The sequence below is a fragment of the Poromitra crassiceps genome (genome assembly GCF_964638095.1).
Source record: "Poromitra crassiceps genome assembly, chromosome: 10".
Taxonomy (NCBI): Eukaryota; Metazoa; Chordata; class Actinopteri; order Beryciformes; family Melamphaidae; genus Poromitra; species Poromitra crassiceps.
The window spans coordinates 19,539,584-19,683,762 of NC_139631.1; the positions used below are offsets into that span (position 1 = coordinate 19,539,584).

The following is a 144,179-nucleotide window of genomic DNA, read 5'->3' on the forward strand; positions in this document are numbered from 1 at the left end:
TTCACACAGGAATTGCAACCTTGAGCCCCCACTGTCCAGGAGTTCTGGGGCAAGACTGCAACAATGTTTTCACACTGCGGCAGATGAAGGAGATGAAATACACAGAAACCTTTCCTCCACGATGAAGGTTGCAGTTCAGGCACCCTTTTATCACTTCACTCAGTCTAGTCCAGCCTAACACTTTGCACTTTGAAAGCTATGTTAAATGCTGACAGGGTGACGTGTTTATTGTTCATTGTTTATTGTTTATTGTTTATTTTGGATCCCCATTAGTCTGCACCAAGGTGAGACTACTCTTCCTGGGGTCCAAACACATAACATAAAAACATAATACAGTAACATTGTTGATAATTCTAACAAACAAAGACAAAAATAGAGTGAATCAGCTCACTCTATTACATATCATAGATTTCAGAAGTTTATGAATTAGTACAGTGTAGTGTTATATAATATAACATAGCACAATGCAGTACAATACAATACAATTCAACATATACAATAATTAATGACCTAAAGCTATCACATTATTCATCACTGCGCGCGCTGCCGGCCCGGGCTAGGCTTGGCATCACCATGGAAACAATGACGTCACTAGAACTATGCTCTCGCACAAATCCATGTGCTCTCGTCTACGAGACTTCATTGGGGGGAGGGGGGGTTCATGGGGGTAACATTAAAACACTTTCACCTATTTATTTGAAGCTTAGCCCATGTTTAATATGACCATCCAAGATTGTAACAACATATATATGATACAAAATTAAGAAATGCATAATATGGCCCCTTTAAGAAAAACATATTTTGATAATAAGAAATATCAGAAAAATAGATCTGATTGCAAGCATTATTTTACATCATCGCTGCACAACCAAATTTGGACCTGCACAAAAAATAGTGGGCCAGAGCAAAGTATCACAAAGCAAAACATGCCTTCTGTATTTGATGCATTTTATATCTAGTCTCTCTCTGTGAATGGTAAACGGAATGCATTTATATAGCACCTTTATCCAAAAAGCGCTTTACAATGTGCCTACATTCACCCATTTACACACCAAAGGCGGCCAGCTGCCACGCAGGGTGCTGGCACAGCCATCGGGAGCAACAATTTGGGGTTCAGTGTCTTGCTCAAGGACACTTCGACATGACTGGAGGAGCCGGGGATGTGTGTGAGAGAGAGAGAGAGAGAGAGAGAGAGAGAGTGTGTGTGTGTGTGTGTGTGTGTGTGTGTGTGTGTGCATATGAGAGTGTGTGTGCATATATATATATATATATATACACACGCACACGCACACGCACACGCGCACACGCACGCGCACACACACACACACACACACACACACACACACACACACACACACACACACACACACACACACAGTATGTATAAATGGTTCAATACAATGCATATTAATAATGTGCTACCTATAAAACATTGGAAGCTATTTGATTAGGCTAATCATTACAGTTCCAAAATCTCCATGACACTGACCGAGTCCTGTCTTTCTGTGGGTTGTGCTGCCATCTTGTGGTAATTTCTGGTATTTATAAAACAGCATGCATTGTAATAATCATAGATTATAAATGAGGAATGTATCTTTGTCTAGTATGCAGAGTAGAGCTTAGATCGGGCCCCCAAAAACAAGCCCGACCCGACCCGAGCCCGTTCTGTCTGAGCCCTGGGCTCGAGAATGTGACCTCTAATGCAGCACAACGATCACAGCAATAGCAGAAGATGGAGCAAACAGAAAAACAATCTTCAAATTATAAATTATAAAGTGCAAAGTAAAGTAACATATAGTGGGGTCTCTGTAGGACATGTAACAAGTCCAAGTAAAATGTCCAGTAAGTCCTTAAAGGAACACTCCGCCCATTTTCAACCAGCTTTGTATCATTAGAACATCAGTAGTATATCAGAAAACTGTAAACTGTTTTGAAGTCTGTCATTTAATTTGACAGTTATTGAGAGTTAAAGTGTGGACCAGTGACATCACTGGTCCACACTAACTCAAATTAATAACTCATTAACTCAAATCAACTCTCAATAACTGTCAAACTAGATGACGGTTTTGAAGTCATTCATCTAGTTTGACAGTTATTGAGAGTTGATTTGAGTTAATGAGTTATTAATTTGAGTTAGTGTGGACCAGTGATGTCACTGGTCCACACTTTAACACTCAATAACTGTCAAATTAAATGACAGACTTCAAAACAGTTGACAGTTTTCTGATATACTACTGATGTTCTAATGATACAAAGCTGGTTGAAAATGGGCGGACTGTTCCTTTAAGTGATATAATGGGTGGGTTGGGGAGGGGGGAAGGGGGTAGTGTCCATGGGATAATGTTAATTTAAAATGTTCATGTAATGACCTCACCTGCCTGTAATTTGTTTCTTTATGCTGATGACTCTGTTTTAATGGTGTCGCACCAGGATAAATCTGCTGTAGAGAAAACTTTAAGTGCAGAGCTAGAGAGTGTTTGTGACTGGCTGTCAGACAACAGATTGTCTCTTCACTTAGGTAAGACAGAAGCCATTGTATTCGGCTCTAAAATTAAATTGTCTAAATCGCCCGGTCTCGTCATCAAGATTGGTGACATTCAAATTAATGCCAAAGATAAGGTAAGCTACCTTGGCTGCATTTTAGACAAATGCTTATCAGGTGAGTATATGGCTCTGAAAGTCCTTGGCAAAATTAACATGCATGTCAGGTTTCTGGCCAGGAAAGCTGCCTTTCTCACCAGTCCAGTCCTTCACTCTTTGGCTTCTGCACTTGTTCAGAGTCATTTTGACTATGCTGCCATCTGCTGGTATACTGGTCTCTCTCAGAAACTCAAAAACAAATTACAAACGGCTCAAAACAAGTTGATTCGAGTCATTATTAAAGTCCATCCACGTACCCACCTGGACCAAGCTCATTTTGACAGTCTTAATTGGCTGACAGTTGAGAAGCGCACTTTATACATCAAGCTGCTGTTCACTTTTAAGATTGTTAAGAATTTTGTTCCTATGTATCTTAAAAGCTACTTTTCTTGTGTGAGTGAGCGTCACCAGTATTCTACGAGAGGCAGTTCTACTGATTTCATCCCTATCAGATTTAGGACCCTGATGGGGAGGAACTCGTTCAAATATAATGCAGCGACTCAATGGAACATGTTACCTTCGTGCTTGAAACTGAGTGAGTCTATCTGCACTTTTAAAAAAGGCTTAAAAAAATGGTTACAAACATCCGCACTTTAAACCGTTTTATCCTGTCTTTTTTAGTTCTTGAATTGGTTATTTATTTATGGTATAGCTGGTCTTTTATTTTATTGATTGATATGTTTAGTTCTAGTTTTTATTTTTTTATTTTGGTAAATTATAAACTGAGTTAGTAATTTATCTTTTAATGGAGTTGTATTAGTTTTAAATTATGCTCCCACTTGCACTTCTTTGTTACACGTATTTACGTTGTCTGTCTTGTCTCCATGGGGACCACAATGGAAATAAGCCTTCGGGCTTTATTGTGTTTTTATCCTCGGTGATATGTTGTCTTATGTCCTGTTTTTATCACCAAATAAAATCAATCAATCAATCAATCAATCAATCAATGTCCATGTAAGATGTCGAGTAAGTCATTTAAGTGTCTGTGACATGAGGGGCGGGGGGACGGGTGACAAAGTCCTAATTTGTGGGGGCTTTCGGGTCTCATTGAAGAGGCAGATGGCAGTTGGGAAGAAGCTGTACCTGTGATGGGAGGTTCTGGTACTGGAGATATCAGTCTCCTGCCATGGCCGTGAAGGGTTTATGTCCTGGATGGGTGGGGTCGGCCATAATTTTCTGAGACCGCTTTAGCATCCTGGCAGTGTGTAGGTCCTGAATGGATGGCAGGCTGCACCCGACCACCTTTTCAGCTTGTGCCTTTGGCACCTTGAACTTCCAGCCCTGTTTTTGTGCCTTCTTGGTGAGAGCTTTAACAAATGAAAATTCACAAGAAAAAATAAAACAAATCTGATGTTCTTGTTGTTGTTGTTCTGATCAATGAACTCAATCAAAAGGTTTTGTAAAATATATCTCAATTGAATTCGGGGGAAAAATGAACCCCTTCAAATGTACCTTTGTACCTACCTACCTAGATTTTGTACACAGTAGTAGACGAATCGAATAGATTCTGCAGACAGTAGATGGCAGTATGGAACGTTGCTTCTCCCATTAACCACAGAAGAAGAGCTTTGCTAGTGTAGCTTGCTAGCTAGCCAGGTTCATATTTTGACGTTTGGTTATCTGGATGTGAACAGCAAGATGCTTCTACAGTCTATCCGACCGTGGCTGCTTCGTTGCAGAAGTCTACCCTTGGCTAACACAAGGCCGTACTATGCCGACAAAGTAGCTAGACTCGGTTCTCAGCCCGACACGCAATCTCCTGAATATCAGGTAGGTTAGCTAGATTGTAGCTAAAGTTGGCTAGCCAAAATGCACATTCTGCTCACACAGCTACGTTAGCTTTGGTGTATGCAACTAACTAACGCTGGATCTGATCTGAACAACAGCTGTGCGTTACGTTGTTAGCTAACGTTGCTATATCATGACTTGTTTATGTTTCTGAACCACTCACAACAAGTTGGCTATAATAGTGTACACATGCCAGACGCAGAGGACTTTCAATGGGAGGTCAAAACCTTGAGCGTTTTGTACTCCTCACTTCAGCCAAGGTCTACTGTAGCATCTCCTTCGTACAGTACAACCTGATTTCTTCACCGAGTCCAATTGATTTGAGTGGGGTTTGGGGTTGACTAGTGATATAGTCTTTGCTTTTCACATTGTTATTGTAGGGGGGGGGGGGGGGGGGGGGTTACACGAAAATGCCCGAGGTCAGTGATTGTCCACCCTGGTCTCCCTGGTGTTGCTGCAGGTTGTTGACTTGATTGTATACACTTTGCATCGCCCCTGCCAGGCGTGCAACAGTCCCGGATTTATATGGCTAGGCTAGTGGTTCTCAAACTTTTTCCATATCAAGGACACCTTTAGGACACCTTAAACTGACACAAATTAGACCATGGACCTAGCTTGGTACCCAGCCCATATGAATCGCAATTTTCAGCACTCTTCATATGGATGGATGGATGATTCATTAGGGTCTGGATACCAGGCTACCACAGACCCCCTTTGATAAGATTTTGTCCCCCATCATATTTTTGCTTTTAGATATTTTATTACAGAAAGTGTATGAAACCCAGACCAAGATAGTAATAGGCTACATTCTGTCATTGTGTTGTTATAGTGAAGATTATTCCCTCTTTTGCTGGGGACTCCCCCGGAGTCACTGGACCCCACTTTCTTTGAGAACCACTGGACCAGAGCTAGTGGGCTAGAGGGAACGCAGCAGAGCAGTGGGACCCTATCATACGTAGTTAATTGCATTCACCTGACATCCCAGGTGTAAAATAGTATTTGATTAGATGGCTCAAATGAAAACAATCAGGGCTCTCTGCACCAAGGACCATGATTCAGAACTGCTGCCTTAGGTGAAACCATACAAATTACAAAGGTTTACATGCAAAAAAGGGAACAGCCACCATGAACAGCACCCGTTATTGTCATGTATCTGATTGCATCCATTAATTTAGTCATAATCTGTGAACAGTGACCAAATTGATATTTTAGGCTGCTATATTAATCACAGAGACAAATTAACTTGACGCAAACCTCAATTTCAGAAAAACAAAATGTCTTTCGTGCCATGTCAAGAGAAAATGGGAGAATGAGAATCACTTTTATTGCCACTGTAGGTAATCAGATTGCATACGAGGAGGAATTTGACTTAGTGCAAGTATGCAGCGTAGCGATCACATCAATAGTCAGAAGACAGATCAAGAGATAAAATGACTAATACATCAAAAAGTGCAGTCCAATATATACAATATACACACAAATTAAATAGGAATTTACAATCTAAAAGGTGCACGATGTAAGTTAAAGAGAATAATATAAATTAAAAGAATAGAGTAAATATTCTGGTAAGAGAAGCAGCTATATACATTAACGTATGCAATGACATTGAGTAAAACTCTGAAATAATTAAAATGCTTGGGATTTTAATTGTGGAGACTGAGCTCAGTAAAGTTAATAACAATGATATTTGAATAGTTAGAAATAAAGTGTACCCATATTATAGCCATATTTTGAAAAACACCCAGTGTCCACATGCATAACCTCTTCATTGAAAGTGGTGCAACACTAAAAAGTGCCAGTTGATGGCATCATAGAGTTGTTGATTAATTTTCCAGCTTGGGTAGTAGACCTCTTTAAAAAGCCACCTCCCCCCGTCAAATCGCAAGATCACAAATCAAATCATGAAACAAATCAGTTTAATTTCTAATATACATTTTTGCTTATATGATTGCAGCTATGTTGTGATTTTTTTTCTTTTTTCCCCCTCGTCCAAAATGAAGTTAGAGGAAGTTAGCACAACATCATAGAATATCTTATTTCCTGATGTTGAAAGAAAATTCATCTCAGTAGAATATCAGAAGGGCTCCTGGTCTACTTTATGTGATTACACAGTGACTAAATGATTGGGAAAGTAGCCTGCTCTTTGTAACCAGGAGCATCTCAATAAAAAGTGTTGCCCTCCTTGTGCATGCCATCAGCAGATGGTCAGGCATGCTCCTCCTAGTTCTGGCACCCCACTTTTGCATTAGTATGTATTAGCTAGTTTTGAAGGAGGAGAATCAAATTAATTCCCCCTGAAAAAGGTTTTGTCTGCAATCGAATAAACTAGCAGCACAAAGTTATACCTTATATCTGACACAGGAGCTAGCCTTAGAATTGGCTTAATAACTCTATGGCACGTGATCATACATTGGTGTGTGTATGGGGAAACACTACTTCCACTGCTATATCTTCAGTGCACAATGCACAGGATTCTTTGGGTGGGAGGCTTCAAGGCTTCGCTTTATGCATAGGCTTTTGCATATGGATCACCTTGAGGCTGGCCTGCCAACCTACTTGGGTGTGCATCAAGGAGCAGAAGCTTTTGGCAGCCAACCTTAAATCTGTCTTCAGTATCTTAATGTGGGGCTGTGTCTGCCAAAAATATAATCAATAGAAATGATAGCCGTTGAAGGTAATTGACGAACAAAACAAATGTGCATGAACTCTAGGGCTGCAGCTAACGATTATTTTCATTGTCGATTAATTGTTTGGTCTATAAAATGTCAGAAAATGGTAAAATGTCGATCAGTCTTTCCCAAAGCCCAAGATGATGTCCTCAAATGTCTTGTTTTGTCCACAACCCAAAGATATTCCGTTTACTGTCATAGAGGAGTAAAGAAACCAGAAAATATTCACATTTAAGAAGCTGCAATCAGAGAATTTTGACGTTTTTCTCCCTCTCTTAAAAAATTACTTAAACCGGATCGATTGTCAAAAATATTTGGCCATTAATTTAATAGTTGACAATTGATTAATCATTGCAGCTCTAATGTACTCAACTTTTTCCCCCCAGGAAAATTATGAGCGGATGCAAGTTCTTGTTGATGAATTGAAAAGCCGAACAGAGAAGATTAAATTGGGTAAGTGTTAGCACATGATGGATCACATACTGCACGTCGTGTTTACAAGCTCTTTGAAGTCAAATTCAACAGGGTTTGTATTGTGTTAAATAGTGACATGGTTTCCCATATGCTGACAGCCTAATGGTGAAGTGAGCTTGTGTCTGGAATGTCACCAGTTTTCGGACAATCTGGGTGAAGAAAGTGTTGTCAAAGTTCCCTTGAGCAACACACTTGATTGATGAAGGTAGAGCCCGCCCACCAGATCTCCATATCAATCTCTTTTTTTACTTCATTTAAGCAATATCACACGAGAGGGAGTGCTGTTGTTGGCTAATATCATCACGGCTGTGATTCGGTCGTAGACACAGCCGCGACGATATTAGACAACAACAGCACAACCTCGAGTGTGATATTGCTATTATAAAACAGTTATATTATAAACAAAGCCAATTAAAAAAAAAAAAAGACAAAAAGCTGAGAATTATGATTTCTCTATTTATTCCTTCACCAACAAAAATAGTCCCTTCAGCTTTCTGCTACCAGTTGCCAAAAATGTAGCCTAATTAACTGCAGGCTGCCTACTTTTTACCATACACATTGATTTGCACGTTTCCATTTATTGTACAGCCAGTGAAATAAGAGTCTGGTGATGGCATGTTAGTTATGTTAGGAAATAAATCCATATTTGCGCTGTCGGTAGCGTGAATGACGTTCAATGTAATGTGGCTGGTGTTTGTTTTGTTGATTAGAGCAGCTGTGAAGCGTTTTGTTGATTAGAGCAGCTGTGAAGCATTTTGTTAATTAGAGCAGCTGTGAAGCGTTTTGTTGATTAGACCAGCTGTGAAGCGGAGCGATATAGCCTACCCTACACACAGTGAAGCGCCAGTGCTGTTATCGTGAAATATCAGCACTGGTAGGATCCCTCTTGTCCAATCAAATTGCTCACCCGGAACTAACTGTTGTATAACAGGCTTTAGACAATGCTTGTGGTGGTGGACTTAGTTAGGTCAAAGGTTAAAATGAAAGAAGATTGATATGGAAATCTGGTGTGTGGTCACATGACCTTGCGTTAATCTTGTACCACACAGTCAACGTGCTAAGATTGTCTAGAAATTGCCTGTTAACATTTTATTTATTTGATTTGATACAGGTGGAGGAGAAAAGGCCAGGAAACTTCATACTTCTCGTGGGAAACTCCTGCCGAGAGAGCGCATAGATAGACTTCTGGATCCAGGGTAATGACATCCATCTCCACCCTTGGCTTTGGCCGATTCATAAATTACAAGTCAGTCAAATTCAGCAGACCAGATGCATACAGATGGTGGCCCCTTGGTTTGGTACTCAAACCATTGTGCAAATTGTCCTAATGTCATCATCGTTTAACACTGTTAGACATCCTGAAAGTTCAAAACTTTGAACATGTCAAGGCCAAAAGTGTGCGTTTCACAATTCTGTTGTTCTCTTCCCTCTCCTTTCTTACAAGTATCTATCATACATGTGTTGTTATTTATTTGATTTTCTTTCAGGACCCCTTTTTTGGAACTCTCCCAGTTTGCAGCATATCAGTTGTATGGAAAAGAGGAAGTCCCCGCAGGCGGTATAATTACTGGAATTGGGCGGGTTTCAGGGTAAGTTCTACGGACACTTTTGACATGAGTTTACTAGGTAGGGTGTTAGTGATACAACACGTCATTGAAAATGGTAATGTAATTTTCACAGGGTTACTGACTTTGATTGTAATGGTTAAAGCATCTTGGTATATTTTAAGCCATTACTGTATTTATTCGGCATGGTTTGCTTACATGCATAACTGTAATTTAACTTCCATATTTTGCCTGTGACTAAATGCTCTTCTCATTCCCTCACCATATACAGAGAGGTAAGGCAGAAGGCTTGTTTCTCAGTCACATCTGGCATATTAGCATTAGCCGAGCTGGTGGAGATACGCACAGATGTAATATCCAGGGGCTTGATATCTGCAGACACTGAAATAAATCTTGACTGACAATTACATTGCCGTTAATTTCATCTCCTTGTTGTTTTCTAGCCAGTTTTTTTTTGCTTAATTTCTAAGCACATTTTCACATGACTGCTTCAAATGCGCTCAGGCTCAGAAATGAATATGTTGTTGATTGTCTTTCATTCCTTGTAGGGTAGAGTGCGTCATCGTTGCGAATGATGCCACCGTCAAAGGGGGAACATACTATCCGGTTACAGTGAAGAAGCACCTTCGTGCACAAGAAATCGCCCAGCAAAACTACATGCCTTGCATATACTTAGGTATTTGGCTTACATGTGTGTGTATATATATATATATATATATATATATATATATATATATATATTGTATATATATATATATTAGGGATTGGATGAATAAGGAAAATGAACCTATAAAATATATTTTTTTCCTCCAAAAGGTAACATGGCTGAGCTTTTAAATTTAAATTTCATCAAATTAGTATTCCTTTTTGTCTAACCTCCCACTAGTACTGCCCCAGCTCCACTATACAGCCTCACTGAAGTGACATTGATAAAAAGGCTCAAAAACTGACCTTGTGAGGTAGCTGGACAATCACATGACATCCATCTTGCCACGCTCCAATCTATTGGTTTGAATCTGAACCACTAGTGGTTCGCACCAATCCGCATCCTATGAGGCAGCTACGGGCGGGCTTTGGTAGCAAGGAGTGAGCCCGTGATAGACGGTGATAGAGGTTCATCCAATCACCTGCCAGGTATTTTTTTGAAAGGGCCTGCCCCTTTTTTAAACGGTTTCCCGGGGGAGTTCCCAGATGCTTATGTGAAACAACAAACCAGGCTGGTTATGTGAAACAGATTCAGACAACCTTATTCATCCCAGAAGGGCAATTCAGTTTCACAGCCTACCCAACACCTTAAAAAGCTCACAGCGAGCTACAAACTTCAGACATGACAGGACGTAACGTAACAGCATGACATAACATAAACAAACAAATCATGTCAGAAATAACAGATCAGCCTCATATAAACATGAACAAGAAATAAAAAGTATACATATATTTCTATATGTAAAGACGAGAACATGTATAAGAAATAAAAGATATACATATATATCTATATATGTATGAGCGAGCCTAACCTGTTAGTCACAGACAGGATGCGTACAGCCTGTTGTGCGCTCATATAAGTGAAGTCAAGTCAAGTCAAGTTTATTTGTATAGCACATTTCATACACAGAGGCAATTCAAAGTGCTTCACATACAATGGTTGACAGGAAAATAAAAGAAAAGAAGAGAGTAAAATGGACATTTAAAAGCATCACAACAAAACTTTAAAAAAAATAGTATACAAAGTGCATTAAGCAACTTCATTAAGCACACAGGAAAATAAACTTAAAGAAGAAATAAAATGGACATTTAAAAGCATCACAACAAAACTTAAAAAAAAAGAGTATAAAAAGTGCAATAAGCAACAGGCGCGGCAGTTGCAGAAAGAGCTAAAACTTATAGAGGACTCATTGGGTTTGCATAGTAGCTGTCAGCAGTTAAAAGCGACGGTAAACATAAAAGTCTTTAGTCTATTTTTAAAAGTACGGTAAGTAAGGTTGGGGCAGATCTGAGGTCTTCAGGCAATTTGTTCCAGCTAGCAGAAGCATAGTGGGTAAATGCAGCCTTCCCGTGAAGGCATTCATTTAAAATGACTACTGTCTGTGTTTAACAGCCTGACAGCTGAAGGGAAGAAAGACTTGGAGTACCGGTTAGTTCTCCTAGGGGACGCATGGTAGTGCCGGCCTGAAGGCTTCAGAGCAAATTCACTGGACAAAATGTGGCTAGATTGTCTGATCTTCTTTGCCTTCTGTACCACACGTTTCTCCCAGATGGAGCACAGGTTACTCTGCTGGACTCCAATAATCCTGGAGCAGACCTTGACTATAGCATTTAGCTATTCCTGTCCTTCACAGACAACACGTTGAACCAGCAAATAAATGAAAAAGTTAAAAGACTTTCAATAAAAGTTTGGTAAAAAATTACAAAGAATGGTGTCACAGACATGAAAGGAACTGAGCTTGACAATAGACATTCTGTGTTTGCCTCGAACTTGAGTTGAGAGTCGAACACTGTTCCTAGATGATGTGGAAAATTCATATCTACAACACTAGATATATGTTTCCTAGAAACAAACCATCTGGCAGCGCCAGTTTACTAAAAAGCAGCAGCTCTGTAAAACAAGTTCACTAAAAGAAGTTGTGTTTTAATAGTGATTTATTAGAAGTCACTGCTTGGATAGCTAGATCTCTTCTGGGAAAAGGCCTGATTCTTGTCATTCATTCATTCTGCTGGTATATGCTTGGAACATACCAAAGGAATAAGGAAATATAAAATATCTGCAATATAGCCAGAGTTTAACAATAATCCATGAGATCTCAAAATGTCCTGATGTTCTTGACTCCTTCAGTGGACTCGGGAGGAGCTAATCTACCCAGACAAGCAGATGTTTTTCCAGACAGAGATCACTTTGGACGGATCTTCTTCAACCAGGCAAGACTGTCTTCAGAGGGAATATCACAGGTAATGCTTGGGTTTGGTCAATGCTATTGTTTTTCACACGTACAGTAGGATTGTATACCACTCTTGCCTTGATATGACTTAGTGCCTCAAAACCTTGGTTTCATAATTTGCTCTACTTTTGGTCAGCGTTTTTACCATAGGTTGTTGTGGGGTTCTATCTTTGTTGCATTTAAAATGATTAACATTGATCATTGGACCTATTCTTGAAAGCCGTAAGAATAGTCTTAAAATGATTTCAGCAGCAGACAGTGTAAAAATGTTTAAGTTAAAATAACTAACACCACCACTATTAGATTAGTCATCTTTTAATCTGTCTGCACCAGGTAACTGAAATTAATCTCAGACTAGTCTGTGAATAGTCTGACCCTTTCTCACAGAATAAGATGGTTGTCGTGAGATTTCTTTTCCCTTCTGTGGTAAAAAAAAAAAAAGACTGAGCAGCTGATCTGTGAGATGTTCTGTGAGTAGCCTTCTCTATTTTTACTCTTTCAGATTGCTGTTGTGATGGGCTCTTGTACTGCTGGAGGAGCATATGTACCAGCCATGGCTGATGAGAGCATCATTGTGCGGAAGCAAGGGACCATTTTCCTCGGAGGACCTCCTTTGGTAGTCAAATTGTCATTGTATTATATCAACATAATTGCACTAAGTGGTTTTCAGCAAGGCTTGGGTTGCATTCACACACACACACACACACACACACACACACACACACACACACACACACACACACACACAGACATTAAAAAAATATTACTTAAACTTTGGGACTGGATTCGGGAATTGACAAGTGGTTAATATTGCTAAACTTATTTTCATTCTATTGTAATTACGTACAGGCTGCAAATAGCAAACAGGCAGCAGATACTGCTCTCACAAGTAATAGATAAATACTGCAATGATATGTTGGTTGTTTGGTTGAGGATCTATGTGCCTCGTTCCTGCAGGTCAAAGCTGCCACTGGGGAAGAAGTATCTGCAGAGGACCTTGGTGGTGCTGACCTGCATTGCAGGTATGAAATTTGTGTCTTTTTCTTTTATTTTTTATGACTTTGCAGGTCTGGGTTTTTGATCCTGGGTTTCTGGTTTTGGGAAAAGGCAATACAAATACTTAGTGAGCTGTTGTGGTTCAGAGGAATATTCTGACTCCATCAGTCACCCTAAAATCCCACCGAGATGTATTGAGGTGTCAGCAAAATGGGCAGAATCTGAACGATTTTGAATGGAAAATATTGTTCAAAGCCGTTGACTACAGCCTACACATGAAGGCACATCTGATATAAAATATGGTCCAAATATTGTCCAGTGAGGTCATTTAAAGGAACACTCCGCCCATTTTCAACCAGCTTTGTATCATTAGAACATCAGTAGTATATCAGAAAACTGTAAACGGTTTTGAAGTCTGTCATTTAATTTGACAGTTATTGAGTGTTAAAGTGTGGACCAGTGACATCACTGGTCCACACTAACTCAAATTAATAACTCATTAACTCAAATCAACTCTCAATAACTGTCCAACTATTCATCATTCATCTACGGTAGTTTGACAGTTTTTGAGAGTTGATTTGAGTTAATGAGTTATTAATTTGAGTTAGTGTGGACCAGTGATGTCACTGGTCCACACTTTAACACTCAATAACTGTCAAATTAAATGACAGACTTCAAAACCGTTTACAGTTTTCTGATATACTACTGATGTTCTAATGATACAAAGCTGGTTGAAAATGGGCGGAGTGTTCCTTTAAGGAAATGCTTTTCACTTGGTGTCAATCTCAGAGAAATTCAAATGATTGCACTTGTAATTAGAGCACAGCCAAATGCACAACAAAAGGTCAGGGGTGCACAAATATAACTTTGAACATGAATTCATACTACATCTCTGTTAATAGTGCTTTGGAAAAGCATAATATACATAACTATGTTATTTCACTTAATTGATGGAACACATGCTCCCGTGTTATATACAGTTGTTCCATAGTTATTCCAGCTAAATTGATCTGTTGTTTATTTTACAGAAAATCTGGTGTGACCGACCACTATGCTTTAGACGATAACCATGCCCTCCATTTGGCAAGGAAGGCAGTGCGAAACCTGAACTACAAGAAAAACATGGAGGCAAGTCCAGTGATAATCACCATCAACATTCACATTTTATTGCACATCACATCATGCCGTACTAGCAGGAAGCCAAGTTTTTTTATTTCAGTAAACCAAAGTTGAAAATCTGTGATTGCATTCTCTTGATGTGGAATCTGTGCTATATTTTCCAGGTCACGACAGAACCCGTTGAACCCCCCCTCTACCCCGCAGATGAAGTGTATGGCATAGTTGGAGATAACCTGAAACGCAACTTTGATGTCAGAGAGGTATTTACCCAATTTTTGGTGTATTTCTTTAAAGGTCCCATTCCGTGCAAAAGCTGTTTTTACTTGTAAATGCATATATACTGCTGTCAGCCCTCCCTGTAATGAGTGGTCACACGCTCAGAACTGCCACAGTTGGATTTGTCCCTATCCAGCGTCCCCCTGCAGTCTCCTCCAAGCCACACCCCCAAACGCTTCGTTTGCCCAGAGGGGAATTGGGACGTCACTAGCTTCCTCCTGCATACTGCGCGGGTCTCTCTCACACAAGCTACCTGCACCATTTAGTCTATAGCCACAAAATTAACACTTCTAGCTGGAGCGACGCCAACTGTACGTGATCCAGCAACTGCAGAGGTGCATTCGGTAAGTCTAGGCATTTTGAGATGTCCTCTTTAGCGTAGTACCGTTAAGTTAACGATAACTCGTAACCTAGCGTGCTGGTCCACAGACGCTAATCTGATTGGCCGCTGGGAGCCTGGGGCGGGCTCTCCCTTAGCGGCCAATGGGAACTGTTAGTTCTGAATATATTATAGAAACAGGCCATTCTTGGGAAGCGACGAGATGAGGAAGTGAGAACTCCGTCACAACAAACGGGGTTGCTATATTTTCGACAGATTAATCCAGAATCATGTTTTATGGACCAGAGACACACGTTTTTAAGAGGTTACAGCTGCACGAATTGGGACCTTTAAAGGGAGAAATTGGGGAGAGATCAGCTATATAGGCCAAAACCGTGTTTTGGTCCATTCGGTAAACATGCTTAATCACTGTTGCAAAGTGGGGCATTTTAACATGGGAGTGAATGGGAACGACTCCCTTCCGGGTCCAACCTCAAGTGGTCATTCGAGGAACTACAGCTTTCAGGATCACTTCCGCAGCTTCCTCTGTAAAACCCCGAGCTAGCCCATTGCTTGATACTCAAGTTTTGTCCATGTTCTTTTACTGGTCCTTTCATCTGCTATTGCATCAATTGGCTTCCATCAAATATGGCTTTTGCATATGCATTTGATTGCAGGTCATTGCCAGAATTGTAGATGGCAGTAAGTTCGACGAGTTCAAGGCTTTCTACGGGGATACACTCGTGACAGGTATGTGAAATAAACAGGTTTTTGGTTTTGTCCCCCCGCCACACACACACACACACACACACACACACACACACACACATATACACACAGACATGGAGAAATCCCTCTTGACAGCACATACATTTGTGTTGGTGCAGATTCTACCAATCTCACTGTTTCAACTTGTGCATCTCTGCCTCTTCAGGATTTTCGAGAATATTTGGTTACCCTGTTGGAATCATTGGCAACAACGGGGTCTTGTTCTCAGAGTCTGCAAAAAAGGTAAGCAATCAAATCTCCTTGGTACCCGAGGGTAACTCAAAGTCTGAGGAAGGGCTTTGCCCGAAACGTCACTTTTTTGTGGTCAAATAAATATTTGGGAGCAGCTGCCAGTGTGCGGACTCTATTTTTATTACTTATTTGCACTTCGGTCCTGCACCTGGTTTTAACCCCTCACTGGATGTGCGTGCCTTTTTTGTACTTTTTAACTCAAAGAGTATCACATAGAACAGGGCTCTTCAACCTTTTTCAGCACAAGGACCCCTTGGTTGATAGAGAGACAGAGCACAGACCCCCTACGATTTAAAATAAAATAGTGTTCCATTTTAAGCGTGGCCTATAATAAGATTTATAAAACGGCTCTCTCAAATCAAGCAATCTGATTGGTTCACAGCCATTGTATAATTCCAGTAACCGAGTTCAATAACCCATGGCCATGGGTTATTGGTTGCCATGGCAACTCTCTTACTAAGAGAGTAATAATAAGGCTTACCTCAAATGACAACGTAGAAAAAAAAATGGCGGAGACAGCTGTCAGATCCTTGTGAATCGATCTTCGCTTATAACTTTACTAATACTTTGCAGAAAATGATGTTTTGTACAAGAATAGATGCGGGCTAATGTCTTCTTTGCAAAAGAAAGGCTGTTAACCCCGCATTTAACCCCGCATTTAACCCCGTAACGTTAGTTGGTGTCGGGCTTTGCAGAAAGCATTCAGCTTCTCAGCAAGCGCTGAGAATGCAACGCTGCGCTCGAGCTGCCTGTCGGGGTTTCCAGAAAGCTCTCAGCTACTCAGCAAGCGCCAGGATTGGCCAATGTCAACTTCAGTCTCCAGAACGATCCAATCAAATCACCCGCATGTTCTTGCGGTCCCGCCTTACAGTAGTGTTTCAACTGACTCTATCAGAATGACATGCCAGTCGGAGTCGGACTTATAGTATTATTATTATTATATTATCATACTTGGAAACCGTTTTATAAAAGCAATATAGCACTCGAGCTGCGTGTGTTGTGGAATATATCCCCCTGCTCAGCAGTTATCCCACTCGGCCTGCGGCCTCGTGGGATAACAGCTGATCAGGGGGATATATTTGGCACAACACACTGGCTCTCATGCTATATTGCTTAAGTATAATCCAGTGCAAACCAGGATATCAGGATTTGACACCCTTCTTCTATTACAGTAATGCTTGGAGTTTACTCATTATTATTATTATTTTGTCGAAAATACATTTTTACAATTTTCACAAACTAATTTAACAAAAATTGGCGGACCCCCTGCAGTACCTCTGCGGACCTCCTAGGGGTCACAGACCCCCGGTTGAAGATCACTGGCATAGAATAATATTGTGTGCCATAGCTTTGGCATGATCCGTGAAAACCATGGGGGTTTCTGATATCTGTTCACAGCAGCTCTGAAGAAAACTTCAGAAAGTCTGTATGCTCCTTTGACTTCCACACAAAGTTCAGATTGAGAATGGTACAGCTACCATCCCATGGGCTTACGAGCTGATTCTGAAGGCATACAGACAGACAGACAGACAGACAGACAGACAGACAATACCTGGGTAAATTGTATAAGCTAAGCCTCAACATAATTTTGAATTTGCGAAAGAACAGTCTGTTTTACTGGTAATGTGCTTCTCAAAATGTCAAGGACGTTAAGGGTTTAAAAACAAGGCAGAAGCACTTCAAAGATGATCTTCCACAGAGATCTGCTGCTTACATCAGTGAATACCAATAGTTCACTCTTGAGGAGACTCCAGTCTTGCACTGACCCATCAGGCATATTCACATTCAGGACATGAAGCTCCTCTCCCCAAACAATACGCTCTCAATTTACACTTGTCCAGGCCTTCTTGTGAAGGGCCTGTAATAGCCTGATGAATGGCATTGTAATAACTTAACATTTAGAAACCAGACAAGTGACAACCGTAATTCTCATTTATTTTCTAATTCATTCAATTTGCAAGCAATTTGTGATTATAGACTTAGTGTAAGATTTTTTTTTAACACATTTTGAATTAAATTAAACCTAAAAGGGTTTGTCTAACTCTTGCCACGTTGCCAGTAAGATCTCAATATGACACTATGATACAGCATTAGTTATCTCACTTGGGCAATTACTAGATGTGGACTGACACAGTGCTTGAGTCAGCCAGGCACAGAAGTGGGCCAGACAAATGCACAGATTGCATATCCAACAAAAATCAATATGCCACCTGCATTTCTAGACGCATTTTCGAGACACCCTGTCATCACATGCCTGGCTTTCTATCATGCTAACTGGTAAATCGTTAAATGCGTTTTTCTTGGCTTCCTCATTTGTGAAGGGCAGATAGAGAATAGATGCATTTTTGCAGTAAACCATAGACAATCTAAAATGGACAGAGTCACTGTGATGTCACCCATTGGTTTTTGGACTCCGGTTTTGAAGCCTATTGTGGCCGTGGCCATCTTGGGGTTCTTGCGCAGCTGGTGCGAGACGGGGGTTTTTACAGAGCCGCAGCGCCGCCTGCTATTGGTCCATGATCGGCAAACTGCGTGATCACTGGACAGGCAACCTGTCAATTACACACAAAACATAGTCTTTTCTATTTACTCTAAACGGACGAGTTATATAAATATTCACCCCCTGTACATTTGTTGTGAAAGGTGAAATTAGCTATATAGACCAAAACAGTGTTTTGAACCAGGCTGTAAACATGCTTAATCCTGTTGTAAAGACGGGCGTTTTAACATGAGGAACTACAGCTTTCAGTATCACTTCTGTGGCTTCCTCTGTCAAAGCACAAGCTTGCCGCCCGCCAGCTGTGCATAATCAGAGAACAAACTGGCAGATTATTTTTGACAGAAACTGTCAGAATGGCTTCTGGTGGTTTTGTGTTGTGGGCTGCATTTTTCTGGCATGGTTTAAAGCATGGCTGTATTAAAATAACTGGATAGTGAATAGGTTACGCCCACCCATTCATTTGGACGGAGGCTGCTCAGTGGTTTAAAGCCCCAGACACACAAAGACGACAGTCGGCCGTTGGCCATGTCTGGGCATCTGTCGCTCTAGTATTTGCAGTGCGTCCTGCACTGGACGCCCCAACACGGATATTTTCACGACGACGTGCCTTTGGGAAAGTCCCTTGAGCCTGTCGCTGCATGATATCACCCATTTAGTGTGGGTTCTCCTTATTTTTCACCTCCGCCTCTTCCTTTCAGCAAAACACCAGATGAGGGCTGACATACGCCAGTCTCATTTGCAACTTTCTATCAGCCAAATTCTCGATTTAGAAGTAGCTATATTATGAAACGTCTAAGTCATAAATGTCATCATAAATGGTAGGCGAATGCTACTTTTTATTTAATCTTTCATGAATCAGGTCTCACACAGGAGCAGAACGTACGTGCTAGTTGCCCGTCGGCTGTCGTGTTTGCGTTGTGTTCAGATGCAATTTTTGGCTCCGACACAGGAGATGTGAGGGGACATATCGGTCTGCATCTAGTGCCGCTAGTCCTTTCAAGTGTTTTCCGTGTGTCAGCCCCTTAAGGCCATTCAGCCCCTTTGAATGCAAAATACTGTAAATAGCAGTGAAATACAAAGGCCTTCCTCCTGTGCTGAAACATTTCTATCCTGACTCGTTTGATCTCCATGACAGGTCCCTCATTCACAGTCCACATGTGTTTACTAAATGGTTCAGCAAGCGTCAAGTGTTAGTTAGTATTTGCTTGAGGCAACATTTTGCACCACCATCAACCAGGGCAATATGGAGGAACTTAATAACACGATAATCATAATGGGCTTTTATTTAAATGCGTGTCACAATATGGCTTAAGGATGCAAAATTACATGTTAATAAATATTCAAGTAAATAATCAGTACATGGAAGAATTCTCTCTGAAAGAGATCCAGACCAGACCACCTTAGAATAACAGCAAAGGCACAAACTGTTCCAGTAGTGGTGAGAAACAACACACAAGCAGCTGGGCCATGTGCACCTGGGTGCTTTAAATATATTTTGAATTAGCCTACCTCTTTACTCAGGATTTAGTTTTGGCAGCTCACTTAGGCTTACACCCTTGGTATGATGATACACTTCTGTTTTGTTGTTGTTGTTGTTGTTTATTTAATAATTTGATTGTTCCTTGGAGGTCAACTGGGAATTTACAGATTAATTGAATTGAAAATTATTTTTCAGGCGACGCATTTCATTGAATTATGTTGTCAACGGAACATTCCACTTATCTTTCTCCAAAACATAACAGGTTAGTTGGGGTCATTGACATCATGAATTTTGTTTCCTTTATTAATATTATGTATGTATTATTCCAGGATTACATCAGTATCTTTATTTTCTTTTGCTCATTTCCTATGTTACACAGGCATGCCTGCCAGCAGTGCCTATCGTTTATCATCACCAAAGAGTGATAACAAAGTGATAATATGCCTCAATGTACATCATTTTCAGATCAAATGACATGATGAACTGTAGTATAAATCTCTTGGTCAGCAATTCCTAAATGGTAAATAGACTGAATATATAGTGCTTTGCTGGTCTACCGACCACTCAAAGCGCTTTACAACAATGCCTGCCTACATTCACCCATTTACACACATTCATACACCAATGGCGGCCAGCAACCACGCAGGGTGCTGGCACAGCCATCAGGCGCGATTTAGGGTTCAGTATCTTGCCCAAGGACACTTCGATATGCAGACACCAACCTTCTGATCAGTGGACGACCCGCTCTACAGCGTGAGCCACAGCCCTAGTCTTTTTTGATTGCTTCTTATTAATCCTGGCAGAGGTCTTCTTGTGAGACACACACAACCTAGTTCTTCACAGCCACATTACTCCTCCAGAAATACTCCTCCAGAAATACACTCTTCTCACCCACATTACTCCTCCAGAAATACACTGTTTTAATTTGCACGCTCTTCTTCTCCTCCTACATTTCCGTCGTAGGCTTCATGGTGGGACGGGAGTATGAAGCAGGAGGAATTGCCAAGGATGGAGCCAAGATGGTGACTGCAGTTGCCTGTGCCAATGTGCCCAAGATGACTGTTATCATCGGAGGTTCATATGGTGCAGGAAACTATGGCATGTGCGGTCGAGCCTACAGGTATGAAGACTACATTGTTAAAGTTTGAATCATTATTGAAGTTCCAAACCCAAAAGCAAACAAAATGGTTCCTCTGCTAAGACCCACCAGTTCACCATTGAGATAATAGTTTACGATTAGAATCGAGTTTCGCTGAGATAAAACTAATCTATAAATCAGGGGTGTCAGACTCATATTAGGTAGAGGGCCGGATTTGTTCAACTGAGACCTCATGGGGGCCGAATTTTTTTTTTTACTAAAAATCAATTCGACTCATTTACCCATTTACTTCACAAAATAAATACTGCTCTTTCCATTTCTCTTGAAACTGCCTGCATTCCGTGTCAACCTTTCTCTTTTTCGACAGCATCTTGTTCAGGGGCGGACTGGGATCATAATTCAGGCCGGGCATTAGATACCAAGCAGGCCAGGCCGATACGGGCCGACGCGCGTGCCGGCGTCGAAGAATTTGGGCCGTTTAAAGCTCAATTTGGGCCGTTTGAAGCCAGATTTGGGCCATTTGAAGCCCAATTTGGGTCGTTTAAAGCCAGATTTGGGCCGTTTGAAGCCCAATTTGGGCCGTTTGAAGCCCAATTTGGGCCAAGTCCAAGTTTACAATGAGATGCACCCACTTTAACCCTGAATAAAGTAATAAAACCACTAGTAAACCAGTAGGCGGCGCCTGGCCTGCTGTTCAGTGAGTGGCCTGACTGTGGCCAGGCCAGGCCACCGGGCATTTGCCCGACGTGCCGGATTATGCAGTCCGCGCCTGATCTTGTTGATTCTTTTGTTTTTTGGTAGGTAGCTGAATGCGCGATTCAATTCCAGCGTGGCATCATGGCGGCTTTGTTTACACCTGATGACCTACTGACATACTTCCTTGTAGTGCAGGTTAATTAACTTATGAATGAACTCTTAGCTTGCTTATTAGCCCCACGTAGTTCATGATAATGGGGTGCGAATATAATAATAATAATAAAAAATAAAAATAAAATTAATATTCCAAAACATCTCGCGGGCCGGATCCGGATTACCGTATCTCCGGATTACCGGAGATACGGATTACCGTATCTCCGGATTACCGTATCTCTGACATCCCTGCTATAAATGTACACATGAACAGGCACCGCGAGTTCTGGTAAGACCTCTGGGGGCTTGGAGCACAGCCACCAGAGGTGCTGTCGCAGGGAACTGCAAAGTACCGCTCCAGAAAACCTCTCTATGACAATAGCCCTCTCCATACAGGGGTCAAAATGTGGAACCTGCTGCCCACACACATTAAATAGGGTCTTAGTTGCAGTGAGCATTTTAAAACCAATCTAAAGGAGTTCCTGAAGAGTAACTACCAATGCTCCCATATTAGTGACTGTGTTTGTGGGTGTGTGGGTTATGATCTATACAATGTTTATATCCTTTGTGTATGATTGTTTGTGTTGCTCTATGATTGATTGATTGACTGACTGACCGATTTTATGATATCCTTGTCTATGTTTACTGTATATTTTACTGTCTTTTACTGTACTTTGCTTTTAACAGGTAACATCTAGGGACGGGCATTGCAAATTAGCCTAGGCTATAAATGCTGTAATACATGTCATCAGATGTTGGTAAATGTTATATGCATCTGTCCCTGTACAAATAAATGAAATTACCGTAGTCATTTTGAATCTAATAATTCTCTGAAAATCCATATTTGTGCATACCTCTCAGATTTTAAACATATTTATGACCCAAATAGTGCACTTTCTGCCTAAATGCTCATTTGTATTTGTCATCATGAACTTGATCTTGATTGCAGCTTTCTGTTTTTGTGTTATTATTATGTGATAATAGTTATAGTCGGGTTATTCTGACTCTCTTGTTTCTCCTTTCACAGCCCCAGATTCCTGTACATGTGGCCAAATTCGCGAATCTCTGTAATGGGTGGTGAGCAGGCTGCCACTGTCCTGGCCACCATCACTAAGGATCAGAGGGCGCGTGAGGGAAAGGAGGTAACAATTCAATTACTGTACAATACGTTCTCTCATTGGCACCTTACATGACCAACAAAGGCTTAAACTAGCTCCTGTGGATCTATTGCCAAAAGCATAGACATAATGGAAAGAGATCTTTCTCACAGTAATTGGTTGACATTCATGTATGTCACAGTTCAGCAGGAGTTTGGCATTATGTCTACAGGACATGCATATGCAGTGTAGTAGTTTAATCACCAAGTATTACAATGAAATGGACTAATTATAGTGCTTTTATCCAAAGTGCTTTACATTATGCCTTCATTCACCCATTCACACACATTCATGCGCCTCCAGTATGGCGGCAAGCTGCCACACAGGGTGTTGGCGCAACGATCGGGAACAATTTGGGGTTCAGTATCTTGCCCAAGGACACTTCAGCATGGGGACTGGAGGAGCCGGGGATCGAACCACCGACCTCTTTTATCGAAAGCGATTAGTCGACGACCCGCTCTACCTCCTGAGCCACAGTTTGGATGAGTCATCCAAACTGTTAATTCATCGCATGGCTATAATTATATTAACAGCATCTGGTTTGCTGTTATGAGTGTATTAATAGTGCAGTGTGACACCTGTTTCTGGTGTATCTGTACCCTGATGGCAGGGTCTTGAAGATGTGAGGTACTGTAGGAGATGGTCCAATATACCACAGCAAAATGACTGAGAAATAAACAAAATAACAATAATTGGATGATTTTGAAAACATTTGAAATTTATTCTTTTTAACAATTATTAAGTGTAAACCTGCCTTTGTTACACTTATTATATTTATGGATGAATCCATTGCCTTTTTATTGTGGTTAGTTAGGGGGAAGTTTTAAAATTCATGAGGCTGGCAAGTCTCAACATTCATTTGTTTTGCCAATAAATTAATTGGAGTAAGATGAGCAGCTATCAGCTAGCTATTTGCCAATATGCCTGCTACTGTAGTGGTGGTGGTGCTGGCTCTTAACACGGGCATCGGGTGTGTGTTTGTGGTAATTAAAAAAACAAGCTAGCTCAATGTACCTTACTCAGTAATTTTCACCTATAAACTGTACATCCACAACAGAAGAAGGGGCATTTTGCTTTGTAATTGCTCATTTACAAGTCTCTCTCACATCTCCCACAGCTGACTGCTGTGAAACTGCTTCAAGTATGCATTTCTAGTTGGCAAACCAACTTACCAATCCTTTTGTTTTGTAATGTATTTGCAGTTCACAGCAGAGCAAGAGGCTGCCATGAAGGAGCCAATAGTGCGGCGGTTTGAGGAGGAAGGCAGCCCGTACTACTCCAGTGCCAGGTGAGCTTTGTGTCAGGACACGTCATGTCTCAGGTCCAGTGCCAGGTGAGCTTTGTGTCAGGACATGTCATGTCTCAGATCCAGTGCCAGGTGAGCTTTGTGTCAGGACACGTCATGTCTCAGATCCAGTGCCAGGTGAGCTTTGTGTCAGGACACGTCATGTCTCAGGTCCAGTGCCAGGTGAGCTTTGTGTCAGGACATGTCATGTCTCAGATCCAGTGCCAGGTGAGCTTTGTGTCAGGACATGTCATGTCTCAGATCCAGTGCCAGGTGAGCTTTGTGTCAGGACACGTCATGTCTCAGGTCCAGTCCCAGGTGAGCTTTGTGTCAGGACATGTCATGTGTCCAGTGCCAGGGGAGCTTTGTGTGTCAGGACATGTCATGTCTCAGATCCAGTGCCAGGTGAGCTTTGTGTCAGGACACGTCATGTCTCAGATCCAGTGCCAGGTGAGCTTTGTGTCAGGACACTTCATGTCTCAGGTTCAGTCCCAGGTGAGCTTTGTGTCAGGACACGTCATGTCTCAGATCCAGTGCCAGGTGAGCTTTGTGTCAGGACATGTCATGTCTCAGATCCAGTGCCAGGTGAGCTTTGTGTCAGGACATGTCATGTCTCAGGTCCAGTGCCAGGTATGCTTTGTGTCAGGACATGTCATGTGTCCAGTGCCAGGTGAGCTTTGTGTCAGGACATGTCATGTGTCCAGTGTCAGGTGAGCTTTGTGTCAGGACATGTCATGTCTCAGGTCCAGTGCCAGGTGAGCTTTGTGTCGGGACACCTCATGTCTCAGATCCAGTGCCAGGTGAGCTTTGTGTCAGGACATGTCATGTCTCAGGTCCAGTGCCAGGTGAGCTTTGTGTCAGGACACTTCATGTCTCAGGTCCAGTGCCAGGTGAGCTTTGTGTCAGGACACTTCATGTCTCAGGTTCAGTCCCAGGTGAGCTTTGTGTCAGGACACGTCATGTCTCAGGTCCAGTGCCAGGTGAGCTTTGTGTCAGGACACTTCATGTCTCAGGTTCAGTCCCAGGTGAGCTTTGTGTCAGGACACTTCATGTCTCAGGTCCAGTCCCAGGTGAGCTTTGTGTCAGGACACGTCATGTCTCAGGTCCAGTGCCAGGTGAGCTTTATTTCAGGACACTTCATGTCTCAGGTCCAGTGCCAGGTGAGCTTTATTTCAGGACACTTCATGTCTCAGGTCCAGTGCCAGGTGAGCTTTATTTCAGGACACTTCATGTCTCAGGTCCAGTGCCAGGTGAGCTTTGTGTCAGGACACGTCATGTCTCAGGCTAACACGCTAACATGTGGCGCTCACGAGTCCCAAGGCTGTGACTAGGAAGTTTTTGACTGTCAGTAGTGATAGGAGTTCAATGCTGGTACCAAGGGAAATGTTCTTTCCTCTGTGGTAAAGCATTGGGGAGTGGTAATACGGGGCTGAGGTGCAGTACCCACAGGCAACCAACATTTTTCTCCAATTTATTTTAACATGATTTTATTGATGCGAGCTGCATGAGAGCTGTGGCTGTGCTGTGCCCCAAGTGTATTACTTGTTATTAGATGTGCTCTTCTTTTGCTAATATGAGCTCTCTTTGCCTTTTATTTAGTCCTGCAGGCTATTTTTCATGTCGTATGTGAGCAGAGCACACATCAGATGCTGGCGTGTTGTGTGTGTGTGTGTGTGTGTGTGTGTGTGTGTGTGTGTGTGTGTGTGTGTGTGTGTGTGTTTGTGTTGAGGAAGTTCTGTAGCATCTTCTTCTTGCCAATTTCACCTTGGCACAAGAATTGCGAAGACATGGCAAGCACAAGCTTTTGCAGTGCTGGGAGATCATTCAAATATTAAAATATGGCAGATGTTAAATTGACGAAACTCCCAAAACTTTGTATTGGACGCTAAAAGCAGCCACAATCTCCTTGTGGTTGTGATTTAAAGGATAGGAACACATTGCAGTAGGCATAGTATACTACTATAATAAAGCGAGGGGTTCTGCGCTAGGGTTGTCAATAGTATCGAAAAGTATCAATACTGAAAATTTGAATCGGATACAATACTCATTTGCAACAGGTATCGATAGTATCGATAAATATCAATACTAAAAATGTGAAACTGATACAATACATTTGCAACAGTTTTGATACCATCAGTGCTTTCTTTTAATGAAAAATCACTGATTTTCAACAACATCTAAGAAGACATTGAATATTGAAGAATGGTATCTTGTTCTTCAACAAGCTAAACGTGTTCTGATGGCTAGAGCAGGGATAATCTGCTGTCTAAATTCAAAGTTTTATCAGGCCTAGATTATGGAGAATTGTGCGTCTGTCCATCCATCTGTCTAACTTTATTTTTATGCCTCTTGATGTGTCGTCATCCCCCCCTTCCCGTGGTATTGAAAATGGCATAGAGTATCGATATTTTCCTGGATATCGGTTTGAAGTAGAAATGATAGTATATCGTGACATCCCTATTCTGCGCACGGTGCGGCACACAATCGCTCAACAGTTGCGAAGCGCGCAATATTTCTAGTCCAGATAATATGTTCCAAAAGGGAAGGTTAAAACTCTTTTGAAGCTGACTGACAGAACATGATTAAGGACACTAAACAACTATAAACACCAGGGGGTTTTCATTGTGAAATTGGCACCAGTATCCTGTCAGCATGTGCCAAATTTGTGTAAGTCAATGAAGTATGAAAGCATTATACTCTGAACTGCTTACAAGTAATTCATAGACTTGGATGGCTGTGGAGCAACGGTACGAAAAAGTGATAAAGGGCTTGAAAGGATTTTATGAGGTTTTGAGAATAATGGTTTCACAACCCATTGACTTGCATTAGCATTGCTTGATGGGAGACTGTTGGCTATTTCTTACAAAAACAAAAACAGTGCGGTCATTTAGCTGGCGCTCTCTTATCCCAAGCAATTTAGAATGAGTGCAACAGTAGAATAAGCAGACAATTCTCCATTATCAAGCAACCAATAGGAAGTCGTGCAAGAGTCAGTCATGTTGTGCTGGCAGGAAGGTCCAGGACTTCCAACTCGGCTGCTACTGCTAGTCTTACTGTTGACTGGCAACAAAGGGGTCGCCATTGCGTCATAACTCGGAAACTCTGGTAGCTTCTAACTAAAGGTTCTAACTTAACTTTCCAACATAATCATTCAGATTTGGATGGCATTCATGTGAAATTTCCAAGCAGGAAAGTTGATTTTCCGATATTTTCAACACACATGAATGCACAAATAGTACCTGACAATACAGTCAACAACGTATTACTGTGATCTAGGTGATGAAGATACAAGTGTGCTAGGAAAGAAATGAGAGGTAGAAAGGATTTTAAACTTTAGACACAAGCGTAATAAAGCAAGAAGAAGAGGAAAGGGAGTGTGTTGATTACAGAGGGGAATGGATCTTGCATCTTGCCACACTATTAAGTACTAAGTAATTGATAAGAGCCTTGCACAAGTGTGTTAGAGCAAGCACACAAATGAGTGAGGCATACTGTAATGTGGCATCTAATAATGTGATGCACTTTCTTTTATTTTTTATTTTTTACAGACTGTGGGATGATGGTATTATTGATCCTGCTGATACTCGTCTGGTTTTGGGAATGAGCATCAGCGCAGCGCTAAATGCACCAACGAAGAAGACGCGTTTCGGAGTGTTCAGGATGTGATGCTCCATCGGCTTTTACAGGTGCACCAGTCACATGTGGACATGTATAGTCTTTGTAGTTTTTTCGGGGGGAAGTATCACAAGACTAGAATAGCAAACCATTTGAAAATTAAGAAGGAAATCACAGAACGGAATCATCCAACATCGGATTCATGGTGATGAGATCTGAGGGCCTCTGTTGTCGTGGGGCATTTCAGCTGTTAACTTGTGCCTTAACTGTTACCCTTCCAGGCTTCCAGTGTAACTGTACCTATAAATCTGTTCCTTTAGCTATTTTTGTTTTTGTGTGCGATACTGTTAATTGTCACCTATTAAAATTTGAAACTTGTTAATACAGAAACTGTCTTTGGTATGGACCATTACTGTTGTCAAGGTGATGGCTGACAGGAATATATCCGAGTAAAAAAAAAAAAAAAAAGACATTCAAAAGTTGATGCTATTTAGCTATAAATATCAATCAATTTTCAATCAATTTTATATTTATATAGCACCAAATCATAACAAGAGTTATCTCAAGGTGCTTAATAAATGGGTTAGGGTTAGGCTTCTTGTGGGTGGGGTGGAGACACACTTAAGATATTTTTCCATTTAATAGATTTTAAGAAGGCACATATTGGTAATGCTGAATATTTTGTGTAACAGAATAACAGCTGAGCTGAAAAATGTTTTGAGAAGGAATGAGAAGAAAAGACAGTCTTGAAAGTTGTCTGTGTTCTGTCTAAATATCCACACTTCACATGTCTATTGTCCAGAGACACTGGTGGGTTTATTACGCCTTCTGAGCCAGCCTTCTGTTTCCCTTTCACGTCTATACTTGTATAAACTTTAATTTAGCAGGAGGGAATATGATGTCGTCCTTACAGATCCCACACTGGAGACACACACACAACAGAGTGTGCTGTGTACTGAAGCTGAGCCAAGGGGAGGGAGATTGCTTCACGTTACCAGCTGTCTATCTCATCCTCTGTCTTCCATTTCATCATATCTTCCATTCTATAGAACAAGTTGCACCCAGTTAGTATTCTCACACATTGGCACAGCCCATCAGAGTGCACTCTGACACCATGCAAGTTCCTCTCTTCTCACAATCCTAGCACTATCCGTGAGGCCAAGGAGTAGATACAGCAGTGCATTTGAGAGTTTACATTAGTGGAGAATGGTATCAAGCTACTGCTAGCCGGCTAAAATGCATGGGCCATGGTTTATGCTGGTGCATCGAGATAGGCTGTGGAGAACCTCACCTTGGGAAGAGCAGAAATAGCTCCGGCCATGGTGTGTGTGCCACCCACACACAAATCCTTCACCTTCCTCTACCACCAACTTGCGGTTCACTGGTTATGCCTTCATCATCTTCCACCAGATGTCACTGTGGGAGGCATTTGAGCAATGCGAAATACTATTTAAAGTTGAGATTGTATTCAAAGAAGTACTGCTTGTTAGATGGATGGATGCTGAAAGGAGGAGTGGACCTTAGTGGTTCAGAAAAAGTCTTAAGGTACTGTATGTATTTTTTTTGCCAGTGAGCAAGGAAAAACATTTCAGCATGCACATCGATATGCGATTGAATCAGGGAAAACCAAGATGATAGAAGATATGCATTTGCGTCACTGTGTCAAAACTTATGTACAATCTCAGCAGTGTCCCTAAACTGCTAAAACACAACTGATCACAATTGTTCTTTATTGCATGTAGGCTAATTATTACACAGCTCTATGGTAGCTTCCCCTTTCACAAAAGAGCAAAGTTAATCTCAGATTTGTCCTAACACACGGACACATTCATACCTACAGTATGGGCTATTTGAGTCTTCAAACCAGCCATCTTGCAGGTCTTTTGACTGAGGGAGGAAGCCAGAGCACCTAGAGGAAAGTCACGTGAACAAGAAGAGAGTATGCAAACTCAGAAGGGGCAGTGCTAACACAGCCTACTGGTAATTTCAAGTATCAGTGTAGTAAATGTATATGGGTAAAATATGTTGATAAAGAAGGCTGCAACAGGCATAGAAAAATGGCATTCCAGCTGTGCTAATTATTCTCTAATGGCATGGATACCTCTAGGCTACTGGAGAGATTGCTATGCTAATTCTGGTGGTAACCAGGGAACTACAGTATGTGTTAATTACCTTGAAGAAAACCTCAGAGCATGAGCTCAACACCCAACAGTAAGGTGCAAAGCACGACTAGCACCCAGACCCACAGCAAAGGATGTCTTTTCAGGTATTACTCATCCTCATCAAAGGGATGAAGATAACAGGCTTGTAGTACCTGAGACTGCTGCTCTTCGTCCCCACACCGGTCTTGAATTGAGCCTGTCCCAGCCTTAGTCTGGACTCGCTCACACGTGATAAACTCTGGTCTCTGTCTTGACTTGACTTTGGTGGACTTGAGACTGCACTACAACACAAATTAATAAGTGGAGGGCCTACTGTATATCCCTTTGTATGGCTGGACCTAAAGGTGGGACGTGACAAACATAAATAAAAGCCAAACAGACTGCAATATGATAACAGTTACAGTTAAACATCCCTATCTTTCTTTAAAGTAGCTAAAAAAAAAGTAGCTCAAGTTCAAAGCAATAATGATGAAGTTGGTAATCTGTACCTTGCAAAATGATATAATTTGGGTCTCTATATCCCCAACTCCACCTGGCAGGAAGCAGATCATTGCACAGAAGAGAGTGAGGTGGAGAACCATGGTGGATGCCCTATGCTCCAAAGGGGGCCAAGAGGATTAAGTCAAGTAAGTCATATCCCAAACTGGAAATAAAATACTCAACAGAGAACTCTTTGAAAACTAAACATGAAGTCAGGAAACTGCATCACACTCATGTTGACCAACCCAGCTGGTCTGTGATGCCAAAGGAAAGCAGGGTGGCATAGTGACTGGGAAGCCCGGGTTCATGGTCCCATAATGGCAAGCATCTGCCCTGCTGAAGTGTCCTTGAGCAGAACACTGAAACCCAACCACCTCCAGAGCCTCTGCTCCTGACCTCTGACCTTCCTGTGGAGCGAGGGAACTGAAAAACTGAATTTCACCATTGGGGGTCAATAAAATATCACATCATTATGGGCTGTATTTTAAAGCAATATTAATTCCCTCCTACTTACAGGGTAACTACAGGCTCTATTCTAAAGCAATGTTTCAACGTCTGTTTCATTGACCATTTACTCTTTTTGAGCATACGTTTTGCCGGCGTATCCCCAGACTTTGCCTGGAGGCTTTCTGTTTTTTTTTTTTTAACTCTGTTAAAACACCCCAAACCCCGGGGCGTCCCGGTGGCTCACCTGGCAGAGCGCTAAGGCTTACTCTCTCGCATGGCCGGCCCAGGTTTGAATCCGACCCGTGGTCCTTTGCCACATGTCATAATTCTCCTCAATTCCTCACCTCAATTCCACACGCCCCTGTAGTTACCCTGTAATTACATGTAAGTAGGAGGGAATTAACATGGCTTTAGAATACAGCCCGTGCCCCTGCAGTTAACCTGTAATTACATGTAACTAGGAGTTAATGAGGTTGAGTTACTGTAGAGCCGCTAGCAACAGTCTTTGCGAAGGCAGGTAAACCACAAATTGTCCAGAATATGAAATTCAGCCTATTCATTATTCTCAACCTCTAAGCTATTCGTTCAGTGCAAACAATCCAATGGGTATAAAATCAGATTAAATGATCTCCAGCATGTGAGTCAGCAGCTCATTCACTCCCTCACAGGTTTGTTTGAACAGTTATGACTCATAAGGTAAGGAAGTCACCCAGCAGCCTGAAAACACTCATGACTCAGAGATTATGAGTGCCGTTGCATCCATTTCCTGGAGAGGAATTATTGTCTGATGCTGATGTTAATTGAAATTTCGATTTCACATTTGTGAAGTAGGCTATCCAATATCACTTAAAATACCCCCCCCCCCCCCCCCATTTGAATGATCTATTCATGAGTCACATATAGGCTAATGACTCATGAACTAGGCTTACTTCACTACTTCACAAGATCAGCTAATAGCGTTTATTGGAGAAGAGTATTGTTTTAATCAATGTACGAGGAAAAAGGATGGCACACATATTTGCTCTGTTTTTAACTTTTTCCACATAGGCTACATAATAGGCCTACTCCCCCCCCCTACCCCAAAGTGTTCATCATGGGTTGTGGTCGAAAAACAAAAACAAAAATAATGTTGCCAGTTTTCGACCTGGCCTACCTATGTATATTCCCTGTCTGCTCATCTTGGTCTAACCACAAAGTGGCTGTTTAGTAAATCAAATGCACTGCAATGCAGACAGTGCTGTAAATCAATCAAGTCCTAATTCTCCAGGGACAGCTGAGTGTGGGTCCAGGCTCGCATCAGAGTGTCCCGTCCCGGGCCCGGGGACACAGACAGGCTGCAGCCCTGGGGGGCAGCTGCCTGCGTCCTCTGTACTTCTCACTTTGCCCTGTATTGTAGCTTGAACGCCGAAAATGACGAGCCTTGTGGTGCAATCTACGTCTGCACTGTCCCTGGACTGACAGGCGGCACGGCCAATGAGATAAGCAGACATCTTGAGATTGTCAAATCAAAGCAAAGGAGGAGGTGCTGTCCCGTCGTCGTCTGTATTACGTCATGGACAAACAGCTGGTCGCTGGCAAAAGCTGAAAAAATGTAGACCAGCACAGCGACTGGAAGCTGCACCCGGGCTGGAGCCCAGCACTAATATTTGGCTTTTAACGATGTGGCAACTGGAGCGTCTTGGTTTAGGATTGAGCCCGCCGCAGCGCCTCTTGCTTGTTTACACCTATCTCTGCGCTCTTGGAGGTGAGTGATTTCCTGGCTTCATTCAGTGTGTAGTATTGCTTTGATTCACGGGAGCTGTTCTTTTGTCGGGTGCTGAAATCATCCCAGAAGCATCATTGTATCCCATTCTGGTCGCCTTCAGCCTCCTCCACAGAGCTATAACTGTTTCTTCTCATCCAAATCATTGTGATTATTAACCAGACCATTCAATTACGTGGCGCATGGAAAGGTTGCGACTAATTAAGCTACAGTATGGCACGCAACACACAACTGATGCTCCTACTATACAGTAGGTTGTGGGCTACATAGCTGAATACTGGATGTGGTCAGAAGAAAACATACCATGCTGTACGCTTTGGTTGTTGCCACCTTTTGTTATTCAGATTTTGTAGTTATTTTTGCTTTAAAGAACAAAATAAGACAGACAGTTGTCATGCGTTTGTATCGTGCAAGATATGTTCGTATAGTTTGTACAATGTGGGAATGTGAAAGTGAAACCTTCTGGGTCCCTTTTCTATAGCCTAAATACTTACACTGGGTTTATTGTCTGAAGACATGCCAAAAGAGCCATGAGAATTTCGTGAACCAAAAACATGTTCCTCCGTTTTGCATGTCAGGCATGCGGACATGCAGCGTAGCATATAGCCATATGTCTTGTGTTTGCGTCCATCCTCCAAGACGTCTTTGCAACCGTGAAACACAAACCTCACTGCTCAAGTGGGACAAAGATGAATTCCTGCTTGCTGAGGTCTCAGGATGCTGCAGCCTCCTGACAGACTTGTTGCAACTGCGCTCCATAAATGTGTACCCTTTTCAATCTTGGACTTGGTTGTAGATAGCTAGAGGATAAACCCACATTCACTTGATCTACCATCCCTATTTAAGGCTGACATCAGTCTTGACTCAGGTTCGTTTTTACTACTGTATACATCATAAGAAGTGATGTTGGGTATGAGAATAGGGTCTTATGGGGGATTTCTCTTTTTAATGAAAGTGTAAGTGATGTTTTTATGTTGCTTTGTGGCAATCAACAACTGGAGATCATTGTTTATCCCATTTAAGTTAACGATATAGATAGATAGATAGATAGATAGATAGATAGATAGATAGATAGATAGATAGATAGATAGATACTGTAGATAGATAGATAGATAGATAGATAGATAGGCTGCTGTAGATAGATAGATAGATAGATAGATAGATAGATAGATAGATAGATACAGTAGATAGATAGATAGATAGATACATACATACATACATACATACATACATACATACATAGATGGATCAAATTATCAAATAGATTTGACCGCATTACATATAGTCTGTGATGTTCAGTTTGTTGGGAGTCGTGATAGCAGGGAACAAAGGCTCTGCCAAAGTGAGCTTTTCTACAGATCCAGGATCAGTATCTGTGGCTGGATGTGAAGAGGGTAAACGAGTGTTGAGGGGTCAGGGTCAAGTGCTTGTGTGAGTGTTTTACGTTTGACAGCATCGGTGTTGAGGTCTGGGAGCCTGGCAGTGGTGTGTGTGTGTGTGTGTGTGTGTGTGTGTGTCTGCTGGTGAATGGTGAAGCAGAGGATAGTGAGTGAGTGATAATCAATTGCAGTTTATGAATTCAGACTTCATTTTAATTCCTGTGGTCTTTAATGGTATTCTCTTATCATTCATTTTTCAAGATTTTAAAATCATAGATGATGGATTATGAAAAGCGCTAAGCGGTGTTCACTTCACTTACACTGTATAAACTGCATTTATGCAAAATATAAATCGACAGTAGAGCTGACAGAAAGCTAACCTGCCGCTGCCAAATGATTTTGTTTTCGTGATCTGATCTAATGCGAATCTAGCTGCCTTGCAAGGTTAATAAAAAGCAGGATTATGCCCAAATTAACCCTAAAAAGGAGTAAAACAGTGGCGAGGACATGCTCCTTGAAGAGATTATTGAATTCAACACCATGCTGTCAGAAAGCCTGTAGTGTAGGCACTTTGCTCCCCTTATCAAAAAAATAAATAAAATCTTTATTTAGGTGGAATACAAACACTGACATTTTTCTAACTAAACTCTGTGTAGCACCGATCATACCGACCTGGGTGATGCACAGCAGCTCACAATGGAGAGTTGAGGATTGAAACAGCCAAAAGACCCTTTTCACAGTAGCCAGCATTTTGATGTGTCAAAGCAGGGTAAACACAGGTGTAACAATAAAATTCCATTTAGACGTTCCAGTCCTGGGGACCTCATTAATGTTATGTGTTTACCCTGCTTTGACACGTAAAAATGGCTGCGGTGAAAAGGGTCCATTAGAGAGATGATTAGGTGGCCATGATGGAAGGAAGGCCTGTGTGGGAATTTAGCCAGGGCACCGGGGTTACACACCTGCTCTTGCCTAGAATGCCGATCAGATCTTTGTTGACCAGAGAGTCAGGACCTCTGTTTAACGTCTCATACGAAGGACAGTGCTCACTCACAGGACAGAGTCCGTGTCTCTGCCCTGGGCATTGGGGATCATCCCCAATGTGTGTGTACAGCTGAGCCGCATGTCTCTCACGCGCCCTCTCTCTCTCTCTGTCTCTTTCCCTCTCTCTCTCTCTCTCATATTCGTGCATGCTTTAATTAAATTACTAAATTGGCCCCTGCAAGCGCATGCGGGACTTGGCCTGTTTTATAAATTCAAAATATGTGGGATACCCGCAATCCTGTGCCAAATTTCAGGCCCAGGGATGGGGATATTATTCATGAGACCAGAGGGAAGAGCACCTCCTACTGGTCCTCCAACACCACTTCCAGCACCTTGGTCTCCCATCCAAGGACTAACCACAGTCAGACCTGCTAGTTTCCACAGCAAGCCAGCAATTTGGCACAGGAGCCACAGTGCCACCTTCAAGTTAAACAGTTTTCAACTTGTGAAGTGTTTCTCAACAAATTAGCTACATGACATTTCCAAAACCTTTTAAAAAAATATCTTTTTCCAAAGCTTTTACATGCCTGCAAAAAATATATACAATAAAATACAACAAGTAGGGCTTGCTAGTGTAAGTTAACACTTAAGGTTCCTACATGTCTGCTTGTTTGCTAGCGGGCTTTTAGCCCTTTAGCCCAATGCTTTAGCCAAGTGGATACTGCAGTTGCTTGACTTTCCTGTGCATCGGGATCCCTGGTTCAAATCCTCCTCAGCTATCTGCTTTTATTACCTGACTGGTTTGGAAACACATGTGCATGCAAGTTTAATATTCTAATCCTAAATTGTATCTCAGCCATCTGATATTTCCACAAGATTAAATGTGAAATCATGTAAGGCACATGCAGTGTTGGGAAGATTACCATGAAAACATAATCTGTTACAGATTACTGACTATCTGTAATCCATTGAAATACCCAGTAAAATGTTTGCTTTCATCTAAATTGGGTTACTCTTTTCCTACAAAATCCCTAAGAATGCGCTGTGTAATGAGCAATTCATCCCCATTTAAAGCCTTATTTTGGTACTGTTATTATCATCTGCAAACATTCTCTTTATTTTCGGATGTGCTAGATTATTGACTTTTCCCCTTCAAACATCTTTCTGAGTAAACAAGTACAAGTAGTCACCTCATTACTTCATCATCTGTAATCTTTTTTTGGTAAAGTAGCTGTGATCTGTTTCAGCTGGAAGTAATCCCCTGTTTCTTTCTAATGAGACTGCTACTCAGTAGAGAACATCATATTTGCACCTCCAAAATAGGTGTTTCTGCAGGTGCGTCAGACGCTGAAATACTTAGACTGACATAACAGGCTAATTATAAATTCCAGCAGTGTTAGTGCCATACAATACATCCGACGGCTGTAATCTGTGAGCTGTAGTATCCATGCTCATCCACGAAAGTGTCAAGAACAATGTGAGGAAGGATCTCACATAAAACACACACTGGACCAGAGGAAGGATGAGAGTGAAATAATGGCTGGGAGCTTTGTATGGGATTGGGGTTTAGCGCTTGACAGCAAGATGACTTCATTCTTCAGAGTTTCTGCTTCCCTGTTCTCTGCCTTAGTATTCAAGGGTGCTGCCATAGGTGAGACGCACTGCAAGCTGTGAGTCTGATAATAGTGTGGGAGAGAGAGAGGAGCGCAGCAGAGCACAGCCATTTTTCCCTCTTTTTACCAAAACACACACAAGAACACATTGTGCATTCAAGAAACACTTTCCACGACGCATCCACGCCTCCATGCTCCATCTCTCCTCTAGAGGGCCGCTTGGTTTTTCTTTGCTATTCCCTGTCATCATCACACCAAATAACAGAGGCCATGCCAGACACCAGACACACCGTTGAAAATGACAATATTAGTACAGAGAGCTCAGTTAGGTTTTCATTTTGCTCTTTACAAATGTTATGTTAGGAAGCATAACCTCTTCATTGCATCTGCAAAACAGTATGTTGTTGTTGTTGTTGCTGTTGTGTTTTGTTGTTGTTTTCATAGTTTTGTATATGTTGTACAGGTGAGATAAGAAAACAGTGAGTGAAATCACTATAGGTGTCCGCAGTACAGAGGAGGCTATTAATGGTTGACATGTGTTGTAGAGAAACTGGAGCCAGAAGGAAGTTGAGGCCAGAGCCGAGGTCCTACTTATTGAAATGGATGTAATGCTTTGCAAAGGGAACTAGTGTACGGCTGGTGGGGGCGATACGTTGTTTCCGGGGAGTGGTGTACAGAGAAAGCTTGTATACATTGAGGCGTGGTTTATCATGTTCTAAAGTTTGACGTGAAAAGGTTTGACTGTTCTAAACAATGGGTGCTGACGCTACAGTGAGACAGTCAACAATGATATTTGAGAACGTACATCCTTCAAAATAGTTATCTGGGGGACAGCGAGGACTCTGAAGGTCTCTATATCACGAGGTCAGGAGACAAGTGTCTTGTAGTATCTATGGTGTGACATGTGAGGTGACATTATATGGTGTCCAAAGTTTCATAAGAATGTTCTTATGAAACTATAATATGTTATGTGTATGCATTTATATATATAAAAAATTGACTAAAGTTTTTATGGATCTCCAAAGAAACTGACACTCCCTCATACAGTAGCTCCCATGAAATATTGCGGTCTCACACATCCCATGTTGTTATGTCTGTGTTTATGATAACAATCACCTGAGAGAGATGTGCTAATTAACTGACTCACACTTCATTCCTCCCAGCTTTTGCCCACTGAGCACCTGCTGGGGCTGCTCTGTGTCAGACCAGCTCATGTTGGTAATACAGTATAGGGCAGATTACACCTGTCACTTGTTCTGCTGCTTTCATGCACAGCCTTCGGTGGATGTCATCTAAGTTTTTTCCCCCGTTTTATCACGTTTTTTCAGATCCTCCCCGTTTTCTCCCAAATTGTACTTGGCCAATTCCCCATGCTGTCCCTGTCGCTGCTCCACCCGCTCTGCTGATCTTGGGAGAGACTACTTCCTCTGATACATGTGAAGTTGCCAGCCACTGCTTTACACCTGACAGCGAGGAGTTTAACCAGCAGGACATGGTGCATGGGAGGATCATGCTATTACCCCAGTTACCCTAACCCCCCCGAACACGCTAGTGGACTCATACCCCACCGGCTTCCCACCCGCAGACACGGCCAATTGTGTCTGGAACATCTGACCGAGCCAGAAGTACCGCTGCTGGGAATTGAACCCAGGTGTCCGCGGTAGGCGAGTGCTTTTACCTCTGCACCAGCCAGAGATGTCCTAAAGTAACCCAAGGATTTGACATCATTCAGGATGCAAGTGAGCCTGCATACGTCTCCCCCAGCTGCTCAAAAAGTAGTAATCAATGCAATCACACATTTGGATGATCTGGCTCATTTCCAACAGTTTGCCAGTTACAATGAGAAACCTGTCATTAGCACCTGAAGACCAAGACGTTCCTCTTGCCTCTGTTCAGTTCAGTTCAGTTCACAAGAATGATAATAGCATAAAATATCAAAATGTTGATGGTGTTTCATTCATCAGGTCTTAAATATTCATAACTTACTAATAGTAAAACTCATAATGTGTTTCAACATCATTTTCGCTCAAGTGTAGGCACCATTTCTTTTTCAAATGTCTCACACTGAATGGAATGAAACATTACATTACCTTCACACGTATTCAGCAAAATTCTCTTCTGGTTCTGTTTCCTAGATTGCCTTTTTGTGACTGATTATTTCACCCGTACGCCTCGTAAGCTGAATGCTTTCAACTCCTTCGCCAGTGTGGAACTGTTCCACTTCAATGTGCCTGATGACACCATGATGGCCGTATGGAACCTCATCACCTTCAAGGAGCAAGGGGGCACTTTCGGCGACAGCTGCCCAGACCGCAATGTGACTGTGTAAGACTGCGTGTGTGTCTAGCGCGCGCGCACGTGTGTGTGTGTGTGTGTGTGTGTGTGTGTGTGTGTGTGTGCGCGTGTGTGTGCGTGTGTGTGCGTGTGTGTGTGTGTGTGTGTGTGTGTGTGAGAGAGAGGGAGAGTGATGTTTAAAAACAAAACAACCTAGATGTTGTTATTGATGAGGTTAGAAATGTGTTCAACCGAGAAGAAACAGTTCTTTACAAAGTTGTTGAGATACCAGTATGTGGCTCTTCTAAGTTCTCTCAGGTATAAAGAGGTAGTGAGAATGGCCTTCTAGACAAGAAGCCTGCTATGGGGAAAATGTAAGGCAGCTGCTGTGTCAGCTATTATTGGCAGCTTCACCATATGGAGAAATTGCTGTTTGAAGCATTTATTGTGTTTGGCTTTTTATTTTGCCTGTATTTGTTATATCAGATTGGCAGTTAATGTTTGCCATGACAGCACATATGTGATATGACATATGTGGTGTAGTGAAACAAGTAGGCAACCGTGAAATCGCACAAATCAATATTTCCCCCCCATATTATGTTGAATAACACAAACAACAGTTTTAGGATCACTAAATACTTACTAATCATTTGTTTGCAAACTAAGCTTGTTCAGGGCAAACCAAGCCTTTTCCCAACTTTCAGGGTGATTTTCTCTGAATGTTGCTTTTAGGAGTACAAACATTCAAATAAGCATATCTTCTTAAATTATTTTCATTTGAAAGATTACAGTCTGCACTTTCATAATCTGTAAAAAAAAACATTCTCTGACACATAATTATAGTTCAGGTCTAAATCTTCAGCGTGGCCTTGTAATTGACGTGGCCCCAGTTATCACATTAAACTGCTTAGGATTGGATAGAATTAATATTTTACATTTTGAATCCTTCATTCGATATAATCATCCTTTATTCAAGATAAAAGATGCCATCTACGCTATTACCTGTAGTTGGCTGTTCTGATCGACAGATTTTGTATTTGGCAGACACTTCAGTTGTTTCTATAAAGTATTAGTCCAAAATTGGCGGAGAAAATGGGGGAATTTTTCAGAAATAATAATAATAATAATAATAATAATAATAATAATAATAATAATAATAATAATAATAATAATAATAATAATAAAATATTAGTCCCAACTAACAAGGATTTGGTTTTAACTGTTGGTTTTGTGATTCATAGGTACTTCAGGTCTGGAGCACCTCCCGTCATCAACCCCCTCTACACCCACTTCCCTCGGGATACAGTTGTCCCAGGGTCCTTTGCTGTTACGTTGACCTGGACTCTTCCAAACCGTACAACAGGAGCGTTCAACGTGACCAGTCCACTCCCGGGGGATTGGTTCCTGGCAGCACATTTACCCAAGGATGAAGGGAAGATCTCAGTCAAGGTGAAACACATTATCACAAATATAAATGTTGCTTTTTTATGTGTGATTCTTGCATCTCTCTCTGTCTCTCTTTGGTACTAAGCAGCAGGCTAGGTAATTCCCCCCCCCCCTCCTCTTGTGAAATATGTTTCGGGCCGGGGGCCTTTAGGATCGGTTTCTAGTCGTGACCATAGACATAAATAATATGGACATAGCTATCCCATTAAATTTCTTCTCCCTGGCGGAGTTCAAACGTTGGCCATCACCATCTTGATTTTTCGTCAGCAGAGTGGGAGGGAATGGGTTGACTCCTTCCGCACCTCATGCGAGGTGGGAGTTTCCCAGAGCCGCAGCTCCGCCTGCTATTGGTCCATGTTCGGCAAGCTGCGCAATCACTGGACAGGCGATCTGTCAATCACCCCCTTTTCTATCATCTATTTTATTCCAAACGGGCGAGTTATATAAAAATGACCCCCCTACAGTTGTTGTGAAAAGATGAAATTAGCTATATAGACCAAAACCGTGTTTTGCCCCTCACTGGGAAGATGTTTAATCCTGTTACAAAGTCGGGCATTTTAACATGGGGGGGAATGCCTACTGCCCCCTACACCTAGTGGCCATTCGAGGAACTACAGCTTTTCAATTCCCTTCCGCATCATCAGAAGGAAGGGGGTGGCTTGCCCACTGGTCGTGACTCAGCGGGTGATAAAAAAAAAACGCGCCATGTTCTTAAGTTAATGTTAGTTAGAGTGAACTAGCTGGCCAGCTAGCTTGCACTGCCTGCTGTCACTGAGGTAAATAGCGCTAGTAGTAGTAGTAGCTTTGCAAATACAGAACAAAATCCGGACACGCTTTGCAAATACAGAGTGATGCTGCAGAAAGTTAACTTGTTATTTTATGGGGACATTTAAAAGCCCCCATCATCCAAATTCCAAGGACAATTTTAGATTTTTTTACTGGCAATTTGCCCCGAGCCGAGCCGCAATTTCCCACCCTGCTAAGCAGTCATCATTGCTCATTGTGGTTTTCTGTACTGCACTTCCCATAGATCACTTCAATCAATCAATCAATCAATCAATCAATCAATCAATCAATCAATCAATCAATCAATCAATCAATCAATCAATCAATCAATCAATCAGTGTGTCCAGTACTGTGACATCCTGTTTGTTTCTGCTCTTTTCTTTGCTCTTGTCTTTGTGTGTTCAGCCATGGTGACTTTAGAGACTGCTAGTCACGTACATCACTGTGGTTCAACAAGTGATTTCCCCCCCGTTAGCCCCACGTCCAAACTGCATTCTAGTGCTGATTACAGCCTAATAACAGACTGATTATAAGGCTCCACTGTGATTGCTGTCATCGGTGATTGTGCACGTCTCAACCTCTTTGTTGAAAAATCTTCAATCTTCACATACTCTTCCATGTCACCTACTACAATAAGGCTCACCAACTCCTGACCAATCACACGATCAGAACAAAACAGCTCTTGCTCAGTGTTGTACAATTGATTATACAATTATACAATCTGGCACAAAACCATTGAGCTGGGCAGTTAGTCCTCTATTAATGATTAGTTATCTGTTACTCTTACTGTAGATTCTCGGATTAATTTTCTGTTGATCGACTAATCGTTGCAGCTCTAATGCTGATCTAAAATGTTGATATGTCTACCTTGAAAAAAACCCCATTCCTATTCCCTCTCTGCGCGTAATTCTCCTATTATAAAAGGGAGCAAGTGGGCAATGTCTGTCTGTTAAAATGTTTGTGCCGGCCACAGCTATGCCGTTTTACGTGCGATCGGGCTGAAACTTTCAGGGTGACCTGACAGAGCTGGATTTTTTAATTAGGTGATTGGCCTAATTACCTAATGATGTGATGTCATCAGTGATGATGTCATCAGTGATGTCATCCTTCCTGGCTGAGGCTAGTTCAGTGATGATGTCATCAATGATGGATGTCATCAGTGATGATGTCATCCGTCCTGGCTGATGATGTCATCAGTGATGTCATCCGTGATTATGTCATCTGTGATGTCATAGAGCAGGCAAAGCCACATAGCTGGCGACCTGCATGCAGGGTGGGCGAGGCCCAAGGAATCAAGTGCGCGTAGTCTCCAAAAAAACCTAGTGTCCAAAAAAAGTAAAAAAAAGTAATAGGCTACATTTAGATCAAGGGACTTTACTATTTTCTCCAACAACAGATATGAACACACACCATAATATTGAATTAATACAGTATTACATAGCATGGCATGGCATTTCAAAACACCATTCTCTCTCGTACTCTCTCGACTTTTGAAAACTAGAGCCAATCAAAATGGGGGCCATTGTCTCAATATGTGGGACGTGGGGAAAAACATGAAAATGCTGTGCAGTCCCACACAGAGTGGGACACCTGGGTCACCCTAAATAAATGCCCAAAACACTTCCTGTACCTTGATGATGTTGGGATTACCATGTGACTATAGCCACGTGTATCGCTACTCCTTCTTCTTCTATTTATTCCAAACAAACCTCTGTGGCTGCTGCTGGGAATGTGACACACATCACTTCCTGTGCACCAGAGGGAAAGACTCAACTGACACCCAGGTGTTTAGAACAGTCAGTCAACTGCTATCAATTGAATCACTATTGTATATTATCTATTGGTGATAACAAAATGTCATCTTATACAATAAGATTGACATTGAAAGTATTTTCTCCATGGTCACTTGACTCCCCTTCAGTTGATAGAAAATAATAATAATTGAAGTGTTCACTGGTATTAGTATTCCAACCTGTGTTTCAGAGCTTAAAGAAGCAGAACGGTGTCGGAGAGTTCTTTCTCCACCTCATCATGTCTGCCTATTTACATAATCACCTGCTCATTACCATTTCAGCCAATTTATTTGTCACTGGTGTAGTGTGGATTGGTGGTTCCTTTGTGGCTTCAAAGTGCGTCTGGAATATACAACACAATCAAAAACACCATAACAAGTTTCCATCAATGTTTAATATGTGCACAAAAGAAGCAGTTTGCTTTGGGGACATCGGTATTACAAACAGTTATGGCATTTGGAGCATAACGTCTCCAAATGCTGCTTCCCGAGGCAATTTCCTCACAACCAAGACTCGAATCTGTGATGATTTCACTTCAAAAAAGGAAACATGGGTGCCAGCAATACAAGTGGAATACAAGTGTGCACATTGCTAAAATAGTCACATACTCAACCGCAGCAATTGACTGCACACTACAGTATGTAAGGAGGAACAAACAGAACAAATAAGGAGTGATGAAATGTCAAACAGGGCCATGCAGAGACCTTTAGAGGGGCAGGTGTCCAATGTTAAAAAGGGGCACATGGATACTTGAGAACATCTTTTTGGGTACCACAATAGTGTAACACTTAGTTCACATGCTTTCGCATCACTTTGCTTAGTGTGCACACAGTCATTACCCCACCCGCCATACCATCAGGTTATTCAACATCAGCTATGAAGAAAAACAATACCAGCATATTGTTTAGAAGAATTCCTTTAACATCTTCTACTCCACTCCACCAGGCAGCAATGCTTGTCTTTTGTTAGGGGGGACAGGGGCTCTTTAGGGTGAGATAGCAGGTCAACAGAACACTATGCCACATGTGTGCTACACATCATCTCAAAGCTCGTAAGCAGATTAATTTGAGATGCAGCTCAGCACAGTGTCAAGTTTTTCTAGTCATAAATATGTGTTTTAGTTATCCTTCCTTATTATAAAAGGGAGCATGTGGGCAATGTTTCTCTGTTCTGTTTCAATTTTTGCCCCACTGATGATGTCATTAGCGATGTCATAAATCACTGATGATGTCATAAGTGATCTCATCAGTGATGTCACTTGAGCAATTTAGGCAACTGATGATATCATAGTGACATCACTGATTATGTCATCAGTGATGTCATACCATCACACACACACACACACACACACGAGGGAGAGGGAGATCGAGAGGGGGGAGAGACTGAGGGGGAGAGAGACTGAGGGGGAGACAGACTGAGGGAGAGAGAGGAAGACATTGTGCGCGCGCCAACAGCCCTGCAGCCCATAGAAAAAGTTGTGCTGTGATTTAGTATCGAAAACTTCTGACATTTGGAGATTTCTGTAAGAATTGCCTTTTTCAGTCTCTCAGTGGTTCCCAACCTTGGGGACCTGTGATGTTTAATTTGAATTGTTCAATAATGTGTTTGTAAATTAATTCTTCATCTAGAGGCTTAATGTATCCCTGAGTTTATCCTAAAATAATCTCATTAATACGGGTTTCAGTGGAGAGTGTTTGTGTCCCATGATGCTCTGAATGCTGTTAGAGGCTGTCACAGCTTGCCAAGGGGCAAACACTGAACACCTGCCATTCTTTGGGCATCACAATGGTCACATTTAAAGCAATATTGGCTATTGGCGCCTTCAGCCTAAAAATATCTCCATCAGTAGCTTCCTTCAAAAAACCATTTGGGTTCCCTAAACGAAACACAACGTGCTCCACAGGATACATCTGCAGGTCCAGGTGACAGGTGGTAATAAATCAATGGGTCACCCTGGCACCTCCCTCTAATGACGTGTCACAGTAATTGTGGCTGGAGCAGGAGGGCTTAGTGATCAGCTGACAGAAATGAAGGACCTCATTTCCCATTCACAGCTGTCCCTTTGCTTCGGGTGCCAAGGGCCCCTTTCATTTCAAAATCAACTTTCCAGCGGACCATGTGCAGAAACAATGCACAGCGCCTCCTCCTGGTTCAAAGGGATTCTGTGTGCCTGGCTCATCTCACAGTGTTAGAATAACAGCAGTGAAATGCTCGGTGCGAGTCACACTGAGAGACAGGCAGGGAGGACAGACTGACAGACTGATATTAAGCTTCATGCACAGAGCCCATTAAGCATTTTGAGGCAGTCTGAATGATACCTCATTTGTTCCTTACCTGGGAGGGCTTGAGGAATCGTTGGTGTTTGTACTGTATATACCATCTTTACCCTTCATCTCTTATCCTTTTAGGGTCTATATGAAGAATGCCAGTATCTCTTCCAACCTCAGCTCATTGTCCAGAGGCTAATTGGGATTTCAGTGCTCTATCCTGGATACTTTGTCAACCAGATGATCCCCATTCACAACAGATCTGCCCTTTATAAGTAAGTCTTCTTATTACATTTTTATGTCTATTAGGCTGAACACGTCACGGATGCTGTATGTACCCTCAAATTGTTTAACTTGTCAGGACATTGAGTTAGTTCAGTAATAACTCACCTGACAGGACATTGAGTTAGCTCAGTAATAACTCACCTGACAGGACATTGAGTTAGTTCAGTAATAACTCACCTGACAGGACATTGAGTTAGTTCAGTAATAACTCACCTGACAGGACATTGAGTTAGTTCAGTAATAACTCACCTGACAGGACATTGAGTTAGCTCAGTAATAACTCACCTGACAGGACATTGAGTTAGTTCAGTAATAACTCACCTGACAGGACATTGAGTTAGTTCAGTAATAACTCACCTGACAGGACATTGAGTTAGTTCAGTAATAACTCACCTGACAGGACATTGAGTTAGCTCAGTAATAACTCATCTGACAGGACATTGAGTTAGTTCAGTAATAACTCACCTGACAGGACATTGAGTTAGCTCAGTAATAACTCACCTGACAGGACATTGAGTTAGCTCAGTAATAACTCACCTGACAGGACATTGAGTTAGCTCAGTAATAACTCACCTGACAGGACATTGAGTTAGCTCAGTAATAACTCACCTGACAGGACATTGAGTTAGTTCAGTAATAACTCACCTGACAGGACATTGAGTTAGCTCAGTAATAACTCACCTGACAGGACATTGAGTTAGTTCAGTAATAACTCACCTGACAGGACATTGAGTTAGCTCAGTAATAACTCACCTGACAGGACATTGAGTTAGCTCAGTAATAACTCACCTGACAGGACATTGAGTTAGTTCAGTAATAACTCACCTGACAGGACATTGAGTTAGCTCAGTAATAACTCATCTGACAGGACATTGAGTTAGTTCAGTAATAACTCACCTGACAGGACATTGAGTTAGCTCAGTAATAACTCACCTGACAGGACATTGAGTTAGCTCAGTAATAACTCACCTGACAGGACATTGAGTTAGCTCAGTAATAACTCATCTGACAGGACATTGAGTTAGTTCAGTAATAACTCACCTGACAGGACATTGAGTTAGCTCAGTAATAACTCACCTGACAGGACATTGAGTTAGCTCAGTAATAACTCACCTGACAGGACATTGAGTTAGCTCAGTAATAACTCACCTGACAGGACATTGAGTTAGTTCAGTAATAACTCACCTGACAGGACATTGAGTTAGTTCAGTAATAACTCACCTGACAGTACATTGAGTTAGTTCAGTAATAACTCACCTGACAGGACATTGAGTTAGCTCAGTAATAACTCACCTGACAGGACATTGAGTTAGTTCAGTAATAACTCACCTGACAGGACATTGAGTTAGCTCAGTAATAACTCACCTGACAGGACATTGAGTTAGTTCAGTAATAACTCACCTGACAGGACATTGAGTTAGCTCAGTAATAACTCACCTGACAGGACATTGAGTTAGCTCAGTAATAACTCACCTGACAGGACATTGAGTTAGTTCAGTAATAACTCACCTGACAGGACATTGAGTTAGTTCAGTAATAACTCACCTGACAGGACATTGAGTTAGCTCAGTAATAACTCACCTGACAGGACATTGAGTTAGCTCAGTAATAACTCACCTGACAGGACATTGAGTTAGCTCAGTAATAACTCACCTGACAGGACATTGAGTTAGCTCAGTAATAACTCACCTGATTGTCCATTATCAAACAGAAGAATATGAAGCTCTTCTGCCCAGTCTACTTCCATAGTCTGCCTCCAATTGTTGGCCATTTAAGTTAAGATTTCCTCGCACTCTGTGCAGCACCCTTATCTTGCGTTTTTCATTTAAAAAAAAAAAGATGCAATTTCCAAGTCGGTGCTCAGAGCCTGTGTACCTTTATTAACTTCCCCCTCTCTAAAAGTCACCTCGCTCTTCTGAGCAATATGATTTTTTCAGGGTTATGTTCATTTTTACATAATCTTGCCAAGGTGCCTAAGGGAGCAGAGCCAATATTTAAGTCAATTGCTGCATAAGAAATATCTAAAATGATGCAAAGGGTATGGAAGTGGTACCATTGTAATGTGTGTGGGATTAATTTGCTTTTGGAATTTAAAGCACTAGCACATTCATTTTTAATACAAATTATATACTATACAATACAATACTATACTACATTACATACAGTATTAATATTAGTGTATGTCCTATGTACCCTATATATTCCTGTATATAGTATTACTACATAGTGTGTGTGTGTGTGTGTGTGTGTGTGTGTGTGTGTGTGTGTGTGCGTGCCTGTGTGCGTGCATGCATGTGTGTGTGTGTGTGTGTGTGTGTGTGTGTGTGTGTGTGTGTGTGTGTGTGTGTGTGTATGTGTGTGTGTGTGTCATGCAGAGTGTTCATCCCCAATTATATTTGGAAAGTGAAGGTTGAGCTGCTAAACTGCAGCACCAGGAACAAGAGCTCTGACAGTTGTCCCGTGGTGCTGAAGATAAGAGCGCGGGCGCCGCCGGTGCACAACTCCAGTGCCCTGGACTGCAGGGAGTGGAACCCTTGTGAATTAGACACACTCGTACCTGCCTGGGAACAATGGTACTACATTCTAGTGGAGAGATACCTGAGTAACTCCGATGTCTACTTCCGTATCGGGGTGCGGGTCACAGGTGAGTGATTGTCACAGGCACAATGTGCGTGATAAGTGTCATCATCCTCATGTGCTCATCATGCTCAAGGAATTTCATAGATTTAGATGATGATTTCATTTTCAATTCCTGGTGCCAATCAATAGGGATTGACAGCAAGGAGATGTAGTCGTCCCAAATTAAAAGCTGCAATATACAAAACATTTTCATAATAAAGGTATACTACAGTATGCAACTATTTCATAAAATACAACTATTTATATACTCATACAAAAGTTTTCCCTCTCAATCATCACTTATGACCCATAGAATTGTGTGGCAGTGGGTTTATGTACTGAGACGCTGCCCCCTGCCTGTATTTTCCTGTTTTCACAATGTTTTGCTGTGTTCGGGACGTTTGTGGGCGGAAACATTTTGTGTGGTCAAGCGAGGTTGACAGTAAATGGAGAGAGCGAGCGATGCAAAACCAGCGAAACGCAGGGATGAAACTTTTTTCCTGATAGTTTCACAGTGGTTATATTCACCTTATGTTCATACGCGCGGGTGGGCCAAATTCTTTCGGGTTGTGTTAACACTTCCGCTGGTCACGGCGCGAAATACAAAAGAACGTCAGAAGAAGAGAGTTGTTTTTGTAGCGTACAGTGCAGGGGGTAAAACAAAGAACGTAGCCTACTACTTTGAGCTCGGTACACAGCAAGCAAGCAGAGTATCCACTGTTAGCCAGGTCAGATATTGTTATCGTCGACAATGGCGAGCACTTTCTGGTAAAACATACCTGGATTCCAAGCTTCAGATGGTTTTCTCTCCTCTGAGCGCAGCACGAGCTACTTACGTCTATAAGACCCGCAGACGTTAATGTGATTCCCTGGAATGCGAGAATTAACGAGCCAGTTACATGGCGTTGCATTCTTAGACATTGCCGTTTGCTTTTATTTGGTATGTTACAGGCTAAATTATTAGTTAATTCAGAGTTAGATGATATTGGAGCAGCCGGCCTTTTTCTTCTTCTTCTTTTTAGCCGGAAGTCGTCACACGACCACACAACCGGGTCAAATGGGTGTGGCTACATAAGGTGAATAAAAGCACAAATAAACACACACACACACACACACACACACACACACACACACACACACACACACACACAATCCAAACACAATTACAACACCAAGCGCTATCTGTAGTGCATGCATGAATAATGCTCATTATGCTAATATTATAATATGAATATGCTACAAGATCATTTTGACATACCACAAAAACTCGGATGAGTTTCTAGTATCACATGGTTTGGTTTTACAGTATATAATTGTTTCATTTTACAGTCACTCATGTCTCACAATATAATTTTCATTTCCCATTTAGATTTTTTTTTTTTTTTTTTACCAGTCGCGCTTCACCTTGTGAGTCTGTGTGTGTCATCATAGCAAAATGTTGTCCTGGAGACACCTATTGTAGCGGGAACTCCCACAGAAGCGGTTTTGAGTACTTTGCCAGGTGTTTATGTCTGTCTGTGGACACATTTTGGCAAGGTGATTCCACCCATTCTGGTCACTCTTCAAAATAAACCAGATTTGAAAATAAAACAGCCAGATTGATGATGGTGTTGGCTGTCCAGCCTATATGCAGTATATATCTGTCTGACAGTTATGTCTAAACTTTTGTGTCTTAACAGAGAGTGAGAGAGACAAGCAGGCACACACGCGCTCGCTTGCTCGCTTGCTCGCTCACACACACACACACACACACACACACACACACACACACACACACACACACACACACACACACACACACACACACACACACACACACACACACACACACACACACACACACACAAGCAGAGGGGGAGAGGGAGATATCTAGGTCCCCAAGGCTTTCCTAATTATTGCCTGATCACAAGTCACAACTCTTGCTGAGAAGACAAATAAACGTGACAGCTTTGATATGAGGGAGTTTGTGAAGAAAGTGAAGAAGATGGGAGATATGAAGTGAATCCCTGATGTGGAAGAGTACAGTGAGCTGTCAGCATTGTTTCTACAATGACAGCAGTGAACAGATGAAGCTTCGGTGGCTGTTGGAACACAATGTAACAGTCTACAGCCTGTTTCCACAGCGCTTTCTCCTCCTGCAGAGCCTGAGAGCCAAGAAGGAGCACACACAGGAGCAGACACACTAGCCAATAGGAGTGCAGATGCACATGTTTGATTGGCAGCAGAATCAATCAATGGCAGGCAGAGAATTGCTTCTATGGTTCAACCCGTTCGTCCGATCTCCTTCACACTAAGGCTGTATTAATCGCGACCCAAGGACGTGCAGTCTCGGATTTGGTGCAATTTGGACCCGCGGCACATTCAATATTAATAAACTTTGAATAAACAAGCCAACAGCACTCTGTGCAGCAATGGGGCGAATGGGCGCTGCAGTAAGTTATTGAATAGTTTCTTAGACACAATGTGGAGGATTTTCCATCTATCCTTGTCAAATGAATTGTGAGAATGCTTATCACTAAATTTGGTGTACTGTTTACTTCCAGCATGGTTCATTATCTTCCCTCCTGCTGCTTTTGATGTATAATTCAGGACGATACGATTTCATAAATTTTGTGGGGAATCAAACCTGAGATTGAGAACATCAAATTAGGCCAAGAGGAGACTCAAAGCAGATCTCTGCAAGACCATATCCAAGACAAATATCCATGGATTATACTCCAAATTAGACCAAGAGGAGACTCAAAGCAGATCTCTGCAAGATACCATATCCAATATCCATGGATTATACACTCAAAATATCAAGGATTGTGGCTTTTCAATTTGTATTGGCCCTCTCAGAACATAGCTGATTCTCGGTGTGATTCCCCCCGCCCATAATATCAACACACAGGTTAGATAAAAATGAACAACTGAATGTTGATCATTTATACAAATGTTTTGACGGGAAAGATAAAAAGGAGACAGACGCGGACCATCGAGAGCCTTATACCAGAGCAGACCCGACCGGCACCTGAACTGAAGCAGTTTGTGTGTGATTGCTAAGAGGACAGTGATGCCATGCTTGAGTGCCACATGCTGTTTTTGAGTTGTGGACAGCTCATATTGTTCATGCTCACTCCACAGGGATGGCTTAGAAATCTGTGGGAAGTCCACTTCCATGCAGCGAGCCCTCCCTCCGCTCCTCACTGCACGATGCACTTTGTCGCCATGGCAACACAGACACTAATTATTCACACTCTCCTTCCCCCTGCCTGCCAGGCATATTTCACTTGACCTTTTGCGGATTTGCTCTTAAATTGAAGAATACCTCAAACTCAGGGAAAAAGCATCGGCTGGAGTCTCTCCTTCATATTGTTTCTAGCGGTTTCTGGTTGTTGTTATTATGCTCTGTCCCAGAAACCCAATCTCCAATTGATACATATAATAGCCGCATGCTATACAGAGGTTTGTTTATACTACATTTTCTCTGTTTTGCTCTTAAGATGATGGAGCATTGAAGATAGTTTATTCGATATATGAGTGCAAAATCAAACCCATTCTCGGTCTTTACAATATGAATATTATGAAACAACACATTGAGAAAGCGTGGGCCGCGGCACTCTGGTGGTCCCGGAGGTATTGCAAGTGGGCTGCCAAATCATTACCCTACCCCCCCCCCCCCCCCCCCCCCCCAACATTAAACAAATTATAAAAAACATTTCTGGTGGACAGCTCCTTGAAAAATTTAACTGAAAATGCAACATCAGATGTTGTATTAGTGACTGGGAGAGAAGAAAAAAAGGCCTCCGTATTTTTCATGGGGTCAGGGGTGGGCCACGGAAAGTTTTGAGATTTTCAAGTGGGCCCTGAGTTGGAAAAGGTTGGGAACTGCTGGTCTATACCAAGTCTGCTTCAGCTGCCTTCCTACATGTACATCAAAATACTTCAAACCCTTTCAGAGACAACAATATGCAAACCAGGCTGAGCTAGAAAAGCCTTTGAAATCCTTCCCCTTGGGGATTGGCGGTATTTGATGGTTGCCATCAATGGGCATTTAGCTGTGGGTTGCTTTGTGTTGAGTGAAGGCATACTGTTTATAATGACTGAATCTTTGTCTTATTAAAAAAAACAGTGTACCGTACTGAACCTTGCTGTTTACCTCCTGAAGCTGAAGGCGATCATTCCAAACATTTGCAAAAGAGTTGCTTAGCATGCTGACTTAGTTATTGCTCGTTTGTTTGGGATTTGATTGGGAGTGTTTGTTTGATTTGATCATGTTGCAAGGTGTCTTTTAAAAACCCTTTGCATCAAATGGTAATCCACCAAAAGCTGTAGCTCACATACAGACATAAATTTGGTTGTAAATCGTTTGTAATTTCTCATATCTTCCTCTTCTGAATAGATTGCTCCAAACCTAATGTGTCAAAGGGCCAAGCATTGCCCGGCTCATCGATGAACATGCCCCAGTCTTTTGGAACGGCAATGGGTCTCTCCCTGTCGGAGACGCTGTCGATGGCCGACCTGCCCAGCCTGTCGCAGAACGGCAGCCACCTGCACACGTCGGAGGAGAGCATCGTTTACCTCGCCCCCACTGCTGACGCCAACAAGTGCTGGCCCATCCGTCCAACACTGCGCAATGAGCTGGACACCTTTTCCGTGCACTTCTACGTCTTCTTTGGTCCCAACATATCCATTCCACCTGACAGGGCCGCGGTGTTCGCCATCAACCTCATGCCTGTGTTAGACAGTGGAGGGGTCCTCAACATGGAGCTCAAGCTCAACATGGTGAGTTCCACACCTGCTGTTATCCAAACGAAAAGGAAACGGGGATGGACAAGCGCGTCTTTATTGTCACAAACACCACACACCGCCTGCACACATGCTGTCGGCAGCAGCAGCAGCACACACACACACACACACACACACACACACACACACGCTGAGTGGCACTGTGAAATTGAGTCTCTGCATTTATCCCATCAAGGCATGTCCTTCCTCCGGGGGGCAGGCCAGGAGCAGTGGGCAGCTGCTTTCAGTGTACAGCGCCTGGGGCACATCTTCAGTTCTTTGTCATCGCTGCCTGGTCAGGTGACGATCTTCTGCATGTTTTTAGTGGGGGTCCATACCAATGTTGTATGGAGCAGCAAACCCCAGGGGAGCACGGAGAGAACATGCAATCTCCACACAGAAAGGCCCTTTTCACCAAATAGGGTTAGGGTTATCGCCACTTGTTTTAGGGAAGCTGCGAATGATTGCTTGAAAGTTTGTGCTTTGATGTGTTGGTTATGTTTTAGGACAATTTGATCATACAAGTGAATATTTACTAGACAGCCAAAGGAATCTTGGTCCTTGGTCAAAAGATATTCAACTCACCTCACTCACCTTCCTAGACTTCACCTTCAACACTGGAGCAGATTGAAATTAGGAAACTAAATATGTAACATCTTGCCCAAGGAAATCCCCATCTAACACAGGAGGTAATAATTACAAGGTGTCTGGCTGAGCTACCCTGCTAAATATGGATGCTGCTACTGTATGGCCATGGTATCTCCTTTGGGGACTGAAGAAGTTCAGAATGAGGCAGACACCAGTGTCTCCAATGTCTCTAATATAATCTCTAATATACTGTATATACTGTATATTTAAGCAATATATCACGAGAGCAAGTGTGTTGTGGAATATATCCCGCTGATAAGCTGTTATCCCACGAGGCCGCAGGCCGAGTGGGATAACAGCTTATCAGCGGGATATATTCCACAACACCACGCAGCTCGAGTGCTATATTGCTTTTATAAAACGGTTTCCAAGTATAATAATATAATAATAATAATACTATAAGTCCGACTGGCATTTTATTCTGATAGAGTCAGTTGAAACACTACTGTAAGGCGGGACCTCTAGCAAGAAGATAGACGTGCGGGTGATTTGATTGGATCGTTCTGGAGACTGAAGTCGACATTGGCCAATCCTGGCGCTTGCTGAGAGGTTTTGCATAGCCCGACACCAGAGCCGTATGCCTACACTACTCTGGCCTACACCAAGTAACGTTACGTCTTATTTAGAAATGCGGGGTTAAGAGTGAGGGCGCGCGAGAGAGGGGTTAAGACATTAGCCCGCGTCTATTCTTGTACAAAACATCATTTTCTGCGAAGTATTAGTAAAGTTATAAGCGAAGATCGATTCACAAGGATCTGAAAGTTGTCTCCGCCATTTTGTTTTTGAGGTAACCAAAGCCAAGAGAGTTGCGCCATCATGCGTCTGGCTGCAAGCGAGTAGCTTTTTGTTTTGACACTACTGTAAGGCGGGACCTCTAGCAAGAAGATAGACGTGCGGGTGATTTGATTGGATCGTTCTGGAGACTGAAGTTGACATTGGCCAATCCTGGCGCTTGCTGAGACGCTGAGAGCTTTCTGGAAAGCCCAACACGGCGCTCGAGCCTTTTAGTAAGAGAGTTGCCATGGCAACCAATAACCCATGGCCATGGGTTATTGAACTCGGTTACTGGAATTATACAATGGCTGTGAACCAATCAGATTGCTTGATTTGAGAGAGCCGTTTTATAAATATATATATATATATATATATATATATATATATATATATATATATATATATATATATATATATATATATATATATATATATATATATATATATATATATATATATATATATATATATGATATATATTAGAGATATATATTAGAGATTATATTAGAGATATATATTAGAGATTATATTAGAGATATATATTAGAGATTATATTAGAGACATTGGAGACACTGGTGTCTGCCTCATTCTGAACTTCTTCTGTGGTGGTTATGACGAGCAATGAGATGTATTCCTCAGTGTGAATATCTTGCTATATTTTTCTATGGACACCTTCTATGATCTGTCACTTTCTTGTCACAGACAGAGAATCCAGTCAACCACTATATAGGGCACTCTATAGGGCACTCTGTCAGACTTGCAGGGCTTCGGGAGACAGTAGCTTGAGCTGCTTCTCTGCCTTGCATCAATCTCAGTGAAAGAGTTGAAAATAATCCATATAGACTTTATTCCACTGATAATTCACCAAAATTAGATTAGCACTGTGATCAGTGTTATACCCTGGGATTGGTTTATTGCCAGCCGCGACATCGTTGGCTTGTATTGTTTCCAGCTTGTGAGTCTGGTGTGTGTGTGTGTGTGTGTGTGTGTGTGTGTGTGTGTGTGTGTGTGTGTGTGTGTGTCATGCGTGCGAGACACCGATTGTAGTGGGAACTGCCACAGAAGCAGTTTTCAGTTAAACCAGCCGGTCATGTGAACTCACATTTCATTTAGTTCTACCAGACCATCTGGCCTCAACTCTGGGAGGGCTTTCTGCAGAAACTGCAAAGCGGACGAGCCAATCAGCGACCCGCCTCGTAGTTGACATCGTAACCAGCCAATCAGGAACGTCACTAGCAAAACAGTAATGGCCGTCTCCTTGCCTGTATGCCCCGAGGAGTAATGTCAGCGTTCGTCTAGTTTAAAGAGCCATAAAGTGCAGTTATTGCAGAAATGGACTCAATAACAACAATTAAACAAGTACAGGAGTTTGCAACAGCGGAGTTTCTGGGCGGAAAATATGTTTTTGCCGTTCTCCCGAGTGGATTTGGGTTTGACTGGATCCAGCGCTGATTGGCTGAAGGAGTTGTCTGTCAAGGCAAGTACACCCGCCCAACTTCCGCCAACTGCAAAGACTGGGTGAAGGCTTCAGGCCAGACGGGAACGAAGAACGAAATTAAATGTGAGCTCACGTGACCGGCTGGTTCACCAGGCTAGTTTTGAGTACTTTGCCAAGTGTTTATACAATATGTCTGTCTGTCTGTCTGTCTGTCTGTCTGTCTGTCTGTCTGTGAGTTAGCATCTGTCTGTCTCTGTCTGTGGACAGATTTTGCAAACGTGATAGCGTCAAAACCGTGCAAGATGCAGTCACGGAACTTTACAGGTGTGTTGACATCAAAGGCAGAGTTCGAAAATGGGCATGGTCCGAGCATGTCCCCCCCCCCCCCCCCCCCCCACATCGGTCTCCCCACTTTACGGCCCTGGCCCGCAAGTCGCGGGAGTTGTGGCTGGTGTGATCCCATCACAAGATGGTCTCTATAGTTGGCTTATACAGTATTGTTCATTTCTACACAAGCCATCCTCTAAAAAGTTGTATAATGTGTGTTTAATTTGAGCAGAAAATACTTTGTTTTTTGACTCGTATTGAACAACATGGGGAAGTTTGAATAGCAGCAAAATAATAAGCTCATATTTTTGTGGCCAGTTTCATAGCAACTGCTATTTTGCAAATTAATATTATTTTACAGTAATTCGTTTGGGTAGTGCATCCTGCAATCCATGCTGCTACACTTGCTTCATCGATATTCATAACAGCTGCATTTTTTAAACCTTTTATTTATACAGCGGGAGACTCACTGAGAGCAATGCTCTCTTTTTCAGTAGCTGTTCACATTCACACACACGCACACGCACACGCACACGCACACGCACACGCACACGCATACGCACATTCATACCTTGAAGCTGACCAGTACAACCACAGTCTGATCTGCTGGCCACACTGAGCAGCTCCACTGGAGCAGTTAGGGTTAAGGGCCTTGCTCAAGGGCACCTCAGTGGTGGTAATGCGGGAGTGGCAAGCGCTGCCTTTTCACTTTCCCCACCCAGATTTATCCTGGCGGTCCCGGGGATTGAACCGACGACCTTCCGGTCACAAGCTCGCTTCTCTAACCGTTGGGCCACCACTGCCACTTTGTACAGTAATAATAAACCCTAACCCTACCCTAACCCCTTCCAGGTGAACTTTTTTGGTAAGGTACTAGGGATGTAATGATAACCGGTTTTAATGATAACGTGATAAAATTCCTTACAAACCCCTTCCTTACCTTTCAAATTTTCATGATCATTAAAACCGTGGTACCATGATTACCGTGTTACTTTGAAAAACATGGTAAATACTGTCCATCATCAACCAAAGTTAGCAACCGTCTCCCAGATGCAAATGCGCAGCCTTGGAGAAATGAGTTCAGTGAGTGTATTAATCCTTTTTGGGTCTGAGTTTTCAATATAAAACTTGGTGAAATTATTTCTGTATTAGTACTTTTTGAACATTTTCAGCACATTTTAACAAACCGTGATAATACTGATAACCGTGATCATTTTGGTCACTATAATCGTGATATGAAATTTTCATATCGTTCCATCTCGTACATCTCAGGCTCATAATAACAGTCACCCATAGAAGCGGTTGCACCGCTTAAAAACAGAGTACAGAAGGATAACAGGCAAATACAACAGGAAGTGTTTTAAGAGATTCCACAGATTTGGCTAGTAATCTGCTCAGGAGGGATTTCCAAAGCCTAGGGGCAGAGATGGGCAGAGACGGGGGGGTGGGGGGAAGGGGGGGGTGGGCGATTTAGGAGCAGTCAGCATCCTGCCTCAGGCGGCAGTCAGGCTCCAAAGAGGGGGAAACGACGAGTAGCTGGAGGCCAGACTCGGCCTCAGAAGTAATCAGTGAAATTGATGACCCTGTGATGTGTATTTCTGGTGGGTGTCATTTATTGTGGTTTCCTGAATTTTGTATGAATGCTTCAGTCAGATAATAGATTTCGCGAGAGAAAGGTTTCAATAAATAATAAATATAGCCACAAGCAGCCACCAGTTAACCTTGCGAGGCACCTGGATTCGTGCGAGATCATGAGATCGCGATCGCTCGACAAATCCATGTTGCCACGCTCCAATCTATTGGCACCAATCAGCGTCCTAGAGGCAGCTACGTGCGCTGCGGGCTTTGGTGTGACGGCAGCCACAGCCAGCCCGTGACGTGAGTGTTAGATGATGTCATGCACCGCTGATGATGAGGTCACCAAGGATGCTAACAGTGATGGGAGTGTCTTTCTGTCTTGTTAATGCCAATGGGCAGTGAGTTTTTGTCCCAAAACAGAGACAGGCCAAAAAGAAGAGTTTTCTAAGCCATAACATCTCAGCACCTGGTGAAGTAATTGTTTGGTCATTAGTGTTAATCAATAACTCTATCAACTACCTGCAGGTATATTATGGTCAAAATCCTAATGATCACCCATTTAAAATAATTCGTACCACAAGCAAACTGAATCTCCCTCTGGACACAATGCATTTAATATGTTGTAAATGCTGTTGCTGATTGGCAGCTTGTTTGCTTTCCAGTTTAGCTGGTTAGTTGGATACCTTTTGCCAATTTGTAACCATTTAAAAGCTCTACAGCGTTTGCTCCTTGTGCACACTGAATACTAGACACACACTCTGAATAAATGAAGAGGAATTTTGAAATGTATGAACAGTTAAATTTGGTGCCTGACCTCCGGCTGATGATCAGAGCACCAATTTGTGAACACATCCAATATTTCTCGCTATTACACTTATACCACTATTTTTCTTTTACTGGCTGATTGAAGTACACCGGCCTGGTTTCACCTCTGTGCGGTATTTGCATAAGCATGCCTGGTTGAATAATTCTCAATTTTCTTATGAGCCTTCTTAATGCATGCTTTAGGGAGATTAACTGCCAACATTTTCATTTAGCTACCTCAGACAGAAAGAGGGTATAGTTTCATCTGATTTGTTAGTGTTAAAGTTTAGGGGTGTCTGGGTATTTATTGTAGAGGTAAAAGCCCTTGCCTACCACCACGGAGACTCGGGTTCAATTCCTAGTAGCGGTACTTCCGGCCTGGTGAGACGTTCTTACAGACACAATAATTGGCCGTGTATGCGGGTGGGAAGCCGGTGCGGTATGAGTCCTGGTCGCTGCACTAGCGCCTCCTCTGGTCGGCCAGGGCGCCTGTTCCGGGCGAGGTGAACTGGGGGGAATAGCATGATCCTCTCACGTGCTACGTCCTGCCGGTGAAACTCCTCTCTGTCAGGTGAAAAGAAGCGGCTGGGCGACTGAACATGTATCGGAGGAAGCATGTGCTAATGTACAACTCTCCCCAGATCGGCAGAGCAACTCTCCCCAGATCGGCAGAGGGGGTGGAGCAACCAGCAATGACCAGGACAGCAGGGGGAATTGGCAAAGTACAATTGGGGAGAAATGGGAGAAAATACGAAAACACTTAAAAAAAGTTTTCAAGTTGACTGTCTCATGGCTAAAGGGAACCTAAAGAAATCCTGAAGAGCGTTAGCACACCCACATGATGCCAGCAGATGATGGCTGATGGCTGGATGTAAATGATGTCTGTGCTTTGCTTGTGTTTCCTCCTGCAGTCTACAGTAAAGGGAGCAAACGTCACAGTGTTTGGCTGCCTGAACCATGGCACGCCTCTCTTCCTACGTGAAAATTCTTCAGTGAAATGTGAATCAGGTAGATACAGTAAATATGGTCACAATACAGAATATAATTTTTTTTACCAGCAGGGTCATTTAAATATTGCTATTAATACATGTATTTCCTGTATGGATCTGTCAGAGTGTGAAGCTCTCTTTGGTCTCAAACTCTGTTTTGTGGCATTCATTAAAGTTTTTTTGCCCCACCATCTTTTCTCTTGCAGAATCGGCAGCCGGCTTTCTCCTTTCTGTAAATGCCTCCTCCAATATCACCAAACTGAGGATTCCTTACCCACAAACAGGCACCTGGTACCTCAGTCTGCGCTCTCTGTGTGCCACTGAACATGGGTGAGACCGGCAATAGCAATACTGCTTCTGTATTGATAGTCTTTAGATTCTCCTACATTCTGCCTTTTTAGGCTACTTAACTCCAGAGCTCAAATCCGTTCCATCATTTAAAAATAATTGCTGGCAAAATGATTTTTATGTCCTTAAAATAGACTGAAATAGATTTGAAAGTCCAGTATCTCCCAAAAAATCGACCAAAAACAGTTTGACTGACACCCATGCATTTGTGATACAATGCAAAATCAATTCTTTGGCTTGGATCCAAAGGTTGACACCTATTCTACAGTATGTGAGGCCAAGTTATGCAGCAACTATGGCAAATTGTATTTGTTTAAAATCTTACTGGTGGTTTACCAACATTATTATTCAATCCGCACAGCACCAGGCCCACTGTTTAAGTGGTGCAGCCTCCCTCATTCAGTTGACATATTTTACATTTGTCATGCAGTAGATTAATTTGGCATTGACTTCGTGAACATGCTTCTGGTCTGCACTTATCATACTGTCTTGGATGTTCTGGGGTTCAACTTTGAGCTCTTAAAAGTAGATTTTAGATGTTACTATAATCACAGGGTATGGAATTCCAATTATTCAAGTATGTGTTGTGCTGTAGTGGGACACAAATAATCTATAACAGAAAAATCCACCCCACAACACTTGAACACATGTTTTGAGTAAGAGCCATGACTCACCTTTTCTCGATTGAAGACAAAACTCTTTCTCTCATTCTCAGGCCCAATCTCTCTCTCTTTCTTTCTGGCGGGTATCAAATTTATTGTGGCAAATACAGAAAATTGCTAACTGAAATAGAAGCAGATGAGGCAGGTTGAGAGAAAGTGGCTAAAAAAGTAAAATCCCAAACACCTGGAATGCACTGCACAACAGATTGATGATATATAACCGTATCCATGGGTGGAGTTTTCCTTTGAGATGTCAACATTTAAGTTTGCTTTGATTAAATTGTATGGCTGAACCCTTAACTGACGAAAATGTGAACAGAATAAAATGAAGCAGATTTTTCCCAGACACTTGGGAGTTTTAATTGAATCTGAATAACAGATGGTGTGGTTCATAGACTGATCCTTACATGAGAGCATTGCTGAGGTATGAAAATATGCGTTAAACTTCACATTTCCATTCATTTGATTTCCACGTTAAATCAATCAAATCTAATTAGTGACAAAAGAGGTGGGGTGAATGAAAGGCCTTCCAGATTACAATTAAATTGATTGATATAACTTAAAAAAGCACGCTAACAAAATTGAACAGCTGCATCAATTAACAAATGGGGTCTGAAAAAAGCAAAGAAGCACAAATCTGTTATACCTCCTGGAGATTTATTCCTTGTGATTGATCATAGAATCAAGGTGTCCATGTAGCTCAAATGTACAAGGTTTTGCTTGCATCTATGTACTGTATCATGTAAAGTCAGGGATAAACAATTATGTGCAGGCTCTTGATGCATTTGTGGGTTTGCAAGTTACACATGCAGTAGCTAGCTAGAAGCAATTTCAAGCTACAATACATTGTAAGTGCCAATATCAGCCACAGTCAATATCAGACAGGGTTGGGTATTGTTCCAAAAAACATCTACCTTTTGGTTGATGTGTATTTCCAGTAAAACAAAAAAGGAAGAAGAGTTTTCCCAAGATGTTGACATGAAGGTGCTAGAAGAGGATTGTGAAAATTTGCATCTGAGGTGTTAAGATTCCCAAACCGAGGTTAAAGTTTCACAGTGGAAGTTTGACAGCGCACAGATGTTTTGACATCTGATTGACATGAACTGGCTTCCTGATCCCCACGGTGCTGCCACAAAATAGTGCCATGGGAAAAACCATATCAGTTTATATATAGCTTGAGTCAGATGAAATCCATTTGGAAGTGAGAGCAAGTAGTGAGCATGTGTTCAAAGTGCTGTGCCAATTTCTGCCTGTTAAAATGTACTAAAATGCTCCAGTGGATTCAGCACTAAAGTTTCTCATCCTTCTTCCCATCTAATCCACTGCCTGTCTGTGACTTCCCAGACTTGAGGCTTGCACCAACGTTACAGCTGAGGTGTATATGCGCTCATACCTGACTCCATGCATCAATGACTGTGGGACATATGGGCAGTGCAAACTCCTGCGCACCAACAACTACCTTTATGCTGCATGTGAATGCAAAGCAGGTAACTATTTATTTATTTATTTACTTATTTTTACCGGTAATTATTTTTTCTTCTTTTTCTTTTTTTTTGGAAGGGGGGGAGGGGGTCCTCTTTGCCATCCACTTAATTTTCACATCGTAATCACAAAGCACCAGTTAACAGCGGCTTCTGGGAGCCATTTATTCATGGAACAAACATACAAGTTGGGTGACATAAGTGCTAAAATAATTGTATGAATATTGTGTATGCTCAAGCTTTTAATTAGTATTCTAAATCAGTAATCATTATTTAGCAGATAGTAAAATGCATGACAATGAATTAATCTCAAGTAATCTAAACTAAGTGATTTTAATTAGTATCAATTAGCATAAAATTAGATTACACTTTAATAATTTCTGCAGCAGTAGAGAATTTCTAATTTGCTGTACTGTAGGCCTACAGTATATGCAGAGAGACAGGAAGGTGGGATGACATAGTTCATTGTCCAGACTTGAACTCACAGTTGTGCGATTCAATTGTATGTACCTTGGTCCAATGAGTCAGACTGTCTCCTTATTAATCTTCTATTATAACCCTTTTCGATAAAGCAATAAAACACGCTCTTAAGTCAGAACAGCTTTTCAATAAAAGATAAGCTTGTGAAACTAAACAAAGAATGTCCTCGGGGGCTTTTTGTTTTACAAATCAGATTTTCTTGATCTTTTTTTTTAATTTAATTAGAAGTCCTCTTCAGTTCATTTAATTGTCATGGGGCGTGGGTGTCTGTGTCTGTGTGTGACTGGTTGCTGGCAGGTGCTCTGCATTCAGCACTTGACCTTGGACTGTCTCAGAACCATACCTGCCAACACAGATTTACACGGGAGTCTCCCTATTTTTAACCCTTTCTCCCACTGTGCTCCCAATTGGTAATTTCTCCTACTAATATTCTCCCGATTTCATAGTGATACAATACAACTCAAATGGGCGTTTCACAGTTTCTGTAATATGTCCAGACTGTAGGATATGTGTTGTGGTACCTGGCAACCAAACGCTTTGCCAATCAAAATGGATGAAACAGGTCCCAAGAAGAAGAAATACATGTTCAAATTTCAGTCTACTTGATGCAGGGGCATCATGCAAGCCAACAATCTGAGGGGGCGAACTCTCGCTGAATTTTTGGCGGCGCACGAAGTGCGGCGGCAAAAACAATTTGGGGGGTTGGAAGCCAGATTTAGAGGAATATCTAATTTTAAATTAACAGACTGAGCAGGTGTAACCATAAGGCTATTTTCCAAACTGCTCAGCCTCCTGGAAAGATCCATAATCACCAAACTAAGTACATTGCCACTGCCCAGGCTCAATGGACTTGACAAAAAAGGGAGACCACACGTTTCAAAGCAATGTAACACAATGTTTATTTTGGCTTTTCAGAAGGTAGAAATCTTTTCTCTTCCATTAGTCTCATCTAGTGTCCTCTAGACTAGAGCAGGGGTTCCCAACCTTTTTTGTGCCAAGGACCGGTAGATACATGGGAAAAAAGTTGCAGACCGGTTGTCAATTTGAATGGTTTTAGTTACATAAATATTTACTCACCAGGTGGCGACAAAGGGTAAATAACAGCCTTTTGTGTTGTACTGTATGTAGCCTATACAGTATTTATGTTTTTGTTTTAACTACAACGATAAATAAACGTCAATTTGAAACTATGTTTCAACTACCATACACAGCCTATAATATTTCAATCATGAGAGACCAGAGGGTAAGGTTAATCAGCAAGCTTTATTAAAGTATGGCATGGCGATAGGATTCATGGCCTGAAGCGGTATGGCATTAATTCTGATGGCGTGGCAGCATGGCAACTGATTCTTTGGCGTAGTGACTCCGTGGCAGGATGGCGTAGTGACTCCGTGGCAGGATGCCTCTCTTCTTGAGGCGGGAGGGCATCTGCTCGGAGAACCCCCCCCCGTAGGGGATTCTTCGGGAGTCAATACATTGGTGGTGGACTGGGGAGGTGGGTGGGGTGAAACGCGGCTTCCAGAGAAGGAATTGGATCAGCTTAGTGCAGCGGCTAGAGGGCAGGGAACAAGGGCTGTGGTGCGCTCGGCGTGGCTATAAATACTGTCACGTCATAGCTTCGGTACTGACGACATTAACGCCGTCACCTAGGCAAGTGCGTCACTACTGCACTGACGGCATTAGCGCGTCACTCTGGTATTACTGCACTTGTTGTCACGCTAGCATTACATGTGATGCTGAGGTCGCTATGTTTCTAGATTACATGTGGCGTGAGGCAGCGTGTCTGGTCTTCATCTTGAAACTAGGTCGAGACCATCATTTCAATCATGAGAGACCAGAGGGTAAGGTTAATCAGCAAGCTTTATTAAAGTATGGCATGGCGATAGGATTCATGGCCTGAAGCGTTATGGCATTAATTCTGATGGCGTGGCAGCATGGCAACTGATTCTTTGGCGTAGTGACTCCGTGGCAGGATGCCTCTCTTCTTGAGGCGGGAGGGCATCTGCTCGGAGAACCCCGCAAAAGAGAGAAACGTCGCCGGCCGGTTGGCTCGGCAGCACGGCGACTTACAGCATAATTCGGCGTTGGCATAGTTTGGCATAATTCGGCGTTGGCATAGTTCGGCGTTGAACTCCCCCCCAAACTGACGCGGGAGGGCATCCGCTCGGAGAACCCCCCCCCCGTAGGGGGTTCTTCGGGAGTCAATACATTGGTGGTGGACTGGGGAGGTGGGTGGGGTGAAACGCGGCTTCCAGAGAAGGAATTCGATCAGCTTATTGCGGCGCTGGAGGACAGGGAACAAGGACCGTGGGGCGCCCGGCGTGGCTATAAATACTGCCACGTCGTGGCCTCGCACTGACGACATTAACGCCGTCACCTAGGCAAGTGCGTCACTACTGTACTGACGCCATTAACGACGTCACGCTGGGATTACTGCGCTTGTCGTCATGCTAGGATTACGTGTGATGCTAAGGTCGCTATGTCTCTAGATTACGTGTGGCGTGAGGCAGCGTGACTGGTCTTCATCTTGAAACTAGGTCGAGACCATCATTTCAATCATGAGAGACCAGAGGGTAAGGTTAATCAGCAAGCTTTATTGGAGTATGGCATGGCGATAGGATTCATGGCCTGAAGCAGTATGGCATTAATTCTGATGGCGTGGCAGCATGGCAACGTAGCCTATGTTTATTTAAAAAAAAATCAAAAATCAAAAATCTGAGGGGGCAATTGCCCCCTCAGTTACAATGGGCATGACGCTTCTGACTTGATGCGAGACCTTCCCGTTTCTAAGCGCTAGCCACATAAGCCAACACCATGCGTTTTGCAAGTTGTTTTAGTTGTTGTTTTAGATGTTGACTTTTGATCACATCTTTTGTACATTTTGTATGTTCATTTTATTGTTATTTATTTTACTGTGAGCTATGACATATAATTATTGGGTCTTCTCTAGTGCCACATAGTGGACACAGGAAGTAACATGTAACTTCTTCGTGCAGTGTCCAAAACGCATGACAATTCAGAGTCGTGTCGCCCGGTCGCCGTCTAGCAACGAGGCCGCGGCTGCAAGGCCCCATTTGCAGCTTTAATTTAAACTTTTCTTTCGCAGCGGCAATATCTGTAGTCTATGAAGGTCTCGTGAGATGTGATTATTGCTGGTTTGAAACTATTAAGGTTATTTATTATAAATAATAAAATACAATCTATTCATCCATTTTGGATGCCCCTCTCTTAAGCAAGTATATTGCAGCCTCTGTGATTTAGTAATTGCTGAAGTCCATATTGTGATTTATATATTTTTTCAATTTATTGTCCAGCTCTTACTCTCAAACGCAACAGAAACCACTGTAACCATGTGTGTGTGTGTGTGTGTGTGTGTGTGTGTGTGTGTGTGTGTGTGTGTGTGTGCGTGTGCGTGCGCGTGTGTGTGTGTTAGGCTGGGATGGCTGGGGATGCACAGACAACTCGGAGGCCTACTCCTACAGCTTCCAGCTCCTCTCCACCCTGCTCCTCTGTCTCAGCAACTTGATGTTCGTTCCGCCGGTGGCCATCGCCATCCGAAGCCACTACCTCCTGGAGGCTTCTGTCTATATCTTCACCATGTTCTTCTCCACGGTGAGTGACTGTCACACATTGTTTTAGTTATTTAATTTATAAAATGGACAGTGTGCACAAACATTAATTATTTGAAAAATAAAAAGATGGCTGCACCACATTTTGCAGTAAACTCATTTGCCTCTGTAGTATCAGACTGCTGCAGTCTTGTACCCTCTGCAGAATACTAAACTGGGGCGGACCTATGAAATATTTTTGGGTCTGATAGCGGCACAAACAATTATGAAGAACATTGCTGCTTTATGTGCCGCTATTGGGTTTTTATGAGATATGAGAGAAACTACAATTTCCCCACACAGACTAAGAGAGAGAAAGCGTTATGATTGGACAATACATTTCAAGTACACCTGATCTTTTTATTATAAATGCTTTCAAATATAAACAATATAAACAAAAAAAGTTTCAAATATATCTGTGGAAATGGATTTGTCCAATGAGATCCAAAGTGTTTTGGTGAAAAGGGGATTAACCATCGCACGTTTCTTTGACTTGATACCAAACTTCAGATTTTTCAGTGGAGATTTGAGCTTTTTATTTATTTATTATGATTTGAAATGGCAGGGATTTAAGCACCTTATTAAGGCCCCAATGTGTAAATTTTTTGTGATGTTACACTGACTTCTATTAGTGAGAATAGCGCCCCTATATCACTCACACTCTGCACCCTGAACGGCTATTACTGCAGTATGTACCGTAACTTCAGTGCTCCTGGATGTAACTCAATTTCTTCCTGCAGCTCCTTCATATTAAGCTTTCCACTGACAAACTAACAGGACACTTTTATTGTGAAGAACATATAGGAAGTGAAATGTCCTTATCGCTAGCTAGCTTGATTAGCAGCATGATCAACTTGTTTCAGTAAAACAAGTCGACACAGGACCCTGCCATAGGTTCCTGCAGTGTCCAGGTGCACGAGAATGTAGTGGAGGGCCATGTTTATGGCATCATCTACTACAGACCTGTTGGCTCTGTAGGCGAAATGCAGGGGGTCCAGGATTGGGTCTACAGTATGATGGATTTTAGGTAGGACAGAACAAGTCGTCCGAAAGACTTCATGACCACAGAGTTAGCTTCCCCACCCATAGATACTGTATACTGTATAGAGTGTTTATTTTTTTCACTGCCCACACTTTTTTTTTAATTTACACTGAGATTTGTAATGATATCAATGCCCCAAGAGTCACTGATCTCACTCAACACCTAAACGATGGTGTACAGGACTAAGAAGATCACCAAAGTTGCAGTCGTATGGTTTCTCTCTGTGACAGCAACTCTGTGCTTCTTGCTGGCCCAAGGCTAAAACTTTTCCCCTTCCTCCTGGCAGTTCTACCATGCGTGTGACCAGCCAGGCATTGTGGTCTTCTGCATCATGGAGTACGACGTCCTGCAGTTCTGTGACTTCCTCGGCTCGCTCATGTCTGTGTGGGTCACTGTCATCGCAATGGCCAGGCTCAAGTCTATCATCAAACAGGTACGTCCCTAATCCTCGTTAAAGGAAAGCCAAGTCCAACGGCTCAGCTGGGAGGAATAAAATGTATGGGACTCGATGTTTACAGACCCTGTAGTTGTGAAAGCAGGCTGCAGAAGAGAGGAGTGAGTCCAGGTCATGTCCACTGTGACGTGTGTTGAGCCGAATTATGGAGGCAATACACAATGTGGCCACATCTAAGCCGAGTGCTCCGACAAGTTGAGATAAGCCCCGAAGCCAAGAGGGATTAGAGTAGTGAGAAGAGTGCTACTGAGGAGGAAAACCTGGGGCGAAAAAAGTATCAAGCAGGTCTGTTAATGAGTCCTGCTTATGCTTCATTTTGTAGTCTCAAATTGAAAGATCAATGTGTTGGAATTTAACGATGCGTATGTGCTAAATTCTGTGGTTGTTGACATATTGTGGTGGATAACAGTAAACACTAACAGGTGCATCCTCTCTCTGGGTCACTCCCTGGCTGCACACCAAGATGGAACAGTCTTAGGGAAAGTGTGTGTGTGTGTGTGTGTGTGTGTGTGTGTGTGTGTGTGTGTGTGTGTGTGTGTGTGTGTGTGTGTGTGTGTGTGTGTGTGTGTGTGTGTGTGTGTGTGTGTGTGTGTGCGTGCGTGCGTGTGTGTCCATGTCCATATGAGAGAGAGAGCGAGGAGGGGGAGAAGGAGGCGGAGTAGTGGGAGGGAGGGAGACTGCCCGAACATCTGCTGTCCTCTAGAGTTTTCATTTTTGCTGAGCGCCGCAGTACGCAGTCACTAATCAAATCGCACATGTCAGGACTGGCAAGTGGAATTGTGTGTGTGTGTTTGTGTGTGTGTGTGCATGTGTGTGTTTGTTTGTTTGTGTGTGTGCATGACCGCAGCAGAAGGTGAAGGACCAACAACCACCTGCTAGTGTATGTGTCTGTGTGCATCAGGTTAAAATTTGACAAAAATCCAATTTCTTTGGTTTTTCACATCAAAAGTCAGTTGCCTTCATTCATAACTAATTCTACAGTGTGTTTATGTCAACTAGTACTATCAAAGTTTCAACCCAATTTCAATCATAACATGACAGCTGTCAATCAATCTTCATGGCTAGGAGAAAATTCCAAACAGGTAACATGAGCAGACTTTGCTAGCCCATAATATACTTAGCCAATAAGCATGTAACAAAAAAAAGATCGGTAATGTCTTAATTTAATGTCAGATGCAAAGGACATGTAATTGGCTCGTTAAATTGCATTCCAGAAGTATCGCTATTTACCACGACTCATCTTACGCTTCAAGACTGTCCATCGGCTCTCTCCCTCATAGGCTGTCCGCCCGGAGGGAGCCGGCTGCCCGGTCCTCTGCTCTGCGGCTCGGCACAGTGAACCAGCCAGCCAGCAGTCCATATTATATTGTGTTTGTACATAGAAAGGTGACCAGTAGGTTTCAGCTTTGTCCGGTAAAATACATTATTTAGCGGACTGCTGGGTGTGTGGGGGGGGGGGGGGTTGTGCTTCCTTTAGGGATTCGAGACAAGACTATAAGAAAGATTACTGTTAGTGTTCGGTCGATTTTAGTCAATGTCTATAGTTTATTATTTGAGTGTGTGTGCATTTGTGCCAATGTTCATGTGTATATGCATGTTGTGTGTGCTATAGTGCGATCCAGTGGCACAGTATGACTGATGACCGTTGCTGCATGGAGTCCTCAGGCTGCTCCACATCGCTCCTCTCCTCTTTGCTCTGCGCCAATTAGCCCTGTTCTCCTGCAGGCGGGTCATCCCTTCCACGCTCTGAAATCTCCGATTCCTCTCTGCACGTCCCTCCTCCCTGCTGCTGCTGTCTTCCTCCAGCTCACCTCCCTCCTCCCTGCTGCTGCTGTCTTCCTCCAGCTCACCTCCCTCCTCCCTGCTGCTGCTGTCTTCCTCCAGCTCACATCCCTCCTCCCTGCTGCTGCTGTCTTCCTCCAGCTCACGTCCCTCCTCCCTGCTGCTGCTGTCTTCCTCCAGCTCACATCCCTCCTCCCTGCTGCTGCTGTCTTCCTCCAGCTCACATCCCTCCTCCCTGCTGCTGCTGTCTTCCTCCAGCTCACCTCCCTCCTCCCTGCTGCTGCTGTCTTCCTCCAGCTCACGTCCCTCCTCCCTGCTGCTGTCTTCCTCCAGCTCACCTCCCTCCTCCCTGCTGCTGCTGTCTTCCTCCAGCTCACATCCCTCCTCCCTGCTGCTGTCTTCCTCCAGCTCACATCCCTCCTCCCTGCTGCTGCTGTCTTCCTCCAGCTCACATCCCTCCTCCCTGCTGCTGTCTTCCTCCAGCTCACGTCCCTCCTCCCTGTTGCTGCTGTCTTCCTCCAGCTCACGTCCCTCCTCCCTGCTGCTGTCTTCCTCCAGCTCACGTCCCTCCTCCCTGCTGCTGCTGTCTTCCTCCAGCTCACATCCCTCCTCCCTGCTGCTGCTGTCTTCCTCCAGCTCACATCCCTCCTCCCTGCTGCTGTCTTCCTCCAGCTCACCTCCCTCCTCCCTGCTGCTGCTGTCTTCCTCCAGCTCACCTCCCTCCTCCCTGCTGCTGCTGTCTTCCTCCAGCTCACATCCCTCCTCCCTGCTGCTGCTGTCTTCCTCCAGCTCACGTCCCTCCTCCCTGCTGCTGCTGTCTTCCTCCAGCTCACATCCCTCCTCCCTGCTGCTGCTGTCTTCCTCCAGCTCACATCCCTCCTCCCTGCTGCTGCTGTCTTCCTCCAGCTCACATCCCTCCTCCCTGCTGCTGCTGTCTTCCTCCAGCTCACCTCCCTCCTCCCTGCTGCTACTGTCTTCCTCCAGCTCAAGTCCCTCCTCCCTGCTGCTACCGTCTTCCTCCAGCTCAGCCACAGACCAATGCAAACCCCAGGCAGTCTGGACAGACAGGCTTGGGTTTCCCAAAGCATAGCGATCTTCTTGTCTCTCGCACTGTATCTCTGTTCTGTCCTGCGGCTTTCTGTCAAATTATGAGGTTGACAAAAAAAAGAAAAAAGTTCAATTATTTTTGTAGCAGTGGTTTCTATTGTATTTATGTTGTTATGTTGTGGTTCTCAATCTGCATAGAGAGCTTTCAGGTGTCTTTGGCAGCTATAATGGACCCGTCAGCTCTTGGACAACAGTGGCTGTGAACAGCTGGTTGTGTTTCTTCTAAATCTCCAACCTGGCCGACTCAACAGAATTTAATTAATAGACATGGTTCATTTCTGTGCTGTTTTGGACTGGGAACTCATCATTTCTCCACTGATACATCTGATTAATTGTTTGTTAGATAATGCCAGCTTGTTACAAGTATCTGTATATCTTAGCTAACTATCACTATCCTGTTGTTAACATCTGATTTACATGCTGATTTGCATGCATGCTAGCTAAAATCAGCTTGTTCTTCTGATCTCTTTCTTTATGCAGATGACTCTACCTTACTTGTGTCGCAGAAAGATAAAAGTGTGATTGAAAAAACCTTAAGCTCAGAGCTTACATTGGTTAGTAGATGGCTAAGTGACAACAAGCGATCTCTCATCTTGGCAAAACTGAGTCTATTTTATTTGGTTCTATACATAATTTAAAGACGTCTGATGGTTTTAAAGTAGGCCTAATGGTTGACGATACCACAATAGTTGAGAAATCCATAGTTAATTCTCTTGGTTGGTTATTGGACAATCATTTATCTGGTGAGACATGGCTTTGAAGGTACTGACAGTTAACCATACTATATTATTAATTTCTTGGCTAGAATCTCAGCATTTTTGGACTTTGAAAACCCTGGCTGGTGCACTAATTCAGTGTCACCTTGATTTATGCCTGTTGTGCTTGGTATGAAAGGCAATCAAAACAAAACTTCAGACATCACAGAACAAGCTTGTCAGAATTGTTCTGAGGCTACCAGTGGATATTAATTTGGATTCCTCTCATTTTGAGAGAGTAAATTGGCTTAGGGTACCAGACAGGGTGGACCCTTTTTCTTAAAGACTTTACTGAATTGGCAGCACCCACACAACAACAATCTTTTGCAAGTCTTTTTTTTTTTTTTTTTGGCGTGGTTATTTGAGCACAGTAAGTTCTCCACAGGACCCCCATGGCACTACCCGTGGTTGCTAAGCAATTTAAGACATGATTGCAAAGGGCCTCTATTGCCATTTTTCCAACTTTTGGCAAGCCCCGACCAATGTTAATTTCTTCAAAGGCAGATATGCATTGGCTTTGTCTTGAACACACATTCCCTTTATTCTTTCCCACGGCGCTGGGCCAGCGGCCCTGCTGGGGTCATAACATGGAAAAGTCAGGACAGTCACTCAGTCAGTCACGCAGTTAGCTCATGGACATTTAGGGTGCTTTCTCACTGGTGCCCCGGTACCGTTCCCGAGCACACTTGTCCCCAAATTGACCCCAGTTTCGGAACATTTGACGAGTGTGAACGTTGCGTTCCGTTCTGCGCCCGGGCGCGCAACAGGGAACCGTGACAGGATCCACTTGAAAAGGTGGTCTGGGGAGCTCTTTGGCGTGCCCGGGCACGGAACACTTGCGAGTGTGAAAGCCAACCGTTCCGAACCACATAGACAACACATGGGCGAGGATAAACTCCACGCATAGTTGATGACGCAAGTGCACTCTGTTCCGTTTACGAGCACGGAAGAAATATTATAATATATGTGAAAGCTGACCAGCGGGGCAGAGGAGAGGGGGGGTAATCGTTCCCGGCTGCTGAATGGAACGGAACGGAACGGAATGAAAGGGTCGTTCCCAGTGAGAAAGCATCCTTAGTGCGTTTAGTGGGAAAAGGGCAGTAGCTAGGGATAGGAAGGTGGTAGAGTCGGGATTCAAGGGATGGGTAGGTGGAGTGGCTAGAGGGGTATGGCTGGTGGGAGGGGGGGGGGGGGTGGGTAAGGGAAGGGAGTGGCTAGAGGGATATGGCTGGTGGGAGGGGGGGGGGGGTGGGTAAGGGAAGGGAGTGGCTAGAGGGCTATGGGTTTTGGAGGTGTGGTGTCATAAAGCTGAATGTCTACACCACTGCGCCGTGGGCTAACAGGTTTGCGCTTGTTATTATCATTGACTTTTTGAATGTGGAGAATTAAATTTTGCTGATGTGTGGTCTGTCTGTGCAGGTGCTGTACCTGCTGGGGGCGATGTCTCTGTCCATGGCTTTGCAGCTGGACCGCCACGGCCTGTGGAACCTGTTGGGTCCTAGCCTGTTTGCTCTGGGCATCATGGCTGTAGCATGGGTAAGTGGAAGCCATAGATTTCCTGTCTACCCGTTGCACAGGTTTATTACAGTACAAACAATAGACACATCAATAGTAGTCTGTGCTTACAGAATGATCACGCTGATACAGACATTGTCAAAAATGTTGGTCTTTACCAAATAATAACATTTCCTTACCTTCAGTTTTGAGTCTGCTCTTGTTGGCCAGCACCTCACTAATACTCATGTGCATTTTGTTTTTGTTTTTTATTACAGAATGACCAAGCAAAATTAAAACAGCAATTTATGGCAGGCTACTTTCGAAGGAAAGTTTGCCACTTACAGTACTGTATGTCCTTGGTGACAAAATGATCATCCTTTTCGTTAACAATTTACTTCAAGATTCAATAAATGTATTGCCATGTCAACATAGTTGCTAGGAACTTGAGGGTGCATATGACCACTGACATGACACCTGTCATGAACATGAAGGAGGCCTCATGAATGTTCAACCAAGGCAAGACAACATAACCATAGTCATAAACATGACATACATGTACATGTTATTAAGTGCAATTACACTTTCTAATGAGTTCATAACGGTGTCAATAATATTTTCTTGACCTCAACTGCAGTGGTACAATTTGAACATTAATATGTCATCACGTCATTGTCATTGTCATTTTACACAGTGAAATGAGTTTATATCTGTGTCATGAGTGTTTTCCTTGACCTCACCTACACTGGTACAATTTGAACTTTTCAGATGTCATGAAGCATAATTACACTGTCTTAGTTCATGTCAAATTGTCATAACAAAGACATTGACAGGTTATGTTGCCTTGGATAATGTCAAGTTATCATAACGAAGACATCTCAAACAATGTCAACATTGCATTAACAATGACATAATTTGATGACACTTAATGACAACAGTCATACACATTCATAACGCCTCCTTCATGTTCATGACAGGTGTCATGTCATGGTTATGACAGTGTCATGTCAGTTGTCATTATGCACCCTCAAGTAAAGTGTTTCCATATCCTCTACGTTAGAGATAAAGAATGACATACTGTAAGTGCTTATTCTTTTCCCAAATAGACTGAAAAAGATGTGTCGCATTTGAAAGTGAACTGCTGTAAGACTGACACTTTTTGCACAGGACGAAATGTCTGGGTTTTCTCGTGCATAATGTAGCGATGATGTTTCATGGGCTAACAGTCCCACACTGAGTTTGAACACGCTCCCTCCATTGTTCCAGGCATAAAGGGACTGAATGGGTCACTTAAGGGTACATGGGGCTGGAACATGTGCATGCCTGAAACTATGGCATTCTGACCAATGAAGCTATTTCGCGATAGCATGGTTAACATGGAGGAGCTTTAAAAGTTTCCCAGCATGCGGGTATTAGTCACGCCTTGTAGTTCCATTATAAGTCAGCGTGTACTTTCACTGACTCTACTCTGAGTCATAATGTGCTCCCTGAACTGAGAAGATAAAAAATAATAGTCTTCCAGGCAAGGTTCTGGAGGAGAAAAAAGGCCTTTAACGCCAAAGCTCTGACATGAGTTTGAAAACAAGGTTTGTGGCCTCCTCGGAGAACGCTTTGCATTGCATCGAGTGTAGGAGTTGTACAGTAGCTCTGATAGCTCTCTGTGAGTTGTAGGATTGTACAGAAGCGAAGGGAAAGATGAAGTAGTGTTTAACTCCTCTGAGTAAACCCTCTAGGTTTGACATGAAGGTAGGATACAGTATGTCGCCATAGACAAGATGCCTTTCTTCACAGATTAACGACACTTCAGAATTCCTGCACGACACTTTTGTATCTTGCTCGTTCAAATAGGAGCCTTTTCAGAGAATTACATAAAGCCACAGGCTTTCACTATTTGGGAGTCTTTTCCTAAGGCGTTGGCTTATCTGTAATTCAATTATAGATGGCTTGTTGACATAATGTTATTCATTAAGTGCAAATAGCATGGCTGGGTATACTGGGACAAAATCTACAGCATGGAAGTCCACACAGATTGTGTGCAGCATCGCAAGGACTGAAAATGAAAGCTGCATTGTTTTCTCATCCATTTCCCATGGCAATGTGAACACACTCAGACAAAATAGCCACAATAGCAAATTGAGAGCAGCAATATTGTCATAAGGTCAAATGCTAATGTCGCAGCTTTTCAAAGATACGCTAACTTTTGGGCACATGCTTTGATTACTTGTCACTTTATAATTTATTAGCTATTCAATACTGTGTGTCTGCATTTCAGCATTCTCTTCAGTGGCGTACTCCTGCATTTCAGCAGCGTACATATTCTTTGGAGGCCCTTTCATATCAACTTGTCATGTTTCTGCAAAGCCTGGCATTCTGAATGTTCCCAGACACAACCAAATTAGATCAGTCAAGCGAAGGGCACAGAGCGTCTGCTGCTTTGCAGAGGTGTCATGTGCTGTAAGTTTAGGGGAGAAGTTCAAATCTGTCAATCAAAAATCCAATCCAAGTGGGGTTCCTGATTTATGCATGGAAATACCATCATCATTTGAAATTGTTTGTCTTTACTAGGCTATGAGCTGTCAGTAGGCTATTTACAGTTGAAAATAATTGAGTTAATGAATACATAAATCACACCATCTCTAAAGGAGTAAAATGAAATGACCAGGTGCCTCCTGGCATTTCTGAAATTGAAAATGCCAAAGATATTCTCTATCCATCGTAATGTTTCAGTCACCCATCTGTATAACTTCAAGGTTACTGCAGCTGTCACAGCTGTTAAAGTGAAAAAGTTTGAAAACCACTGGACTCGCACGTGCTTCCTCCGATACATGTGCAGTCGCCAGCTGCTTCTTTTCACCTGACAGCGAGGCGTTTCACTGGCAGTACGTGCAGAGATGGGAAGTAACTAAGTACAAATACTTTGTTACTGTACTTAACACGGGGGCTCGAGCCTGCGACCCTCGTGTTGGTAGTCAGGGAATCTGTCACTGCACTACCCGGATGCCTGTAGTTCTTTTGTTGTAAACTTAGTAAATGATCAAGCTGAAAACACTGATTTTCTGTCTGTTTGTGTCTGTCAGACGGTGCGTACCATCCGTCGGCGGCGTTGCTACCCCCCTACCTGGAAGCGCTGGGTGTTCTTCCTCTTCCCGGGCACTATGATCGCCACGTCCGCTGTGGCTCTCTACGCCTTCGTGGAGACGGAGGAGAACTACTTCTACATCCACAGCATTTGGCACATGCTGATTGCGGGGAGCGTGGGCTTCCTACTGCCCCCTCGCGCCAAGCCCGACGCCAAGGTGACCCCACTGAAGCGCCGGCGGGGCTGCGGCTATCAGCTGTGTGTGAACGAGCACGAGGAGATGGGCCTGGTGGACCCAGCCATCATCTCCATCAACAGCATCTGTACCAGCTGATGTCCCCACTCCCAGCCCTTTACCTTAGAGACACTCCATTGCCTTCTTTTACTTGGGAAATTCACACACGGGAAAATAAGCCACAGAACTTGAATAAGCAATGTAAATACTTCAATGCAGATGTGATACTTTTTTTCTGTTGTTATTGTCAAGGTAATTATTATTAATACAACTGTAATATTATCTAGTTGTTCTGATGAATTGTGGGTGTACAGTGACACACTGGTGTTTGTGAATATGTATTTAAAGTCAAAGCTGAAACACTGCTGCTACTTGACGGTGACTGTAAAACTGCTTATGTTGGTTATTTATTCATGGCCTCTTAAAAAGGCCAGTTATTTTACTGTTTGGGTACAGAGAGGGGAAGATGTGGGGGAACATTTATCAAGGGCACGGCTTTTATGATATTCTTTTTGAATATATCTTTTGCACTGAGACACAAAAATGTTATTCTGTAAATTTTTTATAATAATATAGTGTGTATATAAACTAAAATTGGCATCACAAAGTTCAAATGTAAAATCTAGTTGTCATGTGGAATGTTAGACTGTCTTTTTTGCAATTGCAATGTATCGCTTTTACACAACGTGTGCTGATTGTTCTTGATGGGAACAATTCCAAAGTCCAGCTGCCTGTTGAAAGTGAGGGGGAGGCGGGGCTCATTTCAGACACCTCAAACCAAGACCTCAACTTCCCTGTTCTTTCTGCCAGGACCTGTCTTGACACTGGATTCATGAACAATAAATGTTTTCTTTCTTTGCCTCAGTATCACTTATGCTTCGCTAGCTCTAAATGTGCTGCGACTGGTGAACCTCACACAAAGACATCATATTGCAATTCCTGGCCTAATGGAAGCCAGTGGTAGCCAGACAGCGAGACGAGAAGCTGTCAACGGTATCCTCCCAGGAATAGACCAAGAGATCAAGAATTCTCCAACACGGTACAGCGATGATAGGAAGGCGGCTTCAGAGCACCCTGACGAATATGCTGTAGCGGTAGCCTCTCTTGTTATGTGAAGGAAAGCAGAGCTGGGAGAATTCGTGATTTACGCATTTGCTTAACTCCTATTCATATTTATGAGCCTTCAGCAGGTCTTGAAGAATTCATTATTTTAAGCAAAAACAATGCAAATACACCATGGATACACACTGTAACTTATACTGGAGGACGAAGTTTCTGACATTTAACAAAATTAAACAACGACACAAGATGTTATTAAGATACATTTTATAAAACAGAAACTAAAGAATAAAATAGCTATAATTTGTTGTGTAAGGGATTAAGCTGAGAATGTCCCAGAGATGTGATAGTAAAGTGAAGTCAAGTGCCGATACACAACAAACCATTCTGCTCTCTTACCGCAGTCTTTTTGTTGCACTAGCACCCCCCCCCCCCCCCCCCCCCCCAAGTGACCTAATCAACAATTTAACTTTTTTTTTCCGTTCAAGTTTTGCAAGCAAAGCATTTATTTACAGAGTGAATTGGGGAAACAACTAATTCCTCATTTTGGACCAGGGCTGCGGCTCCTGGAGCTAATTATGCATCAGTTCTTTAGTTGGAGTGTTTCTGTTGGGTTTTAATGATGCGATGAGGTCACTGGAGGGCAGTTATAATCCTTACAGTAACTTTTCTCCTCAGCTCTCTCCCCAATGGAAATAAGCAAAAATACAGAAGGGTTAGTCAAACCTTGAGCAGGAACAATGACTAATAAACAACATATTTTTTAGACTTTTTTTCTTTCCTTCTCAATATTTGGTGATTCATCCTTGTAGTTATTGTGCTCTAAATTGGTTTCTGAAAATCACGTCTCTGGTGATTTTAGTCAAGGTAAGAGCTATGCCACCCGTATGTGGAAAAAAGCAGTTGATTGATTGTTGCTGTTTCCTCACAGCAAAAAGAACCCAAAAGAAATGGCCCCTGTGGAGATACTAAGGATTCAAGCGATATTGAAAGACAAACGATTATGTGCCATTGACATGCTAAATAAAACGATCATTAGATCAACACAAAACTTTATGAAAGTATGTATTTCAGTGCTTTTCTCAGGCACTCCCAGGCACTTCAATGATATGGAAATTATTGTAAGAAGAGACTCAATATTCCAAGTGCAGACTGAGCCCCTTGGCAGGAATAAAAGGCCTGTGACTGAACTTAATGAGACAAATTATACCAAAAATGACACAAGGTCTTAGATATTGACATTTCAAACAGTGGATATCTCTGAATTTCCACCACACATGAAATCAAAGCAAGTACCTTTTTTGTATTCATGGATTCCACGCTAACAAATCTAACAGGATTATTACTCTGACACACCATAACCTAGCGCACTAGAGCAATTTCACCTTGGCTTATTTGCATGACGGTTTTTCCTGGGCTAAATCCGTAAATCCTCCTGCCTGACTAGAGTGTACCAAGCTGAAACGTGACCCACATGGTTCCCAGCACGACCTTGCTCATGCTGCTTCTCATTCTTGTTTCAAACAATGGTGATGTTTTCAACCATCGAAACCCTAACAGAGAGCTTTATATCATTTCTGAATTGTGACCAAATATACAGTATATGAACATTTTAACATCTTACTATTCTTAGAGATGACACAATAAACAATAAGCCCCAAGAGGCCGTAGTTTAGGCTACAGTGATTTTACAATGGCTAAAACCCCTTTAGCTATTGCCCATACTCTATCCTGGCAAGGTTTCATAAAATAAATGCACAGCAACAACAACAAAACGCTATATTGCTAACAAATAATAATTATTCTGCCAAACAATGTATTCCTTCATCCACAACATTTAGCAGAATGGTTGCCAAGCAACATACAGATGCAACAACACACAGAGGCGCAGTAATACTGTGATGGGTTCACAGGTGTGTGCTTATAGCAATGGTTCTCAAACTTTTTCACATCTAGGACTAATTAGACCACAGACCCCCCAGTTAATACGATTTTGTCCCAGGGTCCCCATCTGATAAGATTTGAGCTTTTAGATGTTTTGTTACAGAAAGTGTATGAAACCCATGACCAAAATAGTCATACATTCTGTCATGGTGTTACTTATGGATGGTATTATAGTGGAAATAAATGATTCCCCTTTTTGCTGGGGACCCCCTGGAACCCCCTCAAGGACACCTGGGCATCCTCAGACCCCACTTTGAGAACCACTGGTTTATAGACAGCGGCTTCGAATGTAGCTCAGCCAACCATAATCAAGGACCAAAACTATTTGTTTTATAAACAGTGATTTATAACACATCCATAACATCTGAACAGCTGCTTCATACCAGCTACATGGCACATGCACGACTGTGGATCGTCTCCTTTCATGTAACCCATTTCGTCTTTCACTGCATGAGTAAAGAGGAACAGTGTGCAAAAGAGAAACCCAACAGGTGAGTTACTAAACACCATAGAAAGAATCAACACCTCTGTGACAGTCTCAGCAAAACCTCTGCTGTATGTCAGGAGGAGCTTCACAAAGCTGGTATTCTGACAGAGATGCCATTCAGAAAGCCTTCGTATTCAAGGCCAAAGCAAAGATCTATAACCTTGTGTAAGAACCAAAACCTGAAACCTCAACCATGGAGAAAAAAATAACATGGTCTGATGAGTCATCTTTCAGCCTTTTCCTATCCAGATAAGTTTACATTTGAAGAAAGCCAAAGGATACCTTCAAGCTACGTCTGTTGTCGACTGGTAATAAGCATGATGGTGGATTGGTAATGGTTTGGGCGACCATCTGGTGCAAGTAATTAGGTCCAATGTTCACTCTGTATTATCATAATGACCAGGAAATATTAGGCCATTTTATAGGACCAGATATACTCCAGGATACAAAGACTCTTTCCACACGATGTTAGGTAGGTTATGTTATGTTATGTTATGTTATGTTATGTTATGTTATGTTATGTTATGTTATGTTATGTTATGTTATGTTATGTTATGTTACGTTACGTTACGTTACGTTACGTTACGTTACGTTACGTTACGTTGCGTTGCGTTGCGTTGCGTTGCGTTGCGTTGCGTTGCGTTGCGTTGCGTTGCGTTGCGTTGCGTTGCGTTGCGTTGCGTTACGTTAGGTTAGGTTAGGTTATGTTATGTTATGTTAGGTTAGGTTAGGTTAGGTTAGGTTAGGTTAGGTTAGGGGTCAGTCGCCAGAATAAAATGTTGGCATTCTACGTTTCTGCAAACCACAGATATGTTGCATATCAACATTTACATGTATATGGGCGGCTGTAGCTCAGGAGGTAGAGCGGGTGGACACTAACCGCTTTGGATGAAAGGGGTCGGTGGTTCGATTCTCGGCTCCTCCAGTCTGCATGTCGAAGTGTCCTTGGGCAAGATACTGATTGTTTGTGTCGTCCATTTTGGGGAAGTAACATTGCATAATTGCACAGCCAGCTCATTGAGCTGTGTTTTTATGTTGCACTAGCGTACCCGGCATTGGCCAGGGTTAAACAAGCACAAAGCAATACAACTAAGGCTACGCTCCATCATGAGCAATGACTCGCACCCACTCCACGGCATGCTAGTCAAACACAGGAGTACATTCAGTGAGAGACTGATTCCTCCTAGATGCAACACGGAGAGGCACAGGAAATCATTCCTGCCTGTGGCCATTGGTCTATTTAATGCCTCTCTTAAAAGAGCACCTCGGAGACGCTCAGTCTCCCTGAGACTGAGCCAGCCGATAGGCTAACTGGAAAAGTGCCTGGCTGAGCCACGTGTAACGTATAGGGCAAGCCGAATAATATAAGTTCAGTGTGCAATTAAGATAGGCTAACTGGAAAAGTGCCTGGCTGAGCCACGTGTAACGTATGGGGCAAGCCGAATAATATAAGTTCAGTGTGCAATAAAGACAATTGGCACGTAAGGTATACTTACTCTACGTATTGCTTACTTAGACGTACTCCACTATTTTGCTCCTATTGCATTTAATACTGTTTACTGTTTATACTGTTTATTCCATGCTATGTTGTGTTCTTTCTTCTTCTTCTTCTTCTGCTTATTACTATCGCATTACTACTGTGTATTTTATTGTATGCTATCTGTGTTATGTGAACGAGCAACTGTAACTTGTCCCAATTTCCCCCCGGGGATCATTAAAGTCTTTCTGATTCTGATTTCTGATTCTGAACTGCGTCTTTTGCTTGGCCGGAAATGATGGTGGTGTCCAGATGGTTTCCAGGACTTTCCAAATGCAGGACTCTACAACCTGCCCATGACCTTCCCCGGATCAGAACCCACCGCCATACAAATTTTCAGGCCTACATCCCACCCGTAGCTAGCTCGATACTGATTGGTCCGGCCCATTGCTGGGACAGATTCAAACACATAACTGGCAGCATGGCAAGATGGATTTCTCACATTATCGTGATCTCGCAAATCCAGCTGCCTCGCAAGGTTAGTGTTTGCACCCCAATGAGTATTTTACCATAGCTAGATGTGTTAGCTGGAGGAAGCTGGACCCCGGATAGTATACTCTCTCCATCTCTAACAACAAATAACCTAGAGATTGATTAGGAATACGGATACTGTTGTGTCTTAGCACAATTACAGAGGTCTGATTGGCTAAATCTTGGGCAATAGGCACAATATTGAACATATAATTTAAAAAGAGGAGGGAGACTTTATTACTGAATTTTGATCGTTTAACTATCACTCTGTCACTGGGCTGATGCACACTATTATTATCCTGATTTTGGAGGTGTGTTAGTTACTTGCATTTCAATAGAGCATTGTTTAAGAGAGTCTTGTTACGCCTCAAATGGCAGCTGTTCCATACGGTCACGAGCCCCGGCCAGGTCTATCACATAATTGCTCCCATATGGCCTGATGTGCACACAATCAATATCACATATAGAAATCCCCAGGACAAATCTTGTTGTTCTCATCGTCTCTCAGGATCTATAGCCACTGCCTTCAATTGTATTTTGTTTGCCGCAGTGACCATTTTGGTACTAGTTTAGTTGCCCTTTTTTGTTGACATAATTTTGTTTAGTATTTACAGAACTTAACAAATGAAATGAAAATCAAAAATAAAAGCATCGCACCACTAAATCAAACTTATTAATTCATTAACATCAGTCTGGTAGAAATTAATACAATCCTGCATGGCTATCTGGCACTATGAGAAAGTATGGGGCCAATAAAAGAAGTAAAGCAGCTGGAAAGTTTTGTTGAAATTGAGCATACAGCATAAACAGAAACCAGGGGCAACAAAATAGTAGTTATCCAACTGTCCATCTAATCCAGCTATAATTGCTGTCTAAATTGCATTTTCAGTGCAAGTATAAATAATTCAGATGGCCAGTGGATTTTGTTTGTTACTGCTGCTACCAGGCTGACTCGTCATCTAAGACTACAACAGTTTCAAACATCATTACGTTAAATAGGAAAACATTCATTTTGATGGGAAAGGTCCCGGAACGGGTAATCTGTTTGCTACAGAACACTAATGCTATTTAAGAGACCTACTTCCTGAGGAAAATTCTAATTTTTACATAATCCATAATTAAGTTGGTACAAGGGATTTGGAAATAGCCTGTGCTCCATCAGCCTTAACTGCTCATAGAAAGTGAAATTAGAAAAACCAAACAAGCATGCGGGTTTGTGTGCTCATCCATTCACACTGGAAAATAAAACCGGTCCAATTTTGTGCAATTTGTTTGACACATGTACATGCTGATTGCACAACTGCCATGTCCCATTAGGCAGAGGTGCTAAAATAATTGATGTTCCAGCTCTGAGGGAGAGGAGGTCTCTTCTGATCTTTGTTATGAGTAGTTTGGTCCTGCTTACACCACAAACCCTGAGGCAGAAATTAATTTGTTCCAAATTATTCCTGGCCACTCATACTCAATGCTGTTGAAATGATTAAGCATCTTGTGCCCTTTGCAAAACAGCAACATTGTGAGAAGTCTGAAGTCTTTTAAATACTGATCAATAACAGATAACCTTTTCCCAAAATAGTTAACTAGCATTTTACAACAAGACCTCTCAAATAGAGTGTGGCACAGAGGAGGGAGAGACGTGTCAAAGCAGGATAGATCTGAATAAGTGGCTTCCCATCTCTGAATTGGCTGTGCTCTGCTCTTCCCCCAGATTCCTGTCAGCATACACTGAACCCAAACACGTCAAGCAGACAGGCTGGCAGTCTGATGGGACCGGAAAGGTCATGCTACATTTCAGATGCTGTGTAGAGAGGGATGGCTGAATGTTGGTGCTGCTGAGATTTATTAGAGTCTGCAGTGGGTCTATACAGCGTGTAGCCTCACACAGACATCTGTCACAGGACTAGCCTACATGATGACTGGCTTTTGAAACAATGACAAGCCCCCGGTGTGCTAATAATGATGGTCACAGTTTAAGATGCAATAACACTGTGTCTTATAAGAAGAAAGCCCGGGGGAATTAGTTGTTTTTCTGCTCAGATGTGACTTTAAAGACAATTTTATGCTGCAGGTCAGAAGGACAGGCGCTTCATTATCGCTCCTCAATGTCATCACCCTGCTATACGTTTGTGTTGCATACAGTTTCAGCGTGTTTCAAGGTTTGCAACAGTTTCATGTAGATCTGTCAACATCTACATCTTTTAGATTTTCTTAATTTATAATGCATACGGAAATGGGAAGATTTGATCATGCCAAATCTTTAATGGGTTCAAAAACGTGGTTATAGTGACACTATTATATACCATTTGCCTTATACATACTAGTGAACCCCTCGGAGTTAAACCCCTGCTGGGAGTTAGACCCCCGCTGGGAGTTAGACCCCCACTGGGAGTTAGACCTCCCCTGGGAGTTAGACCCCCACTGGGAGTTAGACCCCCCCCTGGAAGTTAGACCTCCCGGGATTTAGACCCTCCCTGGGAGTTAGACCCTCCCTGGCTTGGAACACAGTGGTCTGCATAGCCTCTGGGACACACTCAAATTAATCATAAATCACTGATGATATCAGTTATAGAATTGGTGATGTCACCAGTGATCACTTGAGCATCACTCGAGCACTCAAGGATGATGTTATCAATGAGTGATATCATCAGTGAGTGATGTCATCAGTGATGATGTCACCACCAAATAATGGCATTTCAATCATGAGAGACCAGAGGGTAAGGTTAATCAGCAAGCTTTATTAAAGTATGGCATGGCGATAAGATTCATGGCCTGAAGCGGTATGGCATTAATTCTGATGGCGTGGCAGCATGGCAACTGATTCTTTGGCGTAGTGACTCCGTGGCAAGATGCCTCTCTTCTTGAGGCGGGAGGGCATCTGCTCGGGCTAGAATAGAGAACCCCCCCCCGTAGGGGATTCTTCAGGAGTCAATACATTGGTGGTGGACTGGGGAGGTGGGTGGGGTGAAACGCGGCTTCAAGGAATTAGATCAGCTCAAGTGCAGCGGCTAGAGGTCAGGGCAAGAGGACGGTGGTGCGCCCGGCGTGGCTATAAATACTGCCGCGTCATAGCCTCGGCGCTGACGACATTAACGCCGTCACCTAGGCAAGTGCGTCACGCGAACGTCACGCTGGGATTACTGCACTGACGACATTAACGGCGTCACCTAGGCAAGTGCGTCACGCGAACGTCACGCTGGGATTACTGCACTTGTCGTCACGCTAGGATTACAGTACGTGTGATGATGAGGTCGCTATGTCACTAGATTACGTGTGGCGTGAGGCAGCGTGTCTGGTCTTCATCTTGAAACTAGGTCGAGACCATCATTATTGCTTGAGTGACATCACATCATCAGTAGGTAATTAGGACAATCATTAGGTAATTAGTTAGGGCAATTAATCAGCCCTAATTACCTAATTAAAAAATACGGCTCTGTTAGGTCACTCACAGAGGCGCTCTTTAGACTTCCTGAAAGATTCAGCCCGATCGCACGTAAAATGGCATAGCTGTGGCCGAACACAATTCTGCTCACACACTCAACTTTTTTAACTGCAGAAAAACTGGATGTATTTTTCTTCAGTTTTGTGATAGTTATCCCATGCAGTAGCACAGGATACATCTGTCCTCCCTGTCTCTTCCAGGAGGTTCACCCTGCAGGGGCGTTTTGCATTATGCTAAATAGTCAAACCAATCACCGTAGGGTTGTACCAGCTGCTGAAAACTATGAAATTATGATAATCACGTCAGACTGTAAGAGTAAAAAATAAACTTGTGTAACTTTCAACACATGTTGTTTACCTGCTGAGGTTGTCAGCCAGTAGTGATCAGTTTAGACATTTTACTAACTCAACGATTCTTGTCATCTTTGTAAGGAACATCTGTCAAAGAGTAATTGTATTCGTCTTCTCCATTTCACTTCTTCTGTAACAGATGCTGTATTTGCTCAAACATTGTGACACTAGCCACCTGATCGTTGTTTGTGATTCTGCTGGGTGACTGCAGTGTCTGCTGCAGGAGTCACATTGACAGTCACCCTCAAGATTTGAGTTGACTTTCTTCTGGCCCGTTTAGCATGGCCAGATGTGACCTGAGCTCTGATCTCAGGTTACATTCACACCGCAGGCCTTCGCCTTCAATTCCAAATTGCTGCTCATCTGATGTTTTTGGACGACTGTTCATATCTATTTTAGGATGTAACCCATATCTGATAACAATACAAACTGACGACAATGTCAAAAAGACACGTTTGCACTGAGCAACAATAACAAAAGATGTCACATTTGTTTTTGTACCTGCTTGTTTCAAACCCTTTTTTGTTACAGAATGAGCCTTTAAGAGTTTTGAATTGAGGGACCTTCAAATGCCAACCAAGTCGGCTATTCGCTTTCTTTCCATCCTTGTATCTTCTCTTCCAGACAGCTGCTGCTGGCTCAGCTAAGGCTGTGGATGTCAAAAATTATGACAATTGTCTGAGGTGATCATGACATAATATTTATTTATTGTCATGACAACAGTGACAAATTCTAATTTGAGCGATCAAGTTGCATGTAGGTTGCATCCCTTGGGATCAGATTATGTGCCTCATATCATGTGGTTCAGAACGGATTGAAGAAATACAACTCGAAGGTTTGTGCTGTTCACATAAAATGATTAGGAAACCTGTGTGTGTGTGTGTGTGGGGGGGGGGGGGTTGCTGTAGCCTCAGTATTGATGTCATTCATTCATTCATTTATCCATTCACTCATTCATTCATCTTTGTTTTCTGAGTGCATGGACGTTCTACTGGGTGTTTCTAATGGTGCAGAGAAAGCTGTGTGCATTGGTGATTTGAGCAACTGTATGTCTGGTGGTGGTGGTGTGTGTGTGTGTGTGTGTGTGTGTGTGTGTGTGTGTGTGTGTGTGTGTGTGTGTGTGTGTGTGTGTGTGTGTGTGTGTGTGTGTGTGTGTGTGTGTGTGTGTGTGTGTGTGTGTGTGTGTTCCAGTGATGCCACAAGTCACTATGCCTTAACAAGCTCTAACGCCAGCGAGCAGTTCCACTCCTGTGGAGAGGAAGGCATCCTGATTGGCTCATCCTCTGAGCCCACAGTCTCACCAATTAGGGGTCCAGGCTGTTGCTTGGGAGGTGAGGGACGGGGAGCCTATTGGGTCAAGCTTTGGCTTGAGTCTGGCCAGCTCTGCACAGCTTGTTGCTGTTTCTGTGCTTTCTGTGATACTGATCTGATCTCTCAGTTTGAAGTTAGATGGGCCAGTGCTGTGCAAGTACCTCCATTTGCTTAAAGCTATATACGCATCTTTTTTTTATTTATTTTTACATTAAAATAACAACAATGGCTGAAAGCAGAAAGAAACAAAATAACAGTGAAGCTAAATGTCCATCATATATGACACTGTCTGTGGTGGCTTTACGGATGCTATGCCTGGCTGGATGCTGTTTAAAGGCAGACAGCTGATCAAGATGACTGACAAGTGTTGGGGGGGCGGGAACTTGGGGGCAACTGAGGGGAAGGAGGTGAGATTAACAATACACTAAATGGACTACCAACCACTCAAAGCGCTTTACAACACATACATTCACACACACATACATACATACATACATACATACATACTGTAGATGGCAAGCTATTACACAGGGTGGTGGGGGGAGCAATTTGGGGTTCAGTATCTTGTCCAAGGAGTCAGGACACTTCGACTGGAGGACCCGGGGATCGAACCACCAACCTTCTGATTAATGGATGACCTGATCTGCCTCCTGAGCCACAGCCACCCTCACTAAACCAGTGGTTCTCAATCGTTTTCTGTCATGCCTCCCTTTGGGGAAGCAACATTTTCATGCCCCCTGTCCCAACAAAATGGTGACAAAATGGGCCAAGTTTCACTTTTTTGAAATAACATCAAGATCATGAACATTCCTTTCACCTTTCTTTCAGTAATTTGTGTTGTGCAAGTTAAAAAAAAAGAGTAACTTCCAATTTATGAAAGCACTTTTTGTGACATTTGTCACTAGATTGCTCCGTCAGTCTGTGTGCTTTTTCAAAAATAGAGACAAATCAAATAAAACGTGCAATCACTTTGCTAGAACGAGAACAATAAAGTTCAATCTGTGCAACAGAGAGAACAAATGTAGATATTTGGCAACACAAAGTGCGATAACAGCCGCGTTTTCAGGGGTCTTGTTGTCTGCCTCAAATCAAAGTCAATTTTCAAGTTTTACTCACCGGAGTACAGGCTGCAGTGCCGTCGTATTTTGTTGGTTTTCTCTTCGTTTGGACTTGGTTTTTGGTTGATTAAGTTAGCACTTTGTCTTATTTGTCTTGGAATAATCGCCTGTTTTTCTTTTCATCCCTGTCAAATATCTCTCCATTCTGTAAACCTACTGTAGATTGTCTGTCACCACAACACCATAACATGAGCACAGTTTGTTTATTGTTTGGATTCCAACATCAAAATATTCATTCCGCACAACACCCTCCCTCCCCCTTCATGCATCTGTGGTGGCACGCCCCTCACTTTGAGAAAGAGCACATCTTTTTGAGGATTTAATTTAATAATTCACCTCATCTTTGGGCATGTCATCGCTGTATGGATTTTCCCACAGTCAGTGAAGACTGAGAAAATAACTTTTGATATAATAAATACAACAGGACATGAGATGTGCATTTAGACTTGGTCGATGACAGCAGCAATTATATTCAAGTCACTTGAGATGAGAAGACAATTTGAATTCAGGACAAGTTGATATAGTAGAAGCATGAATAATGCTCTCAGTAAAGATCAAAAGCGGTCTGATCTTTGCATCATTGCCAAGTTGATGAAACTGTCTGAAGTCCCATTTTAGACACTTTCATAATGTATTCAACTATCGTCGTTATAGCAGCGATAAGACATGTATGCTGATAAATATAGATGTTACTCCCTGGCCATATTGAAGAAGAATATCAGCCAAAAATCTGACTCTTGTCTTGAGGGAGACCAGATGTAATCAATGATGCAGGGAAAAACATCATCACATGGAGATTATTTGGAGTCTGATCTATCAGGTAAATCCTAAAATGAGAACCAGACTCATTTCTTCAATCATGTTATCAGTAGTGTCAAAAACGGTGTTTAGCTCAAGCAGTACTAACAGAACATTATTAGATCATCAGATCATTATTTGGACATTTAACCCTATGGCTGTTTCAGAAAATAATTTATGTAAACTGTTATATAGCCGATGTACTGTATATTTGTTACATAACATCTACATGTTTACACATTTCTTTCTGATTCATTACTTATGTTATGAAAAGAAAATCATTGCATGCTTCACTGGTGTGACGTTCACCACGTCACACTATTTTGTGAGTTCTCAGTGGTCAAACTGTCAGTCTTAAACTGTTAATGTGTGGTCACGTTAATTCAGGAGCAGTCAGTGTTTGGTTTGGCTGTCAATCAAAGTCACCCCTTTGAGTGATTGGCTAAGCATTCGCACGTGTTAGAGGGTTTGGGCTGTGATTTGCTGAGACCTGGCTGAGAGGGCGGCCCTTACTGAGCTGTCAGTCATCATTTCCCCAGGAAGCGGGGAGTGCAGGAGATGATTAAGAACAGAGAGAGACACAGCGTTTGCCTTGTGGACTCTGATGGAGATGACTCTTTCTGAGCTCCTCTGTGACTCACTGAACCCATCAGTGTATGTGTCACTGTGTCTGCAAGTTGGAAGCTCGTTCTGTTTGTCACCGGTCGTCGTGACAGCCGTGCTGAATGGGTGGCCTGGAGCCTGCCAAGCGGAGGACCCCGCCAAAGAGTCGGAGGAGTGGTCATCTATAGATACAATAAATGTTCTTCGACAAAGATATGAGGTAACCGCGCATCAGTACACACGTAATCATACAGTACTCCCGCATCAAATTCAAGACACTGGTACAGTACTGTACTCGCGCATCAAATTCAAGACACTGGTACAGTACTCGCGCATCAAATTCAAGACATTGGTACTCACGCATTCAAGACACTGGGGTACTCAATGCTAACTCCAGGCCAAAACCAATGTAGATTTTCTAGTTTGCGGTGCTAGTTTTGATGGTGAGAGATGATAATCATACCATAGACAACAAAACTAAATTTAATATGATAAACACATTTGAAGCCGCGCCGTAACAACTGGGGTCTACATTACATAAGGGTGATTGAGGGGCACTTCACCGAAAAACAATGCTGATTTATTTTTGCACATGATCTCACACATATCCAAATACTGTTTTGCATTGATTTAGTTGGACAGTTGTTGAGAGTTGACTTGAGTTAAGTTGAGCACAAGTGATATCATCAGCAGGCACTGAATCATTGTGTTGTATTCATTACAGTCTTGCAATGACATCACTGGTCACTGGGGCTCAACTTAACTCCAGTAAACTCTCAATAACTGTCAAACTAAATGTCCACAAAACAGTTTTTGGATATGTGTGAGTGAGATCATGTGCAAAATAAATCCATCATTATGTTTGTGTCTTTGAGCGTGCCTCCAGCCTAACAAAGTCTGATTCAGCTCTTCAGGGAGGAACCAGTCGCTGTTTAAATAAATCAGCAATTCAATCACACCCTATTTGCACATCCATATTACTTTCCCTCACCAGCCATTTTGGTCAACAAATAAACTGTGTGCGTGTGTGTGTGTGTGTGTGTGTGTGTGTGTGTGTGTGTGTGTGTGTGTGTGTGTGTGTGTGTGTACGTGCGTGCGTGCGTGCGCGCGTGTGTGTGCGTGTGTGTCTGTGTCTGTGTGTGTGTGTCTGTGTCTGTGTGTGTGTGTGTGCATGTGTGAAGCGGGTATGAAGAGGGTATGACATTTTCTAATTCAAGTCACTCCACAGTTGCAGTGAAACATCAAATCCTTCCATGAATTATCACTGTGTAAGTAACCTGCAGTTTACAAAAACAAGAAGAAGGAAGAAGGACTTGGGTTATTTGCGGACAGTATGCTGGTGCCTTGTAAGTGACTTTCTTAAACCTTTATCTTCAAGTAAGTATGGGTGAATGAGTGGGAGTGACGGGACTTTCTAGGTCACGCAAAGTGAATATGAAAGCTTTTACATATAGAGCAACACGATTTGCTTATCTTGAGTAGGCAAAGCCATAAGCACATTGTCGCTCTGCAAGCCTATATTTATAGGCTTTTCTACTCATATAAACAGCAAATTGCCATGAAAAGTAATCATAAACCCAACAAGACCATTAACCTTGTTGATGTCCTTTGGAAATACAGTATATGCCTCTTTTTACATTTCCACCTGGTAGTGACTGCTGGATTTGTTGTAAAAAATAAAGAAAAAGTTCTGTTCACATTTAAAGTGGTCATCATGTGGAAATGTGCAGCATGGTGATTAGCGTCCTCACAGCAAGGTCATTTGGATTGGAGACTATAGTATAGTTTAGTCCAGATGGAAACATAGGTCCATGTGCATAGGTGGCTTTTTTTTTCCCCTGCCTTAAATAAAATTAAATAATCTTAAATAAATTCCTTGGGTCAAAACTATATGGAAAAATGTGTTCATTTGTCTCTGTATGTTGTTTACTTCAAAAGTTATGCTATTTTCTCAATTTTCTTTTTCAGGTTCGCAATAGGTATAATAAAGGGTTAAAAATGAACCCCATGCAGGATTATTTCAGCCTGTTACCTGTAGAATCTTAAAATAGACACTTCAAGGATTAAGGAAAAAAACAGGGTATGAAAAAAAGCCACCCTATGAGCGTGGTCCTATGCTTCAATCTTAACTAATACCCATAGGTCTGAATGAGACAGTGAGTAATTGCCTGTCGATCTGTGTTAGCACTGTGATGGACTGGCAACCTTTCCAATGTGTGGACAATGACAAGTTGCTAGTTTCCTGGCCTTCTGCCCAATGGATGCTGGGATAGGCTGCAGAACAAATTAGCATAAGGAAAGACTTCCCACAGTCACGGAATTGATATTTTGCTGAAAACTGTTATAGCTATGCTTTGTTTTGACTGTCATGGTCGACTTGTCATTTTGTATTGTTATAAGATGCAGAAATGTCTGAAGGATTCTTGTATTTCTTTATTCATACACTCCCTCAGCCTTAAAGTTCTAATGAATCCCATATCCACACTAGATTGATAGACAGCATACACCACCTCAATGTGTTTTGTTTTGAGACTGGACAGATCCAAGTGGACTAGTTTGTGGCAAACAATTGCAGTTACATCATCTGCTGTCAAAGTATTCAGCTGTACGTCACCGTAGCAAACAATAGATACCAGGACGTTATGACTAATATGGATGTGCACACACTATGTTCATAAAGGGCCTTGAGCAATAATGAAAAGTTTAATTTTCCATAAAACTGGCTTTGTGTTTGTGAATACTGTGCTGTCATGTTATTAGTTTGGAACAAGACAGATCAGCTACTTCTTTCTGGATCACCCTATGCTTATAGACCTCCTAGGGCTCTCTATCAAACGGCTGTCTCAAATCAGTTCAAGTTGTATGGAGTCCCAACAAGATAATACACATCAGCACTTATAGCAAGTGTTCTTCAACTGTTCTGTTTTAAGGCTCAATGGACAGCATGTAACCTTCAGCTTGATCAGATTCTGTGAGTGTCTCTGCCAAGCATTCGCTTAAATTACTTCTATTTCCCCCAAAACCCTGTAAACGTGTTTAAAGACCTTTTTTCTACCAAAGGCCAGCATCTGTCAAAGACATTGGCAGTTAAATTAGAAATGCACCCTTCCTTCTCTTGCTTGACCGCTCATAGGAGTGATCCCATCAGGTATATTAGCCAAAGCCCACAGAGCTTGTTCCTCAACAGCAATGGAGTTCATAATAGCCTTTTCTCTTCATAGAGCAGGGGTCGGTCTATGGCCAAAGACGGTGACCTTGTCTCAAATCCATGGAAATTTCTAGCAACATAATTTTTGTGCCATCTCCTTCGGGCAGGATAATGTTTTTGTCTGAACTTGAAGGGGCCACGGTCTTTAGACCAAGTGTTCAACAAGTCCTTGCAACTTCAGAACAAAACCCCAATATCCCACGAGGGACCATCTGGAGAGGGACTGCAGAATGCAGTGGCTTATTTCACAGCAGGTGACTTGGACCTGTATGATGAAAGTGGGTGCAAGTTGTGTCAGACATTGAGCACATAGCAAATACACAGCAAGTTTTCCAGCAGGCTATAAGGATGGAAATTTCAGTGACAGTTATTTGGAGTTGACCAGTTGTTTGTCTACTCATAGAGCTGGTTTGGTTCTGGGATGGCTGTTCAAAACTATCGAAAGTGTTAGATTAACCCATTGATACCTGATGCAGCATTTGCGTGTATAGCCCTCATTTGTGTGCGTATCCCTTTAAGACCGCGGACCGCGTTAACGCGGTTCGCGGTCTTAAAGGGATACACACACAAATGCTGCATCAGGTATCAATGGGTTAACTCTGATGTGGCCTTATACTGTAAAAACACGGGCATAGTATTGATTCTGACAGAGTTAAATTAACACTGATGCTTTTCCTGTGTACATGTTTGGCTGCGCACCTTGCCCTGACCACCAAGCCACAAACAGCAACACTTTTTAACAGACTCAATGGTGTGAGAAGAGCAGAAAGCTGAAATGTAGTCTTTGTTATTCTGCTAGAATAGATTAAACTAAGGCTTATGCACTTCTCAAAGATCATAATGTATAATTCATGACCTGGTGAACAAACATCTTTCCATCAGCCCTGCATGATGTCAGTCCAGAGGCAAAACAATGCTGCATTTGATTTCACACAAAATGACAGACATTTCCTTAAAGACTGCATGCACTTCTCAGCTGTGTCCTTGTTTTAAGGAACCAGGTTTGGGCTTGTATGCTGATATTCTCAACCGCATACAAATAGGACATTGTGGGGACAAAAATAAATAAATAATTCTGTGAATAATAATTTGAAAACAATGAAGCCCGTTTTCCCAACATCTACACAGTCTGGTATCACTGCTTAGTTGGCTTGGCATACTTTTGAGAGCAAGCGCAGCTGCTTTGCCAAACACAATGTGTAGTGCAGAGCTTGCCATTACAGGTATTTCTCCAGGTCATCCATCACCCTGGCATGGCAGCGCCGAGGTATGCTTAGGTGAGCCTGATTAAAGCCAAGGATGCCTCCCCACCGCTCCAAAGGAAATGAGAGGAGAGGGGTGGGAGGATTCCGGCCCCGGCACCATCCATCTCAGCTGCTGCTTTATTCATGCTCTATCTGGTTCACTGGCTTTTGCTTAGTGTTCCCCCTCCATTACCTGCATTCTACAGCAGGTGCTAGTGAAGCAGGCATGTCTCATTATTTGTTCCACAATACCTCCATGGCTATGGATTTCTTTTTTTCATTTTTTCATTTTTTTTTTTTTGCAAGTGGAAGATAGATAGTTGCCTGGGAAAATATTATCAACCGTCTAATCACAAAATCTCTCCCATGGGCATCACATTATCTCTCATGCTATTCAGAGCCTCAATGAAGTGAATGAACGTATCTTAACAAGACAATACTTGCACAATTATCTTAACAATTAGTCTCAAATCAAACTTGATGCTCATAAAATGAATCGAAATTTGTATTGAAACAAGTAATATAATTGGCATATGGCCATGGGAGGCGGGAGCATGTAAATGGCTAGGATGGGGTTTAAAATTGAACTCTTGAGGAACTCCCGAAAAAAGCAAAAGAGTTTCTACAGTATAGTTGCGGAGAAAGTTTTATGTGGGCTGAACAGTTAAATGCTCTGAGCAGTGAGCATTACATTTTGATGCAACCCAGAATTTGAAATTCGGTGGTTTACAGTGTCAAAGGCTGCACTAAGGTTAAAAATGTAACTTTCACTCAGATCTGCTGAGAATAAGGCATTAATTTGCCTTTATAATTTGGCTGTCTTTGCATGGCTCTAAAATCAGATTGTTGCTCGAAAATGTTGTTTCGATTAATCCACTGGACAGGTCAGTGAGTCTACATTTATGAAAAAGGTGAACAAGGCTGTCAAAAATATGAGCAGTGATGCCATCAAGAGTGCTTCATTAACTGTACAATGGATGACAGAATAGATTAGACACATAGCGGGGAACATTTAGTGGACACACATTTAGTGGCTCTAAATGGTGTGCATGATTATAAAATATTGCTAAAGCGATAACAAAATTAAGATCAAAACAAAATCATTTTTGCTGCAGCTCCTGATCGTTTGAATTGGGGGGGGGGACGTCTTGATTTTCACAAACATGTAAATGTGGTTTTTGCACTAGGTACAGTACAACAGGACTCTTTTGGCAGTGGGTAGAGGACATAAAGTGTAATCTTGTAATGACAGTCAGGACTGTAGAGGCTTACATATTACTGTGAGGAGGTATAGCTACAGCAGATCCTGTTAGTTTCAATTTGCCTACTGCTGAGCCAGCAGAGTGAACTGAATGATAAGGAGTCTAAATCCTCATATCTCCCAGTATGTCTGTCTCTCTCTCTCTCTTTCAACTAACCACTGTGTGTGTTGTCCTCATCTTCCATTGTCATTGGCTGTGGTAAGAGGCCAATAAATGTACCTTTTGGTGGGATGTGAAGCAGTTTTTATTGCCTCCTATAGTGATTGATTCTCATTTCTTAGGACGACGCAAGCAGCTCGAAATGAGCTCAGTACCTCGTTTATTTCTCCTCCTTCCCTGGCAGCACAGGGACATGGAGGGGGTTCTGGAAAAGGTGGTGTTATTGAAGCCTGCCCTGCATTTGACATTATGTGGGAATAAAGAGATAGCAGGTAGCAAAGGAGCCAGTTTCTTTTGATGTATTCATTTTGATGACCAACATAATGAGGTAACGATGATGAGACAGAATAATCATGTAATTATTTCTGCTATAGTCTAAGCTCGTTATTTCAAAGCCAAGGGGCCCTGATGGCCAAAGCCCCGTCACACTGAAAATAGTAATACAATTTTAGTTGTAAATTTGTGTTATACACACCCTAAAGGATTAGGTAACCTGTAGTATATTGCATTCCTGGAATATTGCACCTGATGCCACTTCACAGAAGGGAAGAGTTTAATTTCAGTATCAGTGATTTGCCTCAAATAAAGACAAAATATTTGTTGTTTCTCCTTTGAAAAAGTTATTGTTCTTCATTTGACTGTTGTCACGCATCAGCATTGGGGGGAATGTGAGCCTCAGGATGGCTGGCTGAGCAGTGCGACAGCCCTTGGGAGGAGGTGATGGGTGCATGGACTTAGTCTTATACGGACTGCATAGCATCTCATTGAAAGGTTTGGGAGCAGATGGTTGTCTGCTAGGTCAGGGTCAGTGGAGATGCTTTCTGCCCCTTTCTTTGACCTGGTGTCATGCGTTGCCTTCAGGGCGGCTGAAAGCCAATGACCTGCTCCACAGTGCAGATAACACACTGGAGCTTGTCCTTGGGTGCAGGCAGGCATTCGTGGGCCAGGCGGGGATGGAGAGTGTGAGAATGTTTTCAATTACTGAGCTGTAAAATTAGACCAGGATTGGTTTAAGAGATTGGTGATGATAATCTAAAATATGATAATCTAAAAATGATATGATAATCTAAAAATGATAATCTAAAAGTAAAACATGTAATAATAACATAACACAATCGCAAAAAAGAAAAAGATCAAGAAACGAGGGAGATTAAAACACAATGACAATAAATTGTGTGTGGGGGGGGGGTGTTATGTGTTTAGGGTTAGCATGTGTTTATGTATCTCCATGGTGTGATCATATGTTATGAAGCATGTATTGACAGTGGAAACAAATTTCCTGTGGGACAAATAAAGCTATCTCTAACCAGCCCCCGCCCCCGCTGGAAAAAAAAGGCCAGCTGCTCCCACATACAGTAGTAGTAAACTATTCCCATTCATTCTCTATAGCTCCAGCTTTTACATCTTGATTGCATCATGACTTTGTTCCATGTGTTTTGGCTTTGGGAAAGAGTTGGTCAGGTTTGAAAACAAACCAAACAAAAATAATCTAAATACATGTTTAAATTGAGAAGTATTGCTCAGTAACCTTTCAGATAGATTGTTCATGTGAGATGACAGTAATGTAGCGGTTACACAGAATGACAATCTCATAAACTCAATATGTAATTAACAACAAAAGAATTTAGCACAGAAAGATAAAATATTAATGGTACATTTGGAACGAATCCCATCATGTGTTCGCCTCCGCATTTTCCTTTGAATGTGGAGCAGAGTAGTGGAACAGGCAGGAGCACTGAGCTGCTATCTCCAGAGATGCCTCCAGACAAACACCGGCATATAGAAACTTCAGTGAGGGAGGTGACAATCAGCTGCTGAACTGTGGGGGAGTGAAAAACTGCAGGCAGGAAAACAGTGTTGGAGACTTGCTATAATTTAGATTCTGGCTATATTCTTGTCTGTGCATGGTTACTCTACTGACACCTAATGGCTGCTGGTATAAAACGTTCAAAATATCTCAAAAATAATTAGAGAATCAATAGAGACATCACACATAAATCTTGAGGCGCCCTTAATATTCCCAAACACTTTCTTTGCAGTGGCATCACTTTTTTTTGTCTTTTCTACAAATAATATATCCCTATCACAGTTTTCATCTCCCACCTACCATCCCAACGATCTCATTCACCTTTTATCTTCTGAATACTAATAAATAAAAAAGAAGAAAGATTTTTCCTGTTACTAATTGCCTTCTTAAAGTTGTAATCAGTAACAAATCTAATTATGTAATTTTTCCACTGATCTCACATCATCTTAATTACATTTGGATGACCCAGCTGCCCCCAATATCTGTAGACTATGGAGTTGAATAGAAAATTGAACTGAAAAATAGGGTTATTATCACATTAATCATAATTTCAAGTTATGCAAGATATATATGCCAATAATCTTATAATCAAAATACCTTTTACACTTTAAAGATTAATACAGTAATTCAAAAACAAAATGTAATTTTTCAGATTTGATTCATTTATTTGTATTTTTTGTAATAAGATGACTGTAATCCAGTTACATGTAATCCGCTATGCCTTAACCTTGGTTCCTCATCAGCCACACTGTGCCTGAGCTGGCACTGGAGCAATGTTTAATGCCCAATCTACAATGCCAAGAAATAGAACATGGATGCCTCTGACTCTTCAAGTGCTTGGAGGTTAATTATTCATCGGCTTCCCTCTCTTCACTACAAGCCCGGAACAGCAGGAGAGTGGGGTTTGCTGCGTCTTAGTTATTCCCTTGGAGAGTGTCAGAAGTTTAAAACCAGTGCTAAACTAGAATTGAAATGCACATGTTGTTGTCTTGCGGTTTGGAGCCCTCAAACAAAGGAGAAGGGAAATATACATGTAGGACAGACATAACGTCACATACTCACATGGTAAGATGAGCAATCAGTGACGTGATTCTAACCAACGAAAATCTGTTCTTTATTGCATGGGTGTTAATTATTTATACGTCCTTGTTGGTACAATTATGGCACTTTGTTGATTTAATGAAAGAATGACAAATATATGGGGTGTGTAAAGAAATTACCAAATAAGGTTATAAAAAAGAATGAACTGATTCAACTGATTGGCAGCAAAATCGGTGGAGTTGTTCTTTCTAAATCCATCCAACTCCAGTTAGGATCCACCTCTATATACATGTATATAGAGCAAACATAAGCTGTCACTTGATCTGCTTTAACATAAAGAGAAGAAAAGTGGATATAAAGGGAAACTTCAAAACATGAACACAAACTGGAGGTAGTCCCCCCAAGCCCAAGAAACAAGCAACGACAAAACCCTGCCAGCATCTTCCATTATATCAGATGGATACAAGCTGCATGTCCTCTCCTCATAGTTTGAAACCCTCTCTTATTCATCCCAGTCTCCTCCCATCATTCACAGTCAAAACTAAAGATAGTGCATGATAACTTCACAAATAAAATAACATCAAAGGAAAGCAGCACCAAATGACCCTATTTGGACTCAATATCTCAAAATCATTTGGCCCCAATATTCACTGATATTACAACACCGCACTGTGAAGAAAATACTGCACGCTTTAATGACTGTTCCAAACAAATCAGTCAAAACAGCCTGTCTTGATGACTTCAGTCAAAACAGTCTGTTTGATGACTTCAGTCAAAACAGTCTGTTTGATGACTTCAGTCAAAACAGTCTGTTTGATGACTTCAGTCAAAACAGCCGGTCTTGATGACTTCAGTCAAAACAGCCTGTCTTGATGACTTCAGTCAAAACAGCCTGTCTTGATGACTTCAGTCAAAACAGCCTGTCTTGATGACTTCAGTCAAAACAGTCTGTTTGATGACTTCAGTCAAAACAGTCTGTTTGATGACTTCAGTCAAAACAGTCTGTTTGATGACTTCAGTCAAAACAGTCTGTTTGATGACTTCAGTCAAAACAGTCTGTTTGATGACTTCAGTCAAAACAGCCTGTCTTGATGACTTCAGTCAAAACAGTCTGTTTGATGACTTCAGTCAAAACAGCCTGTCTTGATGACTTCAGTCAAAACAGCCTGTCTTGATGACTTCAGTCAAAACAGCCTGTCTTGATGACTTCAGTCAAAACAGCCTGTCTTGATGACTTCAGCAGCCCTGGTTTCACACATCATATCTTACATCTTACCTCAGATCCTGCACTTCATCCCTGATGGACGAGCACAACAACACTTTACCCACTGGCCAAATTGGTCAGCAGATGATGCAGTCATCCTTGCTCTGCACTACAGTGCTCAGCCCCGGGAGTCCAGGAATACACACGCATGAATACTCTTTATTGATTTCATTTCAGCAACACTGTCAGCCCGCTCAACTGAGAGAAGGCATTTCAGGACATCAAGCTCTCATTTGCTTCTGGAGTTTAGACTTCAAATGGGCTGCACCCTGCCCTCCCCTTCAACTTCTTCCTAACAAATGACCTCATATCCAGCTCGGAATATGAAAACACGCTGACAACAGCACAACTGTGAGCCTCATCACTGGAAATAATGATGTGTCGTGTCATCACCAGGTGGCCAGGGTAGTTGGGTGATGCATGGAAAAATGACCTTGTCCAAAGAGAACCAGTGACAAACTTCAGACTTAACAGCAAAGACAAAATCTGTAATTCCACTCCTCATCAACAATGAGCCAACAACACCAGTCATCTCCCTCAAGTTGCGGTGCCATCACTCCTTCAATCATTTCAAATGGACCATTAAGTCCAGTGATCTAATGAAGAAACCTCAGCACTGCAGACTTTACTTTAGCAGCAGACGTTAACCTCAGCAGACTATACTTTTTCCAACACCTCAAAAAATAGAGAGCAAAGTAGAGATGACTGTGTCGACTCAACTCGAAAATGCTTTTATCCAAAGTTGTTGTGCAACAGCACAACCAAACAAATGAAACAATGAACCGTCATCAGAACATATCAGAAATGACATGCTGCCAGCTTCTCCTTCTACAATATATACAGCGTTACTTAAGATTGCAAAGAAAACAACAATTTTTTCCCAGTCAGCTCACTCTCTTTCATTTTCTACCCTTTGGCAGGTGCTACAGCCTTGGTAGGGAAGACAATTTTCAAACTGCTTCTCAACCCAAGCAATAAGCTCTCAAACTCTCACAATTCAACATGCTCAACATATTAATTGAATCTACATCCTACTACTATAATTGGAGAGCTGTATGCATGTATGTATCTATGTATGTATGTATTGTATGCACATTGTATGCACATTGTATGTATGTATGTACTGTATGTATGTATGTATGTATTGTAAGTATTGTATGTATGTATGTATGTATGTATGTATGTATGTATTGTAAGTATTGTATCAATGTATGTATGTATTTTTCATTTCATTTATTAGTTTATTTCACAGGGACAATGCACACCAATCAACAGTAAAACTGTAAGTGAGCCAGAGTTAGCCTGGACGGCTAGTTTCCATCTGCTGTCCCTGGCCAGATGTTGCAGGGCAGCCTGTATGTATGTATGTATGTATGTATGTATTGTAAGTATGTATGTATTGTAAGTATTGTATGTGGGCCTATGTATGTATGTATGAATGTATGTATGTATGTATGTATGTATGTATGTATGTATGTATGCTCTAGTCTATGGCAATGTTTTAGACTTTAAATGGCCAAAATCACGTGACCGAGTGCATTGCAGAATTTCATGAAATTCGGACATGCGCATAGTCATAGCGCCACCTACTGGCAACACAAAAAGCAGTTTATTTTGAGAACTGTTCATCCGATCGACTTCAAACTTGGGGAATGCGCTGCTGGGAACCCATTGGAGTGCAGTGCCCAATTTAAGACACGCGCATAGTCATAGCGCCACCTACTGGCAACACAAAAAGCAGTTAACCATTTGTCCAATCGACTTCAAACTTGGGGGTGTGGGGGGGTGGGAGAGGGGTGCGCTGCTGGTGACCCGACAGAGTGCAGTGCTGAATTTCGGCATGAGTAGAGTACAGAGAACTCATAGGAGCTTCGTCACACAGTACAACGATAATCACCTGAAGCTATTATTAGCAAAACCAATTAGCAAAACCAATGAGCTTGCTGGACTACTAGAGGAAAAGGAGGCCCTAGGGATGGGCTATATGACTTCAAATCAATATCATGATTATTTCAAACTTTTACCTCGATTACAATTAATGAACGACCACAGACGCCCATTTGATAACAATTATTTACATGGGAACAATGATTGACTCCATCATGACGTCCCCCTAGAGCAGGGGTGTCAAACTCAATTTCATTCTGGGCCACATCAGCATTATGGTTGCCCTCAAAGGGCCGGTTGTAATAGTAACACAATATAAATGTATCAAGCCTACTTGTTAGCATATTACATAATTGCCTCTGATTTGATTATTATTGTTTTTTAGTACCTTAATAATTAACTAGCTCTGAAAGCAGAATTATAGGAAAAATAACAGATAAATAGTAGCCTACAAATATTACAACTAATTAGAATTGGAATTGCTTGGCACAAATTGTATTATTTGCTAGCTCTCGCTGGCCACATAAAATGAGGTGCCGGGCCGGATTTGGCCACCGGGCCTTGAGTTTGACACATGTGCCCTAGAGTCTAGACCTGGTGCTGGTGAGGAGGACTCTTGAGATCTTGATGGATGAGAAGATGAGCGGGCTTCTGGACATCTCAGACCTGGGCCTCTGAGTGATGAAATGGAGGTGAATGGGGTGGTGGAATGTCACAAAATTGCTCTGAAATGACAGCAGGTGCACGAGAGAGGAGAACAGATTTTTAAAGTTGACAGCAGAGGCGTGATTGGCTGAATTAGGAAATGTGGTTGGCTCTGATTTGTTTAGCTGATACTAAACAGCTGATACGAGCAGGGAGAGAGGATTGATGAATGAATGGCATAGGTCTTCCTGTCTGAACTTTCGCTATAAGCTACATTTGGTCGATGTTTTCAGTTCATGAATGCACACATTGGGGAAAGTAGCAATCGAATTAACATTAATGAATTTAATTGACATAAGCAAGATTAAGTCGTTAGAGGTTCTAAATGTCAGTTTCAATACATTTTTGGTTAATTGCCCAGCCCTAGGAGGCACAGCTGTCTTAGTTGTCATCCAGGGTGAGGAAGTGACAAGGGTACAAGCATCTTGACCAAATTAACCAAATTAATATACTGTAAGTAATGTGATATGTGATCATTAGGTCAACTTAAAGGATTTTGGTGTCTGCAAATGTAAGTGACAGCACTTCCACCATTTTTGTAGAATGACCCAGTTACAGTAATAAGCAAAACAAGATGTCACAGCGAAGTTGACCTTTGAACTTTTGGATCTAAAATATAATCACTTCATCATCTTATCCAATAAGACATTTGTGTGGAATTGTATCATAAATTAGAGTATGAATGATTGTGTTATGACCAAAAACGTCTTTTGTGAGGTCACAGTGACCTTGACCTTTGACCACCAAATTGTCATCAGTTCATCCTTGAGTCCAATGAGATACAGTATGTTTGTTCAGATGTGCGTTTACTTCAGGGGTGAATCCCCCCGATCCTGTCTGCCTGGGCTGGGCTAGCAGCTAAATGCTAACTATGCTGAATGGGGAGAACGGGAGGATGTCCCCCACACTGACCCATTGACCACGCATCTATGACAAGACACCACTTGAATGTATCTAAGTTTATGAAATTCCCTCCAGGTCATGATATATCTCATTCATCAGAATGGGGCAGATGTGAGGTCACATGTGACCTTGACCTTTGGTGACTGAAATCTAATAAATTCATCCTTGAGTCCAAGTGGATGTTTGTACCAAATTTGAGGGAATTTCATGAAGGCTTTCGAGAGATATCATGTTAACGAGCATGGAATGGATGGACGTGAGGTCACAGTGACCTTGAACTTTGACCACCAAAATCTAATTGGTTTATCCTTGAGTCCAAGTAAAAGTTTGTGCCAAATTCGAAGAAATTCCCTCAAGGAGATATTAGCCTACATTAATGAGCATGGAATGGATGGACATGAGGTCACAGTGACCTTGAACTTTGACCACCAAAATCGAATCAGTTCGGGCTCCACCCACTATGCCGACAGCCCGCAATGCCAACGTTAGGTTTAGGCGTAGGGGGTGGGAGAGGTTAGGTTTAGGGTCTGGGGGAGGTTAGGTTTAGGTGTGGGGGGTGGGAGAGGTTAGGTTTAGCGTTAGGGTCTGCATGAGGATGAGGTTAGGTTTAGGCATGTGGGGTGGGAGAGGTTAGGTTTAGGCGTGGGGGCTGGGAGAGGTTAGCTCCAGCCGGTCCCCCGACACGCTGCACACCGCCTTGCTCAGCTTGTGGGCTATCGGCATTGCGGACTGTCGGCAAACAGACGCGGCACCATCAGTTAATTCATCCTTGAATCCAAGTGGATGTTTGAGCCAAATTTGAAGAAATTCCCTATAGCATTGACGAGCATGGGACGGACAGATGGACAATGCAAAAAAAAAATCTCATTAAGAAATATCACTTAGCCTACATACCTCTAAAACAAAGTTTTTCTCAATAAATGCAGCAGCACGTGTGTCTTCTGTCTTGCTAGTTGGTCAGTGTGCAGTAGTGTGATCAATTTCTGATTGGAGGAATAAGACTTGTTGCAACCATCCCCTGTTGCAACTGTCCCCAGTCTACCCTACATACTGGTATCTGTGACTGTGAGTATAGGCACCTGAGGCTACAGCAATGTTGCATCAGAATCGCAATATCCGGGAATTGAAACGTCATCGACCTGCACCCCGGCTCTGGCTCTGGATTCATTGGATTAATTTAAAAGTTATCTCCACAGGCGAGGTAGCTTTCCACTTGTTATGGCTGAACCGACTGTGGTGGAGAAAATGAGCGAATTGCAAGTGGAAGACGGGAAAAAGGTGGTAAATCAGTCGGATGGCTGGCTGCATTTATGGTTTTAACTGGCTAGCTTAGCTAGTAGTTAGCTTCATGCTGTCACCTAGCTACCAGCAATGTGGTGCTAGCTACAGCTATAGCGGTTATCTATCTAGCGTTAGCTAGCTTTTGCCAATGTATCAATTAACGAAATATAAATGAGCAAACGTAAACGGTGGCTTCATGTGTGCATCTAATGACTTATCATGTCAGAAAGAATATATCACATTCCGTTCCAACAATCCCGGATAGCTGGGTTTGGCTGTTTTAATATTAATGGCTTCAACAAGTGCACGCCAAACTATATTCAAAGGTCTGACAATTTAAAGTTGCCTTGCTTATCAGCTAATCCTACACACATCATAGAAAGAGACTTGAGACCTTAAGAAACAATAGGACCCGCTTTTGAATTCGGCATAGATCTGATTCACCAAGCGACACTTATTACAATAAAATGTCAACTTTAAGAACCGGCTCACGTTATTCTTCCTCTAAAATGCAACGTGGAGGGTGGCAGCGAGCAGTGGACGTTAGTGCATTTTCATCGAAATAAAGTGCTCCTTGCGGATCGCTATATACTCACTTCCTATTTGGACCCCAGGAAGAGTAGTCCTACACCTTGGTGTGGACTAATGGGGATCCTTAATAAACATAAACATATGGATATCCGTATGCTGAATTTACCAGATGATCCTACCGACTAGTAGTCATATTCTAACTAGTATGTATATGCCACTAAGTGAAACAGTGTTAAATCGTCAGATTTCTTTGAAAATAGTTAGGTCTAGGCCTAGTTGAACAGAAGCTGCATGAGATCCTTGCCAATATCTGTGTAAATGTCTGCTTGAATGCCCATAGCCCTGTCTGCCTATAAACAGTGTGTCTATAGTGTCTGAGCCAATGCTGTCAGACTAGTATTTATCCATGATGAGAAAAGTTTACTAACCTGATGCTGTGCCTTTGGGATAGGGGGGACCTGGAAGTGGTAAAGAGGGAGGAAAGAAGAAGACCAAAGCTGCTACAGGGGAGTCTGGTGGCAAGACTGAGGTGAGTGGCTAAATCTGTCATGTTAATATCATGTTCTACATTACATTAGTCATTTAGCAGATGCTTTTGTCCAAAGTACATTTTGTCAACGGTAGTGAAACCAACTGTGCATCACAGTCTTCATCAGCTAAGATTTTTTAAGAGGAATAATTGTTTTGTTGTTGTTGTTGTTGTTGTTTGTTAAGAATGTAAGAAGAAAGGTTCAGGAAGGGTTAGTTTGAGAGGGGTCCAGGTGTAACCTAAAGAGGTGTGTTTTTCTCAGCCCAAATATGGGCAGAGTTTCGACTGTTCTGACCATCGGTTCTGGCAGAACAGACTCTCTGCAAGAGCTTGAAACTTGAAACCGGGCCCTCTGCCCCATGCATCGAAACAGTCTCCACATGTTCTTAGGTTGTTTGTGATTGGGCAGACACTTATACACAGCCAAGTGGTGTGTAGGACTGTGTAAATAATACGCCAAATATTCTTTATGTGTTTTCTATCAGATTGGGGCATCTATTTGTGGCCTAGCTGTTGTGATGAACTGCCCAAATACATTTTAGAAACACTGGATATGAGTCCATGATACTTGAATGCAAGTGCAATCCCAAACAAATCCGTACACATGCCTCTTAAATTTGATTGTTAAAGGAAATACTTGAACACAGTTGGAATTCAGATGCTGATGACAGCGCTGTAGTCGAGTCACTATATCTCAAGTCTCGAGTCCAAGTCACCAAAGAAGAGTCCGAGTCGCGTCCACATTACCTGAGTCCAGAGTTACTGAACATGAGAGCGTCAATCCACAAGTAGGTGGAACTCACGTGCCTGCCCTTGCCACGGTATAATTTAATATACCGGTAGCTATCAATATCTTGTGCCAAATTATTAGGGCCTATAAAATAAATCTTTATCAAATAACAAGTCAGAGTCCTCGTCTCCAACTTCCGAGTCAGTGCTCAAGTCTTCAGTCTAGCCACAAGTCCTGAAAATGAGTCCACGACTCGGACTACAACACTGGCTGGTGAAAAACCATTACCTTGCATTTCTGCGCCCAATTGTTTTTTGGTAGTCTATTTTTCTTGTTTCCATGAATAATTGGTCAAATGTTGACAATATGATGTCACATCCAGATATGTCCATCAACTACAATAAGTTTGATAGCAGACCCCCCCCCCCCCCCCATCTATCTCAAATCTCAACCGTAAACGCTTACCCCAAAGTTTTAGTGTCAGACTCAGCCCCTCAGAAGCAAAGAGCAAGGGCTTATTTCTAGACACAGCAGTTTGCACTGATGTGCAACAGTCATACAATGAAGTAGGCAAAGAAGGTTGAGGAAACATCAACACATCATTTACAACACTTCATCACAAAATAACTCCTGGAATTCACTGAATATCACAAAGTGACATAGATTTTTCCTTAAAGAGGTACATAAGCTAGGTCAGTGTTTCTCAAAGTGGGGTCCGGGGACCCCCAGGGGTCCTTGAGGGGGTTCCAGGGGGTCCCCAGCAAAAAGGGGAATAACTTATCTTCACTATAACACCATAAGTAACAATGACAGAATATATGACTGTTTTGGTCATGGTTTTCATACCCTTTCTGTAATAAAGCAGACCCTTGGACAAAATCTTATTAACTGGGTCTGTGGTCTAATTTGTGTCATTTTAGGGTCCTTGACATGAAAAAGATTGAGAACCACTTCACTAAGCTCGGCACCCTGTTGAAACAACATGATGACTGCGTTGTCAGCTACCCTCCGTGACGTATACTCACACCTCTATCTCTTGTTGCTTTGCAGCTGTCCCCGCCCCCTCAGTACATTGATGAGCGCCTTGCTTTGTATGGCAAGCTGAAGGCTGAGCACGATGCCCTGATGGCTGAGAGGGCAGAGAAGGACAGCCGAGCCATCAAGGTGACGCTGCCTGATGGGAAGGTGGTGGAGGCGGAGTCCTGGAAGACCACCCCATACCAGGTGGCCTGTGAAATCAGGTCAGTGTCGCGAGGGGACCCATATTACAGTCACACCAGCTGTACTTTTATGTCCCAGATCTTGGTTGAATGTGGCGCTTCGCTTTCGTGTTGCAAAAAATAGAAAGCCTCAAGGGTGCTCCAGGAATTTCATCCCCAGAGATGTTCTGTCTACTGTTCATAAACAGACCCCAGAGCTCATGATTTTGGAGCACACCTGCTCTTTTTTCATGACGCAGCTATAAAAAGGGTTGCCTTGTGACACAACATATAACAGCAAGGGACTCTATTCTTCTTGGGTATATAGGACTGTCCTACCAACACACACCTTGTGAGACGTGCCAAAGTTACACTTATGGCTGAAGACATTACTGTATCGCATGATCAGCACCAGTGGATATGACAGAAAATACTTTTAGAGCAGATTCTCCCATCTAAGCTGGATGGTGATACAGATGTGGATATATTTGTAGTTATATTTGGTCATTTATTACAAAGTACGGTAGTCCTTTTTTGAAGATTTTTTTCTTTTCCTATTTTCATTACTGCATATCATGTTGGTCTCAGGCAAATACGACTGACTTAAGCAATTAGGTCACCAACAAGCCCTGAAAGTCCTGGACAGGAAATCACAACAGTATCATCATTGTGATATACTTGTTAAATATAAAATGCTAAGCTTTGACAACTACATTTTGTATTCAGATGTCTGTGTAGTGCATTGGATAATGCATAATGCTCCTCCTCCACTGTTGAAGAGCATTGTTCAGCTCCGCTCTGAGCAAATGAGCAGAACTTCACGGTCTCTACTTCAAGGGAGACTGTAGCATCCCTAAACAAGTCTCTGCTCTTGCACAATCTGCTTTTTCTTTTAAAGCCATTCAAGAATGGAAGAAGCTCCCTGTCAACTCGAAAACCTGCACACATTTCCATATTTTCTCCTGTGGAGTAAAAAGTTTTTTTTTTTTAATGTAACCAGTCTCAGAATTAATTTGACATTTTGAAGACCTTTTATCTTTGGATATATGCATGTAATATTTTGATATTTGTATTATGCTTTGTATTTATTCCTATGAAGTGTGTGTGTGTGTGTGTGTGTGTGTGTGTGTGTGTGTGTGTGTGTGTGTGTGTGTGTGTGTGTGTGTGTGTGTGTCTCACCAGATGCCCCACAATTCGACCATGATATTATTGCGATATGCTAGTATTGTGATATATTGAATATTGCGATTTATTACCTTTTTTCCACTACAAGTTATATATTGGAGACGATAGGGTCTGTTCTGTTTTATTGTTCATGTTTGAGAGCAGGCTGATTCTGATTTTATTTTTCATTTTTTATGTATTTATTTATTTTCCCTGTCCAGTCAAGGTCTTGCCGACAACACTGTGATTGCTAAAGTGAACAACGGTGTGTGGGACCTGGACAGGCCTCTGGAGGATGACTGCAGCCTACAGTTGCTCAAGTTTGATGATGAGGAGGCTCAAGCTGTAAGTACAACTCAGCCTTCTTTCTTTCTTTTTTTAGCACCACCTTTGTCACCCACTATACTTGCCAGCCAACTCTTTCCCACAATGCATTATAGCAAAACCATCAACAGAAGAAGTTGTTTGTTTGTTTGATGCCTTCTGTTAAAAAATAATCATGTTTGGTGTCATTGGCCTGATTGACCATTGTTGATAGGATGCACACAGAGCCTGATTCCATAAAAGGCAGAATTGCCATCAAACTAATGCGGCCTTCAAGTCAACGCATCTTTGGGGCACAGACTCCTGCAGCTATTGTCATTATGCTGCTTAATTGCAAGGAACAAATTGCTTTTCCGACACAGTGCTCACACCGAGCACCGTTCTCTCTGTCGCCACAGCCGTGTTTTGTGCATTGCTGACAAGTAACTGCCCATGTGATGGATTTTTCGAGAAATATTGGAATTGTGCTGATCCCCTTGGGTGTTATTATGCAGAATGCAGTAATACAATAAATCACTGTTATTATGCAAAATACAACAATAAAATAAATCAAAGTACAGATTACATTACTGTATGGCTTCACATTTTCCACCATCAAACCTTTGTTTTGCCCGGAGTTTCAAAATAACTGATCATTTTTCAGTGCTACATTTATTAAGTCCTATAACACACAGTGATCTTTCATATTTGTTTTGGATCACTTAATTGGTGCTTCACACATTTGGAAAATTGGCCAGTTGGCTAGGACAGTGACTGGTTCTTTATTGCTTCAAAATATCTTGCACAGTGTGTGTAACCTTATTTGTATGTTGTAGTGATGCGGGGGTCAGGGTTTTTTAAGGCCCGCTGCAACCCAACCCGTTAAGAGAGCCAATACGCTAATGCCGAACCCGGCGCCCACAAACTGCCAATTGAAGTCTCAGAACACTGGACTGAGCGCTGCGTGATCTCCAGGTGTCCAAACTCTCTCTCATGTCTCTTCACTGCTCTCAATGGTTTGGTCGGTTTGGTCACGTCACAGTAAAGTTGAAAAATAGATCACAGTCCATTAACACAAAACTCAGCAGTGGAATTAGTTTATGGACACTTCAGATAATAATTACAACTGAAGAATCCTTGAAAAATGTTTGTTTTGAGGGCAGACATACCTAATTTCTTTACTATAAAACTTCGCCTTTGCCCCGTGCGTAATGCTCCAAAGAAATCCTCCAATATCAATCACAGCACGTCTTATGTCAGACGTGTGTGTGTGTGTGTGTGTGTGTGTGTGTGTGTGTGAGTGAGTGAGAGAAAGAGATATATCACGTCTTTAATTAGTCTGCTTGTTCTGCTGCTGTAACTTATTGAATAATGCTGCTGCGTCACATTCTGAACCACACCGTCTGTGCCTGCACATTTTCATAATTTGCCAACCCAGACCGGGGCGGGTCAGCTCGCAGGACCCAGCTCGCAGGACCCAGCGGGGTCTGGGAAGCCCGCGCATCACTAATACTGTATGTACTGAGGCAGGCGGATGAACCCGAGCATACAAGCTTTAAGGCATGTGTACGCATTTTACAATCAATAATAAACCTCAGTGCTCTATGATACACACTGTCCAAGCCACAAAGACATTAAGACGACGCCTGTGAATATTAACTCATTCACCGCCAATGACGTCTTTGACGTGTTATCAGAAATAGCCCTCCCCGCCAATGACGTGTTTGACGTGTTTTTGTTTTTATTACTGCAGGGCGTAGTTTAAACACTTCCCCAGCCTGTCACATGGTATCAGGTCCCTATCATCTAAGACAACACGTGAACAAACACATACCGCAGCTGTTGTTTTGAAATTGAGCAAGAGGAAAAGCAGAAAACTGGTAACGCTTCCTTGTGCAGACAGGAGAAACGCCATTGAAACGCGCCTCGGCGCGCTGCACGAGCTGGAGTCGCCTTCCTCTGTGCCAGCCGGGAGAAATTAATCAAGAGATGTGTTTGATCATCGGAGGAATGAGGAAATGATCGATCAGTTTGCGAGGGCGGTGAGGACGTGTTGAATAGCCGAGGGGAAAACGGGAACGATCAGGATATGACAGGGAGACATGGACGAGGACGGGTGCAAAATAAACACACAACAGCAAGGCACAAGGCAGAAGCGGCATTCACAGCAGCCCGCTGTCCTTTCTCAAGAGCTATTCAGTTCATGAAATCGCTGGGCTGCGTGCCCTCCAGTGTTGCTCCTGGCCAATCCCAGCGCCACAGGGCGTGGTTATTGCTTATCCTATGTGGGGTTAGAAATCTAAAAGGGGGATCGGGGATCGTGTGTGTGTGTGTGTGTGTGTGTGTGTGTGTGTGTGTGTGTGTGTGTGTGTGTGTGTGTGTGTGTGTGTGTGTGTGTGTGTGTGTGTGTGTGTGTGTGTGTCTGTCTGTCTGTCTGTCTGTCTGTCTGTCTGTCTGTCTGTCGGTGTGTCTGTCTGTCGGTGTGTCTGTCTGTCTGCACACTCACACCGAGTAAACTGTATTGTTGAATGTAAAAAAAAAGCACTTCATGTGTATATATATATATATATATATATATATTTTTTTTTGTCATTTGTGTCCTAACGAATAATATTTACATGTCTGATGTCAATACAGTTCAAAATAAAAGAATTGAGAGTGAGTTCTTCCTGAGATTGTGCCCTTTTACAAAAATTGCCTTTTCTCCTGTTTATTTTCTCAGGGAGAACTTTTGGGGGAAAACAGGGTGTATATAAATGGCTATAAGTAGAGTACAGAACATGCTAAAAGCTCACTTTTTTTTTCCTGGTGAACCCAGAGACGTACATCTTCATTTTGAGGTATTGCAAATCACTCTGGTGCTAATAGATAATTTACTGTGGGTCTTGAAAGATGACCAACAATTATGAAAATCTTTGGCCTGTGCTAAATATTGGCAGTCCTAAACTGGCGGTGAATGAGTTAAACATCGCTGTGATCAAGTACGGTCATAAAAGTGGCAGCGACGGCTCTCTTTTTAACCACAAGACAATAACATGACTCGTTTTTCAAATAAATCTTCAATTTCAGCTTCATTGTCTTTACGAGGTGCTGAATATATAGCCTGAAGATATTCCTAAGTACTTATAACATTTAGCAGTCTCAGTCACTTTGCTTTCCATGGTACCTATTACCGGTAGTTGGAATATTTTGTAACCTTTTTTCTTCTTCTTCTTCTTTTTTTTTTTTTTACATATTGTACTGTACGTCTGTCAGGTACCAAACCACTGTTGAAAGTGGTACAACACTACACTAAATGATCGCAACATCAACACAAATATGAGGATAAACAGTGTTGGGGAAAAGAAATCCACTGCATTGATCCCATCTTATGAAACACATTTGATTGAGCTAATTGGGCAGTGTTTCCATGGGTCTCTCTCAGGTGTACTGGCACTCCAGTGCCCACATCATGGGTGAAGCCATGGAGCGGGTGTACGGCGGCTGCCTCTGCTATGGTCCGCCCATCGAGAGCGGCTTCTACTACGACATGTTCCTCGATAACAATGAGTGAGTCACACAGACATGGCTTTAATAGAGACACTGTGGAGCGCGCCCAAAACGGGGGGAAACAACCCCCCCCGCCCAATCCTGGCGTTCTCCTACAGTATGTCACGTGTTGCACACAAAGATCATATATATGGAAGATGAACACTCCAACTTACTTCCTTGACAGCTAGATCCACATTTTTCTTCTCGCCTATTCTCAACGGCTTCCTTGTTTTGCTCGGGAGTACCAAAAACTTTAACTGGCGATTTTTTACATTTGTTGTGTGCGCAGCCCACCACACAACAGCTTTTAGCTATGTTTAATTCAAGGAAAATTACAGTGGTGTGTGCAAGTGAATGGAGAGCGTTCCCCTGTGATGGGCGTGGCCTATTTCATGCAGTGTCTATTAGTTTCTGCTTAATTAGTTGCCTTAATCAGCTGTCAGTCTGCTTTGCTTCTTAAACACAAAACAGGTGGAATGTAATGCCACTAATGTTGTCAAGCTGGATTTGTCTGCGCTGTGGATTTGAAATGACATCTATCTTGGCTCTTCGTCTGTCAACAGGATTGGACGTCTCTGAAATCAAGTGGATTCAGTGCTTAAAACTAGAGATTATTTTACCTGAGCTTTGAAAGCATGTTCAGGCACCCTCACCAAGTCTGATAACTTCTTCCTCATAAGCAACTTTTTCATTTGACCGTTCCCTTGAGCAGATGCATTTCTCTCTGCTGCAGCCCGCAGGAGAGTGTGAGCAGTGCTGTCTAATTCGTTTCTCAACCTCCTTATTGAAGTCATTGTATGCTAATGCTATTCTAGGAGAGTGTTTGCAAGGTCAGTCTGACATTGCACAAGCCCTAAAGCCGAGGCCTGTGAGTACTTGCCCACCCTTGGTAGAGGTTATCGGTTTCTGGCAGTCACCGAATTGCGCTGTTGAACACAACGTCTGCTCACATGGCAAAAATGTCTGGCCACCACATCCTCGATGCCCTCTGGAAACTGTGGCACACCAGATTTCGAGTTGGAAACACTTTGCATACTAATGTAGACGGCAGAGTTAAGTAACAAAGTCATTGTTTGATGTGCTGCTGCTCTTGTGTTTATCTCCCTTGTTTTTTTTTGGCCAGGGGTGTATCGAGCAATGACTTTCCAGGTCTGGAGAACCTGTGCAAGAAAATCATCAAAGAGAAGCAACCATTTGAGAGGTTGGAGATAAAGAAGGAGACTCTTCTGGAAATGTTCAAGGTATCTGCAAACAAACACACACATGCACATGCAAACTATGAGCAGCGCCGCATAACATAGTCAGCATCGGACACTTGCCGTTCTAAAAGCCACTCTTCTCTTTGACAGTACAACAAGTTTAAGTGCCGCATTCTGAACGAGAAAGTCACCACTCCCACTACCACAGTTTACAGGTGAGTGAATGGCCTGTGGGTTAAAAAGTTAGTATCTTTAAACATAGACTGTGTTTTAGGTTGGGGTTTCCAAAACGTTCCATAGTTTCCTTAACAGTCTGTTTATTGCGGTATGTCATCTGATGCTTCTGCCATGCTTTTAAGCCCAGCATAGTACTAGTCAACATTTTCTTAAAATATTCGAGTGTGATATAGTTGATAAGCATGCTATATATTCCAGGTGTGGCCCCTTAATTGACTTGTGCCGAGGGCCCCATGTGAGACACACTGGCAAGATCAAGGCCATGAAGATCCATAAGGTAAACTCTGTGTTTCAGTTGTGCATCGCCGTTTATGTGCAGAGAAGATGTGTTGTTGCATGCGGATGTGGTTGCTATTCCTGCATTGCTCGGATTCTCAGTAGTCTGTGCCCTGAATGCCTGACAGAAAGCACATTCAAATCCACTTCTAGAGCAAATATACCTTATGCTTTATTCTCAAGGGAAAAGAGAGACCCAAAAAAGTTCTCAAAGCTAACTTGTACCCTTCAACTCTGTGGTGTGCTAGAACTCGTCCACATACTGGGAGGGAAAGGCCGACATGGAAACCCTGCAGAGAATTTATGGAATCTCCTTCCCTGACCCCAAAATGCTCAAAGAGTGGGAGAAGTTCCAGGAGGAAGCCAAGAACCGAGATCACCGCAAGCTGGGCCGGGTATGAACTGAAATATGAAGAAGAGGCTGTGAATTAGTTAAAGACTTAATATCTTTGGTTATTTTAAAATACTCTCAAATAGGATTTATCCATCCAAAGGCAGTTTATTTAGGGCAATGAGTGTTTGTGATGACATGAAATGACTGCGATGTGAAAATCGAAATGCAAAAATCCCCAAATGTCCCTAAAAGTGGCACGATAAATTTTTACCCATGATGAGCTTTTCAACTGTGAGTGATGGCAGAATGAACCCACAGCAGAAAATAATCTGACACTAGATGTGTTTTAAGCATCTAAATTATAATGTAAAGATTGGAGCTGTGTCTTATGTTTAAGGCTGTCCAACGGTAATACAATCATCTCTGAGCTAATTGTTGACAGGGAATTACCAGGTCAAGGTGTGTGTGGTGATGTGGATATGTAAAGCTATGACTAAAACAACAGTATTAAGTCAGACGAATGCTAGTTATGTTAAATTGATCATCTATAATTGTAGCATGCCACAGGCAGCCATACTCACTGTTGACCTGGTGGGCCTTTTTCACAGCAGCCATTTTGTGTCTAAATGGCAGGAAGTAACACAGGTGCAAGCAAAACATTAATACGGGCGTCCAACTTCCAATCCATTTAGGTGTTCCAGTGCCGGGGGCCCTCGTTAATGTTTTGGTTGCACCCTGTGTTACTTTTTAGACACACAATGGCTGCTGTGAAAAAGGCGGATTGTTGCACTCATTTCCCTTCAAAACACTAACACATCTATTTTGTTCTTCTCCAGGAGCAGGACCTGTTCTTCTTCCACGACCTGAGTCCAGGCAGCTGCTTCTTCCTGCCTAAGGGAGCATTCATCTACAACGCCCTGGTGCAGTTCATCAAAGTGAGTCGGAGCTATGAACGCCATAAGGAATAAATTCTGTATGAGACGCAGGGAGTGCGACAGTTTAAATTTGCAAGGAGACCTGAGAGCAGAAGAGCAGGCTTGTACAAGAACCACTAGTCAAGCTGTGGTGGCATAATGATGCCTTCATATATTCATGAGATGTATGTTAAGCACTGCTATTTAGAATCATATCCATAATCTTTTAGTTAAGGGAGAAGGACGAGCTTATGTATTGCTGACACAGCGTTACCAATGATACAAAACATCAGTGGTCTCACAGGTGTGAAATAGGCAGCCGAGTATCAGGATTTTAAATAAGAAAAAGCATGTTTTCCTCTTGAACAATAGGCTTGATGTATCGGAGAAACAAGGGGCTGCCTGCAAGTATAGAACTTTTATAGTTTCACCACGACTTGAGACACCCCACAAAAAACATGCCTAGATGCTGATGTTGGTGCTGGACAGATGAAAGGACATTGAAATAACAAAAAAGTAGAGGCCACATATAAGTATAAACTCCCTGTGCTTATATAGAGTATTTTACTGTAGTATTCCTGGTAAAGTATCGTCATAAAGGGAGCTTATAATGTGCAGACTCTAGTTTTATTATTTTGATGCTTAAAGTTGAAACCTTGCATACTCACATTTATTGTCAGATTCATAAAACCCACACCACCAGTATGCATGTATCTTTTTATAAAGCACAAACAGTGTATTTGTGTGCATATAAAATTTAATATCCACACCCTGTCAGCTCCAGCCATAAGCTAATAAAGCCATGGTTGTTGAAACATCTAATTTATTTCCCTATTAGATGTTTAAATTCACAGTTTTGGCTTGAAAATACAAAGGGCACATAAATAACCAGTAACACAGCTTTGCCCAATGTGGAGTTCATCTTTGCAGACGAAGTTGACTATGAATCCAGAAAGAACGGGCATATTATTATGACGTAGTTATTTGGAATTAGAATTTAACTTAAAATTGTAAAACCCAAGTGGTAAAGACAATAATAAGACGGTTCTGAAGTCCCCTTATCATTATTAAGAGCCAGAAAATCAATATAATCTCAGACATTAACTGTCTTGGCAACGTTTTCCAACAGTGCAGCATCTGTGCAATACACATCACTAATTGTGAACATTATCCACCACATTAATTTCAGCATTGTCACAAATTGTCTACAGAAATAGATTCATAGTCATAATTCTATATTTCTGATGGTTGTGAAGAGTGTGTGAGTAATGAGATGTCTAAAGCAAATGACAGTGCTGCATCTATGAGCATCAGAACGGCTACCACATGACATCCCAAATATAGCGTATGTGACGGTCAGTTTATAAGACAGCTGAACAGGCATAGAAAAATCATTATTCTATTAAATTCTACCTTAACTGGCTGCTTTCTACTTGAATTTAAAAAGTGGTAAACATCGGAAAAAGGGCAGCTCACGGTGCACTGAATCAATATATGATTACAAAAAACTTGTAATCATAGATTACAGAATAAAGATTTTTATTTTTTTAAAGGTTGGGGGGGGGGGGCGCAATTGTCTACATTTTGTTAATTAGATAAATGTATCTCTCAATTTACCCAAAATCTACACATGGCATTGAGTGTGCATCAGTATACTATGGACGAAAGATACAGTATGTATTAGAGATGTAACTGTTGACAGAATTCACGGTTCATTTCAATATGACACAGTGGTGTCAGTCACGGTTCGGTACGTTTTCGATGCAGCCAAAAAAATAGAAATGCCAGAGAAATGTCATTGATTTTAAAACGTTTAATTTATTTTAATTTATCTTACTTATTTATTTTATTATTTTCGCCGTCTAGTTTACATTTTTGTTTTATTTTACGACAATGTTTTTTCTCAGCTTTAGTTTACCATGATATCCTTGTAGAACTTTCAGTGTTCAGCAGTGAGATTCATCCGGTTTGCAGTGCATATTGAACCTACAGTAAAGCCTCGTACCTCAACGGTTCAATATGAATACACATATTGTTACACTTACACCCCCAGTATATGTAGGCATTGTTTTTGTACATAGGCACCTTTATTAACGAGACCCCAGGTCTTAGACAGAGAATAGGTCTAAGCAGTCTTTAGTAGTAGAGCCCGACCGATATGGGATTTTTGAAACCGATACCGATACCGATTTTAGGGAATAAAAAATTACCGATACCGATAATATCGGCCGATATTTTTATTTTATTTTATTTTTGTTTTTATCATCAAATGTTTATCCCCCATTAGTGCTAATCCCCCATTAGTGCTAATTTTTTATTTATTTATCCTGGTTGCTGCTCCACCCTCTGCCGATCTGGGGAGAGCCGAAAACTGGCTCCATGCTTCCACATGGGCAGTTAGCCAGCCACTTCTTTTCACCTGACAGGGGAAGCTTCACCGGTAGGACATAGCACGTGGGAGGATCACGATATTCCAACGAGTTCCCCTCCCTCCGAACAGGCGCCCTTAACGACCAGAGGAGGCACCACATCAGCAACCCTCAAATATCAAACACTTGACAAAGATATGATTGAGTTGACATGAATTGAAATATGTGATGTAGGCAGGATATTTTACAGCTTATTAATAAACTCAATGCAATGAAACAGTAAACTTAACTGGGAATTTAATAATTATAAATAACTAGAAATACAAAAACACAATAGAACAAATAGTTAAGAAAAAATATCAAATACACAACATGCTGTCCATGCTGTCTATAACTTATATATATATATATATATATATATATATAAAAAAAAAAAAAAAAAAACGGCCGATATATATATTTTTTTACCGATACCGATATATCGATAATCGCCAATATCGGCCGATAATATCGGCGGGCCGATAATATCGGTCGGGCTCTATTTAGTAGTTGTGCTATGTAGACAACATTATGAAGCTGAGCTGCCAATAGCTCAGAAGACTGTTAATGGTGAAATCAAAGCCTCATGAAGGTCTCGCTCTTTGTGTGAGAAAACATTATTTCATGTTCGTTCTCCACCACTGACAGAGTGAGTACAGGAAGAGGGGTTTCCAGGAGGTCGTCACGCCCAACATCTTCAACAGCAAGCTGTGGCAGACCTCCGGCCACTGGCAGCACTACAGCGACAACATGTTCTCCTTCGAGGTGGAGAAGGAGACCTTCGCCCTCAAACCCATGAACTGCCCTGGACACTGGTAAACGCCTGCTTACACACACACACACACACACACACACACACACACAATCACCTGCAGAGCTGCTCACAGTTGCTCTTAAAATGTGGCTTTAACTCAGCAAGGCATTAGGAAAGAGTGATTAGAGTGTGAAGAAAACACACACCCACTGTTGAGTCTGGCTTTCAAGTCTTGCACTGGTGGTGGGAAATACCGGTAGATATTTTTAGATTGATGATTTAGATTGCTGATCTTTCAGTCTGTAATCAGAGAAACCACTGTTTGAGCACCAGTTTTGTCAAACATTCCCACACGTCTTGAATTGAACTGGGTGACACTTGCCATGTTTTCAGCTCTTTGAATGAATTTGATGCAGTCCAAAAGAGCCAGATTACAGCTATGTCTAAAGCAGTCCTCATTCTTCCATTAACTATTCTAATCCAACCAATTGAGCCATCTACATGTATGCACCCTCTGGAGGTGACATGGAAATGGAAAGTTTTGCCTTCACCAAATGTGCTTTGCTTGGTGAAACTGTGTTGAATGTTTATTAAAAAAAAAAAAATCTTGAATTGAGTCTTTCACAGCAGTATTGAAGCAGTGTGGGGATTTCAGTTATTGTGACAATACTAGTTGAAAGCTATGATCAAAGCTATGGTTTTGACTGTGTTTCTTACCCCGTCCACCAGTCTGATGTTTGATCACCGGCCACGCTCCTGGAGAGAGTTGCCCCTTCGCTTGGCCGACTTTGGCGTCCTGCACAGGAACGAGCTGTCAGGAGCCCTGACCGGCCTCACCCGCGTCCGCCGCTTCCAGCAGGACGACGCCCATATCTTCTGCACCATGGACCAGGTGAGGCCCGTGGCCCAGCCATCTCATTGGCCAGCCAAGCTCACAGTTTTGCAGCAGTGCAGTCTTGCAGCAGTTTCAGTGGCTCGATGAGTTGAAAACCCTAAGACATGTTTTATACATTGCTGCCAATTTTTCCTGGCAGTTACTTGGATAACGGTCTTCTGCTTCAGTCTTCTTCACATTAATAATAATAATGGTGATGCATTTTATTGATAGTGCAGTTGACATTAAAAGTGAATCTAAAAGTGCTACAAGAAAAATGCATTTGAAAGCTAGTAAAAAAACAACGTGAAAGGAGGGGGGGGGGGGGGGGGCAAAACCACGGTAAGCAATTACGCAGTTCACAAAGAAATGGCTTTCTGGAGAGAGGTTTTTAGGCCTATTTTTGGAACCATTTATTTAATGATTTCAGGTGCTGTCAGTGAATGGTCTGTCACATTCTCCAGTATGAACTCCACTAACTGCTGTAGCCTGTCCACTGATGTAGCAACTTGCATAATTCATTCTTTCACCAAACAAGAGCACTGCTAATATTGACACACAGAAATTGAATTTTGTGATGGTCAGACGTACAGAGTGGCAAACCTTCGTAATTAGTTTGTTCAAGTGTAGCAACACAGAAACTTACAGTCAAGAGGCCGGTTTTTCTTTTCCCTATTCGTAATGGCAGTGATCAGATGGTGACATTTTAATTATCAGCTCTTTTAGCCCGTTCTAAAAGCTAAAAATTGTTCAAAGTCTAGAATATTTTACGAACATTGCATGCACAGCTTGTATAATACATTTTATAGTCAACAGCAGCCAAACGCACAGCAGCCAAACGCACTATCAGCAGAGAACTGATATGAAGGGGGGATTTTTAAGTAAGAAAAAAATGAAGCATTAGAAGAGAAAGGTAATGTTGCAACCTTATACAGATGGACCATAACACAGGTCTGTTTTGTTGTTGTCTTTGACTCCAGATTGAGGAGGAGATCAAAGGCTGCCTGGACTTCCTGCGGACTGTCTACAATGTGTTTGGCTTCACCTTCAAACTCAACCTCTCCACACGACCGGAGAAGTTCCTAGGAGAGCCCGAGGTCTGGGACCAAGCAGAGAAGGTAATGAGATACTCTGATTACCTCTCATGTATCTCAACACAAGTCAGACACTGGAGAATGAATGGCCACGTTAATCTGGGATGTTATCGGGATTGAAATTCTGAAGCCAGTCGATGACTGACTGACTGACCTACTGACTGACTGTTTTTCTTTTGTAGACCCACCGGATGTTTGTTTTTATAAAAATGTGCTTTGTTCAGTTGTACTGCTGTCATGTGTGAAGCAGAAAACTGACTCATATCTCCAGAGAGACCTCCTCACTATTTTCCTTTGCTGTCGATCCAAATTCACTCTCCATGGTCCAACTCCAGATTTTACATCTTGATGACATCACAGATCAGGCCAGGTTCAGTTCTCTGCTGTCTGACTTTGGGAGAGAGTAGTTGATGTTCAAAACTAGTTCAGACAGTCCTTGAAGATAGTAATGATATCAATTGAATTAAGTAGTTTAGTAATAATTGACTTCACCTGCCCTAGTTTAACAAGTATTTATTGCCTGGCAACAACGTGCAGCACTTAAAGCATTAGATGGCACACTGTCACAGTGCATATCTCTGTTGGGTCAATTAAAAATAAAACTGATCCTCAAAATGTATTAAATTACATTTGTCAGGTTGTTTTGAGAATGGGTACAATAAGTATATTAAGCACAAATAAATTGTTTATTTCTCCGACAAACTTCTACTGGCAAGCGATGAATGGATGAACAAGTGAATAAACAACAGATAATGTAGCGCCGTGCACGGAGGTTTACAGCCAGTTGTGTTATTGTTCTGTCCTCAGTGTTAACATTTTACTTTCATATTCAAGCTTGTGTCATTTGTTATGCGATGACAAGTATTACTGATGATAACTCCTTATATCCAGCAACCACATTAACTATTTAAATATTAAGCATTTGATTGTTTGTTCTGGGAAGGAAGAAAGAAGATGATTGAAAGATGATGGAGATGGAGATCTCCCTGGTTGTTAGAGCTGGGGGGGGTAAAAAAACGAAATCACAATTTGAATGTCTACAATAAAATTTCTTGGGGGTGGGGAATGGATTTTTAAACAAGGTGTTTTAGAGTTACAGGTAATTTGGTCCATCAATCAAGTTCAATACTGGTGAAAACCTTTCATCATACTAACAGTCACTAAATCCTGCACACTGCCATCGATATGTTTTTACTAAATCTCTTCAATTTCTAAAAAAAGATTGTGACAGGAAAAACTTGATATAAATCGCAACTCCAATATTCTTGTCAAATAATAGCAACTTGATTTTATTTTTTATTTTTTGGCCAATATGTTTCAGACCAAGCCTACTGCATGTTTAATGTCAGTGTGCCTCTGATTCTTTCTATAGCATGGAGGATAGTTTAATAATCAACAAAGTCAGTCACAGTTCTCAGGGTAATATCTGAATATGATCAGACTCTATGGACTAGTAAAAAAGGGGAACAAAATAAAGTTGTCCTTCCCCAAGGAACTAATTTAGGAGAACTCCCATAAATTCAACAGTAAATGATGGTGATGAATGTTTGTAGGCACAAAAGACTGACTTATAAACTCAGTGTAGTCACTGGCACTGCGTGTTTCCCCTGCCCACAAGTAACCATAAAAGATTGAGACGTTATATTTCTCACGTCAGGGATTCGTTCCAGATGAAGAAAATGGTATAAAACCGATATATATAATATACAACTTTGCCTAATGTCAGCCATTGATATTCTAACAAAGCAATTTATTTTTCTTTTGTCAGCAACTGGAGAACAGCTTGAAAGAGTTTGGGGAGAAATGGGTTCTGAACCCAGGTGACGGCGCCTTCTATGGACCAAAGGTGAGCACTACACTGAAGTGATGATTCACTTGGACTGCACCAACAGGATTGGTCTCATCTCTGTCCTCTCTCTGTAGATCGACATTGAGATCAAAGATGCCATTGGTCGATACCATCAGTGTGCCACAATTCAGCTCGACTTCCAGCTGCCAATCCGCTTCAACCTCACCTTTGTTAGGTAACTCGCCTGCTTCTGTTTTCACTCACAGCCATGCAAAATGACATGAAATTAATAGAGAAATATATTTATTTTGTCTCCACAATCATGGAAATGCACCTTTGGCTTCACAGTGGTGGAATTAAAAACTGCAATTTGCGGAGAGGAATTGGTTGAGATTAATGATAAGAATTGGCTGTAATGTTATGTGGGATCAAAGTAAAACTACAAAATGTACAAATGTGCTGATGCCATAGGAGAAAATAGGATTGCCTTGAATGATACTGTATGTAATGCACTGTGTTTATTTATGGAGCAGTATTAACCCTTTTGTTGCTGCTCCAGACTGTACATTTGTTTAATGTTGCTGTCAGGCATTTGTCTCACTGTATTTTACTCAACTTCAACTCATCAGTGCTGTCTGTCTTGTAAAAAATAATGAAACTGAACACCTTGTGGCCGATAAGGACTTCATAATTTCTGGGACTGGTGTTTCCCATTGATTTTCCCTTTTGAGTGATTAGAGTCATGGTTGTTGTTGTCCCCTCCGCTGACTGTGTAGCCATGATGGTGATGACAAGAAGAGGCCGGTGATCATCCACAGAGCCATCCTGGGATCAGTAGAGAGGATGATGGCTATCCTGACTGAAAACTACGGAGGCAAATGGTTTGTAGCAACCAATACACAAGCACATTTGTTAAAGAGGAGTAACTGATTGGTTAATATGCGTGCACTAATACCTTGACACGTTGTTGGATTGCACTTGCTTCAAAACACATTATAATCTCCAAATGTAAGCATCGGAAATACAAGGACCTGGGCTATGTGGGGGTGCAGATAGAGCCTCGCTTGCTCCAGTGTCAAGGAACCGAATTGAAATGTGCTCTGTTCCTCTCCAGGCCTCTGTGGCTCTCCCCTCGGCAAGTGATGGTTGTACCTGTGGGACCAACCTGCGAGGAGTATGCCCAGAAGGTATACACCCACCATAACATCTGAAGTCTATATATATATACTGTATCAATCTGGATATGCAGTTACATAAAATGCTGCCAATGCCGCTAAAATCTGAGTTTTTACACATCTGGAAAGTCTGAAAATGTATGTATTTTATAAAGTTTGGGCATTGAACAAAAAGCCCTAAAACTGTTGAAAATAAACAGTTGCTGCAAGACACTATCAGCCTACATCATGATAATCACTGGCCAAAATTTTCCAAATCTGATCTAAACCCTGTAGAATGATTAATGACAGTTTTTTTTAGGTGTGTAGTGTATGGTTTTTTAAGTAACCGTCTTGTCTCTGTGTGTTTAGGTGTGTAGTGTATTGTTTTTAAAGTAACCGTCTTGTCTCTGTGTGTTTAATGTGGCAGGTCCAGCAAGAATTCCACAACAACGGGTTTATGAGTGATGTGGATCTGGTTCCTGGCTGCACTCTCAACAAAAAGATCAGGAATGCACAGTTGGCCCAGTACAACTTCATCCTGGGTCAGTGGCAAACTCACTCTTGTACTCTTCTCTTCTCTCTATGTCTGTCTGTCTCTCTCTGTCTCTCTCTGTCTGTCTGTCTGTCTGTGTCTCCTTCCCATGTCTCTTGATATTCATTCCTTTTTGCGTCTTTTTTTCTTCTTCTGGGGAGAAGTGGTGGGAGAGAAGGAGAAGACGAGTGACACGGTGAATGTGCGCACGCGGGACAACAAAGTGCACGGCGAGCGCAGCGTGAAGGAGTGCATAGAGCGCCTGCAGCAGCTCAAGGCTTCCAGGAGCCTGAATGCCGACGATGAATTCTGAGCCTTTGATCAATAGCAGCTAGTATCCGGGCCACTTTGTTGATGGTTGAAAAAGGTTTTTGGTGAGGGATGAAACTACTTCCACATTGTTGCCTCATCTCTGCTTTCCGATTTTCCAGATTAGACAGTTATGAACAAATTCAATCTTTTTCCTAGTGTCTTCCATTGCCCTGCTACTATTACCATTGGATTACTTTTGTCAAGTCACTTATATCATTGGATGCCATACCCTCCATGGAAATTACTGTAATCGCCTTTTTCTTTACTGCTTATGGTGAAATACAACTGCTACTCTTATATGATTTGGTCTTTGAGGAGCTTACAGAATGCCTCTGTATAATTAAATTAATGTACCTTATGATTTAATTCTCCTAATGTTTCCATAAGTCAGGAACAGGATCATAACAGAAGGGAATGGTTTGTAACATCACCTTGATGACTATCTGTATCAATCCGTCTTCTCTCTTCAGGGAATTGTACATGAGTTACAATTTTAATAATTAAACAATCTATTCTTGATGGGTGTGTGCACACTTTTTTATCAGGTAAGACAAGATAAGATGCAACTTTAGTGATTCCCCATGGGGAAATTGGGTTGTTTCAGCAGTGCATATAATGGGAGAAATGCTTTGTAAGCATTAAAAATAGAATATAAATATTATAAATTAAAGCAATTAAATAAAATATTACAAAACAGGTGTAAGATATGTGGGGGAAACTTGGAGGTGACATTTCAACACATTAACTAGAGACTGTATGGTGGTGGTGGTGAAGTTTCCTGGGAAACCTGGATGAGGGAAGTGAAAATTAAAACTGAAAAATGTTAATGATCTTGTTTTTCTTGAATACTGTCATCTGTGTTTACCCTGCTTTCACACTCAAAATGGCTGATGTGAAAAGGGTCTATTCTACCTCGTGACTGGTGTGAGCACCTTCCTTGATTGCAGACAAAGCCTGTGTTGAAGCAGCCCCTCCACTGAACTACATATAGCTGGGGAAGGAAGAATAGCTAGGTGATAATTGGAAGAAGGATATAGAGGTGGTAGGACACAAGAGGAGATGCACTGGTTATACCAAACTGGCAGTGCAATGAATTGATAGTTGCACACTGGACACATTCAATTTCCCACAGGGGAGTGGGGGTTGGAGAGGTGTGTGTGTAAAGAAGTGTCTGCTGCTGCTGTGGGGACAGTGGATCAATAACACCGATCAATAACGCCAGTGGCCAGTGCCAATAAAGTCACCCCCCCCCCCCCCCAAACCCACCTTACTGATGTACTGAGGTCTTTGGAAGCAACGCACTGCTTTTGTTACTATTTTGATCCGTTGCACCATAATTAACTTATTTTCTCTATTATAAGTTGTCCTGTATTCTATTATATTCTTTTTCTCTCACTCACTTGATATGGTTATACTTGGTATGGTGCTATTTATCGGGGGTCAGTTGACATATAAATTTCATGATAAATAAATAATTCTTCCTTTTAATTCCACATCACTAGTTATATGAAGTAGACATGCTGTAGTTGGACATATTTTGCTTTTTTTTTTTTTATCTTTTCTGTTTTCCAAGTTGATGTTTTTGCTCAAATCATAAAGTGTGCTTTGCCCAATTTAATATGTAACAGTTCAGATTTTTGACGATGTAATACAAAGGCTGTTTTATGTTTATTCTCATCTTTCATGAGCCTATGATTACTATACAAACCACTAGTGGGTGCTATACCTGCATTCTCCGCATGACTGGAAGGGACAGGCTGTCAGCAGTGTTTCTACATTGCACATATAAATACAAAACAATTCACCAATGCCAAAAGCCAATGCTTCCAACATCCTTGAGATTATTCACTAGAACATCACAGATTAAGAAAGATTTAGGGAAACTCCAGGATTTGTCAGTACTCTTCACATCTGAGTGGATGGTATAACTTTCCCTTTTGCTTTGGGAATCACCTGTATTTGAATCATGCAACTTCTTCCATTAATTAAATAAATCAGTTAAATTATTTCTGTGACTAAAAAGTTAGTGTCTGAATCTGCTTCACAGTTGCCGAAGTGGCCGTCTGAATATAACTGAATACAGGCCAATGAAAACATTGATTTTGGCTGGGCTACAAGTTGCAGGTGATTAAAATAAGTGAGAAGCCATAACTTATTTTGGCCAATTTGACATTTTCAGCACCAAATAAAATGCATTCATAGGTTTAATTAGGTCTGTATTTTATGCTTACTGAGACCATGTGATGTGTTGAAAACAAGTGCTGTCTTAATCTTGTAGGCTATCTATACAGATCCTTTCCAAAAAATTAGAATATCATGGAAATACCATGGATAACCGTGGGCTTCAGCGGATTGTCAAGCAAAGACGATTAAAAAATTTGGGGAGATTCAGACGGAGTGGACTGAGGCTGGAGTCAGTCATAACTGAGAAGTAACTGCTGATTTTCTTCACACTACTCTAATTTCTTGAAATACTGTTTTGGGGGTTTTCTGGAGCTGTAGGCCAGAATTATGAAAAATGAAACCAATAAAGGCTAGAAATATTTCACTTTGTGTGTAATGAATCTATAATCTATGAAAGTTTCACTTTTTGAAAGGAATTATGGAAAAAAACTAACTTTCCATGATATTCTAATTTTTTGGCAAGGATCTGTTATTGGGGTTGACTAAATTTAAAATTGTAAATGTGCTTATTGCAACTGCAACATTTGTTTTAAAAAAATGCAATTTTATTCATGCAAATACAAATGTGGCCATTTTCTCCAATGCAAACAATGACCTGCTTTAATATTTCTAAACCTATCAATAATTTCCACAACAGTCCTGATTACTTCCGAATTTAAGATTTACAGAGCTTATCTAAGACGAGGCAAGTGTGAACTCCTGCAACCAGATATATCAACAGACTGACAGAATCTGGTTTAAGTGTGTTTAGGTGTAAAAATGTCCTCATCCAATATGACCACAAGGTGGAACAGCTGAACCAGGATATCCTAAAGATAAAAAAGAAAAGAAAGGGGGATGTGGGGGTGCTAATGTCTGGAGTGTGGGAGAGAAAAACATTTTGATAAGGGGTTAGTGAAGAAGTCAATGGAGTAAGAGAGTGTCAACAGAGGAGTGAGACAGGCAGAAGTCTCTGGGGATCTGGAGTGTCAACAGAGGAGTGAGACAGGCAGAGGTCTCTGGGGATCTTGCTCTGCTGTTAACTCTCGGCCTGCCAGTGAATCCCTCCTCAATCCCTCTTGCCCCTTTGGATCCTCCCTGTATGCTTCACTGGCAACCTGGCCATGAGGGGTCACAACGCTTCACTGAACTGAGCAAACTGAGCTCTCTCTCCCCCCCCCTCCACACACACACACACACACACACACACACACACACACACACACACACTGTTGTCGTGGCACTTCACATCTTAAAAGCACCCAGTGCTGCAGTCCTTTACATTATGTGGTCATCGTGGTCATAAAACACTTTAAGTGAGCTCTCTTTTTATGTGTCTGTCCATTATTTATTTATGGTTGTTGTTTATTTATGAAATCGGTAAAAGAAAAATCTCTTGTTTATCCTTGTTTGTAATCTGTTTCGTGTCTTTTTTTTCTGTAATGCACTTTGTGACAAATGTGTGTTTACAGCAGTCAGTAACTTGTATGGTTTTCAGTCATTCTTTTGAAGGTAGTATTTTTTTTATTATTATTCAGCCTCAAAATATGCAGCACAAAAACAGAAAGTTTTAAGAAATCATATCTTCAAACTCAACACTAAACTTCATACATATTTATCATCAACTTATCACACTACCTAGCATTTGCATCTAGTCATCTAATATAATCTGGTATATTAGATGATAGATGGCAACATTCAGTCCTCAATTGTAGATGCAGCATTAATAACTACTCTGCCATATGTATTCTAGGGTACTTCCATCCAGTCTGCTACTCTGCTTACTTCAACTTTTTGTTTAATCTACAGTAACAAGTTATGTTTGTCATTGTTGTTTTTGTTTTTGCATTTTCCTCTGATTGTCACCTTGACAACATTTATCCCCCATTTTATACTCCGAAGTTGTCTGGGTGATGTAGTGGAGACATGTAGACTAAGCCAGTCTTTCCGACAGTCACAGCCAAAAGCCTCCCCCATGACACACTCATGTTCCTACCTCCTCTCCGCCCTTTCATCCTGAGTAATGTTGCCTCTGGACCTGAGAAATGCATATTTGAATGCTTACCAACCAGTTTCTTCTCCAGAATACTTCTCTGTCTCTGAGCAACGCCAACCCCCCTCCACACACACACAGACACACACACACACACACACACACACACACACGAGCGCACCCACACACACACACACACACACACACACACACACACACACACACACACACACACACACACACACACAGGAGTGGACAGACACACACACACACACACACACACACACACACACACACACACACACACACACAGCCCCTTGCAGCACCATTACCCCCCTCTGCATAAATGCAACAGAACCCCAAATTATGGTCAGCCGCTCGTGAAGTTAGTTTTGCTTGGGAAAACCAAGCTGCCATCTTTAATATCATAATGTTCCCAAATTATATGGTTCTAATTGGGAACTGTTTGATCACACTCTCTGGCATCTGGAAAGCTAGCGTGTGTGACCTTAACAGGGTTTTCTCCTCTCTTTTTTTTATCTATAAGTATGACCTTTCCTTCTGACCCAGCACACATTAAGTAAACCACTTCACACTGGAGAGAGAGCTTGGCCACCAAGTCACACCCTGCATGTAGCCAACACCAACATTTCAATGTGAAAATCTGTGATGTAGGTCCGGTGGATCGGCACACACAAGATGGCTGCATGTCAATGCAAACCAAGTAGCAGTAGTACAGTTTACATTCAGGGCATGCACACGCACAACACAAGTATCATAGAGGCAAGTGCAAACAGATTTGACTGTTGTCAAAAGTGTTGTCTAGTGTCATAATTATTACTGGTAGTAGTGCTCTTTTTGATACTGATGGCCTATAAAAATAAAACCACATTTGACCACACATGGGCCACATGGACTACCGGTATTTACACCCGGGTGTAAATAGCTGACTGTGCCAATGTGGCACAGTCACACTGCAGAAATGCCTTCACATTAATCAATATTGTCTTTCAAGCTATAACAAGGTATCAATATTTTTTCCCAGGTCTCTGTATAATAACAAAGCTACAAAGTGACAACGACATCTGACTGACATACAGTTATCCTCTCAAACTCCACTATGAAACTCACAAAGCCCTGGTGGCTGAGTGGTTAAAGCTGCGTGCTTTGCAATTAGAAGTTCAGTGGTTTGAATCCACCACTGGGTTTTAGCAATCTCTGTCCCAGGCCGCAGCTTCAACGTCAGGTCCGGTACCATGTAAATACATATGAACTACAGTTGAATAGATTTACTTCAATTTACATGTCCGGTATCATGTAACTACATACTACCGTTGAATAGACTCACTCCGTCTTACAGGTCCGGTACCATGTAACTACATATGAACTATTTGTAATTAGACATGAACACCAATTACTGTGTAATTACATTGGTGTTAATGTCTAATTACAAATAGTTCATAATGTTGTTAGGGACCTGTAAAATAAAGGGTTACCAACTTTTGATACCAAGTAATAAGTAAAGTAATTGTATTACTTTTTAAAGGAGTAATCAGTAATAAGTAACTAATTACACTTCCTGAGTAACTTGCCCAACACTGTTACAATCTTCCTTACAAGGTCCGTCGTGCCATATGGACGTTCAAGATAAACGATCATCGAAATCACCACTTCTTAGGGTTTCCTATCCAATTAAACACGTTTCATAAATCCACTGAGACAAGTTTCTTTTTTTAACAGTCAGGTGTTTAATAAAGTTTGAGGGTCTTGGTTATGGTTGTAATGGACTTCAATTACCCCATGACACTTTAAAACCTCCATGTCTTTACACAAATCACCTTGTTCACCGCACACGCCCTAGGCATTGCATTAGCAGCAGAAGTACTTTTGTTTGCTAATATGATCCTTATGGTTAGAATGACATCAATCAGCCATTTGTGAAGTCCACCTTCCTTTCATGCCAGTGTGTCTAAATTGGCCAGCTGCACCCGTCCAGCATGAATCTAGCAGCCTCATTACAGCCAGGCAACCGGCCATTAGGCTGTCCTGCCCACAGGGAACAACACCTTTCTCTTCATTAACCCACCAATCACACTTGTTACCATAACGCCACAGTTTCCATCACACAGATTTACATTCACTGTACTCATGCAGAATAACTCACCGCTCAGTCCACTAACTCGCCACAGATTTTTCGCAACTGCCACGTTCTGATCTCAAGGACAATATCCTACTATTCCATCAGTCGCAAAGTGAAGTATTTTGGCAATTTTATGTACTGACTGCCATGAATACAGGTATTTTTTTTCTGTTTTGCCAAGATAACATTCTTTCCTGGTAAGGCTTGCCCTTAATAATAGTGTGCATACTCTGACTGATCCCTGGGGTGTTCAACTGCTGGATGGCTGTTTTAACCATGAATTCCTCCATTCTCACCTTGCTTTAGCTGAAGCACAGTCTCTGCCTTATATGCAGCAGGCCAGATGTTTAGGCTGGAAATTCTCCATAGAGCAGGGCTCAGTGGTATGCATGGTTGTTATTTATCTAAATTGTATTTTTCTCTTTAACAGCATCCCCCCCCCCCCCCCCCCCTCCCTCCCTCCCTTTCACTCTCAGGGGCAGTTTACTTTAGCCCCAAAGTAGGAGGTGCAGAGAGGAAGCTTTGCCAGGATACCCACAATTCACCAGCGGCTGACGGAGCTGATGAAGTCGAAGTTGACAGCTGCATAAATCACTGGCCCATGGTGCTAATAGGTGGCGGTATAAAAATCAAGCGCAGACCACCCATGCTGCGGGGGCAGGACTTAGGAGCATCGAGTCATATCTAACGTGCAGCACTGTACAGCCATCCGAAACACTGAACCCCTCCTCCGGCTCCCCGTCCCGCTCCGGTCCAAGGGGCTCTCTTAGCAACACAGGAAAGGCCCGTCTGGCATCCGCAGCGCAGTGATTCATATTTGGCACTTTCATAAAGGTTCCAAGTTGCTGGGGTTTTGGGGCCCTATTGTCGAGTGGTTCCCTCCTCGAGCCCCCTTTTGGAAAAACCTATAAACATTTCAAGGCCAAACAACCAAACAGGAGTCAGTGCTTTCTCCTCTTTCATATGAAGATCTCAGCACTTTGTCGCATACGGTTGTTGTTGTTTGTCGTTTTCTTCACCGTCAGGAGAAAGGGCTTCACACTCACCATTAGCCTACCCTGAATTTGGTTCAGTATTATCATGTGTGTAGTATAATGTGTGTATGGATATGAATTGCGTACTGCTAGAGAGGTGTGAAGGTGGCTGCCCCTGTAAGCCACATGGCTGATTGTAGGGCCTCTTTCTTTGTAACGCGAAGATAAAACACAAGCACTGAGTATGAGGGGGCGGAGCTTCACTACACAAAGCAGAGCGTATTGCTCAATAACAAGGCCTGGATCCCTGGGTCTAGCATAACAAAACTCTACCTTAGCTGACGGGCCCTGTGCCATTGGGTTTGACCATACATGTGGAGAGTGAATGTACAACAACCCCCCCCCCCCCCCCCCATGTTTCAGCATGTCTGAGCCCCTGTGGTGTCCCATGTGAGTCCGATGACTGTTGCAAATGACGAGAGTGCTCTGCAATTTTCCCAGCAGTGAAATGTAGGCTACTAAATACTTTGAATGTACACCTATAAAATGTAGCTACAACCATGAATCCAGGCTGGAAATCTGTCCAATTGTTTCCTTCCAAATCTGAGCTCAATGTTGATGTACCACAGGGAAGACAGTAATATTGATCCTTGTTTTTGCAAGTCACTAGTCTGACACTCAGTCAAGCCAAAAGCTTTTTGTTTTTGTTTTTTGGTAGTAATAGCAAGTTCTCGAAATGTTTTTTGTTCGTTTGCAGATATTTTGGCTGAAAACATTTAAAATGGGCATATTTGTGCTTTAATGTTTGTGCTTTAATTGATATATGGTCCATCTTACTGCAGTTTTGCACCAGCCTTACTCCCTCCAACAATTTGACATGTTTTTCAACTCATTAAAAGTGTTTGCTCAGTGTTAATTTAGGTGCAAGGAATGTCCAAGCCTGCCAAAACATGCAACGAAAAATGAAAAATGGGTCATGGACACCTGGCCCTGAGCTCTCTTATTAGTAGCCTTCACATAGCCACAATTTCAGAGCCCCTGTCTGAATAGCGCCCCCTGCCTTGCCTTGCTCATTGACGTGATGATAATGACCCTACACTATGGCCTCTGCCCGAGAGGCCGGCCGGTCTCCGTTGCACTAAAGCTGCTACAGGGTGTCCTTTACAGCCTATAAATGGCTCCAGGTCATCTCTCATTAAACGGGAGTGTGCAATGAAATGACTCCTGGCCGTATTTGCCCCAGACGATAAAGCCAGAGTGTTTATGGCAACTACTCCACTCTCACTTGTGGCCCAGGTGGGCTTGCATGGGGAAAAGAAAATAACAAATTATGTCAATCTTTGTAACTTTTCAAGGGGGGAAACTGTGGTCTGTGGGATAGGGTGTTGTTTAATGTCAGTAATGAGTCTGATGGATTTGTCAAAGTATCTGTCCCTGGGGGGAAAATGTACCGTAGCCTACTTTACATGATGAGTTTAACAACGTCACTCATTTAGCTTGGCCATGCAGTGTGAGGTTGTTATGGTTAAATTTCAGCAGATCTCTTTTTATTATTGTTGTAAAGCGTTTGTGTGTGTGTACTCACAGAATATATGTGCGAATGTCTCAGTGCGTTCTACTGTATTAAAAAGTAGCACAGAGACTTTGTAAAGGCAAAACTTACATTTGACATTTTGATGTGATTTTGAATCACATGTGGATGAAGTTAGATCTTCGCAAAGGTTTATGTGGGTAAATTAAGCAATCTAATAAGGTGGTATTTACTCAAACCAATTCTATGACATGAATAAGTACTGCAGTTAATTTTCACATAAAATAAATCACGGGTGATTTAAATACAAGTGGTCCAATTAATGACATGCAGTGGTTTATGTGGAATAGTAGGCTACTCCACCTCACCTCACTCATGATGGGCTGAGGATGATGGATGCTGGATGTGTGCATTACCTGACGTGTTGCCGTGCACAGGCGGCAGTTTGTGGTGTTTGTCTTCAGCGGTTGTGGTGCGTGATTTGTTAGGAGGGAAAACAAAGTTACAGTCAGCGGTCAGAAGGCACTTCAGGGAGAGAGGCCAAGCCTGTGCTGTTAGGTTGACCAGTGACCACAGCTTTTCAAGGCAGGCAGCTCCTTTCACTATGGTCTGTATGTGTCTGTCTGTCTATCTGTCTGTCTGTCTGTCTATCTATCTATCTATCTATCTATCTATCTATCTATCTATCTATCTATCTATCTATCTATCTATCTATCTATCTACCTATCTGTCTATAGAAGTTAAATTACTGGTGTAAAAATCAAATTTAAAGTGATAATCTCAAAGATTTAAATAAATGCCACTATCTATCACAGACTGAGAACACAATGGCGATTGAGCCTCTGGCCCATTGATGAATCATGGAAGCCTTTGCATTTTCAATAAGCCATATTGCAGCATTTATGAAGTGGGTGTCTGTGGAGACACCCCAGATAGGGTACGTGGAGCTAACGCAATAGCACTTTAACTACTGTACGTTGCCGACAACTCTTGTGTGGAGGATAACAAGCTGCTTTTTTTACTAAACTGACTAAAGGGCCGTTTCGACAGGGAACGTGTATTTGAGCAGCCAGCGCCTTTCTGTAATTCATTCTCTATGGTGAGGACGTGCTAGGAGTGCTCCTTTTTCAAGGACTGCACCTGGCGTTTAAGCACTCTTGGCGGCTAGTGTTTTTGGGCGGAGCGCTCCGGGCGTCTCAAGCTGAAAAAAGTTTAACATTAGGAGGAAAAGCCAATCAATGTCACTCCTCCTACCTCTTCTCCTGGGAGGTAGATCTTCAAACTCTGCTGCTGCCAGAATTGCCAATAATCTGGCTTTCATGTTTACAGTGCAACCAATCAACAACAACAAACAGACAAAACTAGCTGGCTACCATCCGTGTGACTGTTGCATCCTGACCTGTAGGCTACTGCGCGCAACGGCAGGGGGGGGAAGCTCCGCGCGGCGTGTGCTGTGGTCTGTGCGCGTTGGAAGCGCTCTGGACATGATTTCCAAAGCATTCTGATCTGAAAAACATGTTTCCTATGTACACAGCCGCGCTAATGTAACATGCAACACTGTTTGGATGTCACCTGCATTTACTGCGTATCGCCATAGGTGTCGCCAAAGAGAACAAAACTGAAATCTTTGAGATTATCACTTTAAGTAAAATGCGCACTTATATATTCAGACTAAATGTTACTGAGTTATTCAGGAAAAAAACTGACATGATCCTCATGCAATGTCCTCAAGGAGTAGCCTTTTAGACTTGCAGTTACAGCCCCTCACCAGCAGGGGGTGCTGCAGCCCCCTAGCACCTCTACTTCCAGCTTCCCTGCTCTAACCACTTGGCCCACTTGCTACAATAGAGAGGCAAAGTGACCGCCTACTTCCCGCTTCAGCACTGTACCAGAGATTTTCATCTGCCATTTATTTTCCCATATACATTTCGTAAAATGCTTATAAAAATAGTTGTACTTGTTCAAACCAAACGATTCAGCTATATTTAGAATCGGGAGAGACCATAGAACATTTCACTCGGACCAAAAAAAAAGAAACAACATAAAAAAAATATATGTTCTTTAAATCCGCAGTTTTTTTATGTTTTGGTCCGAGTGAAATGTTACGCGGTCTCTCCAGTTCTATATCTGAACAGTTTGGTTTGACCAAGTAAAACTATTTTTATAAGCATTTTACGAAATGTCTATGGGAAATAAATGGCGGATGAAAATCTCTGGTACAGTGCTGAAGCAGGAAGTGACGTTTCACTTTGGCTCTCTATTGTATTTCAAATGTTTGAAATCAGGTTGGCAACATATCAAGTCGCAGTTTAAATAGTTTGAGCAGCTCAGAGAAGAGGCTAGTTTTGGGGATCTGCTTCTTCAATGCAATATTGTGCTGCTAATTACTCAGCAGCCGACAGCACAACATCATGACAGCCAGGACGTCTCCCTCTAATAAACGTTGACGTGATGTCTCCAACCCAACAGTGATGTCATGCCATGAAGAAATGTGACTGAAGAGTGAACCTATGAGGCCGCCTGCCTGCAGTGACTTCAGGCCTGTTTTTAATGTTGTCATGGGAGAGGTGACTGCATTCAGAGGAGCCAAACAAAAAGGCCTTTTGTCCCTCCGTCCACATCTGTCCGGAATCACCTCCCCTAATTACCAAGGTTAGTCTTTGGAATTGACAGCGTAAATATCAAACTGTCAAACTCTGTCTGTTGGCAACACGTTCCAGTGTGAGTCATTGACTGCTGAAGTTGAGGGAAAACAACACTCTCTTTCTCTCTGTGTTGAGTAAGGCTGGTCAGCAGAGAAGAGGCAGCTTGATGAGGAAAGCGAACACCATAACGGCTATACTTGGTCGACTCGTACTCGTACCTGTTACTTTTGGTCAATTTTTTGTGAGGCAATATTTAATCCAGTAGTTATTTTACCACACCTGATTCTTTAGTTTTGAGACATTTTCACAACTTGCTGCATGTGAATTTGGGGGGGGGGGGGGGGGGTTGGGGACATTTTCCTCCGTCGCTGTAGTCAGCTCAACCCTCACAGCCTCTGAGAGTCAGAAGCCTTTCAGTTGCAGTACGTTTTCTTTGCTGGTTTTAGGGTGAAACGCAAAAGGATCCCCTTAATTATTTACCAGACAAAGAATGGGATTGCAGGCGAGGAAATGTTGTGCCTGCAAATCCATCAGCGATGATCTTTTCAGATGTGGTGATACCTTGAGTACAGCGGGAATACAGCTGCATTGACGGGCATAAAACCTAAACAAACTACACTGACAAGACGGAGAGCTGTGCAAACACAAGATTAGAGGGGAGATGAAAGAAATAGGAAGCTGCTTCAGTCAGTCAGTGCCGGCGGTCTGTGGCTTTGTATTGTGCTACTGTATCCAACCGTGTGTTTTGAAACCTGATCTCATCAGAATTCAAAATCAGAATTCAAAACACTTTACTGGCCATTGTGAACACAACTTGATCATTTACACACACATACACATACACACACACACACACACACACACACACACACACACACACACACACACACACACACACACACACACACACACACACACACACACACACACACACAACTTGGTCTTAGTCATGTGCAGAATCGCTGACAATAAACTATTGAAAAATAAGACATAACACAAGGACTATGCAGAAACGAAGACAGAGCATAAGGCCATAACCCCGACACACACACACACACACACACACACACACACACACACACACACACACACACACACACACATAACACACACACACACACACACACACACACACACACACACACACACACACACACACACACACACACACACACACACTACTCTAAGGTGAAACGTGTTAACTGTGTAATAACTGTCGCATAGCTTTGCTTATATAGATTGATAAACAACTGTGCAATATCTGACTTATAACCTTGTTTACAATCCGGTTATACAGGTACTTAGACTGCACATTGGTATACAAATATGTTTTGTGTGCGTGTGTGTGTGTGTGTGTGTGTGTTGGTACACTCCTCCCATGACTTGGAAGCATGAAAGGACATAGTAGAATCTCCTGAGAGTGCCCTGTACAGTGCCCTGTATAACATCAGGAAGAATCAGAGCCTACCTGTCTGAGCATGCAGCACAGCTCCTCATACAGGCGCTTACAATATCACGCCTTGACTACTGCAACTCCTTACTGGCAGGGCTCCCGGCATGGAGGCTCAAACCTTTGCAGATGATCCAGAACGCTGTGGCGCTTCTGGTCTAGGCATGGGAATCTCCATCACTGAGGCCATGCGATACGCATCTCGACGCATTGCCAACAATTCAATACATTAAAGAGATGAAGCCGCTGTGGTTTAACTTATGGTGTCGTTTGTCTAGAAGACCAGTCATTATATGAAATTAATAATAATAACCCTGAACGAAATGATACAAAAGTGTTTTCAATGGATTCTGATACTTTTGGCCATGTGAAATAACATGCAAAAAAATCCAGGAAAATCTGACTTCAACTGGCAGCTTAAAATGGCTATAATTACTATTCAACCATCGTGAAAAGCAGCAACCAAAATGGCTCCGACCTACCTGAACTCCCTCATTCAGGTCTACGCTCTGCCAAGGAACAGCACCTGGTGCTGCCACCACAACGAGGACCTGCTTCCCTAGCCAGACTCTTCTCTTCTGGTTCCTCATGGTGGAACGAGTTACCAAACTCCATTCGATCCAAACATAGCTGCATGGCACTTACTCTCGTTCTCTAGCACCTTGCTTGTATTGTATTAAATTCTCATGTGTACGTACTGTACGTCGCTTTGGAGATAAAAGCGTCGACCAAATGGGAAATTGTAATTGTAGTGAGGCAACAAAAGCTCCCATCGTGTTGTTTGGTTAGTTTGGCTGTAACCCCCACAACCAGCGTTCCATCAAGCAGCAGCCAAACACAAATGAACAAATGCTGTCAGGCAGAGTCGGTTGCTAAACAACCGAGGTTGGCATGCCTGGAGAAGAGCGGTGCTGCCCTGGGTCTTAAGGACCCCTGGCTGTGCCATGGGCTGGCCATGTCCTGCCTGCAGAGAAGTGTGACAGAGAGACCTGACAGCTCCGATGCCTTGCCCAAGGACACGCTGTCACCGAGGCATAATGAGAGCGGACTGAGTGGCCCCCGGCCGTCAACAACACCGAGGCCCCTGCTGGACGATTAGAAAGAGCTTCCCAACAAAGAGGCAGCCAACAAAGGGGCCATGTTAAATTAGGCATTTAATTCAACATTCGGTCACAAGGGCAAAGTAATCAGAGGGAATTCGTAAAACATATTAAAAGGACAAGGAGAGGCAGGGTGTAGGATATCCCACCAAAATGGCTTTTGTGCTAGCGTTTGATTATGTAAAGAAACTGACTAGTTTGTTCAAAATCAACGGTATACAGTGAATGACAAACAAATAATCTTGTGCATCAGATTTTTTTTTAAGGGGGTCTATACTCTATTTGACACACACATCTAGATAAATACGTCAGCCCTAAAATCTTTTACAAACTGGAAAGTTAACTCTAAACATCTATGAAGTGAAAGTTACCAAGCAAGCAGGCACTTGAGTTGTATTTATTAGGTAGGCCTATATCAGGCTTAAAATGAGGGTAAGCACACCAGAGAGAGATGTAGGATGTGAGACTTGACTTGTAGATCGCTCTCCTCGCTGCTCTTGCCCACAGGGACTGAGACAGATTATGGCAAAAACCTGAACAACTGTTCAAGCTCTGATTTTATTTCCAGTGTCATGGAAATGATGTTGGAGTGTTTCAGTCTCCCCATGGTCTGAAACCATAGTGCAGAACTATCTAGCAAACCTGGTAGTGCTTTCTGCCGGTGACAACACTTTTAAGTTGTAGCTACCAATCTGCACGCTTCGCATGCAAATTTCTAGGGTGGAGACTGAAGAGGATTTGCCATGGGCGCACTCATGCCAACCTATGTATTTAGCTTCGCACACTCAACCGAGTTTCTCTGGCTCTAGTGTCACTCTCTCTATGTGTGCAATTGTGAAGTCACCAGTGATGTCATCAGTGATCACACTCGAGCAATTGTGATGTCATCAGTGCTGTAATCAGTGATGTCCCTCAAGCAATTGTGATGTCATCAGCGATGTCACGCGAGCAAATTGTGCGTCGCGGAGTGGACCCGGGCCGCCTAATTATAGTAGTATCCTCATGTGCAAAAAGATGGCTTGTTATATGGTGAATACTACGACCCACGTGAACTCCAGGATGCCAGAACTGGTTGGTGCCTCCATGGCAGACTCTACAGGTGAAGACTCCTCACCTCTGCAACGCGAAGCGTCATTCTAACAGGATACCACACAGGTGACATCAGTGAATTCATCTGGCATGCAGCCGTTTGCCTGAGTCGCAGTCTTGTGGCTCCTTTGAATACTGTGAAATTGCAGTTGTTGTTATTTTATGATTTAATTACAAGTGTAAAGAAGGAGGTATAGTGCAGGAGTGGTGGAGGGAGGGGCTGCAGGAGTGCTGCTCTCTCTGCTTGGAGAGCAGATGATAATTATAGGGAGGGCAAAGCTCGTCAGAGTCAGAGGAATTCACTCGGATTTATTCATGAGTGAAAGGATTCCTTGTAAGCCTTACATAAATTTTAATTGCGCTAAGCTTTCTAACACAGCAGAACACCACCCCTCCCCCTCCTCCTCCTCCAGAACCCCCGTTGAGTTGGGTACTTTGATTAGATTACCAAAAAGGACTGAAGGTGGTATTAAGGAGCCACAGGGGTCTCTATACTTGCACAAAACCTTCATTGACATATACAGAGTTTTGCTCCAACGTGAGCTAGCCTAAACCCAAAACCTGAATGAAGTCACACACCTCCTCTGCCAGGCAACACACCAATATAGCAGCGTACTTATATAATTGCATGTTGATTATAAAAAGAAAAAAGATGGGATATACCGGATGCCTTCAATCTTTTTCAGTCAATATTTGATGGGTGTAATCACTGTAATGGAACAGCCAAGCTGAGTTTTTGACAAGCAAAACAGCATTCTCTCACCTGTTTAGTCATGTTGTGGTATTTATGGGTTCGATTTTCCAACTTTGTTTCTGTTTTTTCTTTTCTTTAGATGTGGTGTGTGTGTGTGTGTGTGTGTGTGTGTGTGTGTGTGTGTGTGTGTGTGTGTGTGTGTGTGTATGTCTGTGTGTGTGCTGCATGCGCGCGCGTGCGTGCGTGCGTGCGTGTGTGTGTGAGTGTGTGCATGTGCGTGCACACGCATGTACTCATGTGTTGGACCTGTCATTGTTTCTGCACACTGCATGCTGAATCATTTGTGTTTCCATTGATATATTCATCCTGCTTGAAAAAAAGGTGTGTGTGTGTGTGTGTAGTGTGTGTGTGTGTGTGTGTGTGTGTGTGTGTGTGTGTGTGCGCGCGCGCGCGTGCGTGCGTCTGTGTGTGTGTGTGTGTGTGTGTATGTGTGTGTGTGTGTGTGTGTGTGTGTGTGTGTGTGTGTGTGTGTGTGTGTGTGTGTGTGTGTGTGCCCTATAGAGAAAATGGGACAGTAAATGTCTTAAATGACAGGGGTCAACAATCAGCAGACTTTCAGGAAAGAGAAATCTGTCCACAACATCCCACACTTTCTCTGCAGTGCAGAAGGTATGATGGTGTCTGCATGGGGCGGACAGGGAGACAGATAGAGATGGATGAATGGAGGGAAGGAGGCCTGCTGTGGGATGTGAATTCCTCAGTTTATCTCTCTTTTTGCTATCTCACATTGCTTATCTCACATTTACATACAAAATAATCAGTGGTGGGCAACTTATCAGGAAAGGTAGGTGGTTACTTATTACTGATTTAAAAAGTAAAAAAAAATACTTTACTTATTACTTGATATCAAAAGTAATTCGTTACATCATTCGTTATACTATACTTTCGCTACCCCTCCTTCCGAAAAAGTGACATACAACCTGTTTAGCCAGCTCCTTTTAGAACTGAATCCACTTTATTGGAACAATAAGTAACCTTCCAGGAGGAGTCAACAATCAGCTAAACTGCATACTTTTTATTTATTTGCCTATTGGACAAAAAATAATAATCGCGTTATGGCAACGCTGTAATCTCGCATAGCCAGACCTATCTCCATACTTTGTTTTAGCGCTGTGGAGAAAGTAATTCAGTAACTTGAAATTACTTATTAGTAACTATAATATAATTACTGTTTTGGAAATTGTAAACCCTTATATTATTACTGGGAAAGTAATAAAATTACACTTATTTTAGTGCCTAACACTGATAATAATCAATCTTGGTTTCAGTGATATAAATAATGCTATTAAAATGAAGAGTTCTTTCACTGTCAACAATCACATTTGAAGACACTTTACACGAAAACTGCATTGCTTCATAATCAAGAATACGATAATTTATGTTTGGCGTCTATGTTCCCTGAATGACACAAGGGGTGGAGAGTTTGAAAGTTTATGTCTCCCAGAGACGCCCTTTTTCTGGTTTGACAAGAGTTTCAAAGACCCTTCGCAAGTTGAAGCCTGCTGCTTGGTGCTTGGGCCCTGGGGACTAAAAAGGGCCCCAATGACTGAACTGCTGGAAGGGAAGTAGGGAGGGAGTCGTGTTCCTCCGATGAGTCCAAAACACCCTCCTACGAATTCTGCTTTCACAGGCTGTTTCCACGGCCTGGCTTGGACATTTAGGGACTGAATACAAAGGAGGTCTGCGGTCTTCCCCGCCCATATCCAAAGTATATTAATCTAACGGGTTCTTTCTTTCTTTTTCTTTTTTCATAGCCAAAAACCAAGAGAGGTGATGCAATGATACAAAGTTGAAGCAAGCAACTTAAATATAACTATCTGGAGTTTGGGTGTTAGCCATTACGTTTTATAATCTTCTCAGTTTTGGCCCAAACACCCCCCTTCACCCTAAGCATATAGCTCAGCATCCGTCTACAACTGCCCCATGACATACTGTATGGCCTCATATTTGTATTACCGGTATTATATATATATATATATATATATATATATATATATATATATATATATATATATATATATATACCACTGTCTGCTTGCCACCCAGGCACTTATATGTACTTAACTAACTTAATCTAACTAACTATTTGTGTGCACAAAATTGTCAGACAAATTTTTTTATATTAATGTTTGTTTATTACCTGGCCCCTGGCCTCCTATGATTTTACAAAAGTGGTCCCCGGGCAAAGCAAGTTGAGTATCCCTGGTTTATATTTTGCCAAAGTAGTTTAAAGAAAAGAGAAAACCCAGGACAGTCCATCTCCAAAGATAGTGAAGAAAGAGCAGTCAGTTATAGGGCTAAGGGAGATGAATTTCTCAGTATGTTTTACGAAAGGACAAGGCACAAGATGCAGTGAGGAAAACTAAAATTGGAACATATTCAAACTGAAAAGGTCATTGACCTTTGTTGGTTAAGGTGGGATGACTTGAGCGGCGATGCCCCTTCAGGCTGTGGTGGATTTGGCTGATTGATGTGAGTCTGTCAGAGGTCTTCAGGCTTCTCTGGTTTGTTGGCTCAGCGTTTTCCCCTAACAGACGAGCCATTCTGCAGCAGCTGCTCCTTCCAGCGGGGTCACAACCTGCGGCCAAGAGGAAGGACCTCGCAGCCTCCTGACCGCTCAGTGGCAAGACCTCTCTCTCTCTCTGAATCTCTCAGTCTCTCACTTCTCCTCTGTTTCTTTCATGTCTTTAAATGCTGCCGTGTGTGTTTGTGTGCGTGCATGCGTTGCGTGCATGTGTGTGTGTCTGTGTGTGTGTGTGTGTGTGTGTGTGTGTGTGTGTGTGTGTGTGTGCATGCCTGATGAAAAGCTGAAACTGACCACGTACGACGCCATTTATTTTTCACTTTGTAAAAATGTTCCTTTCGCACCAAGAGACTGCAACTTCTGATATCATAGGACAGACAGTAGCTTATTCAGTCTCAATGAAGGATATGAGATTACCACATCAAAACAATCACAATCATTGATTGAACGCCAGTGGCTGGCCATTGGAGGGCTATTGTACTCAGAACATGTTAGCAAAGGTTTTGAGTTGAGATTGCACAGCTTCTCCTCGGGAGGCGCAGGAGAAGGTGGCAGCAGAAGGAGAGAAGAGGGAAGCGGGGAGGAAGAGCAAACCACAGGCTTCTCTGTGGAAAGCCTTAACCTGCCTCTGGCTTGATCCCCTCCACAAAGGAGAGCTTTGATGGGCTGATGCGCCGGCTTGTAATGAATACCACCGACAACATCTTCACACTTCCTCCTACGCACTGCTGAAATGACACAATGATGACTATGGCAACAGATATACTACTCTGAAAGAGACGGGTGTCATTCCTATAATATAATAAACACCCCCCCCCTCCCACACACACACACACACACATTGAGACAATAGCCTAGTATGTTTTTGTAAAAACAATGTTTTCTGACTTTTCACTTTTATTGAAGTCTCATGCTATTCCAAACCTCACAGTACATTCTCGACAGTTTTAGGTCAATTATATGTCGCCGTTGCATTTCCATTGCCTAGCTTTTCCTGGCTTAGCTGCCATTACAGATGATGGACTGATTTGACATCACCTCATTTCTGGACTGAGATGACAATGCAATCATCCTCCCTCCCTCCCTCCCTCCACCCCTCCCCTCTCCCCCCTCTCTCCCTCCACCCCTCCCCTCTCCCCCCTCTCTCCCTCCACCCCTCCCCTCTCCCCCCTCTCTCCCTCCACCCCTCCCCTCTCCCCCCTCTCTCCATGTGAGGCTCCTTAATGGTCTTGGTATTCGAACACTGTTATTCATTATCCCAGGCAGCTGTTAGCGGAGGGATAACCCTGGATCCCGCTGACCTGTCAGAGGGGCACTTTCCTCACTTGAGGTCTTCATTGGCGCCGGGCCTGTGCAGGTAACAGCCAGCTCACCTCTCACCCCCACATCTCTTATGGCTCCTAAGGGGGCTTCGCAATGCTCACAAGGTCACTGTGACTCTCACTGTGTGCATAGTTTGGCCATTTCTGATGGTAGCTATAGTTTGTTTGTCTCAACAAAGTAATAATTGGAAAAATATTGACCCAGGAACTTTGTCGCATGTCACCCTCTCTGCTCTGTCTTGTTTGCCTCTACTTTCAACTGTCAAATAAAGGTGAAAATGCCCAAGCAATTTTTTTTATTACATTAACTACTATGAAGTGTCCTGGTTGCTCAGGCGTATATCATGTAGATTAAAAACTGGCACAGGACTCTCTCTCCCTCTCTCTCTCCCCCTGTCTTTCCTGTCTCCAACTGTCAATTATCAAATAATTATATAAAAAGCCCCAACCGAAAAAATGGTAAAAAAAATAAAAAAAATAAAAAAATAAAAACATAATACAAAAGTATGTTTTCGAAACCCACAGCTTCTCCCTGTGTCCTGTTCTTCTGGCTCGTAGGATTGGAAAGACCTTAGGCTATCTCTTCCTTTAACAAAAGCAACTTGTTCCGTGAGAGGCACAATTAAAGAGTGGGAGGCAGGAAGATTACACACAGGCTTTATAGGCACCTCCAAATGACTCAAGAACAGACTATTCACCAGCTGGTAAAATTACCCACCATTGTCACGAAACATTCAAAGCCCGTCTTCCCCTTCCACCAGGTTAGCTCTGTGGGGGTTATATAAAGTCGAGGGGAGATTGAAAATAGTTCTG

General features: G+C 42.3%; 4 protein-coding genes across 4 annotated transcripts; all 4 read left to right on the top strand.

Moving 5' to 3' along the window:
* The first annotated feature begins 4,237 nt into the window (after positions 1-4,237).
* mccc2 (methylcrotonyl-CoA carboxylase subunit 2) lies at positions 4,238-28,160 on the top strand. The gene is made up of 17 exons (XM_083644440.1): positions 4,238-4,410; positions 7,484-7,550; positions 8,683-8,767; positions 9,059-9,160; positions 9,685-9,812; positions 11,970-12,082; positions 12,575-12,688; positions 13,030-13,094; positions 14,097-14,196; positions 14,352-14,447; positions 15,460-15,532; positions 15,717-15,793; positions 19,978-20,044; positions 20,746-20,902; positions 22,758-22,872; positions 24,090-24,175; positions 27,721-28,160. Exons 1-17 carry the CDS (start codon positions 4,279-4,281, stop codon positions 27,836-27,838), a joined length of 1,695 nt encoding a protein of 564 aa, XP_083500566.1. The 5' UTR covers positions 4,238-4,278; the 3' UTR covers positions 27,839-28,160.
* An 8,425-nt stretch (positions 28,161-36,585) lies between these two features.
* Positions 36,586-45,459, top strand: LOC310784299 (post-GPI attachment to proteins factor 6-like; the record flags this gene model as incomplete). Its single annotated transcript, XM_083645315.1, has 4 exons — positions 36,586-36,652; positions 38,750-38,939; positions 40,130-40,337; positions 45,322-45,459. 4 exons carry the CDS (start codon positions 36,586-36,588, stop codon positions 45,457-45,459), a joined length of 603 nt encoding a protein of 200 aa, XP_083501441.1.
* Positions 45,460-47,491: 2,032 nt separating this feature from the next.
* LOC310784300 (transmembrane protein 8B-like) lies at positions 47,492-76,035 on the top strand (the record flags this gene model as incomplete). Its single annotated transcript, XM_083645316.1, has 10 exons — positions 47,492-47,503; positions 47,875-48,109; positions 52,466-52,848; positions 59,332-59,428; positions 59,616-59,739; positions 61,764-61,906; positions 65,814-65,992; positions 67,317-67,463; positions 72,548-72,664; positions 75,700-76,035. The coding sequence occupies 10 exons, from the start codon at positions 47,492-47,494 to the stop codon at positions 76,033-76,035; spliced, it is 1,773 nt and encodes a 590-aa protein (XP_083501442.1).
* Positions 76,036-103,709: 27,674 nt separating this feature from the next.
* Positions 103,710-124,590, top strand: tars1 (threonyl-tRNA synthetase 1). Its single transcript, XM_083644631.1, has 19 exons — positions 103,710-103,811; positions 104,797-104,874; positions 106,655-106,845; positions 108,189-108,312; positions 111,695-111,819; positions 112,925-113,042; positions 113,151-113,215; positions 113,436-113,514; positions 113,762-113,908; positions 114,684-114,782; positions 117,818-117,984; positions 118,653-118,815; positions 119,778-119,915; positions 121,660-121,737; positions 121,815-121,915; positions 122,457-122,561; positions 122,795-122,867; positions 123,265-123,379; positions 123,534-124,590. The coding sequence occupies exons 1-19, from the start codon at positions 103,752-103,754 to the stop codon at positions 123,680-123,682; spliced, it is 2,175 nt and encodes a 724-aa protein (XP_083500757.1). The 5' UTR covers positions 103,710-103,751; the 3' UTR covers positions 123,683-124,590.
* The last annotated feature ends 19,589 nt before the right edge of the window (positions 124,591-144,179 follow it).

Excerpts from the sequence above, each read along its gene's own strand:
- mccc2 (XM_083644440.1), top strand. The coding sequence starts at position 4,279 with ATGCTTCTACAGTCTATCCGACCGTGGCTGCTTCGTTGCAGAAGTCTA. Across the intron at positions 9,813-11,969 it reads CATGCCTTGCATATACTTAG|TGGACTCGGGAGGAGCTAAT; the intron begins GTATTTGGCTTA and ends TGACTCCTTCAG. Across the intron at positions 12,689-13,029 it reads TCCTCGGAGGACCTCCTTTG|GTCAAAGCTGCCACTGGGGA; the intron begins GTAGTCAAATTG and ends TCGTTCCTGCAG.
- tars1 (XM_083644631.1), top strand. The coding sequence starts at position 103,752 with ATGGCTGAACCGACTGTGGTGGAGAAAATGAGCGAATTGCAAGTGGAA. Across the intron at positions 104,875-106,654 it reads AGTCTGGTGGCAAGACTGAG|CTGTCCCCGCCCCCTCAGTA; the intron begins GTGAGTGGCTAA and ends GTTGCTTTGCAG. Across the intron at positions 111,820-112,924 it reads ATGTTCCTCGATAACAATGA|GGGTGTATCGAGCAATGACT; the intron begins GTGAGTCACACA and ends TTTTTTGGCCAG.